The following is a 144179-nucleotide window of genomic DNA, read 5'->3' as shown; positions in this document are numbered from 1 at the left end:
AGGCCTAGCACCCCTTGCTAGACTTGGGGGTGGTGATTTGCTTCCATGAAACTATGGGAATCATTATATTAGGACCAAAAGCCCACAAAAATCTTTTATCAGGTTCTCCATTTTAGACTTACATGTCTTTGGGAAGGGGAAAGTTGCTGCCATGAATATTGTAGTAGAGATAAGAAATGTTTGCTCCACCACCACAACCTTGCTTATCAACCTTGATTAAAGCCCCTTCCATTTAGATATCTTACCTCTAATTCTCTCTATTGGAAGCAATCCCTTGTGATGATGGCTACCCCTACTAGATAGCCAAGGTAACAAAAGATCTCACCAAGTCCTATAAGCTTGAAGCCAAGCACCTATAGCATTTAGGGGGGGAAGGGGTCTAGAAGACCTAAGTACACATGTTCTATTTTGGGAGGCTTAACTTTGAGCTCAATACCCTTAAAGTATCATAGGTCTATAAAAGAGTATCATAGACCTACAAGAGAGTGTCTAATGATCCTTAGCTACAAGGACATTGGAGTTATCATTAGCAAATAAATACACAACAAACTATTTTCAATTGGTAGAGTGAGGACTTTGAGTGATACTCCTCTCACTTTCATCTCTGAGTTTTAAAGGAGGGGATTTATCACAAAAGCAAAGAGGAGTGGGACCATGGGAAGCCCTATCTCATTGATCTCTTAAAGAGGATTCTTTGGCAATATATTCATTTATGGACACACAAGCCATTGCATTAACAAAAAGAGTTGAAATCAAATTGCAAAATTTTTTAGAAAACCCATTGCGACAATGACTTTCATGATAAAAGGACAAATGGTGTCATTGTAGGCCTTTTCAAAGTCCATGACATTGATAATGATCTACTTTTGATTTGAATTAAGGGCATAGTAAATGATCATGGCTAGATTCATGATATCATCATAAATCCTCCAACGTGACACAAAGCCATATTGAAAATGATTTATGTGCTTAGCCAATATAAATTTGATCCTTTCTACAAAACTATCTTGGACATAACCTTGTAGATGAGGTTCAACATAGTGAGGGCTTGCCACTACAATGATCTTCTTTTGTTAGGCCCTTTTGGGATCAACTTCATTAATCCTAAATTCATGAAGTCTAAGATTCCCCTAGACTTTGTAACCTAGTTGGCTACATCACACATGTCATGTGAGCATAGATCCTAGGAGTGTTGGAAAATTTTCACAAGAATCTCATCGTGACCTATAAAAATTCCCTTTTTCATCCTCTTAACTACCTAACTAATCTCATCCTTTAAAAAAGGCATTGACTATGAGAGGGGCCTAATATGTTGGTAATTATTTTTGAAGTACTAATGTCAAGTCATTTGAGGCCAACTCCCACTAGTCATCTACCTCAACTGCAACAATCATAGCTAGGTGTGCTTTTAAAATTCTTCTAGTAATGTCATCATCTTGTTAAATACTTCATCCTTCGCTATCATCATATAGCCTTCTTTTGACATTTATATTTTAGATCCTAGTGGTGTGCCCATCTCAACTATTCTTTGACTACCTTTAGCACTTCTTGTAATGCCACATCATTTAGGTGTGACAATCAAGCTTGGCACAATTTCTCTTGCTGAAGCCATCTCATCCTTTTGACTACTTGACTAATCTCATCCTTTGAGGAAGGCCTTGACGATGAGAGGGCCTAATATGTTCATAATAATTCTTGGAGTACTAACATTAAGTCATTTGAGGTCAACTCCCACTAGTCATCTACCTTTGGATCAACTACTCGTAGCTAGGTGTGCTTTCAAAATCCTTCTAGTAACAACATCATCTTGATAAATAATTCATCCTTCACTATCATCATTATAGCCTTCTTTTGACATTTGTATTTTAGATCCTAGTGGTGTGGCCATTGTTCTTTAACTACCTTTAGCACTTCCTATAGTGCCACATCATCTAGGTGTGACAGCCAAGCTTGGCACAATTTTTCTTTTGTAGCTATAGCTTCAACAAGAAGATGTTTTTTGGTGTTGGCATAAATTTTTCCAAAGGCTTTAGCCACCTCCATCCATACATATGAGTCACCTCCATCACAGATTTGATATAGGTCTCCCATCTTCTGATACGGTCTTTATAGTGGAGATAGTTGCCTCAATCTAGGCCCTCTTAATCTCTTCTATAAAAATTTCTCCACCTATGACAAAACAATTGAGCTTGAATGGAAGTGCTCTTTAAATATGTTCCAAGAAGTTATTCTTTCCTTGTGGATCATCGCGACCTTGCAAATGGTGATGATGAAGGCTCTTCATCTATAAACAACTATTAAACATGTTTTAGGGTTTATCATGTAGATTTTGACTTTATCATATCTCTTTTTTGTAAGGCAAACTAAATATAGAGTGCCATGCACCTTGTAGCACTATTATTATAAACTTTTCAATTAAGAAAAATTTGCTTCAAAAAGTTTGCAATATTATGAGTATGTAATTATGCGGATGATAACAATAATTAAAAGACAAAAAACAAGACAATTGTTGGGTGTAGAAATGTAGTTCCAAATGGAGCTGCAATTCTACAATTAGCAACTCCTTAGTATTTTTTTGTGCTAGAATTTGGCATGCCTAACAATGTGTGAAACTTGTAGACTTATCAGATTTAAATATGCTTAAATTGTTGTGAATTTTGCAATTAGATTGGGGCTAAATGCACATCTGCAGTCACATTTATTCTTTGCAAGAATACATGTAAGTTTAGATGCAAGATTTTTGACACACACTTTAGCCCAAGGTTAGGCATGCCTATAAGTTTTTTTAAAGTTCAACAAATGCATCTATGTGGATGGCTACAAGCCGAATCCTTGGTAGTGACTTAATTCAATGCACAATGGCTTTAAGATAAAAGTAGAAGAATGTGTGTGTGTGTGTGTGTGTGTGTGTGTGTGTGTGTGTGTGTGTGTGTGTGTGTGTGTGTGTGTGTGTGTGTGTGTGTGTGTGTGTGTGTGTGTGTGTGTGTGTGTGTGTGTGTGTGTGTGCGTGTGCGCGCGCGCGCGCATTTATCATGTAGGTGAGAGTGCTGACATTCACCATGCAAAGCCTCACCTAGTTTATTTTCCATGGGCTCAAGGTGAATTGTGTTTTTGGCATGCAAGCTAGTGATGATGAATCAAGTAGGGGTAAGATGATATGTTGGTGTGGAGTGCAAGGACTAAGCAATGATGGGGTTGTGCTTCTAGCTTTGTTGCCATATCTCAAGCTAAAGAAGGATTTAGAGGAGTACCCTACAAGTGGTGTATTGGGCAACAAGAATGCCAACGAACCCCTACCATTAGCAAGGCATGACATGTTGCCTAGTTACAATGGCAAAACAAGCCCGGATCAAAAGTAATATCAATAACACTAGCATAAGGCACCACAGTAGTAGAAGATGGAGGTTGTTACCATCAAGACTGACGTCAACAAGCTAGGGGACCCACGAGAAGGTGGGATGCTAGTAGTTCTTGTACATGATGATATTAATGTGTAGTTGTAGTTGATGAAGGGATTAGCATCTTCTACCCCCTCACCTACAAAGAAAAAATCTTTGATGTGTGCTCAGGATTCCTTGAGTCTTGGAAAGGAAGAGACATATGCAAGAGACGTATGCGAAGGATAAAGTCAAATATGGATTCAATTTTGCAAGAGACAAGGTTGAAAGGGCTTGTATCGAAAGATATTTTGAGGTAACAACATACATCTAATAATGGTTAGAGCTACCTATTAGGGACTTGGTTTTTTTCAAGATATCAATGAATAGAAGGGAGTTCTTCTCATAATCTAGCAAGTTCTGGCCTTTTATGATTGGGCAAGAAGCCTAAGCTGTGTATCTAAGAAGTGCAAAAAAGTGTAAGGAGAAGTATTATAGGAAGATCAAGGATTGCAAGTTAGAGATGCAAGAGGGAAATAATTATTGCTTTTGCAACATTTTGAAGATAGTGTGGAAGGGGATGCATTCTGGTGGACATGCCAGAGAGCATATCAATGGTAAAGGGGTAGGAACAACTATTGGAGGTGAGGATTTTATGCAATAGGCTTGGCATCCCCTTTCAAAGGGGACTATGGATTTGTGGACATCATTAGCAGGGAGAACTATGATGAGAACCATCAAGCTAGGCACGTGATAGACATGTGGAGGGGCTAGTGATGGAGAGATTATATGATGATACATAGGGGGAAGAGAACATTGTTGGTGTAGTTGACAGATGGCTCGGTCAATGTCATAGTTGCCACCTTGTGGACCTCAAGCTTCTCAATGCTCTTGTAGATGGATTGTTTCTCCTGCCCCTACCAAGCTCAATGTGCGCATGGTGGTTCCATCCATAAAAAGTCACTATGTGGCACCTTCCGGATATTAAATGTGAGATCTAGGATAACATTCTATTGGACCATGTATCTTAACAAGAAGGCATGGATCCCATCTCCAAGCTTATGTTGAAACGTCCATTTGGTGGCAACTTCCCTTATTATGCAATGTGCTCAAAGCTTTTGACCTCCTTAATGCATTAATTACTCTTTGGTGTAGAGATGATATAGCCAAGGGGTCTTGTTTCTCCCCCTTTTATGCACATAATCTTGACTATGGAATGCATTTTTCATCTTACTATCTAAGCTCTTTTCAAACCCATTTGATACCTTCTCAAAGTTTGTTTTCTAACCACTTAGCATGGCTCTCTCAAGGGAACTCTTTAGCACTTAATGCATCATAAGAGTCTCTTTTAATGGCACAATGGGATTCAATTACTTCACCAACCAATCCATCAACACTCTCAATGCTTTCCTCTGTGATATTTGAGCTTTGTTTGCCATTATGATATTATACCACTAAGATAGTAATTGGATCATTAGATCACTACCATTCACCTCTCTACCGTTATTAGTTTTTCTTTGGTATGTACCATGTTCTATCCTATGTGAATTTTCCATCCCTTGTATGGACCAAACTTTGATGCTTCCCTTTTCTAGAAAGTATGGCCCATGTAGCTCAAGGACATGTCACAAAGGCACACATCACACATTAATAAAAATGTCCAAAGTAACTTATGCTTCTAAAATTTTGACTTAGTACATACAACATAATGTGTGATGGAATTTTACCCCATACACAATGTTATCATAGAAATTATGTACGACATCAATAAATTTTATATTATCTTTATCATCAAACAACATCTTTTGAAGTAAAAGAGCCAACCTATTGAGACTAATGTAAACCTTGCCTTTTGTCAACCTTGTTTTTCCTCCATTACTTTGATTAGTAACCATAGCATGCAATTTTTTCTGTATTCTAGTCTTGTGAACTATAAAATTGCAACATTCCCTTCCTCATCAATACGTGATGAAAGAAACTTCCTACCCATGGATCCTTCAAAACAAGGTTTCTTTGGTAACTTACCAAATTTTCTTGATCCCTTCTCGTTCTTTTTAATTATTACATTATGCTTATGTATTCTGGTCTCTAATAGCACTTATTCCATGTTCTTACATGTTGCAATGGCTTTTTTCTATGGTTTCATTGTATATGCAAAGCAAATATATTTGTACATAATTTTCTCCATAATCCTAACAAAATCATGCAATGAACAAATATAAACACGATCCAATGGAATGTTGTAGGCTTCCATGCGAGATCTTCTTTATCACATGTTAGTATAGAACTTATCACTCTTTGCTAGTTTTTCTTTCTATCCTTTCCTTCCACCCTTTTTGTGTAGTATAGGTATAGAAATCTTGTATTTTCACCATTGGTGATTCTACACATGCATTTCAAAGCCTTTAAGTCTCCCATAAGGTGCTATTCAACTATGTATCCACCATACTCTTTGATTGAGAGAATCTAACCATGTTCTTGGGGATCAATGACGTTTGAAATTCTTATGCACATGAAGAAGACATATAGTGTCTCAAATGTTTCCTTGGGAAATTCAAATGCAAGAAGCCACCACGCATGGCACTTTGATTGAATATTAAAGTTCCTTGGGTTGTTTCTATTCAATCCTAAGATTTTATTCATCAAAGTGATATTAATTCTTTCAAGGTTTATGCCTTGGACTACCTTGCTTTCATCCAATTTTATAATAAACTACAATTTACCACCACATTCTTCTATAGTCATGTTGTACTACACCACCCTTACTACGACTGTACCTTGCCTAGATCCAAGTAGTATTTATTAAGATTTGTGAACCTAACCTTATTGGCATTTTTTTATCCCCGTCTTCAATGTTTCCACATCTATAACATGCATGGGATCTCCTATCAGCTCCAAAACCTCTGTATTGAGTAGCTATTAATCCCAATTCAAGACGAAAGAAAAAGAAGTCAAGAATGCGGACGAAACGGAAGAAGCAAGATGGAGAATAGCTAAAAGTGCAAGGGCGGCCTCAAAAATCAAGTCAAAGAAAAAAGCCCATTTTTCAATGCAAGGCACTCCTAAAACTATTATAAAAGAGCGGTAGGTTCACACCAGTGCAAATTGTAAAGGTAGGTGGGCATAGGTAAAGAGATAAGGCAAATAGAAGGAAATGGAAAAGAGGACCTTGCCACAATGGCCGGTCACGTAAAAAAGAGATGACCACATGAAAGGGATTTAGGGCTATGTATAAAAGCCAAAAAGTGAATAGAGAAGCTCATGCTTTGGTGTGTGGCAATAGTGGACTCATCTTCTTCTCTTATTCTCTTCTCTTTGCTTGCTTGTGTGTGCTTGAGAGAGGGAGTGTGAGGGAGTGAGAGAGTGAGTGTGTAAGGGTGAGAGATCTTGAAGGTGAAGCTCTCCACCATCTCCTCTCTTCTTCTTCTCTTCTCTTCTCTTCTCTCGTCTCACACGTGGCTATGGAGGATGGAGCTTGGAGGTGGAGGCTTGAGGATTCTTGAGATTGCATAATGAATCATGGAGCTACCGGTGTGCTTGAGGGAGGACGCAACTCATTTGGGCATCGAGGTAAGCTCACTACACCTTGGTAGGATCAAAGGCTCGTCAACTAGGTGAGAGATAGCCATAGGTGCTCACTTGAAACGCTTGAACAATAAGCGGTCTGTGGGTCTTGGTAGTTGAGCGGTGAGATCCCTCAACATTTTGGTTCCGTTGGCTGGGACACCAACTAATTCAAGCTTGAGCACTTGCATGCTTCAAATCGAGCATCGAAGTAGGGCTCATCCCTAAACCTCAAAATTAGTAACATTAATAGTTTGCATAAGAGAAGGAGATTTGGGAGTTTAATCTTTGAAGCAAGTAAGTATTTTGTGTTTTTGATTATTAGGCAAGTAGGAGAAATCATTTCAGTGCTTTACTTTTGATTTTTGTTGCATTTAGAGTAGGTAGGATTGAGAAATCGAAGCGGAAAGATTTATGGTTGCTGTTGTAAAATAGGCCCAACCAAGGCACATATAAACAAAAAAAGGGAAAAAAACAATGTGTGTGTGTGTGTGTGTGTGTGTGTGTGTGTGTGTGTGACCCATTGCCTGCATTGGATCGATCATTTCACCCAGGCATTTTTTGTGCATTGCATGTACACACAACTCTTCTCCTCTATTTATAGCTTTGATCTAGAGGTGCGTGCTACATCTAGTGACCAAAATTGTGCAGTTGGATCGATTTTTCATTGTATCTACCGAAATTGCGTCGCATTTGACCCATCCGAGTGACGTCAATTATGGGTCAAACCCCAGAATCCTATGTTCGGCCATTCGGCCCACTACCATTCGAATGTTCACCACTCGGCCCAACCCCACTCGGACAAGCTGACATCAACCATTTGGACCAACTTGGCATTCGACCCACTTGACTCCACCCTCAGCTGTTCGGCCATTTGGCCCTTGGACAACTACATTCGTATGATCTAAATTTGACATTCGAACCAATTGCATTCAACTCTTTCTTATTCGGACCTCGTCCATTCAAATGGACCGAATCAGACATTCAACCCCTATAATTCGAACCTATTGAGCCAAATTTGGATATTTCCAAATTTTTAACATAAAGACCTTGACTAACCTAGACCACTATCGTGCGAACCCCTGAAGGCCATACAGATGTGCGCCTAAAATACCTTTTTGGCATGAGAAACAAGAAAATCAGCGAAACACAAACTTAGAAGCGACTCTAGCTTATCAACTAGTAGTCCAAGCCGCTAGTAGTATCAAACCGAGTCATAGATCCCCAAACAAATCTCGATCGAGCTGAACGACAGCAACAAGCCAAGAACTTGCGGCAGAGAATAGAAATGTGCGAGATTCAGCAAGTGCTAGCCCTAGCAAGCAGAAATAGAACAAGCCCTAATGCAGAGAGGAAAAGAGTGTTGGAAGGAGATCTTACGTTGAGTGAGCTTCTCATGAAGCGATTGCTAGACAACACTTTGGCCGAGCGAAGTGCCATTGCAATGGCAACCTCATTGCTTGCAAGATTAGGTGTCAACCAGGGCTCCAAGAGCCAATCTAAAATCCATGTAGTCACGAAGCAGCTAGGAAAATACTAGCCAGACAACGATCCCTAGAGATTTGTAGAGCAGTTCAAGCACGTCTATGAAGCCAACGGCCTCACTGATCTCGCTCAGCAATCACAAGCTTTTAACCTATGCTTAGATGATAAAGGAAGGACTTGGTATACCAGCATAGATGTTGCAAAGCTCAATGACTTTAATAACCTCAAGAATCTCTTCATTAAGAGATTCTCAGAGGCTGGATACTCAGATAACCTGATCGTACGACTCATGAATGTGAAACAAAGAGATAAGGAAGACGTCATGGATTATGTGACCCATATGAGGAGTCTCTTTAAGAGAATTTCGATGAACGAATGACCTATGGAGAGAGCAGTGTCCACACTCTTCATTAATGGGATATGAAGTGAAGAACTCTACAAAGCCTTGGCAGGCAACTCAAGCTTGTAGTGAGATGCGCTAACTAGGTCTTTGAAGAGGCCATTAGAGTGGATAACCAACTCAAGGAGAGAAGCTCCAAGAGCTCAAGCCGAGAAGAGACTGACCCTAGAAACTCCGAGAGAACTTCAGCGTAAGCGAAAGATCGGGCCCAAGTACTCAGGACAAAGGAAAGGGCACTGACCCTTGCCCGGAACTAGCGGAGATGAAGATGGAGCTAGCCAAACTACAAGAGATGATGAGATGACCAACACGCCCTCATGTTCAATGTGTGTATTGTGGCGAAAACCACCAACCATCCAAGTGTTAAGACCCTAGGTCCCAACTTTGTCCAAATTGCAGTAGGTTCGGCCACGAGGCCATGCATTGAAGACTACTAAGGAGACTTCTGTACTTGCAATCTTACAATCAACCTTACCTAGCGAATAGGCTGCCAAACTTCTTTGGAAGAGGAGCCCCATTGGCTCTTCCAGCGCCCAACGACACTAAATCAACCATTCCTAGGATGGAGATAAATCCCACAGGAATACCCAAACCACCTAGACTCTACCTAACCCATCCACCGTCTAGTCCACTATGTGGAGGAGTCGAACAATGAAGAACCTTACATGAACCCTTATGTCTCGTATGACAAAGAGGGTAATCCAATCCTTATGGATTACAAACCAATACTAGTGATGGCGTTAGGTAAAGGTAGATGCGGAGGACAAACACCCAAGAACCGATCTCATGTTGGACTTGTAGTCACCCAGGACATATCTCCTCACGCTACCTCAAGAGGGAGCAGGCCAACCACGACAAGGCAGATCTTAGATGCACGGAGTGTGGAATCACTCATCTCTTTACTGATTGCCCTAGATGAAAACCATCTGCTAGTTTGGCGATCATGACATCAATCCCATTGGGGTTGTTCGCTATCGAGGCACTTGACGGGGGAGGCCACGCCCATCCCATTGCATGTCATGACCCACGCACAGACAAAGTAGATTGGCATATCATTGCTAGGGCATAGCAACTTAGATGCAGTCTCAATTGGAAAAAAGAGTCATAAGCAAAGGGAAAAAAAAACAGACACAAAGTTCACGCCAAAAATGAAGAGTGCCACAATGCTACCTGCTAGAAAAAGGATGACAAACGCAAAGGCACAAATGTTGGCTCCAAGGACGACTGAGAAGGGAAGTGCAAAGGTCAGGGAGTACCCCAACCCAAAGTGCTAACTTGAAGCCATTGAAAATGTGGAGTGGGTGAGAGAGACCCAAGAACACTTAAAAGACGTTGAGCCCATATGGAAGATGAGATCGATGATCTCTCAAGCATAAGCATGTCAGTCTCACCACCACAACCAAAATCAAGAGATGCGACAGCACTACAAGCAATGCCACTTAAACAGAGCTCGAATGCTACAGGCAAGCAAATCAATCAAGGCCATTGGCGTGGAAATGCAGGATTTGGAGAAAACCAAGCAACTAGCAACCTCCTCACCACACTATGACCACCCTTGTGATTGTAAGCCTAGCATATCTACTTAGGCAGCATTCGACACTGTGGCAAGAGCTGAAACAATGGGTTGAAGGTTCCATGGAGCACCTGCCACTAACTTGCACGAACACGATGCAAAGATGCAAATACTGAGTCTGATATTGTACTCAATTCCCAAATCCTTACACATCAATGCTTTTTGAGAAGGCATGGAAATGCATGTTGTCTTACCATTCTTAGCTCTCGAAGATACCATAAGAAAGGAAATTGTAGACAGGGGGTAGGAGTTAGTGTGCTTAGCCACGCAGTACTCTAGGCTTGGGATATAACCCGCTTGTTGAGAATGCTAGGTTTAATGTCACACTAGCTAACGGAATGAAGGTAAGGCCATTCGAAGTGCTAAAGAATTGGCCCTTGAAGATCGCAGGAGTCCAATTCTCCATTGACTTTATAGTCATGAAGGGGGTGAACTATGACATCCTCCTAGAGCATCTGAAAAACAAGCTAGCAAGCAACCCAGCCGCTAACCTTAAATGTCTCCAAGATCTCTTGGACGCGAACCTAAGTGGAGATGGACCAAAGTGCACGACTTAAACTTGATGTACAATTGGGCCTTAGTCACCAATGAAAAGGAGGAGACATATCAAGGCTTAGGAAATGACAAGCAGTTGGATGAAGATAGCACTAACAATGAGTACAAGGATTGTTGTTCCCTCAGTGACCAAAGCGAAGGAGAGATGGATACCATAGAATACGACACTGAGGGATGAGTGATAGAACAGATATGAGCAGACTCCAAACCAAGCAAGAAGAACATTTTTAGGATCGAGAAAGGAATCATGCGCATGGATTGCGACTGCACATGGTTGGAGCACATAGAAGCGATAGATTACAAGTAAGCAGGCCTAGTCATGCTGCACCACTATTCAGAATGGATTCGCCCTCTGAGCTGTTACCTCCAAGAGAGACTCCTTCTTTTAGTGAAGACAGAGAGTTTGATTCTGAGTCGAAAGTGAGCTCAAAAACTGATCTCAAAATACCTCAACCTCCTAAGACTAAATGCACCAAAGGGGACCTTCCCGTTCACCTAAGGTACTAAAGGTTGAAGGAGGAAAGGAGAAAGCAACCCAAGGAATCAAAAAGCTGATGAGCAAAGAAAGTAGCAAGACCTACCAAAGCTATTTACGGAGTTCAAAAAAGGCAATAGAGTAGTGATCTTGCTAGGAGCCAAATGCCAAGGGCAAGCCAGCGAACCAATAGAGCGATCCACCAAGGTTAAGGAGGTCAACTTAGCCAAGGAAGGGGAGACACCTCGACCTATCTTTTTAGAGACCTGACTAAGGAAGAGGAAACAAGTCTCGTTGCTCTCTTGCGAGAGTATATAGATGTGTTTGCTTGGTCCCTCAACGAGCTAAAAGGGGTAGATCCAAGTGTAGTGACTCACAACATACCCACGACACCCAATGCAACAGTGGTCAAGCAACGATCATACACCCAATGAATCCCAAGCACGCTCATGCAGTGAAAGAGGAAATTGATAAGTTGTTGAGAGCAAGATTCATTTACAAGATTGAGCACATGGACCGAGTCTCACCTATAGTGATTGTGCTGAAAAAGAACGGAAAGACTAGAGTGTGCATCAACTACAAGATGGTAAGCGCTACTACGAAGAGAGACAATTATCCATTGCCATACACTGAGCACATGCTCGAGAGAGTAGCTGCTAAAGAAGCCTACAATTTCCTGGACGGATTCTCGGGATACAATCAAGTGCAAGTGCATCCTGACGATAGGCATAAGGTTGCATTCGCCACTGAGTGGGTGTCTTTGCCTACATAGTCATGCCCTTTGAGTTAACTAATGCACCAACTACCTTCCAAAGGCTCATGTGTGTCATCTTCAAAGACATGCTTAGGAAGGAGTTAGAGGTTTTCATAGATGATTTGTGTGTTCACTCTACATGGAAGGAACACTTAGATAAGCTCCAAGCGGTCCTTGAACAATGTCAGTTACATTGTCTCTCACTGAACCCCTTAAAGTGCTAGTTCTAGGTAAAGCACATATGTATCCTAGGGCACATGGTGTCGAAGAACGGTATTGCCACACAGGCTTCTTGAAAGTCAGGGTTATTGTCGATCTTCCATCACCATCCGATTACAAGGGAATTCAATGCTTTTTAGGCCACATGGGATACTATCGGCACTTTGTGTTGAAATATGCATTGATTGCTAGACCTATATACAAGTTGCTAATGATATTCGAGTGGATCGAGGAATGCCAACACGCATATGAGAAATTGAAAAAGACTCTAACTACTACACCAATTCTATGAGCCCCAAACTGGACAATCGGCTTCCATGTTCACATCGACACTTCGAAATTTGCTATGGGAGCTACATTGTGCCAACTTAGTGAACACAACCTAGACTATCTAGTGAGCTTTGCTAGCAAACAACTCACGAATACAGAAATAAATTACTCAATAATGAAAAGAGAGGGCTTAGCCATGGTATTTATTGTAACGAAATTTCAGCATTATCTTTTGGCCACACCTTTTACCTTCTTTGTTGACCACCATCAGACATTGCTTTATCTTGTTAATAAACATTGTATCATGGGAGGCATTGCTCGATGGTTACTTCTGATTTTAGAATTTGATTTCTCCATGGTGGTACGCAAGGGGAAGTATAATTATATGGTTGACCATATGTCTCGCATACCCATAGGAGAAGCCGCTGGACAAGGTATCCTAGACGAATCGCCAGACACTCATCCGTTTCACTTATCTAGCGAGAGAGTTTATTTAGAGCTGATTTAATGCCATATTGGGCATACGATATAGTCCAAGTGCTTGAGCACAGACTCCCTGAATGACCTATTGAGAAGGCCCGATTTAGGCAACTCATCCTTAAAGTCCAACCCTACCAGTTGATAACATACCAACTTTATAGAAGGGCAAGACAAGTTGTTGTGTAGATGTGCGTGCAAGCATGAAATGCATGATGTACTAGTAGAGGCATACAAGAGGACACTTCGGTGGTGGCCTACTCTCTTCCATGATGCACCACGATTCATAAAACACTACGATGAGTGCCAACAGACCAAGGTCCCGATTCACAAGGATCAAATGGACCTAACCCCTATCATTGCAAGACAGCCTTTTGAGAAGTGGAAAATTGACTTCATTGGGCCATTAGTCCTACGGCACAGTATTCACAAGCCAAATACATCATCATTGCCACAGATTATCTCACGAAGTGGGCTGAAGCATGAGCAACTCATAGGAACAATGCTAGGATCACTACCAAGTTCTTATGGGAGCAAGTGATCTCATGATTCAATTGCCCCATCGAACTGGTTAGTGACCAAGGCACTCACTTCATCAATAATGGGATAACAAATTGATGACAGCTTTGTGGGCCTACCGCATAGACTATAAAATAGTTGTAGAACAGACTCCCTTTAAGTTGACCTATGGGACTGAAGCAATTCTACCCGTAGAGTTTTTTGTTCCTAACCTGAGAATTGCTCTTCAAGAGAGATGGGATGGGAAGGAGGCATGGACAGAGCACTTAATTGAGCTCGAATGCCTATCAAAAACTCAACTTCTAGCCACCCACGCACTGATATGTGAGAGGGCAAGATGTAAAAGCATAGAGTCCGCACCATCAGTAGAACGGTAATGTGGAACTTGAAACCCTAGAGGGAGAGGGCATAAGCTTCTTCAATGGCAGTCGCATCAAGAAGTACTACACTCCCACACACCCATTGCATGAACCTCCAATACTAGAGTCCCCTGTCAACATACGAGTGGCCACAAGTACAGAGATTGAAGATGAGGATGAGGAAACAGTAGAACCAGCTTACCTACACATAATGGTCACTGCCAAGCACATGACCACCCTCAATGCACTGATCGATGAGGGAGCTGACTTTAATATCCTAACTCATGATCATTGGACCCAATTTGGCAAACCACAGTTACAACCCATTGACGCCAAACTTAGCCCATTTAGGGGCCGATTATATGCACTTTTGAAAAAGTGCAAAGTAGCAATCTCTATCGAGTTTGAGAGCATACCAATGATCTTATATGTGTTGTCAAACACTAAAGATGCAGGTACGAAATTGCTATTAGGACACATTTAAAAAGCAAGCTCACTGCAATGTCGACTATGAGTCCTAGTATTCACCTCGTCATAGGCAACGTATGTATAGTCACCACTTTCAGCAAGGGCTGTGCAACTCCTTCAAAGTCCGCAAAGCCACCAATAGAGAAATCCACCATCAAGTCTAAGAAGGGGGTCGTGACTTGTCACAACCCACCAAACCTCAAGACAACAAATCATTGGAGCCAAAGCTAAGGCCTATGAACCAAAGCTTCAATGAATACCTAAACATCAAGGCCTACTGCCTAGGAGCACACTCCCGCAATCCCACTGGGCTAAGAACCCTCACTCGAAACCTAGAAAGTCGAGACGAAATTACCAACATTGACAAATGATCAAGCCGTGATGGGTCTCCAAGACCTTATTCCAAGCTCAAGGCTATTACAAGGGTAATATATGGGTATGGGTACTTAAAGCCAAGATGCTCAAGGGCACTACTCAAACATTGCCCTCACGCTTGACCACCCAAGGGTATGGGTAATACATGGGTATGGGTACTTAAAGCCAAGATGCTCAAGGGCACTACTCAAACATTGCCCTCACGCTTGACCACCCAAAGCATCAAGACAAATCAAGCACACATGCCACAAGAGACTCGTGCTGCAAAACCCATAGAACCTCAAAAGCCTAGGCCATCAGCAAAGCCTAAACTGAGCTATTGACAAAAACTGTAGCTCGCTACTCACAAGCTGCCTCAACTTAACCCCACTTGTGCACTTGAGGCCTCAAAAGCATCTAGTAGTGTGACACATGTAGCTCCAACCAAGCTCGTCTCGCCAAGCCACAACCTCAGGAGCAACCCAAGTTGCAACAATCATCTACTGAACTACCTAGTTTGGTCAAACCCCAACCACCAATTGGCCTTAGACACTCTTATGAGTAGAGATCAATTCTAACCTTGGCCGCAGACTTAACAGAGAATATAGGGGATGACTTGGTTGCTTGCCTTAGACGCTTGGATGCTACCTTTTATGATACTTGCTAAAAGCTATGACAGGCTGGATTGAGGTCTTTTGGACAAGCCTATAGCGACGAAAGTGCGTACACTCCCTTGTTCGTGGAAAGAATTGGAATTTGTATTCCTTAAGGCTTCTAAAGTAGCAGAGGAGTTAATTGCCACCAAGATCTCCAAAGAACATGCATGAAAGCAATGCCTCATTGCATCCTATGCAAGAGTACTATCCTTGCCACGGACAGAGAAATCGGGGAGTTAAAATAGCTCGCTGACATTGACTCTTCTTTCTTGAGGAAATGGTATGCTATCCGACTTCAATGGGAGCTAGAGGGCTATCAAATCATGACAAACACTGAGCATCGATGTGCCATCAAAACCTCGGAGTATGACCCCGCTTATGTAGCTCCAACCTCCTATAAGGTATTGACCACCATTCGTAACCGACCCCTAGAAGAGCACCTCCTAACCCCACCCGTATTTAGATCAAATTTTGACTAAGGAGGAGTTACACATTGCTAGTCAAGTAAACTTTGGTGACTTCCTCACGAATGTTCTCACCTACATCACTCAAGTAGTCATTCATCCTTTCGACATGGACTACTATGCTAATCTAGAATACAATCCAAACTTCTATGCTTGGTTAATGCAAAAGTAAAGCACCAAGAATACACGTTGAATACCCTTGACCTCTCAACCTCTAATCATAGGAAGGATTCTTTTCATTCCCAAGGGGGGAGGGGTTAAGGTGAAGTAAGGTGAAATCAAGAGGTGAAATGAAATATGTAAGGAGAGTGAAATACCCAAGGAAAATTTGAAAGTCCCAATCGACATCCAAAATAGATGAAAATTAACTAGTGATTGAGAAAAAGTGTCATACAATTTTGGAAATGAATAGAACTGCTCGAAGGAAATTTCTCTTTTTGTGCTTAAGCATGTTCTGCTTTCCATAAAAGCATGATCAACTCTTGTTTATCTTCCAACAATAAAGTACCTTAGGAACACTAATGGTGAATCATGGTTTTATGACAGGAGCTAAAGATGGCAACACAACACGATCATGCCCACCGTCTGACATTCACGGATGAGGAAAGAGTGAAGTATGGCCTTTTTCTCGAAAATCGTGCCTATAACAAGCTTAAGTTCCAAAGCATCCACAATATTGTAGAGGTGATGGCTAAGGAGGAGGCTGCAAAAAGGGTTGTGGAGCAATGCAACCTAGCCAAGTACCTCGAGAAATTTGGACAAGAGCCCTGACCACACCAAATGTGTGGAATTTTTGAGGACCTACAACCCTGATAGGGAATGTGGGATGGTAACTGTGGGGAGGGGAGAAGGAGCTAAGCAAGTGCAGATTCAGCTCAATAAGGCCTTGGTGGAGAAGGCGTTGGGTCTAGAATCCAAGGTGGAAAGAGAGTACTATCCTTGCCACGGACAAAGAAATCGGGGAGTTAAAATAGCTCGCTGACACTGACTCTTCTTTCTTGAGGAAATGGTATGCTATCCGACTTCAATGGGAGCTAGAGGGCTATCAAATCATGACAAACACTGAGCATCGATGTGCCATCAAAACCTCGGAGTATGACCCCGCTTATGTAGCTCCAACCTCCTATAAGGTATTGACCACCATTCGTAACCGACCCCTAGAAGAGCACCTCCTAACCCCACCCGTATTTAGATCAAATTTTGACTAAGGAGGAGTTACACATTGCTAGTCAAGTAAACTTTGGTGACTTCCTCACGAATGTTCTCACCTACATCACTCAAGTAGTCATTCATCCTTTCGACATGGACTACTATGCTAATCTAGAATACAATCCAAACTTCTATGCTTGGTTAATGCAAAAGTAAAGCACCAAGAATACACGTTGAATACCCTTGACCTCTCAACCTCTAATCATAGGAAGGATTCTTTTCATTCCCAAGGGGGGAGGGGTTAAGGTGAAGTAAGGTGAAATCAAGAGGTGAAATGAAATATGTAAGGAGAGTGAAATACCCAAGGAAAATTTGAAAGTCCCAATCGACATCCAAAATAGATGAAAATTAACTAGTGATTGAGAAAAAGTGTCATACAATTTTGGAAATGAATAGAACTGCTCGAAGGAAATTTCTCTTTTTGTGCTTAAGCATGTTCTGCTTTCCATAAAAGCATGATCAACTCTTGTTTATCTTCCAACAATAAAGTACCTTAGGAACACTAATGGTGAACCATGGTTTTATGACAGGAGCTAAAGATGGCAACACAACACGATCATGCCCACCGTCTGACATTCACGGATGAGGAAAGAGTGAAGTATGGTCTTTTTCTCGAAAATCGTGCCTATAACAAGCTTAAGTTCCAAAGCATCCACAATATTGTAGAGGTGATGGCTAAGGAGGAGGCTGCAAAAAGGGTTGTGGAGCAATGCAACCTAGCCAAGTACCTCGAGAAATTTGGACAAGAGCCCTGACCACACCAAATGTGTGGAATTTTTGAGGACCTACAACCCTGATAGGGAATGTGGGATGGTAACTGTGGGGAGGGGAGAAGGAGCTAAGCAAGTGCAGATTCAGCTCAATAAGGCCTTGGTGGAGAAGGCGTTGGGTCTAGAATCCAAGGTGGAAAGGAGACAGAAGCGAGATGTTTATGCCATGCTGAACATGAAGAAGAAACAAGTATTGACAAATGATGGCATACCATTCAAGACATCCCCTACCCAAAAATTAAAATGTAGGCAAAAGTCGTCCATTCCCTCTTTTGTAGCCAACAATACAACTCCCTCATGCACAAAATCAATGTGCCCATGCTAGAGATCTTGGCAGCTCACTCATTGGATGAAATAGACTGGAACGACTGTGTGCAGAAAACCATCGATCAATTCGCTAAGGCACTAGCCTTGGGAAGCAAGCCGGCTAGTGGGGAATCCCTGGCAATCAAAGGGAGCTAAGAGGAAGAAACTGTCATCCAAAGTCTCATTCATCGGGTATGGGGAAATTTTGACTACTCTCATCTAGGAAGTAGTAAAGGAGGCATAGAATGGAGAGGAAGAAGCTGATGAAACACCACGAAGGTCACTCCCCATCATGAACGAGAATAGTCAAGCGAGAGAACGGTTAGTGAGGAGGAGGGAGAACCAGAAGCCCAATCCAGCAAAACAAAACCAAAAGAGCCCAAGAAAAAGATGATACAGGATAAGGCAGACTTGCAAAAAGCTAAGAAGGAGTCGAAGAAATAGGCAAAGCAAAGGAACAAGAAAGATAAAGAAAAGTCTAAGAGACTGGAAGAAGAATTAAAAAAAAAGCCAAAAATGAGAGAAAATTAAAGGCTGTTGAAAAGGAGGAGGAATTGAAGAGAAAGGAAGAGGACATTGCGCTAGCCACGCGCTTGTCCATCGAACATCAAGGCAAGCAAGACGAGCTGGGTGCCTTGAGCCCATGAAGAGATGAAGGCCCAAGCTTGAGTGCACATGTACTAGAAATGACACCACTTGCAATGACTGAAGGCAAGGGCAAAGCCCCTATTGACCCCATCCCACCTCTCTTGATACCCACCATTGCAGCACAGCAACGCCTACTCACAACACCCTGGCCATAGTAGATGCCAGCATTCTCATGGCCTAGGTGCAGTACTTCGTCAATAAGGGACCAACATAGGGGAACAGTGTGGAAACCACAACTATTGGGCAAAAGAGACCAGTGACAATAGATGCCAAGTCAAGACAGAACCCGAAAGGACAGAAAATGAAAACCTCCAGAACTCCCATCTCTACAACAATGACACCAACTGTTGACTATGATGAGTATGTCAAAGAGTTGCTCTCACAGTTGGAAAAAGCTAAGGAGGAGAAGAAAATAGCAGTGGTGGCTGAGTTGGAAGTTGAGAAGGTGGTGGTGGTTGTCTTTCAACTAGAAAAGACTAGATAAGTGGCCATGTGCCAAAAGGAAATATATGAGCTAAGAGAAGAGCTCAGAACAAAGGAAGGAGAAGACGAATGGTGGGAGGCAAGGTTAGCCGAAGAAAAGCAGAGCTTCATGAGGATGTAGCAAAACGTTGTGGAGCTAGGAGAGTTATATAAAGAACTATAGGCGGAAATGGAAAATCTCAGGGATGCTACAGCAACATTGGAAACATATAGGCAAGAGCAGACCCTCAGATTATACAGAGAAATAGAAAACTTGAGATAGGAAGTAGCCTTGGAGTAGGAGGAACAACAGAGATTGAAAAGAGAAATTGAAGATCAAGAGCAGAGGTTCATGGTACTTGTTCGAAGGCAAGGGGGAAGGCCATGAAGAATTGAAGGGCTGGGCAAACCACAACGAGAAAATAGTCAAAACCTTGGCGTGTTGTTTGGCTTAGGTAGAAAGCGATAAAGTCCTAGTTGAGAGCAGAGCAAAGGCCGCCCAAGTGGGCTTTGAAACCCAGCAACATGCCTTCCTCAACACCTTTCTAGACGTCACTTAGACAGAGGAAGAAGAGGCTGTGGATGCCATAAAGAAAAATCTAGGGATTGCACATAGGGCTTGCACGCAGATCTGTAGATGCCACCGCAACTCGTGGGAGTCAGCCTAACCCTTGAAGAAAGCAAAGAGAAGGGGCTAGATTGAGCTTTGACTTGGGACCTCAAGAAGAAGAATTAGTCCCATAGCCTCCTTTCCCTCCACAACCAGAAGACCAACGACAAGCAGATGCCTTCGTAGAAAGAAAGGTTGCAATTCAAGAAAAGAGGAAGCAAATGGTGGAGGAAGCATGGAGGAGATTGAGGGCTAAACTAGCTATAGGGCCATCCGCATCTATCCCATCAAGTCAAAATGACTTCCCAGCAAGCTTCCATGCTGACCTGATAATCTGGGAACAACAAGAAATTGCTAGAAACCCCTTCAATCTTAATTTCCAATTACCCGCTAACTTGCACAAGATTCTACCAATCAAGGTGGTGGAAGAAGTGATTAACATTAAAACCAAGCTTGGGGAGAAATGGCTAGCTGAAAGAGAGCAAAACCCCACCCTATGGGCCATAGAAGATGTTGAGTTTTGGTAGAATAAAGTTTTTGAAGTGCCTAGATCTGTGCCTGACTATGTGTACCAACCCACATGGAAAAGGCACATCTGCAATGTGAATATGGACACTTGGTTGGCTTTTTGTAACACCCTGCCCTTCAACGGAACAACCCAACGTTCATGCCATACCCTCGAAGAGTAGGAGTGGATTTTGATCCCAATGTCCATAGCCGATACGACTTACCTATAATCTACAATACGAATTGTACTAAGCCTGAAGAGACCCTTGTTTTCACACTGTGCATGTCATCATCAGAATCGGTAATCAATGCATGTGCACTCAAAGAAGAAGCAAAAAGTACATCACTGTCATTGTCTTGGATACTTAATTCAATTGCATCTTTTCATGTTACACCACATCATAAGTGGTTTTTTGCCTACAATGGTGGTGCACATGGTGTTGTCTACTTGGGGGATAACTATGCATGTAAAATTGTTGGTATTGGCACTGTAAAATTGGAATTTCAGCATGGCTCTATGTTTGTTTTGCATAATGACAATTTGGATGACTCTATAGTCCGCTTTGAAAATGAATTCTCCTCTTGCCCTTGACCTTGCTTTCATCACTTCATGTAATTACCTTAGACTACTTAGGCAAGATCCCACTCCACAAGAACGCGGCTTTTCAACCCTCTATTTTGATCCCAATGCCATAGACAGCTGCGCCATGACTCAATTGATGATGGGAGTTGCTCATTTCCCTTCATTTTGCTCTTCCCTCCTCGAAGATATGAATGATAGCCGCTTTATGTGTTGCAGTCATCCATTTCTTTCTACAACCACTTTGCAAAGTTCGCTTGAACCTCGAAGGGTACTTGTAGAGTTGGCAATTCTTGAATAAATATCTTAGGCTCCCATCTCCACCCCACTCAAATGACAAAGACTAGCTCTCGTCATAACCATGTAATTTTTTTAAAAGAAAAAAAAAAGAACAAAGAGGAAAGAGAAGTACCTTACGACCAAAGCAGTTAGACCACCTCACTTCACATAGGCCACAAGCACTACACCTCAAGTTAGGTGCATTTGGTGGCTTCAATCGGCCAGCTTCGTCACAACCCCCTAGCCCTTTTGATTCCCCACTATACACACTTAGGGCACATCAAGGGCAGGACATACCTAGGGAGGTCACACTCACCTACAGTTAAACATGTCTCCCTAAGCTACACCAACCACACCTCCCTTATGCACGAACTCGGTCCTCAAGCGTGGGACACCACCTCGGCTTTCTTGCGGTGAGATCTAGCTCCCAGTTCCACTCGCACAAGCACAATGCACCACATGGTAAGAAAGGCACACCCCCTAGGTAGCGTACTTCTTTTCTTCTAGGAAATGATGGATGCTGCAAACCACCAACATCAGAGGCCCCACCATCCATGCAACATATCCTCAGCCCCTAACAACACAATCATTTACCAAGCTTCTCACCCAGTACCCACCCACACAAGGCTCATCATCACCTCGGCAACCACCCATACACCAAGCCCTCATCAGCAAAGCCCCGCAAGTGCCATGGGACTAGCATCGTCTAGGAGGGGGGTAATGTTAACCCCAGTTTGAGATGGAAGAAAAAGAAGTCAAGAATGCAGATGCAACAGAAGAAGCAGGATGGAGAATAGCTAAAAGTGCAAGGGGGGCCTTCAAGTCAAAGGCAAAAGCGCATTTTTAAATGCAAGGCATCCCTAAAACTATAGTAAAAGAGTGCCAGGCTTCCTCTTGTGCAAATTGTAAAAGGTAGGCAGACATAGGTAAAGAGAAAAGGCAAATAGAAGGAAATGGAAAAGAGGACCTTGCCACAATGGCCCGTCATGTAAAAAAGGGATGACTGCTTGAAAGAGATTTAGGGTTATGTATAAAAGCCAAAAAGTGAATAGATAAGCTCATGCTTTGGTGTGTGGCAATAGTGAACTCATCTTCTTCTCTTCTCTTTGCTTGCTTGTGTGTGCTTGAGAGAGGGAGTGTGAGGGAGTATCAACTAGGTGAGAGATAGCCATAGGTGCTCACTTGAAATGCTTGAACAATAAGCGGTCCATGGGTCTTGGGGATTGAGCGGTGAGCTCCCTCTATAGTAGCTTTTGGGCAACTATTAACTTTGAATATCTAGGAAAATGTATAATTTCGCTTCTATTCAACACACCATTGAATCCAATCTTAAAACCCTTGAATATTTTTGAGTAAGTCTATGTGCCAATGCTAGCTCTGTCACAAATAGATTGTGCATCCATAGCTAAAAAATCATCGGAGATATCTTTTAATGTGAACTTAATTACCTTTCCCTTCATAACCTTCAACTTTGGTTTCTCAAAACATCTTCTAATGTACTTGCCTTTAGCAATCTACAAATGAATGGACTTTGGGTCTGCTTAAAGTGTCTTCTAATGTAATTGCCTTTGGCAATCTATGAATGGATGATCCACTCTCACCCTCTCCTAAGTTGTCATATTGAGTGACCTTGCATACCTTGATATGTCACTTCCATTAGTAGCTGCTTCTCAAAATCGACTCATTAATTGGATTTCTCTTTCATTGACACTCCTATATAAAGTTACCATTGTTCTTCTCTAGGTCATCTAATTGCACCTTTGTCTCATCATACATGATGCCAATATTATGACTAGTGTCATGCATTTGATAATCATATTATTTGTGAGCTATTAATTCATTCAGTTGCTTCACTTGTCCTATTAGCTACTAAAATTTAAGTTGAGGTGTAGCAATGACATCATGATAAATTTTTGCAATTTCTTGGTAGGCTGTAAATACTTTTAATGTTTGTCTCATTGAGGCGCCTTGTGTAACCAAGCAATCCATTATTACCTTTACACACATATTTCCACAAAGTTTGTAATTCTAGTGAAAGCGTGATGCTTATTGGTTACAAAAGAGCATTTCTTCCCTCACACATTTTCCCAAGAGTGCCACTTCTTATTACTTGCCAACCCTTGAACAGGGCCGAGGATTTCCTACCTTTTTGCCCAATTAAAGCTTGTTTCTACACAATAATGCCATGCAACTAAGACTTGTTTGGAACTTTTTTCCAAATAGGATGGACTTTTGGGCAAGACCAAAACAAGTGCAAAACACTATCTTCAAAGCGTTTACATGAGGGACACGTCAAATTGTTTTGCTTCCATTTGCCATCTTTGTCTCTAGTGGGTAATTTCACCATTCAAAGTAGCCTCCATTGAAATAATTTTGCCTCATGAAAGGGGTCACCTTCCAAGCCTACAAAATACGAATTCTTAGTTTTTAATTTGATAGGGTTCTGTGTCATTTTGATTGTGAAGTATGGGCTTTTGCCACCCAATCCTCTTTAAGATCTTCAGGAATAGACATTAGTTTGGAAACCTGAATATCTCTAACTTGAAAGTGGCTCCAATTGAATTTAGTCTTTATTCTTGGCGAGATGACGACCAATCCTCCTTAATTTTTGTTAAAAGCTCAATAAGCTACATAACCTCTTTATCAAATAGAACTCTGGACTTCATTAATTGGAAGTCAATCAAGTCTCTTATAATCCTAAAGATCCTTATAGGAAACTATCCCTTTGTAGAAAAGTGAGAGAGTCTTTCCTAGGGCTTGCTCTGAAAAAGAATTTTCCATATGAGATTGCCTTCACATTAAACTAGATTGAAAGATTTAAAGAAGAGTCACCCCTCTCAGGAGGAGACCATTTAACTTTTGGAAGAAAGTTGTAGCAAGCACCATATTTAATTGAGCCATCTCAAGCTCTTTTACCTTTATTTCGATATCCAAAAACAACACATGCCATACTTTATTTTGTAAAGGGGCCCAAGCAATCCAAAAATGGAACAACACAACCCATGACTACTTAGAATCAGGAAGCTTCTAAAGCCACCTTAGGCTAAATTGAGTAGATCTACAATATAAAGAGTTCACATCAAGGCTGCCCATGGCCTTGGTGGACAATATTTGATCCCAGTAAATAAAATGTGAGGTTTGATGGTTGTCATTGAGCCATAAAAAGGACCCGAATCTTTTTTCTAGTTGATCTCAAACTAATTTAGCAAAAGGGAAAACTATGGAGACAAACACAGAAGATTATTGAAGCACTCGTTTTGGGATCACAAGCTTGCCAGCAAATGACATGAGAAGTTGCCAATATTCTAGATTTTGAATAATCTTCTACTCTAGCCATGTGTATCTTTGCCTCGTGGAGGTGCCCAAACCAATGGGCATCCATCCCAAATATCTAAATACTTTGCCAAGGCCTAAATCTTTAAGACCAAAGAGATGATGTATACTTGGATCCTTAGAGTCTCTAGCAATTTTCTTATTGCTCACCTTTGAGCTTAAAACATCAACAAAAAAACCATAAACTTGTATACTTTCCTTTTCTTTAGCAACAACGTTTATGTTATCATTGACAAACATATACAACCCATTTGACAGATTCTTAATGGCCTTCTTAGAAAAATGGGTTTGAAACTATTGCGAACAAAAGGGGAGCCAAAGGGCACCCTTGACACATGGATCCAAAAAGCATTGGCAAAAAACCATCCTGCCATTGATGTAGAGGCAAGAAGAAGCATCGGTAAAAATAGCATTAATGACCTTGCAAAATATATCTCCAATATCCACTTTTTTTAATGTCATGAAATCCCATCTTTGTCTAGATCAATATTCAACATCACAAAATCCTTATTATGTACACATGTGTAGCCTAAGGAGATCACTAGATTCAAGATGGCCTCATGTATATTTATCTCATAGATAAAACCAAACTATTTACTATGTATTCCCTTAGGTAGGACATGTTTGATTCTTTGAGCCAAAGCTTTGGCTAGAATCTTATAAGAGAGATGGAGTAGGTCAATTGGCCAGCAATCCTTGTAGGACTTCGTGATTACCTTATTGGGAATTAGCTTGATTACCCCACTATTGATATCTTCATTTAGAGAACTACCATTACACATCAAATTAAAAAGTTCACATAGACCATGCTTAATACTCATTAAAAACTTAAAAGAACTCGATAGGGAGAATATCCCCACGAGGAGATTTATCTTTTTTCATGTAGAAGAATATAGCTTTAATCTCTTCTATGTTGAATGGATGATCTAGATTAAGTGAGTTACCAATAGAGACAAACTGAGGCACCAACTATAAGAACATAGAGGCCCTTTGCACATAACCATCATCAACTTGTGGCCTATCACCAAGAATACTAGATAAGAAATTGGAAAATTCCTTATCACGTTCTAGATAAGAAGTGCGTTTTATCCCTTGTGGGTCAAGCACTTCAACAATCAAGTATTGTACTCCTTTTTGCTTCATTGATTTGAAGAAGATAGAATTTAGGTAGTCCCCAACCTAAAGCCATCTATTGTGAGCTTGAATACAAAGACCCTTGACCTTCTCTTCTTCATGCTTTTGAAAGAAACTTTCCATTGAAGGTAGCATGGGGCAAAGATTTGGATCATTAGGAAACTCTTGTAGAGCATAAAAAATAGAATCTTGAGCCACCATAACCATCGACCTTATTACTTTGCAATTAGTAGCATAGTTTCTACAAAAAAATTTCGGCACTCTTATTGCTTTGCTAATTTTGGAGTCCCATTGAGTAATAGGGTCTGTACAAGCAATTTCTTCTTTCCAAACTTCCACGATCTCCTTTTGAAGGTTCTTAAGAAAAGAGAGATTTAATTAGAATGGAGCCCCGGGGACCTGCCTTTTGGCATATGGCATGCAGAAAGCCAATAGAAGCCCAAATCGGAATGTGATAAGAAAAGCCAACATAAAAAAGTATACCGAAGCTAGAGGAGGGATGAATCAACTATGCACCAATAAATACATAAATTCTATCTAGTTGCTTTGCTATTTAGGAGGCATCGACATGTTTATTTCTCCATGTGAACCGTGTAATGTTTCCATTGCAATCTAATGTAGTTGCGTCTTGCAATAAGTACAAAGTTTCCCATGCTTGAACTTCATCATAACTCTTTCTCAAAGTCATGTGATTTGTCCATGGGAGATAATACCATGTTCCAATCTCCAACAAACATTGCTAAATGACTAATATCAAGATTAGCTAGTTTTTCCCACACTTCTCAAATAATAAAATTTTGGACTGTATAGTAAGATGATAGACACCTCCATCCCCCCACAATAAACTTTGGTTACAATAAAATTTCCAACACCACTTACACCAATACATGAAGGATTTAACTCATGCCTAGAAAGTACCTAAGTACCACTTGAGCCTCTTTTTGGTGCATCCACAAAGGCTCGGTATCCTTTTAGATAATAGGGGCCACGCTACCACACTTGATTTCATGCAAAGCAACGACACTGTATCCTTTTAGATAATAGGGGCCACGCTACCACACTTGATTTCATGCAAAGCAATGCCATATGCTTTTCTTCTTCTAATAATCTCCTTAACATCAAATCTTTTAAGCTCAGACATGAGCCTACATTCCAAGAGATCAATTCAAGCCTTTGCATGATGAGATTAAGCATTGGAATCCAGTTACCCAAGCCTTGTTAGTTCCCCAAGTGGTGCATAAATATTGACAAATGTTTGATTATGCTTGGCAAGCTTTTTGAGTGAAACAGAATCTTCAATCTTAGATTTAGAGCGTGTTTGCTAAAGTCCGGATGAACAGGGTCACCCAATTGCACCTTCTCTTGCTTGTTTTCGTGTTTCCAGTAGTAGCAGGTTTATAATATCTTTTGGCACTCCTTTGTCTTCTACATTATTAGGCCCTAAAGATTTCTTCTTAGTTGCCATCCCCTTTGTAGAGGCTTTCGGTTGATCATATTTCCTTTCCAATAACTCTTCCTTCTTACCTGTATCAATATGCTTACCAGACATTTTTTTTGGAGAGACTCTGGCAAAACGGCAAAGATATCATGAATCAAGGAAAGGAGAGAACTTAACTGCACACACAACTTCAATTCTAGTTGCATCCACTAGGTCCAAAATTCCCGACTGCTCCACCTGCCAATCCCAAAGAATGCAAGCTTTTCTCTCACCTTCAGGATTAACAGTGTGTATAACTTCTGGGAAAGTTATTGGAGTTTTAAGATTATGTTCTTTTTCCAAATTCAAACTACAAATTTTGCAAATTAGAGGTTTGAGTATTAATGATGTGTATATCTTTACTATTAGTTAAGGGGAGGTTGGGGGCGGATGTCACATGATAGCCCCCAACCTCCTCACAAAGAAACGTGGGGCCAGGTGCCACGCGTCCAACCGCCGCCCTCGTCGTGAAAATCGCGCCCGCCCTAGTGCAGCGCCGGGCGAGTCTAGGCGCGGAGCGGCTAGTAATAAGTTATCGTGAACACTTGGCTGAGGAGGACTCTCTCTTGAGTCTCTTCCCGTCGCTTCTGTTCCTCCTCTCTCTCTCTCTCTCCCCCGTGTGTCTCTCTGTTGGAAGCGACGAAAGCAAACGTAGAATTCGCTTGGAACTAAAAGTGTGCCGGCAGAGTGAAGCAGCTTCCATGGCCACATTCCAAGTGGCCTGCAATGTGGAGTGCGTTGTTTCCGCACCTTTTTCTTCTCCGTTTCCTTCTCTACCTCCTCCTTCACGTGTCTTTGCAGCAGATAAATCTGCATTCTCTGCCGCTTTCAAGCATCGCAGCGGCTTTTGTACGAGGCATTTTAACGCTTCATCGAGCGGCCCTTCGAACGAAGGTACTTGAAGGTGCTTTGTAAGTGTTATGCATTTGCACCAGTTGTTTTGCCTGTTTAATTCGCTTTTCTACATCAATGCCGGCAGCTTCTCCATCTTGCACGCCATTTCTCACGTATTGTTCCCTGGACCGAGATAATGCTTGCGATGAATTGGAAAATACTGGCTTGGAGAGGTTACAGCGAATTGTGGCAACTCGAAACGAGAATGAGCTCAGAAATCGTATTCTGTCTGGCGAGTTCACCGTCGGATCATCAAAGTAGGACTCAGTTTCACACATGCGCTCATACAATATTTTTAAGGAACGACTGCAATCAAAAACAATAAAGTATAATATACAACGAGGAGTATGCTCACTACACACGCACGCACGCATATTCTCTGATGTATCTTGTATGGCATAGTTAATATACCTTTAGCTCGTGAAGCAACTTATGTACCTTTTGAATGCAAGCTTATAATTTTTCCTTCATGAACTGAATATTATGAATTTCTTTGATGGAACCACTAGTTTGTAGTGTCTTGTTGTATAACACACACACACACACGTGCGCATGCACGCAAGCACATGCATGCACACATGGACACTGTCCCAACGGAGGCGAATATTTTCTGGTTTGATTTGGCAGAAGCAATTTGAAAAAGCTGCGGGATTTTCTACTCAACTTTGGTCAAGCTGCAAGGGGCTTTGCTCATACTCTTGCTCTCTTCGAGAGAAATAACAGATTGGAGAAGGCCAAAAAAATACCCGAGGCAAGAGGTGATGTTAAGGCTATCACAGGCCAGCCGTTTTTTATTCCCCTCTATGACCTCTACCTCACTTACGGTGGTATTTTCAGGCTAAATTTTGGACCCAAGGTATGTGAATGGTGGTGCTTTTCATTGGCTTGTTTGTACATAGTTCAAAGCACAACGATATTGTGAATTTTAGTGGATTCAGGCTTTAAATCCTCATAATTTCAGTACCAGAGGGTCTTTTAAGGTTGGAAATACTCTTGCACACAAGCCATTATGGTAATATATTATTGGTTTCCCTTGTGAACAGTCTTTCTTGATTGTGTCAGACCCTGCCATAGCAAAACGCCTTTTGAAAGACAATTCAAAGGCTTATTCCAAGGTCTGCACATGAAAATGAGAAATTTTCATCTCTTATCTCATGGGTAATTGAATTGGAGACCTGCATAAGAGTTCAATATATTTTAATGTGCTTTTCAGGGTATCCTTGCAGAGATTTTAGATTTTGTGATGGGTAAAGGCCTCATACCTGCAGAGGAAAAAATTTGGCGAGTTCGGAGACGTGCAATTGTTCCAGCACTACACAAAAAGGTGATCCTTTTGTCCCCTTTGTTCTGCATACTGAAGCTGATGGCATTGAATTCCTTAGGCCTTTGGGGCCAATGCAGCAAATTTGAAATTATGCTTTGCAGTATGTGGCTGAAATGATAGGGCTGTTCGGTAGAGCATCAGAAAACCTGTCCAACAAGCTCGACACTGCTGCCAGCAATGGTGAGGATGTGGAAATGGAATCCTTGTTTTCCCGTTTAACACTTGACATTATTGGCAAGGCCGTATTCAACTATGATTTTGATTCATTGTCTCATGAGACTGGCATTGTGGAGGTATGCTTTGAGATAAGCCCTTAATTTTTTCTTCATTCTACTACAGTCACTGAACTGGCTATGTAATCTATTTTCAAATTAGGCAGTATATGTTGCCCTTAGAGAAGCTGAATATCGGAGTGTTGCTGTCATTCCATACTGGAATATTCCCATTATTAAAGATCTATCTCCAAGGCAGCAGAAGGTACAAGCTGCTCTTAAGTTGATCAACAAGACTTTGGATGACCTTATTGCTACATGCAAGGTACAACTAACAACATAGTTAGACTTGGATTCTAGCAAACCATGTCTGGTATTGGCTGTTGGATTCTCGCACTTACTTACCTTGGATGTTGTAGAGAATTGTCAATGAAGAAAATGTTGATTTTAGCGAGGAGTACATGAATGAAAGAGACCCAAGTATTCTACATTTTCTTTTGGCTTCCGGGGATGATGTGAGTTTCTGATCAGAATATGTGTCAGCTCTAGAAGGGACCAAAATTTGGTTCACTTGAGATCCTTCTTTGTCCAGGTTTCAAGCAAGCAGCTTAGGGATGATTTAATGACGTTGTTGATTGCTGGACATGAAACATCAGCAGCAGTCCTTACATGGGCATTCTACCTTCTTGCTAAGGTAAAACTTTCTTTTTTATGGTTTTCACTCAGTTTTTCCTTCTATTTTAACTGTCAAATTTTGTCACGGGGTACCATTCTGAAGTGAAATTTGTGGAACTGCAAATGGATAGATGGACTTACCCTTGTATGGCATGCATGTATTTGTGTGAAACACCAATTGTGCCATGGAGGAACTCACAAGATGGCAGCACGTGGCAGCCAAATCAGCAGACTACTTTGGAGCCCAGCAGCATGTAATAGGGCACATCAAATAAGTGGAAGCAGGAACATTGAATATGAAAGCATATCAGTAAGCAAGAAGCCTGCTGAGGTGTCATGCTTTGAAACGCCTTTGCATAAATTTGGTTGAGAATGTGCATCCCCATTGTCACTAGCTCGTTCACTGTGCACTTTATTGAAAAAGGGCCAGGCAACCTTGTACAACGTCAAACCAAAGCTTAATAAAATTAGCCGATCTATTGATTTTCAAATTCTATTTTGAGGTCTTGTTTGCCATGTACAAGGTTAAGTAAACCACGTGCACTGCACCTTACTCCCAGTCAGCTCCAACATAGCAAATCTATGTAGCCTTAAAGTTGCCTCAGCTAGCTATCCTTCAGCTCCTTTGGCTGCTTTACAAGGACCAGTGTCCCATACATAGCCTAGACGCAACCTGAGGAGTTGCTGTTGTTTTCAGCTCTGCCCAATTTCTCATTTTTGCTTACTCAGCCCTGCCTGCGATTTTCTGCATACCCTTAAACGTGCAAAAGCTCTAATTTTCAAATTTGGGTTTTTTTTTTGAAATTTCTGCAATTTTCCATTCATTTTGGTCATCTCTTTTTGAATCTCAGCTTGTGCCGCCCAAAATTTGGGGCTTTTGTCAAATTTTTGCTCTTGGAGTTCAAAGTGACAACCAATTCGAAGAAATTTCACATTTTCTTTGACATTCCTGCAAAAAATTTTGAGGCTTTTGCTTGATTTGCAGTCCCATGTGTAAATCTTCATTGGAAAAGCCGACACTATACAATCTCATGGACATTTGTGCAAGAAAATTGGGGCTTTTTGTCCAAGAGGCTTCGACACGCATTACGAGGCAGATTCCAGTTGTTGTTCACTGTTGGTACCACATTGATGTGACACTAGTGTAGAAATTCAAGTTGCAAGGTATAAATTTCTTCAATTTCTTTGAAATTTTAGGAAGAAATCTGGGGCTTTTACTCGACACGCATTCCAAGGCAGTAAACAAGCAGTATAACAATATTTAATTGTTGTTATAGTCCGATTGAGCATAAAATTTTGGGAAACTTCAGTAAATTTTGGTAAGAATCAGCATTAAGTTGTTGTAATTTGTACTTTTGAGGGTATGCATGACGAGGCATGTGTGGTACATCAGTGCATTGTTGTTATTTCTTGGCTGAGTGTTGATTTGGGTCAAATTGGCCACACTTTCGCATTTGTGTGATAGTTTGGTACTTGTTGCATAATCTTAAGGGGATTTCTGGTATTCTAAGAAGTACAATCTACTAGATGATAGGCTATTGGTGTTGGTGCTATTGCCCCTCCTCCCCCTCCTAACAAGGATCAGAGGAAATGAGACTCAAAAGATTCACATGCACTTTCTTTGATTGCCTTGTGAGTGAAAAGATTGATCATTCCAAACATCCGGTCTCGTAAGATCTTTAAATCAGCGTGGAATGTACTCGAGTGTATATTTGGAGCATGTAACAAGGCCAAAATATTTGATCTCCGTAGAGAGTTGCCTATGTGAACATGGATGAGGGTGATAGCATGACAGATCACCTTACTAATATATAGGATTTGCACGAGTAGCTGCTCAATGTGAATGAAATCATTTAGGGTGCTGAATTGGTAAATATCACACCAAACTCTCTTCCAGGGTCGTATCTTGGTTTCCACACCTCTTTGATGTTGTCTTTTTTGTGTGTGGGGGGGGGGGGGCAGCAGCCCCTTACATTTGTGGAGTTGGAAGGCCTCTTATTGCAAGAGGAACAGACTTAGAAAAATATTGCATTGTGTTGAGGAGATGTGGCTATGCTTTGCAAGTTCAAAGGCAAAGGAAAAGTCAAGAAAAATGTAAAAAATTAGTAAAAGGGTAATGTTGGACAGCCATCAAATAAGGTTGTCCAAGACATAGGTTGTCTAAAAAGAAGGAGAAATGTCATTATTGCAAGAAGTCAGGTTACTATATTGATGAATGCCATAAGAGATTAGCCAAAGAGAAGAAAAAGCACTCTAGTTTGGCTGTCCAAGAGACATCAGCCAGAAAATCTACTGATGGTGATGCTTCAATCAACTTTGTGGAGGAGAACTATGCATTTTTGACTTGTAGTTATGATTCTTTAATGGCTGATTCAGCTTTTAGTGCTGTTGAAATGCATCAAATATGTTATTTTGACAGTGGAGCTTCAAAGCACACCACTTCTAGGAAGTGTTTGTTTTCCTCTTTGCATTTATCAGCACAACAATAGTTATGATGCTTGTGGCATTTGGAATACTCACTATTATTGTTGTAAATGGTTCTGACTTCATACTTCTAGATGTCTTGTTTATGCTTGGCATTACAAAAAACTTTTTGTCTAGCTCTACTTTTAACAAGCATGGCTCTCAGGTCAATCTTTGAGGATGACATATGCATTGTCAAAGACAGGGAGATGGATCATGCACTCAAGCTATCTGGGACCTTGTATAAGGTTTTGTTTTTGTTGGATACCTATGATGCACAACCTCATGATGCTCTAGTAGTCACTACTCTATTGTCTACAATGCAAAATGCAGAGCTATGGCATGCTCTCTATGGATATATGAGTTTTGGGAGTTTGATGACCCTTCAGAGGTGTCATATGGTAGATGCATTGCCCTCAGTGGAGACTCCACCTCCTTATGCATGTGAGGGATGTATTTAGGGCAAGCTGCCTAGATTTGCCTTAAATAACGATGGTGTAGTGCATGCTGTCCGAAAATTGCAGCTTATTCACTATGATGTTTGTGGTCCCATGAGGACACATGCACTTGGAGGTCATGTTTACTTTGTTACATTTATTGATGACTACTCTTGGTATACATGCGTGTATGGTTGAAAGCAAACTTAGATGTGTCTATGCATTTAAACATCTTGTCGCAAAGCTTGAGGCTAAAACTAGCTTGAAAGTGTAGACACTTTGCATAGATAGAGAGAGGGAGTACATGTCTCGTGCTTTTGAGACATATTTGCTTGATCATGGCATTATGCATCAAGCCACTATCAGAATGACTTCTCAGCAAAATGGTGTTGCTGAAAGGAAGAATCACACTCTTATGGAGATGACTTGTTGTATGCTTAAAAGCAAGGAGCTGCCTCATAAACTTCGGTTAGAAGGCCTTCAGTGTGCAAATCATGTGTTGAATCGTGCACCCACTAAGGCTCTAAAAAGGATCACTGTGTTTGAAGCTTGGCATGGCAAGAAATCCAAGGTTGAATAATTTCAGGTGTTTGGTTGTATAGCCTATACACATGTTTTGAAAGAGCTTCGTGGGAAGATTGATGACAAGGCTGTAAAATGCATATTTATTGGCTATAGTTTAGAAAGCAAGGGCAATCGCTTGTATGATCCACACACAAAGAAAGTCTTTGTCAGTAGGGATGTCATATTTACTGAAAATGTTGCATTTTCACATGATCACTTTCAAATGGCAGCCACCCATGACATTGGTGATGTCTTTGAGGTTCTCTTGCCACTTTCTTTGGTATCCGTGCCTGCTGTAAATGACTGGACAGACATAATACAGCAAGCTGTTGTTGCATCATATGTGCCTGAACAACAGGGTCTTGATGATGGTTTGCGACATGCAATGGAAGATGCAGTACAACATTGAAGGGTTGTTGTTAATGCAGCAAAAACAGACCCAAGATGGTTGTTACAAATACTCCAGAGGGTTAAATGGATGCTCCTTTAGCTCAATGCACTAGAAGGGTTGCTAGACATGTAGCACATGATGTAGGGGGAGCCCATTTGGTTAATTTTACGGAAGTAGATAATTGTGATGAGCATGTATTTATGAGCTCATTGTTGGATGATGATGAGCCTGCTTTCATGGATGAGGCTTAGCAAGACGTACATTGGATGTAGGCCATGCAGGATGAGTTAGACTCTATTGCTACTAACTCTACATGGCATCTTGTGGACTTACCACTTGGCAAGAAGGACTTACCACTTGGCAAGAATGCCATTGTGTGCAGCGGTGCGGAAGCGTAGGACTGAGAGAGAGAGAACGCAGAGAGAAAAGGGAGAGAAAGAGACAGTGTACAATGAAGATCTGCTGTATAAAGAATGCTGAATACAAAGATATACACGGGCGCAGTGCGCTGGACTGCGTGTCTCCACCTCGACGATGCGACCTGCTGTCCATCTCGAAGTCTGCTGCAGTCTGCACTGTCTGCTGTCTGAAATCTGTGAACAGAGACAGAAATCTGCACGGCACCGGTCTGTAATCTGCGACAGAGAAGAATGACCAGACTGCTGAAAACGTCGGCAATATATAGCCGAAAAACTCCCCTCGTCGTTCTCCATCAGTAGAAGACTCTGGAATGTCCACCGGTGGTAACTCCTCAGAAGGATCCGGTGGAACAGTGGACTCTGTGTCAGAAACAGAATCATAATCAAACGGCACAGGCTCCAGTCGAACTGTAGAAGGAGCCAAACTCTCCCCTAGATCTCCAAGAACGGGATGCTCCTCACCCGTTGAAGAAGCCGGAACCTCCACAAACCGCACATCACGGCTAGTATATACATCTCGCTTGACGGGATCATACAGTCGGTAGCCTTGGGACTGAGAGCTGTAGCCAACAAATACCTGTTTTTGGGAAGCCGCTTCAAATTTGTCACGGTGAGCCTTGGGAATGTGAACATAGGCATCACACCCAAAGACCCGAAAGTAAGAAACATCTGGCTTCGTCCCAAAATAAGCCTCAAATGGAGTCATCCCTTCCACGGCCGAAGTAGGGGATCGATTAAGGATGTGGACTGCAGTAGCCACAGCCTCGGCCCACAGAACCTGAGGGGTCTGTCGGTGCTCCATCATGGTGCGCGCCATCTCGATCACACTGCGGTTCTTCCGTTCTAGAATACCATTTTCTTGAGGAGTATTGGTATTGGCAAACTCCTGGTGAATTCCTCTATCTGCACAAAACCGAGCAAATTCATTAGACACAAATTCACCTCCCTTGTCGGATCGCAAGGTCTTCAACTTCCGGCCTGATCGGTTCTCCTCAAAGAGAAGCCAATCCTTGAAGTGCGAGAAAGCTTCCGATTTTAGTGTCAAAAAATAGGCCCATGTCATCGTGCTATAGTCATCCACGATCAGCATGAAGTATGAGCTCCCACGCAGGGACTCATTCCTCATAGGGCCACATAGATCCGTAGATACTAGCTCCATCGGTGAAGTAGACCGCCGCGAAGCTGTGTGGGGAATGGCATCCCGATGCTGCTTCCCCCGTATGCAGGAGACACATGGCTGTTGGCTCACCACTATATCCGGCAACCCTCGAACAAGCTGTCCACGTGACGCCTTCCGAAGATAGTCATAGTTCAAGTGACCAAACCGAGCATGCCATAATTCAGACTGTGACTGTGAGGTAAGAAGAAGAGAAGAGAGGGCAGTGGAAGACTTCAGTTTGTAAATGCCGTTCTCCTCATATCCAGATGATAGAACCTTCCTCGATTCACGATCAAGGACTCGCACAGTAGAACTGTCAAATTCCACCAAAAGACCAAGGGAGCAAATCTTATGAACTGAAAGGAGATGGTACCCTAATCCTGGTACATGCAAAACCTCTGAGGTATGGGTGCCACCTCGTCCATCCGGAATAAGCTGCATCTTACCCCGACCTGCAATAGAAACTGAAGAGCTGTCTCCAATGAGAACCTGCCCACGCGAAGGTCGCAGCTGGGCAACACCATCTGATGAAGGAGTCATGTGCCGTGAGGCACCACTATCAATAATCCACTCTCGAGATGGGGGAGCCGCCATCGCAGCATCAGAAGCATTCGGTGAAGCGTCCTCAATGACAACTAAATGTAGAAATGCAGCTGATGAGGGTGCAGCAACCACTCCAGAATCCTTGGTTTCCTTCTTCTTGGTGTCCTTCGAGTCTTTGTCAGGGCAATCCTTCTTCCAATGGCCAGTCTTTCCACAAATATGGCATGTGGAGTCTTTGTCCTTGTCCTTCTCCTTGTCCTTCTTGGACTTGTTATCCCCCTTCTTCTTCTTTTGGTCCTTCCCCTTCTTCTGAGAGGCTTGACCTGTCAACGCCTCCGTCTTGGAAGCATTCTGTCCCTTTAACTGTTCCTCTTGGTCCAAGACCATAGGAACTAACTCTTCCCACCGAAGAGTAGACTCTCGCCCCGAAGCAATAAGGGCAGAGTAAAATGTACCGAATCGTGGCGGCAACTGGGACAAGAGTGTGATCGCCATGTCTTCGGAGGAAATTGGCTTCCCCGCATTCTGAACCTGCATCTGTAGCTGCCTTAGCTTGTTAATGTGTTCCCTTAGCGAAGAAGACTTATTGACGGACAAGGTCCGCATCTGTACCTCCAAAGAAACCCTCTTCATCAGGGTCATCCGATTGTACATTTGATCAAGCTCCAGCCATATCTCATGAGCCACCGTCAAGTGCTCGATGTGAGCGATCACGGCTGTAGTGCATGATAGAAAGAGAAAGGATCGAATCCTGGCATTCAGTTTGTCCCAATGAGACTGGGCCCTGGCCAACTCCGCACGAGCATCGGAAGAGAGTTTGGACTCATCTCTTACCAAAGGCCGGTCAATATCTTCCTGTACCAACTCCGCCAAATCATAGGACTCAAGAATGGCCAACATCATAACGCGCCAAATGCGGTAGTTGTCGCCGTCGAGCTTCTGATCTGTAGGAAGAGCCGGTAAGACAGGCACCTTCCGGTCCATAATCGCCTGGAACTCCAAGTCCATCTCTGTAGACATCTTCACCTGCAATGCCTTCTCAAACGCAAAAGCAGCCCCCTCTGACTGAGTAAACTTAGCCTGCTAAGGCTCTTCCACGTCCCGAAGCTTCTTCACCCGCCGGAGGCGATGAAAAAGCAAAACCTGCACTTTTAGGTTGAAAACTCAAACTTTCTCCGCGTCAAACAGCAGTAAACAGCAGCAAATCCACCACCTGTACTCCTTTCCTGTGCGCCCACACTCGTTTCAACCTTGTTCCAAGGCGCAGCCCTCCTGTCTGCCCTTAAACGCAAAAAACGCAAATTTGTGTCGCGATGGAAACTCCTTTTCAGGTTGATTCTGCGCTCAGTCAGCCCTCAAACACTGCTCTGATACCATGTCAGAGTGCAGCGGTGCGGAAGCATAGGACTGAGAGAGAGAGAACGCAGAGAGAAAAGGGAGAGAAAGAGACAGTGTACAATGAAGATCTGCTGTATAAAGAATGCTGAATACAAAGATATACACGGGCGCAGTGCGCTGGACTGCGTGTCTCCGCCTCGACGATGCGACCTGCTGTCCACCTCGAAGTCTGCTGCAGTCTGCATTGTCTGCTGTCTGAAATCTGTGAACAGAGACAGAAATCTGCACGACACCGGTCTGTAATCTGCGACAGAGAAGAATGACCAGACTGCTGAAAACGTCGGCAATATATAGCCGAAAAACTGCCTGGAATGGGGCGCCAGAAATAGGGCGCAGCCTGAAATAAATCCGCTGCAGGCAGTCGGACTGCCACGCGCAGTCCGACTGCTGCTGGTCCGACTGCAGCAGGTCCGACTGCTGCTGCTGGTCCGACTGCCCTCCAAAACAGGCTATGATCTCTGACACATTGGCACAAAATGGGTTTCCAAACTCAAACGCAAGCTTGATGGTACCATTGACAGGTATAAAGCACGGTTAGCAGCAAAAAGCTATGCACAAAAGAAGGACATAGATTATGAAGAGACTTTTGCTCCTACATTTTGTATGAGTACGATGAGATGTGTAATGGCTATGGCTGCAAATTATGGTTGGAAGGTACATCAATTGGACATTAAGATAACATTCTTGAATGAGGATTTACATGAGGATGTTTATGTGTCAGAACCTCCAAGGTTTCTGGTGAAAGGGAAAAAGCACATGGTATGCAAGCTAAACGAAGCTCTTTATGGTCTCAAATAGGCTCCTCGTACATGATACTCTAATATTGATGCATATTTGGCCAGCAAAGGGTTAAAAAACAGTCCAACTGCTCCCACTCTATACATTAAGAATGAAGGGGGGGACTTGCTGATTATCATTCTTTATGTAGATGACTTGTTGCTCATTGGACCTTTAGAAGCAAAAATTGCAGATTTCAAGGATGAATTAAAACATGCATTTGCTATGTTAGATATGGGCTGTCTATACTATTATTTGGGGATTTAGTGCTTCTAAAATCAACTTGGTATTATCACATCACAGTCACAATATGTGGATAAGCCTGTTGCATAGGTTTAATATGCAAGATTGCAAACCTATGTGCACTCCTATGGAGCTAGGCTTAAAGCTGTCTATGCATGATGGTGAAGAGATGTCTGATCTTGTAATATACAACTAGGTTATTGGCTGTCTTACTTATCTTTGCAACACACGCCCTGACATTTAGTATGCAGTATCTCAAGTGAGTAGGTATACACATAGCTTGCGGACTATACATTGGCAAGTTGTTAAGTGGATCTTTAGACACTTGCAAGGTACTCACTCACATGCATTATTATTTCCCAAGGGGAAAACTTGCAATTACAGGCTTATAGTGATTCAGATTGGGCTGGTGATGTAGACACCAGGTAGTCTACTAGTCGATATTGTTTCTTTCTAGGCTATTCATGCATTTTATGGCTAAGCAAGAACAATCTATAGTGGCTACCTCGTCCTGTGAGGCTGAGTACATGGCAGCTTTCATGGCAACAATGGAATGTGTATGGTTGCGCAGATAGTTAGCTGATCTACGTTTACCATTGGAGGGTTCTATATCCATTCTTTCTGACAGTTTGAGTGCCATTACAGTGGCACGAAATCCTATGTTTCATACTTGCACAAAACATATTGAGGTGCATTATCATTAAGTGTGAGAGAGATTCTATGCAAGAAAAATCAGCTTGATGTATGTTCCTACACAGGACAATGTCGTAGACATTTTTACTGAGGCACTACCTCGTGAAAAGTTTGATGCTTTTTGCAAGTTCTCAAACTTGCTACCCTTTGGTGATTGATCATTCCTGTATCTTACCACATCGGTACTCTAGGGGGGTTAGAATTTGTCAATTCTATGGGCAGCACTCAATGTTTTAGTCTTTAGTTTTTCTTTCAATTCTTAGTGTGAACACAACTAAAGTTATAAGTTGTCACCACTCTTAGAGTTAGAGTTAGAGTCAGAGCTAGGTCTATCTTAGACCTATCTTGTACCTTTCATTCTCATTCTTTCAATTCAGCAAGTACACTCTACTCTTTTGCTTCAATACACTCTCATTGTCTCTCTTTTCTCTCCTCCGTAGCTGGCTGTCATTTTCCAACATAAATGTTAGAGAGGGAGTATGAGTGGGTGGCAGTGGTGGGGTATGTTAGTCTTGGGATGCCTTGCTGTCAAGTAACTTCTTATTGTCCAATTTCTTTTTGTGAGTGAGTGGAAAAGTATTTATGTGAGTTGCTTAAAGGAATCAAGGATTTTTGCATGAAATCTACAATGCCTAGCATGTCTTAGCTCAGAGAGATTTTTGCTACAGCTGATACATTGGTGCTAGGGAAAGATTTAGGCTGTAGAGATTACACGGTGTAGCAAATGAATCTAAGCAAGGAGTGGAGAATACATAGCAAATATAAGAAGAATAGAAATTGCTTTAATTTCAAACGAACTGATATAAAGATGGCTTTGTTCAATCATGCGCTTCTATTGCGAAGTTGAGATGGTGATCCAAGCAGATGATAAGCGAAGAGCTTATGGCTATTGGAAGAACTCTGACTGGGTGGAAGATAGATTTATGATGGCTTTGGAGAGGTCTTCCTTTTATAGCCTAGGAAGGTAGTTTAGTAGATTTGTTTAACCATATTATGAATCTTTCCTAGTTGACCAAGGAATATTCCCTTTACCGTTGGGCCAGGGGTGTTGTTTTGGAACCCTCGTCAAGGGGGGTTATCTATATTTATACCCCGCAACTCAATGCATTGTGTCTCAAGTTGCTACTATTATAACTACTCTATTTAACCCAAAGGCTAGATCCATAAAGGTCACCTTTTTGCCATCTGATCACATAGACCTCATTTGATATACAAGTCATGATCCAATCAATGTTCGTGCTCACACATGTCTTCTCCTTGTAATGGGGGCCTTATAACTTAGAGCACCATGGATCATTGATAGCACCTTACAAGGGTAGGGCATTGAGCATATCTAACATCCTCCCTCAATGTCCACCCGTAGGTGAACTATATCCTCCGCTCAATATTGAGTTTTTGACGATGAACTTGAAGTTAATCTTTCGTAAGAGCTTTGGTGAAGATATCTGCTTCATTCTTCTCTGCTTGATAGTAAGCAAGCTCTACTATCTCATCCTTGATTAAGTCATGCACATAGTCATATTGGATCTCAATGTGTTTGGTGTATGCATGAAAAATTGGATATTTGGCAATGGAGATGCAACTTTGATTGCCATATCTTAGCACAGTTGGATCTTCATCTTGTACTCCCACACGCCATAGGATGCACCTTTACTATACTGCTTCATATGCAACAAAACAAGTTGCCTTGTACTCTGTACTTCTGTGGAAGACAACACCATAGTTGATTGCTTCTTACTGATCCAAGAGAATATTCCTGAACCTAAAGAGAAACAATATCTAAAAATTGATTTCTTGGAATCATTGTCACTTGTCGAATCTGAATCATAGTTTTCTATAAGAGGGCTTCTAGAATTGTATGTGTTACCATAGTGAAGAGTTTCCTTAAAGTGTTTGAGCATCCGCATCTCAGTTGTCGAATGACTTTCTCATGGTTTGTTTGAGAATTTGCTAAAAAAACTAATAGCTAAATTGATACTTGGCTTGGTGTTGCACACATAGATGAGGTTGCCAACCAACCTCCTGTACCTCCCAATGTCCGCTAGTGTTGATGTATCTTCGATGAATGACTTTACATTGACCTCAATAGGTGTACCTATCTCCTTAGGCTTGGTCATGCGAAATGCTTTTAAGATCTCCCATGCATACTTCTTTTGAGAGATGAAGATTTTGCAAGGCTCTTGCTAGGCTTTAATTCCCAAACAATAGTGTAACAAGTCCAAGTCTGTCATTTCAAATTGAGAGATCAAAGCCTTTTGAGTTTGATGGATCATATCTTCATAGTCACATATAATAAGAAGGTCAGCTACATATAGGACAATCACTACATACTTTTCACCATTGCTGCAAACATAAAAGTTAGCATCTGAGGCACATCTTTTGAAATCCAAGTCTAAAAAGAATTTATCTATCCATTAGTACCATGCTCTAGGGGCTTGTTTTAGCCCATACAATGCCTTCTTCAACTTACAAACTTTGCTATTAGAATGGGGGGCCTTAAATCCTTGCGGCCGAGCCACATATACCTCTTCCTTGAGGTCTCTATTTAAGAACGTTGATTTAATATCCATTTGGTAAACTAGCCACTTCTTATGAGCAGCCATTGCAAGTACTGTGCGAATAGAGGTATTTCTAATAGTTGGAGGAAATGATTCTTGAAAATCAAATCCTTCAACCTATGAAAATCCTTGTGCAACTAATCTAGCTCTTTACTTTTTTAAGCTTCCATCAGCCTTGTACTTGACCTTCCAAGCCCACTCGGTGCCAATAATCTTTCTCTTTTCTAGTCGATCCACTAGCTTCCAAGTATCATTCTTCATTATACTGTCATACTTAGCTTGCATAGTTGCTCCCTATGTTGAATCGGCAAGTGTTTCTTCCAAGTCAGTTGGCTTCTTTACTTTTGTCATAATCTCAGCCATCAAGGCCATATTGACTATGTGAGCAGAAGTCTTTCTTTGCTCCTCTATTCTCAAAGACCTCCTTGATGTCAGTTTGTCATCTCTTGGTTGTGAGCTCTTGTTAGAGTTTGACAGAGACATGGGAGCTCTAGCATTCTAGAGTGCATTCTGTCTATTTTAGGAACTTTTATTGTGCATTTCCATGGTCGGTTGACACCTCTTGCCATTGTCTTTTTAGTCCATAATTGCATGTGAGAGATTGTCATCATTTTTCCATTTTTTCTATGCAATTGGATTGCATTTATTGCAATCATACTTTCATTTGCTTTAGTTGGTCAAATATAGGACATACTTTTGTATACAGGTGACCAGTTTTTGATGGAGGTGGCTATACGTAGTACATCCCCCACACTTGGCAAATCACACTTATTCTGGAGGTTCAGCACACTCTGTCTCTTAGACACTCTCCGACATTGGTGCTGCCATCATCTCAGCCTGATTTGGTGTCCTCATGGATGCCTTGGGCTTCGTGCAAGGACTAATCAATCCTCATCATTGTATTCAGCATTCATCTTTAGTCAGTGCAGTATTTCTTCCTTCATCTTTTGTTTTCTCTTTGTCTCTGTCTCTGTCTCTGTCTCTCTCTCTTTCTCTCTTTGTGTTCGTGTTCCTTGTTTTGTTGCGCACTCTCACATGGTATCGTCGCCTAAGTGAGAGCACAAAGTGCAGATTTCTTTGTAGAAGAGCATACCCAGCCATTAAATGTAGGTCCAACACCTTGCATTTGCTGCAAATGCAGCAATTTTAGGAGGTTTTTGGCAAAGGCGATACTCCGTGATGCTGAATTGTTAGCTATTTGGTGTAGGCGGCAACTTTTATCCCCTAAGTTGCAACATTTATTGCTGGCACATCAGCTTCTGCAGCCAATTTTCCTCTTCTTGAGGCGGTGGCACCTCTGATAGGTAATTTACAAATTGTCTTAGTTTTTCTTCTTATATAAAGTTTTGATTTCCAATACAACTTTTCTTATCATCATTTTTTGCTCGAATGCTATAGATTCCATGTAGGTGGAGTTACATGGTGAGAGGACTATGGAGCCGATTCTCCGGAGCTACAAAACTTGCTATGAGAATCCTAAGTCAAGTTTGTGTATCTTTTGCACTAGAAAGACTTTGGAGCAGGTTCAGTCATATATACACAAAGAAGAGGAATAGGTTAGGTACACAGAAGGTTGATGATTTAGTCTTTGTTAATGCAAAGTTACGTTTGCTAACAAAGACGAAGTCTGAGTACACTTGTGACTTGTCCATTGGCTTTCATAAAGATGAACAAAATCCAAGTTTTGCACAAGAAGCTAGAAATGAAGAGGAGGACGAGGATGTCGATGAAGAGGATTAAGACAACAAGTTCAATGAGGATGATGAAGAGGAAGAAATTATAGGTGAGACAGATGTTTGATGTTTTTTTGTCTTCTCACTACTTCTACTTGTTATGGAATTTGTATTTTCCATATTGTCTTCAAATTTTTAATGTAGCCTTTAGATCTTGGATCTTTTGTAAGTTTGGTCTTGCCTTCATTATTACTTCTAAATGGTGTTTTCATTCTCTATCTTCCAAGCTTCAACTTGTAATATTGATAAATAAATCTTTTGTATACTTATACACATCTTAAAATATTTATAAGAAGAATATTATGTGACATGCATCCTTGTATCCCCTTGATGATGTTCCAACGTTTCCCTCAACTATGATCCCACAGATGGGTCCTCCATGGACCATGTAGCCTTATGGGATTGACTCAACTCTAAAGCCAGATTCTTTCTCTTCATGAGTTGGCAAGACTTTGTTCTATGCATGTTCGTAGGTTGAGGTCTGTGGTAGAAGTGTGGAGTAAGCTTGCGTCTTTGTATCAGCACAAGACGTTTGCCCACAATATTTCCCTTGAGAAAAAGTTATGGTTGCTCAATCTTGATGACTCTCCTTCTATAAAGGAGCACATCATGAAGATGGAGCTTATGAGAGGTGAGCTTACCTCTCTTGGACGGAAGATCTCTTTTGAGAATATGGCTATGATCCTCTAGACTCAATCGCCATCTCTCTGTTTTGATGTCTTCTACATTAGCCTTATCACCTGGAGGATCCACAAGAAACTCTTTTGGGAGGAGCTATCATGGCTTGTCTTGGAGTATGACGAGCGACTCGGAGAGGTGGGGGCCAGTGGCTTAGGCTTCACCAAGGCATTTACTGTAAGTCCAAGTGGAGGGAAGACGAAGCAGTAAAAGGAGAAGGCCAAGGACAATAAGGATTCTATGGAGAAGAAGCCCAAGTGTCCACACTATGGGAAGGACACTCATCTCGAGGAGAAGTGTTGGTAGAAGTACCCCCATTTGAAGCCAAAGGAGAAGGATTCGAAGGTGACCCTAGCCACGACAGAGTTTGTCCTTGTGCATGTCTTTGCCGAGGCGGATATAGCTCTTGCTTCTTTCGCACAGGAGAAGCCTTGGCTTGTGGATAGTGGGGCTTCTTCTCACATGATTAATAGACAGGATTAGCTTTAGGACGTTTGTTCTAGAAGGGGCACCGTCACCATTGGTGACAACTCTAGTGTTCCCATTGAAGGAGTAGGGACCCTTTCTTTATTGCGTGATTAGCAGTCTTCTTCTGCCAAGGTTCTTTATGTACTGGATTTGGGGTCTAACCTATTGTCTGTTCATGGTCTGACACAGCTAGATAGCGGAGTTGACTTTACTTAGGATGCAATTACCATGGAGGATGTTGCTACATGTGCAACTCTTTGGATAGGTTGTCTCTTAGCACCCTTTCTTCGTCTTCGACTCCTCCCTCTCCTATTCCTCCTCTCTCTTCACCCTCTACTTTGGCTTTCCTTCCACCCTTGATGGACACGGCCACTTCGTCGCCAAGTACTTTCACCCCTTCAGCCTCCCTTCAAGAGTCTTCAAGGGCTACTTAGCCGTCAGTGGGGGAGCCTTCTTTAGACGAGGAGGATCTCCCTTCCCTTAGTGAGGGGGAGTCCTTTACCGAGACAAGGGCCTTGCAGGTTTGGGAGGCTACTCGGTCTCCCTCGTTCAAGAGTAGTTTTTAGATTCCTCGTTGGTACAGGTAGCTCATGCAGGGTTCAGGTGCTACTCACTTTCTTGCTACTCCTTCAGGTCCACGTAGATCAGTTTGATTATAGGCCCAGTGGGATAGTTCACTTTGTGTGAACTATGCTCTTATATCATAAACTCTATAGGATTTCAAGCCTACTACAGTTCAAGCGACTCTTGCACAGGATGTTAGGTGGCAAGCTATGCAGGATAAGCTCGATTCCATCGAGCGAAATTAGACTTGAAAGTTGGTTCCGTGTCCCAAGACGTAGAACCTGATAGTCTGTGAAGTGGGTCTATAAGACCAAGTATCTTGTAGATAGTCCGTTGGACAAGCATAAAGCTTGGCTTGTTGCCAAGGGTTTTGCATAGAGAGAAGGTTCAGACTATTTTGAGACTTTTGCATCTACAGCTCAGATGTCTACTATTCAAGCTATTTTGGCTCTTGCAGCCCACCACTGCTGGCTTGTTTTTAGATGGATGTCAAGTCTGCCTTCTTGAATGGTGTCCTTGTGGAGGAGATTTATGTCTAACCAATTTCAGATTTTCTTGTGGAAGGGAAGGAGGACCATGTCTATAGATTGCGGAAGGCCCTTTATGGCTTGAAGTAAGCTTCTAGAGCTTGGTACTAGAGGATTGATCGCTTCTTTATGCATAGTGGTTTTCATTGCTCTGATCATGACCCCAACTTGTACTATAAGGTTGAGGGTGTCAGATGTGTTTTGGTTATCTTATATGTGGATGATCTCATCATAGCTTCTTTACTTCTCTTATAATCTCAATCATCAAGGCCATATTGACTATGTGAGTAGAAGCCTTTCTCGCTCCTCTATTTTCAGAGACCTTCTTGATCGATTTGCCTTTTCCTTAACAATCGTAGGCGTAAGATTTTTGCGATTATAAGAGTTGCTTTACCTCCTTGATCCATTGTGGCAATGGCTATACCAACGGCGTGAGTGTAGGTTGGTAAACTTTTTGCTTATCATTTGAAGATGATGCCCTCTTCTCCTTGAGGGTAGGGACAACCTAAGAAGATACATTTTGTGCTTTTTGGATTTTACTTGTTTCTCGTATCCTTTGGAACATGTGTATAACATTGACATCCAAAAGTTCCAAAGTGTAAGACAGATAACTTCTTACCAGAATAGGCCCCATGAGGAGTTTTGTCCTTAAGAGCATTGATGTAACTCTAATTGAGAATGTAGATTACAATATTAACAGCTTTTGCTCAAAATTGGTTAGGCAATCCCTTGCCCTTAAGTATGCACCTTGGTATTTCTACAATGGTGCAATTTTGGCATTCAACAATGCCATTCTGCTGAGGTATATGAGGCGTCATCAATTAACGCTTAATCTCTTTGCTCTTGTAAAAGTCCTCAAACTCCTTTGGGTTGAATTCACCACTACCATCTATTCTAAACTTCTTTACACTTTGCCTCGTTTCATTCTCAATTACTTTTAGCCGTTCTTTAAACTTACCAAAAGATTGAGCCTTATCACGAAGAAAGTACATTTACATATTTCTATTGTAGTCGTTGACAATCAACATAAAATAAGATCCTCCCAAGGCTTGTGTAGGCATTTTACCACATAAGTTGGCAAGCACCAACTCTAGAGGAGCCTTTGCTTTGTTTTTTCTTTCTTGTAGAAACGTCTTTCTCTGTTGCTTGCTTGCCATACAAGCTTCATATGGTTTCTTCATTTCAATTATTGCAAGTAGGTGAGCAACCATACTTGCTTATGTATCTTCTTTAACACTGCAAAACCAATGTAACCAAATCTTTTATGTTAAATTTTACTTGTGCCCACATAAGCGGTGGCTCTAAGAGCACTTGGCTCATATAGGTTGTTTCTTCTTTCTCCTTTGTTTAAAAACTTTGCTAGCATTGCCAATAATTTTGACACCTGTCTTGGTAAACCTCACCTCATGGCCAAGATCAATTATAGAAGCAACTGATAGCATATTTCTCTTAATCTCTGGAACATACAATACATTCGGAAGATTTTTGAGTTCACCATTTGCAGTAACAAAGGAAATAGTACCTATGCTCTTAGCAAGACATTTTGTATCATTCCCAACCATCATAGTGACGGATTCTTGTAGAGGCTTTATAGAACTATATAGATCTTTTTTGTGGGTCATGTGATGGTCTGGAGGGGTCACTATTCAATATCCATGTGATGGTCTGGAGGGGTCACTATTCAATATCCATGATTCAGTGGTAGATATTTCTCGTGCTAAGGAACACATTTTCTTAATGGGTGCCATGAATAACTCCAACTTTGCTTTAGCGGTATTGGTTGTCTCTTTTCCTTTAGACTTCACAACACCATTCTTTTCATCTATCTTCTTGACACGACAATTTGTAATTGCACGTCTTTTCTTCTTGCAATAAAAGTACTCTTATTGAAACTTTTTTTACCATGTTTTTTCTTTTTGTCACCGTTGGTGGAGGAACCACCTTTGCCTTTTGCATTGGCGGAGAATGAAGCATCTCCATTGTTGCTATCTTCTTGGGCTTTAAGCTGTGACTCCTCCATTAGAAGTGCACAAAATTTTTCAAACGTAAAAGTTTGGTGTCTTACTTGAGTATTTAGGGCGGTTCTTAGTCCCATCCAACTTTGGTCGACAAATCTGAAGACACCTCTAAGCTAGCTTTTCACTAGTCTTTTGTATCCCAATACTAGCTAGTTGGTTGCACAGTTTCTCGATCGGAGTGATGAACTCTTTAGCTATCTCTCATTTAGCAAACTTCTCTTCTGCTAGTTGAATCTCCAAGTTCTTAATCCTTGTTTGATTTCACTTTTTGTACTAACTTCTCAGTACTTTCTAGGTCTTTGATGCCTTGGTTTTATGGTGAATCAAGGTCAAAACACGGCCAGAACAACTTCTAACCAAGGCATACAATGCAATCGCATTCCTTCATTTCCAAGCTCATAGAAGATCTGCATTTGGAGGAATCATAATACTTGAATTTAATGGGTTGGTGGTGGGTTGTGGTTTTGGGTTAGTCCCCAATACCGTCTCCAGAAGCTCATAGGAATTAAGGATAGTTGTAATTTTAAACTTCCATAAAGTGTAGTTTATACCATCTAACTTGCCTTCATTGAAGGTTGGTGGATGAATCCTTAGTGTTTGAATTGTCGGTATAGTAGCACCATCAGCTGATGCGCCAATACTGCTACCTGATACAACGAACGATATTTCTTATCTTCTTTGTTGAAGTCCTTGTCTTTGGCGTACTTTTCATTCCTCAAAGCCCCTTGGGCTTTGATACCATGTAGATATTACATGGTGTAGCAAATAAAACTTGAGCAAGGAGTAGAGAATACATAGCAAATGTGAGAAGAACAAAAACTGCTCTTATTTCAAACAAAGTGATACAAAGATGGCTATGTCCACTTGTGCATTTCCACTTTGAAGCTTAGATGGTGATCTAGATAGATTTTATAGCTCACGAAGGTAGTCTAGTTGGTGTATTCGACCATATTATGAACGTTCCCAGTCAGCTAAGGAATATTTCCCTATTGTTAGATGGACCCATACTTTGGATGTAAAGTTAAAAGGGGAATTTGTTTCTATTGTATCGATTGCTGCTATTTTTAAAGTAATAAAAAATGATCTTTTAGAGTACTTGGTTTTTTGATTGCTTCTTTCAATCATTGCCAAGGTAGCTATTGCTTGAAAGGCAAGAAGATCATGGCATAGATCTTATCCTTCGAAGTAGCTCACCTAATAAGCCACTAGGGTCAATTTAGTCCAACAAGAGATAATGAGTTAGGTGAATGAGTTGTTAGAAAAAGGGTTGATTTAGCCCAGCACATTTTCCTTTTGTTCTTCAGTGCTTTTGGTGCTGGAAAATGATGGTTGATAGGTATAGTTATCAGGTACAAAAGGTACGATATGGTACGGTACAATAAAATACGGTACTAAATAGTACCTTATGATTTTATAAGGTACAGTACGATATTAGTACGAAAAAAAAATAAGATGATTTTTTAAATAACAAAAACCATAAATCATTAAATGATAGATCATAGAATACATGTTTAAAGTGGAAATATCCATTTCATTACTACCGAATAAGATGAATACATGGAGTGACCATCGCGGTTGCATGGGCTGCGAAAAACATGCGATACAACTACAATCTAGTATATCTGATACAATAATAAAGAGAGACCTATGTCATATGAATCTATGATGAGGCATCACTATCATCATCATCATCATCAAAACCAATCTGAGCGCTCATCAAGAGAGTCTGAAGATAACTCCTCGGCATCCGATGATGAGATACACTCATCTTCACTGATGAGGTTACCATTATTATCAAATAATGGCTCCCTAGGTGGTGGCTGTGTAGGCAAGGGGGGGATGTCATCATGAGGCACAGGATGTGAGCTACTAGAGCCCCGCCTTACATATGTCTGTAAGCCACTCAAACCACCCCTCCTCGATGATGGAGGGCGTTGAATGACCATGCCCTTGCTATCACCTACTCGAACTCCTCGCCCATGAGCACGCTGACTGTGAGTATCACGAGTATTTGCTACTATAAGCTCTCTATAGAGCTCTGTAAAAATAATCTCCTCCTCCTCGTCTACCTTCTTATGTGTACTCGGAAGAGTGTCACCCGTCAACTTGAATGTATCAACATTCACCTACATAATGCAATGATGTATGTAAGATTGATCATTGTAAATGCTTAAGTTTAAATTATAAAGTACAGACTTCAAACTTCAAAGTTTAAAAGTTAAAACAACAAAATTGAAAATTTAAATGTTATGGTTAAGTGTTTAAACTTTACGTGCTTCGGACTATCCATGCTCATCATAGCTCTCATTATGCGTAAGTTAGTGCGGCAATAGACTAGCGGCTCTAATTGTCATGTGCTAAGCCGATTGCGAATCTTTGTGTGAATGAGAGAATAGGCACTCCAGTTTCTCTCACATGCATCCGAAGAGGAATCTTGGGCAAGGACCCTCATGGCTAAGGGCTGAAGGGTCTCGAGTGCATATCTAAAGTTTTGCCACCAAAATAAAGGCTTCACAAGTGACTCTCTCCTCCAACAAGTGGGAGAAGCAAAAGCCACATGCTCTCTTTGATTTGCATAGCATCCTAGCTCCTCGAGCATTGCATTGTGGTCATCCACAAGGACCACACGAGTCAAATAGGCAAGCTGGTCCGAACGGACTCTCTATCATCCATGACCGCCGGTGACTTGTAGGCCAGATGTACCAATGCAGCAAAACCATGGATGGGCTTATGCATCCACGCCCATCTTCTCTCTGCTATCTCTAAAATATGTGCATGCCGTGTCTCTGTGATCACTACTCCATCAATGCCGCTCTAAAGAAGTGAACGAGAAGGCCCATGGTGGACCCCTCGCAATCACTCATACGTAACACCCTATAAAAGGAAGTCACGACAATGACAACAGCACATACTTTTTACCAAAATTGCTCATTAAGGTACAAGCGCTGCATGGCTTTGGCCTCCTTTGTTTAATGCTCATCCCACTCATTCCATAGAGTGGACACCAATGTTTGGTGCAAGGTGTGGACCGCACCTCATAAAGGCGCTATAGCAATAACCACATGTAAGCAAAGCGAGTTGAAGAAGGCTTCTTCAACTCCAGTGTGCTATGCTCATGATACATCGCAAGCACCTTTACCTTTACTGTGGAGAATGTGACAATTGATGTGGCTTTGAAGACCACCCTCTTCACCCACTTGAGCTTTTCAATGTCTTCCATGAGCAAATTCAAACAATGACTTGCACATGGAGTCCACACAATCATAGGGAACTCGGACTCAAGCAAATGGCCCATGCGCCAACAATTTGATGCATTATTGGTAACAACTTGCACCACATTTGAGGAGCCCGCCTACAACCACAATTTACAAATTACAAGTAAGTATACTAACAATACTTGGAAATTGGATATTAGAGAGAGAAAGAGTCTAGAGAGAGTTGGAACTTGAGCCTTACGGCTTGGGGAGAAAAAGAGAATCAAGATAGATCATAGATACTAGAGAGATTAATTATCAGAATAGGAAGATAGATAGTTATGCATATGCCATTATCCATAAATCCAATTTCAATTATGAATCATGATATTATCATAATGAAAGAAATTAAAACAAATTTAAAAGGCAAATTGCAATGTATATCTCAATGATAGCTTGTCGAATGTGGCGGTAGATGAATGCGCCTGTGTTTTTCTCCCCCTCTTGCTGGTATCTACAGCCCACAAAAAGTAAGTGCCAAGTGGATATGAGACGAGTATATTGATGATGCCACGTTTCTTATGATCACTCCATCTATCGGTAAGAATGAAGCAACCATATTTATCCATGCGGCCGGAATAGGATCAAGGGCTCTATCAATCCTCTCCTTCTCTTCATCAATATTTTTCGTCCTCATGTTATTGTATGTAACACCGGTCCATCCTTCACATGGATCCACATTGGCAATGGCTTTTACCATCTTCTTCCATTGCTCTTGCTTTAGGACATTGAATGCAAGATTGCACTCAATCACCGTGCGCGCAATTTTAATGTCCGCAAGTCGTTGCCTTTCTCTAAGAAAGGCAACTGATCCATGCACATGACGGGGAGCTTAGGAGAGAGAGAATTGTCTCTTCGGCACTGCATGAGCCTCCACTCTTTGTCTTTTACCGGAGCCGGATGCAGATGTGGAGTCTCCACCACCAATGGTAGAGGCCTCTCCCGCATCGGTTGAAGATACGCCCACATTGGATGCTTCCTTGTTAGTAGGCATAGGAGTTGGTGCCGATAAGCCACTTCTTCCTCCTCTTGTGAACCCCCCTCTCATCTTGGCGAGAATCTCCTTCGCACTTGGAAAGATGTTGGAGAAGCCGAGTTGCACCACTTGTATAGCGCTTTCCGCAATACTTGCATGTCCAATGGTGGTATTTGGACTTCTTTGTGTTCCTCTCCACATGGATCGCATGCAAATTGCAGGCCTTCTGCTTCTCACGAGTCATGGTGCCGATGACGGATAAAGAGGCCCGAGAGAGAGAGAGAGAGAGAGAGAGAGAGAGGAGGATGCGTCGCCTGCGCCCTGCCGCCATCGCTTGTTGCCCCGTCGCTTGCGCCACGTCGTCGTTGTCTGCAGCCCCGTCGCCATCGCCTGCATTTGGAGGCCCGTCGGCTGCATGCCCCGCCTTGCTCTCGCCCGCTTGACCTGCGGGCTTTGCTCCTGGTCGTCGCCCGTCCGCCCTGTGTGCCACGGCTCCTGCCGTCGCCGTCGGACCTGGGCCCTGTGGACTGCTGCCTAATCCCTGCCCTGCAACGCTTATGCCGCTGACTGTTCAGCCCTGCCGTTGTCTGCCAGCCCTCCTCCTCAGCGTTCTGGCCTTTGTCACTGCCCGTTGGCCTTGCGTTTCGCCCTCCTGCATCTGCACTGTTAGGGTTGCGCCCTGCCCTACGCGTTATCTACACTCCCTTGGACAGGCCACGGCTGAGGTCGACAGGTAATAAACAGGTTCCATCGGCTGTGCTTGCAGAATATGCCCCTGGACAGTGCCTCTGTACAGGGGAGAGAGAGAGAGAGAGAGAGAGAGAGAGAGAGAGAGAGAGAGGGAGAGCGGCCTGCGTTCGTTTCTACCATCCGTGAGCTCCTGGCTCTGCATCTGACCTGCACAAGCGGTGATTCAACATGGCTGGTCTGGATATGGCTTTTATCGACCAAACGGTGGCAGCCCTTGGTCCGGATTTCTGATACAAAGGAACCAGAGGATATGGTTCCTTGTATAGAGGAGATGCCCCCTGGTCATGATTTCCAGCCTGTGGGCAAGCGCACCAAGCATACTTCGGAAGTGACAATGAATCATCAGGAACGTTCTTATGCTCAAGTTGCCTCTGATTCTATGGATTCTCAGGATGTTGACTGGGAGCATTTGCTAGAATTTGCCAACACTCTACTTGGCGATTATGTCCAACATAATCATGAAGCTTTTTCTGACTTTGCAACTGAAGATGTGCTGGAAGCCACGGTGGACCCGAAAAATGCCTTGTGCTCATTTTCAGTGTTTTATGACCGTGCTGTTATACTCTTCTTCACTGGCAGGATCCTAGTGCTTTCCCATATTCGCCAGTGGCTGCACAATCTACTACAAGGGGAGTGTGTTGAGGAGATTTTTGTTGGGCCCCAAGGCTTCTATGAGATGCTGTTGAAATCTGAGAAGCACCGTGCTGATCTCCTGTCTAAACTGCCATTGTTCTTTGATCGCCGTTTGGTCCATGTTGTGCCATGGCGCCCAATGGCAGATTTTCAGCGCCTGCTTCAACGTGAATGCCTTGTGTAGGTTGAAGTGGAAAATTGTCCGGCTGTTTATTGGCCACTGTTAAAGGATGCCATGGCCGTTGTGGGCACTGTTCTGGTCCCCTTGAGCCTAAGGGCCATGAATCGTAACCGTTTGTGTATGTTATGGGACATTGCTAGGAAAAGGCTTGCTTGGTTACGTCTTAGTTGCCTTGGCATGTATCCTTTGCACTTTCGTTTGAAATGGGGCAACTTTGCAGGACATTGCTTTTCGTGTGGGAAATTGGGGCATTTTATGGCCGAATGCCCAGAGAAGCAACAGACTTCAGATGCTGAGCATGTTGCGCTGCCCATGGAAGATATGGTGTGCGATGCTCTGTCGTAGGATGCCACCCAGTCACCTAAAGTTTTGGATAAAGGTAAACATGTTTCGGGTTTGGATTCCCGCGGCAATGATTGGGTGGATGTACATGCAAAAAAAGATAAAAGGTTTGATGTTGGCCTGGCAGATACTGGGCCTAATGCTTCACAAGATTCCATGCGCACTTATATGCGCCAGAAAGAGATGTTGTCTTCAGAGCATCCTGCTCATCCTATGGTTTCTTCTGCATCTCGTAATCAGTCTACTAGGAAAGTATATTCGGACGGTCCGAAGGGCCCACCTGCTAAGTTGGCTTTTGATACTAGAGGTAATGTGATTACCCCATGGGATGGTCGTTATCCCCGCTCCACCCCCAAGACAGTGGATATTCAATCTACCTGTAAAGTCGGCCGTCAGAACTCTTTTGCCGTGTTAGCTGATTTTTTGGATGTGGGAGTCCTTGACATTCTAGCAGAAAAGGTTAAATCGAGGCAAGCTGTGTCTCGTTCCTGATTTTCTTTTGAATACACATGAAGATAGCCACGTGGAATGTGCGAGGCATTTGTTCTCGCCATAAGCAACATGCCATGTGGATTGTATTGTATGAGAATCAGTGGGATGTCTTGTGTGCTGTTGAGCACAAGAGTCATGGTGAAGTAGGAAAAGTTGTGGATTGCCATGGGTTTCTCTTGTTTTACGCAAGGACACATGCCATGCATTATTCTGGTGTGCTTATGATTGTACATGAGAAATATCAGCCTGTTCTTATTAAAAATGATGTATATGGCCGTTTTGTGGTGATTGAAGTTTTATTTGAAGGAGAGATCTTATGGTTGCTGGGCCTCTATGCTCCGAATGACCCGTTATCCCATCGGGATCTTTGGAATACTTTGCAGACCTCCGTGTCACTTGGCAGACGGGGTTTTTTGATAGGGGATTTTAATATGTGTGTTGATTCTTCACAGTCCACATTAGAACATTCGGTGATGGACGCTCCGGAAAGTGGTGTGTGGAATGCTTTTGCTCTTGCTGTACTTAAGCAAGATCTCTGGTCTTGGCTACACCCTTCTTCTACAAGGTTTACTTTCCATTTTGTGCAGTATGCAACTACATGGTTACGGTTGGACCGCATGTACATCATACAGGATGATGATTTTCTTCCTGAGATGTTGGAAATGAAAGTGTTGCAGCAATATGCCTTGTCGGACCATTTTCCTCTATAGCTTGAGATACTTGCACAACCCATTGCACCTTTTAAGCAATTCTTGGATAGACTCCCTTTGCACTTCAACTCCTCTTTTTTGAAGCATTCAATCTTTCAAGGCTATATGCAGCAATTGATTGATAGATTTTTATTGGATTTCGACGCTGAGGGCAATGCTTCTTTTGAACGATTGCTCTCTAATGTGCTGCGGGTTGCTCGGCAGTATGGGATCCATCATGTCTCTCTTTGTCGGCGGCGTCAGCATGCAGCGGAGGACTTACTGGCTTTGGTTCATTCTCTGCTAGGGGACACTCCAAATGATGTATTCTTGCTGTCATTGGCGATGCGCTTGTCAGACTCATAAGTTCTTTCGAGCTCTACATGCATCTCCTGCTCGAGAAAATATGACTAGATTACAGGATCCGGAAGGTCGAATGGTCATTGATCCCCAGACTATTGTGAATATGTGTAGGAATTATTTTATAGACCTTCTTGGTTCTTCTCCTTCACCTTCTGACCAAGTTACTCATGCATGTTCAGTTTTCTATGATTTGGTCCGCAATCAGGTTCCACTTGATATGCAAACTACTTTGGAGACAGATATTTGTGAGGCGGAGGTTATGGGTGTTTTGTTACACCTGCCCAAGGATAAAAGTCTCGGTTGGGATGGTCTCACCAATGAATTCTTTGAGATTTCTGCTATCCAACTGGTGAAACCATTAACGGCTATGTTTCAGCAGGTTTGGAAACAGGGTTCATGCCTTCCTCATGGAAAGGTCTTATCAAATTGCTTCCAAAAGTCCCTTCGCCGTCAATGTTGAAACATTGGAGACCAATTTCTTTGATGGGTTCGACGTATAAAATCTTTTCCAAAGTGATGGCGAATCGGCTCCACAAGCATCTTCCGGCCATTGTGCATCCTCTTCAATATGGTTTCATTAAGGGCCGAAACATTCTGCACAATATCTTAAATGTGCAAATGGCTATTGACTATGCAAGGCACTCTAATCAGCAAGTGGTATTGATTCAATTGGATCTCGAAAAGGCTTTTGATTATTTAGACTGGTTTTTCATTGCAGAACTTATGTCTACTATGGGCTTTGGTACTCGAATGTCCCGCTTAATCTACACCATTAAAACTGCGGCTTCTTCTCGAGGTGTGCTAAATGGTGGTGTTACCGAGCCATTTGTCCTTGCCTGCTCTGTGAGACAAGGTTGCCCTTTGAGTCCTCTCTTCTTTGCCCTTGCGACTCATCCGGTTCTTTCGATGTTATCTTCCATGGCAGCTTCTACTTAGTTGGCTGGATTGTCCCTTCCTTTTGGACAGCACTTCATTACTCAATCTTTGGCTGATGATAGCTTTATGATTCTGGGTGTGGACAAGGATAATCTTCGCAAAGCATTAGATGTTTGGATGCTCTTTGGTCATGCTTCTGGTCTTCATATCAATGCTTTCAAATCAGCCTTTCTCAGTTACATGGAGTCCGATTTACAGTCATTGGGCTGGCAGAGAGAGGTTGTTCCCCGTGGTTCCATTGTGAGGCATCTTGGGTACCCTTTGGGTGTTGATATTCTGCCAAAGCAACTTCTCGAGTGGATTTCACAGAAACTGGCAGCTAAGTTCTGTATTGGAAGTCGCAGGCTTGGCCCTTCCATGTTTGTCTCAAAGTGGCTCAGACAATTATATTGCCAATGCTCACATATTTCTTGCCATTGCCGCCTTGGACTACTACTACTTTGAATGCTCTCACTCAGCACATTCGTTTTATGTTATGGAATAAGGATTCCTTGCAGGCAGGCATTTCATGGATTTCTTGGTCGCATACATGTACCCCCAAATGCATGGGTGGTGGGGCTATTTTGGATGCCGAAACTCATATGGTGGCACTTCGTTGGTCTCTTTTTCGTGCCATGTGCGTGGATTATCACCCGTGGGTTGTTATAGCCCGTTATTTTCTTGAGGATCACGGGCTTTTGCATGGTAATACACAAATTCGGAGCTCCTGGTGGCATGTTCTTAATGCAGACTTGTGGTTTTCTAGTCCTTCCTCATCCCTGCTTGTTCATTTGGTCTGCTCCTGGAAATTGGTTCTCCAGAAGGCGCGTTGGCATCCAGTGGAGGACCGCTTACATACTAACTCTTTTCAACTGGAATTGTTGGCAGCCTCGCGATTACTTTCTTGGGAAGGTAAACATGAGCTCAGACCAAAATTTAACCACATGGCACGTTTGGGCTTGACTTCAGTTTGCAGATGCCACCCTTGCCAGTCGTAACGTCTTGATATCCTTTCGTACAGCTAGGAGGCTTTTCAGAATCCCTCGTGGATATCGTGATTTATGGGAACAACTTTTGTCAGTGCTGCAGAGTAGGCAACTCTTTCCTACCCTTGCTTTGGATTGTCCTTGGCAGGACTAGGATCTTGCGGGCCGGTTGAATTTGGAAAAGGCCTCAACTAACCAGGTGTATCATCTTCTGATTAAAGATCATCAATGGTTGGTTACTAAAGCTAATACTGTATGGGGATTGCGGAAATCTCATTCATGGCGGAAGATACCTGTGATGGAGGGTTGGTTGAATAAGACACCTTTCAAATGCAAGGTCTTTCTTTGGAGGGTGATGATTGGTGGTCTTCCGCTTGCTTCAGCCCTTTCCAAGCGTCGAATCTCTAACGGCCATTGTTTCTTTTATACCGCTACTGTGGAATCGACCCGTTATCGATTTATTTCGTGCCCTCTTGCTAAGAATATCTGGTCGCTCCTGTGAGCGGTTTGGCGCGCAGTGGTTGGCTTCTCGCTAAGCCCTTTTGATTGGGTTTTTGTATGACCAAAATACCCCACACCGGCACAACCGCATATGAAGATCTTGTTTCACTTTCTTAGATACTAGGGATGCTGGCACAATTGGACCACTTGGAATGCCTTTCTTTTTGATTCGGCCTCTAATGTCCTGGCACATATTGTGAGGCTTAAAGGTCTCTTGCATTGGCAGATAGATCTCATTCGGCACTCTGGCTTACTCCCTTGCTTGAGTCTTGACTCTTGAAACTTGAAAGTTGAAAGGGAGGGAGACTCCAGAGGCCCAAGGGTTGGGGTAAAGTTGAAAGAGCAAGAGTGAGAGAGAGGGGATGGAAGATGAGATTTGAGAATGGCAAATGCTTCTATAGGGTGTGCGAAAGAGGGGGTGGGAGGTGAGATTCAAGAATGACAAATCACAAGTCCATTCAAGAATCAAGATCCAAGAGAGGAAGATGAGAATGGTAAGTGCTTGCTGAATTGGTGTGGAAGCATGGAGGAGAGGAGCACCTTTTGTAGATGAGAGAAGAGTCAAAGTTCAAACAATCAAAGAGGGGTCAACGGTCAAAGAGAGGGTTGCCAGCTAGAAGGAATTCAAAGAGGGCGGGAGTGCATGGCTGAAAAAGGGGGTGGGATGAAGTATCCAAGGCGCCCACCCCCAGAAAGTGCCACGCAGGCAAGTGGAGTAAAAGCAGAGGCGCAAGAAACATGTGATGTGGGACGCAAGATGTGTAGGAGACGTGGCCTAAACAAGCGCAAAAAACGTACAAATTCATACGGACACATATTGTACGGAACCGTAGGAACCATACCGTACGAATCTGTCCATAGGATATACGAAGGCAACTATGTTCATAGGGTATGTACATTGACTATTGTGCTTTGAATAAAATCATGATAAAGGAATGGTTTTTGATTCCTCGGATGGATGATATCATGGATAGATCGTAGGGGATAGCCATATTCAACCATATAGATTTGAAAAGTAGGTATCATCAAATATGCATTAGATTGGAGAATGTGCCTAAGATAGCTTTTAGGATATCTTTTGGGTTGTATGAGTTTCATGTCATCCCTTTTGGACTTATGAATGTTTTTGTCGCTTTTATTCAGGCCACATAGGGGATTTGTGGGCACCTCCTTTGATGACATGATTATCTACTCAAAGAATGAGGGAGAGTGTGTAGAAAGCATGTGAACATTATGTTCAATGAGCTATATAAGCATAGATTGGTCATTAATAGCAAGAAAAGTGAATTCTTTTTACATGAAGTTCACAATTTGGGGCACATTGTATTGGCTGATGGTATTCATATGGACCTTATAAAGGTTGAGGCAATATGTTTATGGCCACCTTCAAGGTCAGGTCTAAGCTCTTATTATAGGAAGTATGTACATAGTTTTCTTGAAATTGTATCTCCATTGTATGCTTTGCAGAAGAAGAATGTATGACCTAGATGGACATCAATGAAAATTTCAGCATTTGACAAGTTAAAAGAAAAGATGACTTTAGATTCTATGCTTGTATTGCTTGGTGTAAGAAATTTATTTATGGTTTAATGTGATGTATGTGGAGATAGCATTGGGGCTATTTAAATGTAGGATGGACGAGTTGTGACCTATGAGAGTTGTCTTCTCCACGTTGCTGAGAGGAATTTGCTGGTCTATGAGAAAGAGCTCTTGGCTCTAATTCATGCACTATCTAAGCGGAAATGTTAGGGGCTGATTTCACAATGTAGATAGATCATCAGGCATTAAGGTTTCTAATGCAGACAAAGTTGTTAGGAAGCATATGAGATGGGTAAACTTTCTCTCTATGTTTGATTTTTAGATTGTACACATTGATGGTAAGAATAATGTTGTGATAGATTCATTGTCATGTAAGCCTCGGATTTTAGTTGATAATATGACATATCACACTGAGTTGGTTGCCATGAAGGATCAATATACTGCTGATTTAGATTTTGCCAATGTGTATGATCAACTTTGCAATGGCTGAACCAAGCCTAGAATATTCTCTACAAGCGAAACTCCCCGCCATCGCGTTGCGAAGCTGCCCCCTATCGCTGATTGAGCTGTCGCCTGCGCCAGCCCCCCTCCCCCCCCCCCCCCCCCCGCACTGCCCCCGTCTTCTTCGCCTTCGGGCCCCGCCAGGCGGTCTCACTACTATTTTTGAAAACAGTAATTCCTCCCGCCCCCTCTCCAGTTGCTTGCTCCCCGTGCAGCAACTCCCCCCCACGCAGCACTACAGCGTGATAGGTAGGTTCCCAGTAGGGACGCGCAATGGGCATCTGTGGTCAGATGCCGACGCATTCTGTGAGTGCCCCCCAGTCAAATACCTTGCGCATCATCCTCTCTGAGGAACAACTCTTAGCTATCCGTGCCACAGAGCTGGAGTTGAAAGAAACAACGATCTTTGGTCGGATACTGCCCATCTGCAGGATGGGCTCCACTCCACGCTGCGCATTGGCACAACGCAGATCGTGGAGGCGGTCCTCATTGGCCAAGGGATCTTCATGGTTCAACTTACCTTTGCGGACGCAGCTTGTGAGTTAGTGGAGAGCTTACCCTATGCCTCCATGAAGGAGGTCATTCACATGGTTCCTTGGTATAGCAGTTTTATAGTGGAGACATTTGCGCTCCACAATAGATTTCTCAAATATCCAGTCACCTTACTTTTCCCTAGACTGGCGGTAGAGTACTGCGAGTTAGTGGAAGACTTTAGACGGCTCTTCGGCACAACTCTTCTTGCCTCCTTTGCGGATGCAGTGACAGCTGCAGGAGTTGCAAAGGTGTATGAGTAGCAATGAAAGACACAAATAGTATATATCCAAGTTCCCAGAGATTCAGGCAGGAGGTCACTCCCTTAGGTAGTAGGTCATTGTGACTGGGCAACCAGGGCAATGTCTGCGCTGTTACGACTTTGGGCATCAGGCAACAGATTGCATGAATTTCGGAGCCAAGGCGACACCACCGACAGGCTCGCAGGTGGATGCTGACAGCTTCTCACGGGTCGAGAGATGATAGAGAGGGAGATAGTAGGAGGGGTTGTGGCCAGCTCCTCAGATGCAGCCTCGTCTCAGTAGGGATCAATAGGGCAAACGACGCCCCCCCGGAAGAGCACTTTACAGCCCCTCTTGCCCGCCCCACCCAACAAGACCGCAATCCCCCACATCCACCACTAATGTCACAGACTCCCTTACTTGAGATCCCACACCCCCCCCTCCCCCTCCCGCCCGCACCACCTCCCATGGATTCCCCATTGACTCTGGCCCACAGCCACCCCCTTCCAAGGCCACTAGCACAACAGTGACCAGGTTGCATGATGGATATTAATTGGTGGGCTGGTGTTGAGGTCCCACACTTGAGCATTATCTTTCATGCCCCTCCATAGTGGAGAGCTCTGATGGATATGATCGAGTGGCCGCTGGCACAGACGGCCCGTTTCTACTAGCGTACAGAGTCACGACTCTTTGTATGGCTGATAGATGCATTGGTTGTACCACATGGAGCATCTATCACCCCCATGGTTCGCCTGAGGGCCACCATGGGGGACTGGAGTTCGCCGTCGAGGCCTGCGGCAAAGCGTACTTGTATGTCCCATAGTTCTTCATCCTCATAAGCAACTTCCTCACTAGAGACATGCCTATTCGGTCAGTCACTAGTTTCCCCATAAGCTTGCACCTGGCATCTTGGAATGTGAATAGTCTCCACTACAGTGGGGCATGTGGCTCGAAGAAGTTGATTGTTCGGTAGGAGTTGCAGCCGGCCCTTGCGGGACGAATAGAAATCTTGCTATTGCAGGAACACAGGCTCACCTCTGCCCAGGCCCATCGGGTAGGGAAGGTTCTCCTAGGCAGATCATACACCTATTGGGAATACGCCATCGGTGCCCATGGCAGGAGTGGAGGCGTATGCACCTCTATTGGCGTGAGCCTTATCGCCTGCATATGGGATCATGGGGCGATTGTGGCAAGGAGGGTTCTATGGGTTAGGTTGGAAATTGGGGACTCGCACATCGGAGTCCTCAATATCTATGCTCCCATTGAGGTCAAGGCATGCAGCAGGTTCTGGGTGGAGATTGTAGTAGGACTCCCAAAGGTGGACTCCTGGATTATTGGAGGAGATTTCAACAACCTGGAGGCTTTAGAGGACTTGTAGGGTAGAGGAAGAAACTATTAGGGCATGGTTGGGGAGGAGCAGGAGGCATGGGAGGTCTTCCTACTTGCAGTAGGAGCTCGCGATGCTTGGAGAGACCTAGCATTCCACAAGAGTGAAAGGTCTTTAGACTTCTCGTGGGGATGCAGGCGGCTAGGCGGAGTCCTGCTAGAGGGGTTGGATAGGTTCTATGTGGGAGTGTGGAGATGCTCTCGCCGAGGTCAGATAGGGCAATTGGCTGGCACCACGTTGTCCGATCGTTGCCCGGTCCTCTTGACACTTGATTCCCCAGTAACTTCCGTAGATACGCAATCCTATCGGATCCTTGACTCGATCTACAGGAGAGAGAAGGTGAAGAGCCAGATTGAGCAAATTTGGACAAGGAGGCAGCCCTATAGGCTAGGCAGCAGTGCTGGGAGGAGGAGGGAGAGCACTTCGGCGGGACCTAGCAACTATGCAGAGACTACTACAATGGACACCAGGGGTTCCCATCCTCCACGCATAGGAGGTGCGCGCACGAGCAGCCATTGCCGGTCTAGAGGACAGGTGGTTGGAGTTCTCATTCCGTGCCTCAGCAGCCTTCTAGGCGCGGAAGGGGGACATGATGTGCAGGGAGGTCTTTTCAAGCACACCAGCCCCACACCTCAGGAGAGCAGATACGCAGTCTTCACGATCAGTATGGGAGGATTCGCTCTAGCCAAGATGAGGTGATGGAGATTGCCACCGACTATTACAGACGCCTTTTTCAGCAAGAGACAGCCTTAGCCAGAGGACAACGTTGCAGACAGCAGGTCTGGGATCACATCTCGTCCCTCGTCACAAAGGAGATGGGATGCTCCCTCCTTGCCCCCTTCATAGAGAAGGAACTAGAGGAGGCTTTCCACACACAGGACAGGCATAAATGCCCGTGAGAGGATGGCCTCTCTAAGGCCTTCTTCAATACGTACTGGGAGGTGGTGAAGGACTCCTTACTGATGGCCTTCCAGGAGATTTTCACTTCAGGACAGATGCTAGGGAGTCTTTCGGCAGGCCTTATCAGTCTTCTCCCTTAAGGGGAAGACCGGTTGGAGCTCCCAATGGAGATTGATCACCTTATTGTCAGTGGCCTATAAGGCATTGGCAAAGATGATTAGCAGGCGACTACGCCCATTACTTCCAGACATCATTCGTGACACACAGACATGCTTTGTCCAAGATAGGAGCATCCTAAACAATGTATTCACTTTCTTTAAGGCAACAGAGTGGGCTCAACACAGTGGGCAGAGATTGGCCATACTACTCTTGGATTTCAAGAAAGCTTATGACAGGTTGGATTGGAATTTCCTAGAGGGCACCATGGTGAGGTTGGGTTTCCCCCAGGCTTGGATTCGCGGGGTCTCTGCACTTTACAGATCAGCCACTAGTAGGGTTCTCATAGGCGGTAGGCAAGAGGAGGGTTTCGGCTAGAGAGATTGGTCCGGCAGGGTTGCCCTCGGGCCGCGTACCTATTCCTACTCTTTGCAGAGGCAATGTCTCACTTCCTCAGGTCCTGTGTGAGTGGATTACGCGGCCTTTGACTTCCAGTGAGAGAGGAGACCGAATTGCAATACTCAAAGTATGCAAATGATACAACACTCTATATAGAGGATAATGAGTTGATGTTGGAGAGAGTGAGGTTGGCTCTTGTCACAACTCTATAGAAACAGAATTTGTATCCTTTTTCATTAATTTGTCTATATAATGATTTATTAAATTTGTTTCCTTTGCACTAATTAGATATAAAGAAAAGTGCACTGGAGTTGGCCACTGATGAGTGGTCATAGGTTATGGTGGACCCACGCGGTGGGTTAGAGAAAAGATAGTTCACACTTCCACCTATATGGCCCGATTGGGCGCCTGTGACTAGAACTCACGCATATGAGGGTTAGACTCGCACACAGAAAGGATTGATACCTTGAAGTGTGGGCTAGATCCGCCAGAACAGACAGTTACATAGGAAAGTCACATGAAGATTCTGATACCGTTCTTGTGATGTACACGGAAAAAGCTTTCATATGACACCCATATTGGGGGGTCCCTAAATTTTAGGAGGTCCCTAAATTTTAGGACCCTCGAATTAGCCTAAAAATGCTAGTCCTAAAAAAAATAGGGATGTCATTCTAAAAATAGTAAATTCTGTACTCTGACCGTGCTTACTAAATTTGGTTGTTTTTATTCTTGACAGTATTCAGCCCAAAAAGAAAGGCCATAGAGAAGAGACAAGTGTCAAGACACTTGTCACACAAGTTTCCAAGTGTCCCACCAGTTGTCACATCTCATGACATGTGGCTGGACACTTGTCTTGTGCTACTTCACTTTCCCCTTTTGTACTAGCTCTTCCCTCTCCTATAAATAAGAGCTCGTTTTTCTTCATTCAGCATCATTTTTCTTTGCTGTAAACTCATGTACAACACCCACAGATAGCTAGAAACTGGCCCCATCCATCCCCATCATCATCCCCCACTTCTCCATTATCAAATTCCTCCATATTCCCTCTTCTATCACTGCTGTGTTACAGGACAGCAAGCTTGTAAATTCATTACAGCACCTCCTTCTCGAGCTCTTTCTTCCATTTTAGCAACAAGAAGCAAGCCCTATCCATGTACTGTTGATCAACGATGGAGAAAGGCTGATTTCCCCTCTTTCTTCTCTCATACTGTAAAGAAATCAGTTCTTATCATTGCATAATAGATAATGCATGTGTGTTTGTACATCTTTGCATGATCTTGTGAGAGTGAGAATTACTTCTCCTCACTCTCAGGTTGATTGTAACTGAGCTGTTCCCTAAGGGACTTGGGTTGAGCAGAAATACATTCCTTTGGGGGGGGGTTGCCCATCTTCAACCCTCAATCTTGTCTCCATTACTTTTACATTTTCATGGCTGTAATTTTGTGAGTAAGTTTTCATTTTCAGCTTTAAGTGTTTATTCTCTTTTACATTAAATCTTGAAAACAAGCGAATATCACAATTGTTAAGCATACTACGTTGTTCGGGGCGTTTACAGCTCTTGAGGTATTTTGTTCAACAGCAGGGGCGAAAATCAACTGGCAAAAGTTGGTTGGTTTTCTCAAAGACACAGACTCTAGCACGGAGTGGAGCGTCGACTTGGGATTTAGATGGGTGAGTTTCTTTCAATCCTTGATTCTATTCGAAGAAAGCTGACCTATTGGAGCACGGCTCGTCTCTCACTAGCAGGCCAGGCCTTGGCGGTCAACCGGGTCCTCCTAGTGACGGCCTGGTATATCGCCTTGTGTTGGTGCTTCTCATTCTGTGTAGTGAAGCTTCGCCGCCTAGTGCGGATATTCCTTTGGTCCGGGTCAGATGGCTCTAGGGATTCTAGGGCTAAGGTTGTATGGGCGACCATCATACGGCATCGTTTAGAGGGAGGGCTTGGGATCATAGACCGAGAGTATTAGAGTATGGCCCTCCTGGGCAAGCTAGTTGTCCACAGTCTCACACCAGGAGGGCAGACCTGGAAGGTGCCATTGCAGGAGGGTCTTCAAGATTGTAGATTGAGGCTTGGTGGTGAGTGGAGGCCGTCTGTGAGATGGATCTTTACATCAGCCCAGACAGACCTCTCCCCCTCCCTCCCCCGCCCAGATTACATTTTCTATGCAGCTTGCTCCGCGTGTGGCAAGGCCTCCATAAGGCTCTAATCCAGAGCCCCCTAGGTTGCCAAAAGGAGATAGACCGTCAGCCGATGGTCTGGAATCCCCAGGTTAGAGATGGGGAAGGGGCACAGATTGGCGAGTGTCCCCACATCTAGTGGGTTGGTTCGGAGCCAAGTATGGCTTGTACCATCGGGACATGGCACGAGGTGTACAGGATGGTGCATGAGAAGGTGCTGCTGTGAGTATCAGGCTGCCAGAGAGGAGCGGAGTTGAGGAGAAGGGAGATAGACATAGCAATATCTCAGGAATGGCTTGCTCCTTCGATAGGAGAGCCAATAGAGCTTGGGGAGGTATGGACCGCTAGGTTTTTACCAGAAAGTATCTAGCTATACATAGTAGGTAGAGTGGGTGGCGCTCCACCTGGGACTTTCTTCACCGTACAGGAGGGAGGGGCATCTGAATCTTGACAGAGGGTAGCAAGATGAGGGGATAGCCGTCCTTTCATGGAGGATCCGAGTGATTGGTCTGCAGGAGGGGAAGACATGGTGGTGGATCCTTTTGTCTTCTGGATGGAGCTCAGGGAGTGGCGCCTTTGGATCTGGGAGGGTAGGCCACTTGATGAGCTGGAGTGGGATTTGGTTGAGTGGCTATGGCCGGCCACTGCGGTCGCCAAGAAGCCACCGAGGTTCCTGGAGTACACTGCCAAGATTGACAGACATGTAGTGATGTAGAAGGATATAGACTAGGTGCCATCACATGGGATTTGGTAGAGTGGCTATGGCCGGCCACTGTGGTCGCCAAGAAGCCACTGAGGTTCCTAGAGTACACTGCCAGGATTGGCAGACATGTAGTGATGTAGAAGGATATAGACTAGGTGCCGTCACATAACAGGCATTGGGCGGAGCACAACATCACGGAGCCTTTTCGACGGACCTTCTGGCGCCGCTTATGGGATAGCTAGAGGCCGAGGGTATCGTATTTCTTATAGCTGGTGGCACATGAAGGCTTGGCGGTGGGAAGTTGGCTTACCTAGATGCAAGAGGGTGGTTGTAAGTGTTGCATACAGTAGTCTGTGGAAACCCCAAAGCACTGTCTTTACTCGTGTGAGGCGGCGCAGCTCGTGTGGAGAGAAGCATGCCGCATCCTTCGACGTATAGCACCCAGCCTTGGATGTATCTCATGGGGAGCTTTTTGTTGGCAGGCAGTTAGCCATGAATATCACCTTCTGTATGAGGCCGAGATGCAAGACACGATATTCATTATTGAGGCAGGGTCGTATGCAGTGGTCGGTTTGGAGGCTCTATCCATCCACCTGGTACTGGAGCCAACAGTAGACCGCTCTGAGGTATGGGAGATTATAGGGAGTCTTACTGGGTGGGATATCTGGAAAGTGCGGTGTTAGGAGGCTTTTAGCGGAGAGAGACTTTCAGTACAGGTGACCTTAGCAGAGCTTTGGACTTCCATCACCCACTCCCTCTGCGGCCGATGGGATCAGGTGCAAGGGGAGTCCAGGGCTCGTTAGGAGCTTCGATGTCATTTCATGCGCTCTTAGGGCGGCCAAGACCTATGTTTGGTGATGCAGGCAGGCAGCCCTAGATGGCGATACACATCTCCCGCCCCAAATGGCTTCTTGCCTCCATCCCCCCAGACTGCCTTGAGAGGCTTGTATACATGATGTATTTGTGACTTTCATTAGCTCTAGCTAGTCTGTCGAGCATGGGCACTCCGTTGTAATTAGTTTTTTTGGAGTAATATAATCAGCCACATTTTACTTGCAAAAAAAAAAAAAAAACTTTGCAATAGCCAGAGGCATGAGCACTTTGTGCTTAGAGATGGCTTTTTGATGATTCATAGATCACCGTGTACCACAAAGTAATGAGGCCTAGAGTGATTGCTGAGAGTCTTACTCCCCCTTATATAGGGATTAGAGGGATTGATGCCATAGTCAAAGTAATGAAGCATTTTTTTAATTAGCCAGATTTGGGGACAAGCCTTGGCAAAGGATTGCTATGGACTTTATCTTTGAGCTCCCTAGGACATCTATAAGGAATGATGGGATATGGACTATCATTTGTAGGTTTAGTAAACATGTCCATTTCATTATGGTGAGAAAGAAGAGAAAGGCGATGACTAGTTTATTTTGGAAGGGGTCATTTGAGAAAACAGGTATCACGTTGAAATATTCATTGTTTCCATTCATAGACAGATGGCTAGTTTGAAGAGGCAAATTGCCTAGTGCTAGATCTTTTGAGGTGCTATGTATTAGAGCATAAGACACAATGGGAGCAGCATTTGCCATTGGTCGAGTTTGTATTCAACAAATATATAATTCCAATTGCAAAGCTCTTTTTGAGGTTATTGAGGGTGGCAAGAAGGTACTACCTATATTGCACAGTAAGGATAAAATCTTTGAGGTTGATCCCTATGTGAAAAGCTAGGATGAAGCCTATGCAAAGATAAAGAATGCACTTTAACAATCTCAAGAGAAGCAAAAGAAGGCAACCGATCGCAATAGACGAGCGTTGCACTTTGCAGAAGATGATTATGTATTGGTGTGTTTTGAAAAGGCAAGGTTAAAAGAGATGAAAGAAGAGAGAGGTTGTATTCGAAGTTGAGTATAGATAATATGGGCCCTTCCAAGTGTTGGAGAGGATCAACGATGTTGCATAATGGCTAAAATTACCTCCACATTAGTAGATACACAATGCCTTTCATACTAGTTTGTTGAGGTATTTTCATGTTGATATATGAAAAAATGTATTTGCTGAAATTCAGTTTGAGATTGAGGAGCTGGGTGAGATATTAGTACACGAGCAGATTTTGTCACGTATGGAAAGAAGAAGGTTAGATTTAATGTTTTCAAAAGGTATTTGGTGAAGTCTTAGAACTATTCACCAATGGATGCTAAGTTAATGAAAGAGGATGACTTGGCAAACCATTCTCAGATGTTGCAACTTTACCTCGATGGTTTTCAAATAGAGCTAACTTTAGTTTGGGGCTCAGTCAAGTTCAGTAGAGCAAGGGTCCAGAGCACCGCCTGATTGCTCAAGGGGGAGGTAGCACTTCCACTCCTCTAGTGATGGACAACTTATGTATATAGTCGATCTCAGATGTACTTTGCATGCATCCAAGGTACTTTGCTGTCTGCCATGAGGTCACTATCCAATGAACTAGTCACTGTAAGATATATGCAGATGAGTATGGGTTTTACTGCACCATTGAAACTGTACTTTTGCATGTGTTTATGATCAACTTGAGATCAGCTTGGCATCACATTTGCATCAGTTTTTGATTAGTTTTCAGATCAACATATGATTTGTTTATGATCAGTCTATGCACAGTTATCAATGGCTTTCAGCTAGTTTTATGGACAGCAGCATGTTTAATAAATGCCATTGATAGCTCAGCCATGGTTTAGGCTCACTTTATGCTTTACTTTGGTTCTTTAGTTAGAATAGTTGAAAAACATGAGAAAAGGGATGCATCTGATGGGTTTCTGGCAACAGTTCTTGATTATTTTTGACTTTTGTGTTATGTTTATATTGGTTGGGAATTTTCAGCAAGTGTTGGGAATATGGCATGATTAAGTAGCAGTAGCCAATGTTGTGTTGACTATGATACCTTATGGAAATTCAAGTGCACTATGTTTCTGCTTTGGCACAATGCAACGCAATCGAGGATGATTCTTGCAGGGATCTCAAGGGGGATTTTTGTCACGAGGATGTGAGATTTTTGGATTCTTTGCTTATACTTACATTTTTGATTAATTTAATAATCAAATGTGCAAAATTGTGCTGCACATGATAGTCCATGATAACAGGCCAATGACCTGAAGGAAGTAGTGGTTGGGTGTCAAAGGTAAAAGTTGTAACAAGTTATGCCAATTGGGTTTTGGGTGATAGTTAGTGTTAGTTTGGCCCCAGGACAATAAATTGGCCAATAAATGTCAATGGTGGTGATACTAGGGACTAGGCATTAATTCACTAACTAATGCCTTGTCCAAGGGCCAATTAAGGATGGGGACCTCTTGGGGTTGCAAATGGCCTAGGCAATTAAATTGTGGATGGGCACAACTAATTTAGGGTAGGGTTAGAAGGGACGAAATTAATTTGGAAAATCAATTAGACGGTTAGAAATTGCTGGAAAATGGGAAAAAAATGTTGCCATTTGGCAAAAATGTCCATGCAATGGGGGAGAAGGCTATTTGGGGGATGGAGAGGCTCATTCAATTCATTCAAGCTGTGTGTGAGAGAGAGAAGAGAGTGTTGATTAGTTTGTGTAGCACTGAAAACCCATGTGCAAAAGGGGATAGCAGCCAACATCTTCCAGAAGGTAGGTGAGAATAGAATTGATCTCTCCTTGGGCTGGTGACAGCAGATTGGGGCTGGCAACTGCATTTTCGAGGCTCTTGGGCAGCAGGGACCAGCTTCGTGGCAGTCCTAGATAGGACAACAGTAATTTTGGAGAGTTTCCTATGAAGAAAATCAGAGATTTCTCTCGTACAGCATTCTCTCACCTTCTCCAGCCTACGCTTTCATAATTTAGTTACCCTAAAAACTTATCTCAAATAATAGAACTTATTAGGTATCGGCTATGGGTCCTCTGATTTCTCTCTAGGGCTTGCTAGCAGTTCTCAGCCATTTGGATCAGATCTCAGCCAAATTTCATGGACAGCAAAGTAGTTTTTGTTGTAAAACCGTAATTCATAGCAGAAATTAGGGTCTAACAGATACATTGGGACCTGTGCCAGCAATTAGAGGCATTGGAGACTGAAATCAGTTGCTAGAACTCTTGGAATTGCTAGAGATTTTAGATGCTAGCCCATCCTATTTGATTTGGGGCAGCATTTGGCTAGTCAAGGGTCCATTTTGGACAAGTCTTAGGTTAAGATCAAGGGGCAAATTGCTCAAAAGGCTTGTTGATCATTTATGACAGCAAGGGGCATTTGGATTAGTGGAGGAGATTAAAGGATCTCAGTTGTGTTCCTCCCAATCGCAATTTAAGTTAAAGAAATACTGCAAGGGGTACTAGTTTTGGGGCCAATTGGATGTCCAACGACTGTATCGTATAGTGTGCATTTCAGATTTTGTGAATCTGTTAATTGCTGTTGTTAAGTGCTTAATTAGGTTTTCACCACCCTTTCCAAGAGGGAATACTGGTTTCAGAGGGGGACCATGATTTCCACTTCTTGAAAGGGGCATCAAAGAGCTGCAAGGATACGATCAAATAGAAGGAAAGTTTTTGAAAGGGCAAATCCTCTTTAGAAAATGAAACTAACACCAAGAAGCTGGCATGGCATGAGACTTATTCCAAGAAAATGTATTTTTAATTTTTGGCATCAATGTATCTCATGAGCCGCCAATATTAAGGACTGCATTAACACAAAATTATCATGCATTACTTCCAAATTTTGCACAAAAATAGCCCCGAAAAGAATAAATCATAAAAAAGGCATATAATTGTGCTAGTAGGACAAATGCCCAAAAATCACCTATATAAGGACATGTTGGCACCCATCCTCATTTCATTGTTCGACACAATCAATGCCTTTCTGTCATCATCTTCACACGCTCCAGCGGCTGTCCACCTTGTTGCAAGCTTATGCCGTGCTGTTGGTGTTCACTCTCCTAGAGGTGCTGCCCCTGCTGCATGGGCTGCCAGCAGGCTGTTTGGAAGCTCTCCTTCCCATCATTTGCTGCTGGACATCATCAGATGAGCTGCATGGGCTGCCACCAGGCTGTTTGGAAGCTCTTCTTCCCATCATTTGCTGCTGGACATCATCAGATGAGCTGCCTTTCTTCTCCACCCTGCTGTCATCATCAGCAGCTGACATGTGGCTGATCTGCACTTGTGTTTCTGCCTTTTGTGCTACCATCGACCATGGGACACCCTTTGGGCAGCTGCTTTTATGCTGCCTACTGCTCCATGACATGATTCATCATCTTTGTCATCAACTGGCCCTCCGCTGCTGCATTTTCATCACCCTCAGCTCTAGTCTGTTGCATTGACATCATTCTTGGTTGTTTTGCTGCACTCAGGATCTGTTTCAGAGAGGAGGACAATCTTTGACAGTCCCTTGGGCTTCAGCCCGCTCCTAGGACTGTTAGTGGTTGTTGGACAGCTTCATGCCTTGAGCACCACACATCTGTACCTTCTCAAATCATTTCATTACTGCATTTATTTGTTAGATACTCTTTCCCCTCTTTTCGCGTTTGGTGATCTTATTTGAGTTCCCTTTGTTTTAGTCGTGTTAGTTTACTATCACTGTTCTCTCTGCAAACCCTAGTGTATCTTCACAGAACGTTGTGCGATGGTTGGGCAAATTGAAATCCCACTACAAATTAGGCCTTCAGGACACCAAGAGGCAGCCATGTTGATACTCTGTCATAGTCAAGAGGCCTGAGGGGGTTCTGACTCCATAGCTCACGAGACCTACCTCCACATGAAACTGCTACTCATTGTGTGTATGTAGCCAAGTTCAAATCCAAAGTTTTGATGGAAAATCTGAGTGCACCAACCACTTTGAAAAGCATTTCACCAGCCTGAGTTACTCATGCATGTAGAGGCAATTCCTGGTACTTGTCAAGTCTGGAATCTGCTCATGAAAGTTCAGGATCCCTTAAGAGAAAGCTGAGCGTGACTTATTAAAAAAATTTCAACTCTGGACTCATTGACTTTCTTTCTCTGCCAAGATGCACCACATACTGCATCAGTGGACTAACTAGAGTGCTTGATCTATATAATCAATTGCTATGGTTCACAGGCCATTCATTCACATTGTCTGCCTCATAAAGTTGAATAAACAAGCAATCTATGCCTGGGCATGGAAGACATGGTGAGAGCAGCAGCTGAGTCAGCCGATGGGGATGATGTGTGCTTATAAGTTTGGTGGTTAATAAACATCAAACATTGTACCATGCATGACAGTAATCTCTGCAATCAATTTACTTTAGTATACTTGTTCCATTCACCTACATTAACTGATGCCCTGATTAGCCCATTTTTCCATTAATTTTTAGTTATAACAAGTTACAAAGTGTGATAAACTGACTCCCGTTCAAATGTTTTCAATGTTCATACAGAATCCACTTGTCCTGGCAAAAGCTCAAAGGGAGGTATGGCTTTCCATTGTAGCTGTAATTCTGCTATCCAATGATGCCCCAGAATTTTATGAGCTCATCTTTTTATAGGTGGATCTTGTACTTGGAGACAGACTTCCTACTATCGAAGACATGAAAAAGCTGAAGTATACAGCTCGGATTATTAATGAGGTAGATTGACTCAGAGGCAGAGTTGGCACATGCAGTTCCCACCATCCTACAAAGGCTTCTTTTTCTTTTTATGAAAGAAAGTGTTGCTTGTTTGTGCAGACATTACGACTTTATCCGCAGCCACCTGTATTGATAAGGCGTTCATTGGAAGAAGACATATTAGGAAAATACCAGATATCCAAGTAATTCGACAATTATTGCTGAATAAAAGATTTGGGTATTTCACATTGCAGAGTTAATCCAATGTGGCTATGTAATGAGCAGAGGGGAGGATATCTTTATTTCTGTATGGAATTTGCACCGGTCACCATGTCTTTGGGAGGATGCGGAAGATTTCAATCCAGAAAGGTGGCCATTGGATCAGCCAGATCCAACTGAGGTATCAGAGAACTTCAGGTGATCTCTGCCATTTCATTAATTGTTCTTGTTCGTTTGTTATAATGTATCCTGTTATCTTTGACAAGGAGTTGGGAGGGAGAGAGGTCACAGCTAAGTGAGTGTATCTAATTAAAGCAAACACCATGAGTCTTCATAGTTGGAACAAGTTTCTTCACTACTGAGGAATTGGAAAAAATCATATCCCTCATTTATGTAAAAGGAATTTCGACTTGCATCACTCATTTTTCTCCTTTTAGGGTTGGATTAAAGAGGTAAAGAAAGGAGATGAAGCTTGCACTTGATGCTGTGATTCATATACAATGTGCAGTTTTAAGCAACAGAAGAGTTATTTGAGCTTAGCAATAGAGGTTACAGAGTGGATTATGTAGGGATAAGAAGAGATTCAGAAAATTCTAACACCATACAATACTGGTCTTGAAAGAAACCCAACCTGTAGTTCAGATGCAGATGATTCAGGAGTCAGATCATTCATTCGGCATTCATGCTGAAGGTGAATGACTTGTTTGTTGCAGCTTTTAAGTACTCCTTTGACCACTTCTGATGCCACTGAAATGCTACAAAGATGAAGGAAAGTCTTCTGAGCCTGGCTTTTGTTGCTGACAAGGAAAATGTGCCACAATACATGTGCACTATAGCTGTTAGAAGATTCAGAGATTCATTGTCTTTTTTGTTAAGTTGATCTACTCATTTATAAATTATATGAGTAAAGTAGTAAATTATATGGGTAAATAACAATAAGAAACACTGAAAATGTATTGAAATACTGTGAAGACCATGTCAACGGCTACTTCTACACTCTATCTGCATCCAAGATAATGGAATTCAAGTGAGGTATACTTTTAGAAAAAGTTGATGCTCAATGACGGCCATTCCGTAAGTGTCAGAGAAGAGGATCACAAGTCTTCTTGGTCTTACTTGCCTACCCAAATGAATTTTTCATATTCACAAAGGCAAACTTTTGTCCTCTATTTTATTGACTAAATAATAATAGATTAAAAAAAAAAGGATGAAAATGATACAACACCTTTCATCCAAATTTTTTGATCAAGGAAGAACAGTGACTACTTGGCTGTTCCACTCAACAGTAGGTATCAGGTAATGGATTAAATGTATCTTTTTCCAAACTTCTCTCTTGTTCAACAGAGCCTATACACGCCAAAATGGTTGCCCATGGGCTGTTTGCCTTTTGAGCAATTCATTCCTGGTTTGAAAGTGCAGAGTCTTGGTTGGGCACATGTGTACTCAAACATATTGAAAGCTTAAGGAAAGTTTACGTATTGTAACATGGCAACTTCTAATAAAGGTCCAAAGGAGGCTCCCATGTGAAGGTGGGCCAACTTAGTTGACGTAAACCTTGGATCATGCCTTGAGCCAAACAGTTGTGATTTTAAAGGTATGTGATAAACACTTATGGTGATCTTGAATGCAAATATTGGAGGTCCTAGCGTGACTTTATTAGCATTTCCCTAAGTAATGCTTAGTCAATGGTACAGTCCAGGGGTGGTGATTATGCATTTTGAAGGTTATTACCATGTGGGCTTGCAAAGTGCTTTTTTATTTTGAAAGAAGAGAGCATTAAAATTAGGTTGAAAAATCTCTCTCTCTCTCTCTCTCTCTCGTGAAGATAATTGAATTAAGTAGTAAATATTTACATCAGACCATCAGGTCAACATTCTTTCTGTATCTCTTACTCTCTATTACATCATCAGGTCAGCATACTCTGTGTGTGTGTGTGTGTGTGTGTGTTTGTAATATTTACATGAGGCCTGCAGGCTCTAAGAACAACCAGAACAACCTATTACATGAACAGTACCAATATATCACATAGAAGGAACAGCTGGAGTAGAGTGAACAATCACCTGCTAGGGAGCAACAATATCCAGAAGAACTAGGTTAGCTGACATCATAGAAGAGATTTGTCATAACACTAATCCATGCACACGGGCCACATGCCCATGGATGCCCGATGCTGAATAAAAAATAAAGGCATTGCGAGTATGCCATATATGCCACAGGACTGTCCATCTAAGGAAATGGAATAGGCAGGATCAAGCTGAACGCAAAGAGAGCATAGAGGGCATATTTTCCATAATCCACGAACGAACTGGTATGTGGTGCTGAGTTGCCAAAGATCACACACGGGAAATGAAATTCCAGATTTGTTGTGCAACATGGCAAGAGAGAAAGAGGTGAAGCAATGTCTTATCACGTGTAATACATAAAACACAACGACCTGCAAAGATCTTTCAGGCACAGAGCACTTGTCCTATTTGAAGACCCCCAATGAGCAGCCTCCACATGAACACTTTACCTTGATACGGAACCTTAGACTTCCAAAGCTGGATAAATCTTTCCCGCAATTTCTTTTTGCTATTCCTAAGATGCCATAACTTATTAACTTTCCCCGTGACCCATCTCTTAGCTTCCACCATCTGATGATATATTTGATTAGCTGACCTTTTCTCAAAATCATCAAGAAGCACAAACATCCAGTCACGCCATGGATCCAATGGTTGTAAGGCAGGCAAAGGAGAGAACCTCTGAAGACTGTCTTGTATGGACGGCCAAATGTCCCTGTATCCATGAGGCACCCTAAAATATTGACGAATATGCCTAAAAGAATAAAGACGGGGCTGCCCAGGAATAACTCTCTCTCTCTCTCTCTCTCTCCCTCTCTCTCTCGCACACGTGCATGCACACACATTCTCGATAGTTCAATTATGCCAATAGCCTCAAAAGCATAGAAAGTGGAAAACCACTAGCACATGTGGCCATATTGATCTTGTAAATTTAGGGTTTCCAAAGACCCATCACTTTAGATGCATAGAGCTTCCAACAACACAATGACAAACTCAAGACGTGGAAGACCATTTGCACTAAGTCATTGGGTAAGCTAGAAACCTATAATGAGAGGTCTCTTCACCTATAGTACATAAAGAGTAGGAGCCATATATATAAAATGGTATTTTAAGAGGGCCACAAGTGGGAGACCACCCACCAACATTCTCCATAGGAGGACTCTGCACCATGCTTTGCCTCGCGAGGCTTATCCATTAACTATGCATTCATTGAGAACCTCTCTCTAACACCTCCATTGAGCATCACTCGTATTGATGAGCTTGATTGATAAGTATAGAGAGATTTGTGTCTGCAACTTATATATTGAAAGAGCTAGGCCATGAAGGATCAATCCAAATCCATAAAAGCTTTCTCCAAGTTTAGTTGAACCATCACCATCTCTTGATTTGTATATATGTGAATAATCCATTGCAATTTGTACATTGAGAATATTATGTAAAATATTCTATCCTTTGATGAATCCATATTGAGAAGGGTACACTATCTTCAAGAGATGTTTCTGTGAGAGCGCGCAACAGAAAGGAATGAAAACAGAGAGACAAAGGAACAAAGAGACTGCAAAGAAAGAAGAATGAAATCTGCCCTCAACAAGAAAAAATGCTGATACAAACTAGAAAGTGGAAGGAGACTAATCAGTCCTTGTATGTAGCCCACAACATCAATGAGGGTACTAGATTAGACTGATGATGACGACAGCATTGGAGATGGAGGAAGATGATGGAGTTGGAGTGTGCACCCGCTAGGGAAGGAGGAAGATGAATGAATGATGGGAGAGGTAGAATATGTACAGCCAAAAATGCCCAAATATGGCCAACCCGCTTTAGGGGAGGCCATAAATGTTGGCCGACCAGTAATAAATGTTGTTCAATGACGAATAAAATGCTAGAAAAATATGGGGGTGACCTTGGAAAAATCCCAGATGACAATGACAATGTTTGGCGGGTGTAGGTAGATTGTGGAAAGTAGTAATTGCCTGGAAAATGCACACAAAATCCCAATTGGAGGAGAAAATGTACTGAAAGGCAATAAATTGAGTGCTCTAGAATGACCAACCTCCTCCATCAAAATAAGTGAGAGACAGGTCAGAGCTCCTAGAGCCCTGATTTGACTGAGATTGAGGCTCACAGGCAAGAGATGGAAAGGCATGAAAAACACAATTGCTAACAGTTTCTACAATCTATTAGCCAACACCTTGGCGAAAATCTTATATATGCCGTCAATGTTTGAGAGAGGAAAGCAAAGGCACCTAGGGGAGCAATTTGATGGCTGCTGCCTTCCAAGAATCAAGGATAATCACCATCTCCCAAACTTCCTAACAAAGGGGGGGTCAAAGGGGATGCAAGCACATCTACATACTTTGCAAATCCTTCATTCATCAGGCCATCCCAGCAAGGGCTTTTGTCCTTGGATATATGCACCAGAGTTGCATTCACCTCATCTTCACCAATATTTCCATCCAAGGATGCAACTATGTGAGGGAGGGACCAGATTCTTGACCAAATAATAAAAAGAAACTGATCAATCACAACTCTCTCAGAAGTAAGCAGCTGGAGTCCATAAAGTAATCTCTCCACATATGCGCAATGTTCTGCAGATTTTTAATCATCTGTGCATTTTCCTTGGTAGAAGCAGCATATAGGCTGTGATAAAACTTATGTGCCTGGCAATTATTGTCATGCAAGCTCTCGGTCAAAGCTGCAAGCTGAACCTGCAGACAGGATTGCAACTGAAAAGGTTTAACAAGGCTTGTGGAAGAAGATGCTGAAACCAAAAATGATCGTTTGGAGTATCAATTAAAAGTGAATGCACCAATGCTAATAGCTGCTCTTTCCTGTCAATCTCTATCTTTAAAGCGTAGCATGGTGGATCCCATGTTGTCTAGCCACTCTGCATGTTATATACAAGCAGATTTATAAAAATCAACTCCAATACTAGGGAGGGCAGGTGAAATCTATCTAGAAGTTGCCTCATGTAACCATCGAAACGACATCATGTTCAAGAAATGAGGGGTTAAAATGGAATGGCAGCTTGCACAAATGACATTGAAAAGAGGTGCACATGTTGTTTGAACATCCTAGATTTCATGGGAAAGTGAATAGAAAGGACATAGTGTTGTTGAACCACAATCTTCAACACTTCTAGTAAGAAGAATCATCATGCATAACATGCATGTGATCCAGCCTACTCCAAGTATCCGTGTGCTGGGTAGAATGGGAGATATATTCATGTTGCCCATAGATTCTGTTTAAGGAATCAGGACATTTGATGCAAGAGTAATCCAGTCATTGCTTTCAGGTGTGTCCCTAACATGGTGTCTACATGTAGACTGAGAAGGATCCACACTCGTAATAAAGTCACCCATCAGCAAACCAGGCCTGCCAAGTTGAAGGTTTTGAGTATAATTATTGCTAAATCATTAAGATGCGTATCGACCTTAGATGTATACATGCCAATTAGCCACATAACTTCACCTTCATATGTAATCACAATTCCAAGAAGTCTGCTGGATACGACCCATTTGACCTAGACTTGCCACAATCTCTCATGTACAATCATCAACACACCTAAATAGTTCACTGATAAAACCCTGATGTGAAATTATGAAAAGCATGGCAATGTACTATCCTTCCTGCTTCTTGATGCATTTTCGGTTCAATTGTGCATAAGACATTCCAAGCATTTGTTTGCAACTCTCTCCACATATCATGGTATTTGCTTTGGGAGCAAATGCCTTGAACATTCCCAAGCGGCGATTTTCATAAGGAATAGAGGAAAATTTAGATGGAAGACTATTGCTGCATTTCCATTGCCTTTGTTTCCAATCCAGCTAACAATTCTTCATTTACAAAATTAGCCAATAGTGCGAATGCATTTTGCCACATGGCCATCTCTCTTTGAAGTAGTTGACTTACAGCATTCTAATGTGGGGATCTGGGGTCCCAAGGCATAATGACTGTTCCTAGTCAAAGACAAGATGAGCAGGTGGCAACCTAACCACGAATATTACCTGATGACCTATTCTGTTTTATCACAGGCTCTTTAGTGGGTTTGTCCTTCCTCCTTGCATAAATGTGAAGCACTTCATTATGGTATACGTGGCTACCAGCAAAATGTATCATCTCTGACTTTTTGCCCTTTTTTTTGTGTATGTTTGTGACTGTTTGCCTGCCTTGTTATGTACCTCTTGCCATACACTGTTGGGCATCCTTCAACCTCCACACAAATAGGATATTCTTATTTAAGGAACTATTGGAAAACAGCCATAGGTCTTCATGGTACCATCATCTACGTGAACCAAGCAGTGGTCAAAGAGCAAAGGGAGTTTGCTTAGGATCAATGTGTATTGTTCAGCTTTCTTCAACAATTCATCCACACATTCTTGTTATGTGATAGTGTGCACCCACTGCTTGATGAGAAAGAGGCAAAGGATTTCACACCTTCTGTGTGCCCACATGCGTATCCAAAACATCCTCATCAAAACCTTGCACATACTGATATATTCCCCAGTCGGAGTGTTGGCAAATTGCAATAGATGTTCTCAGTCTTCTTCCTCTAATGCATCAAAACTAAGTTGCTGCTTGTTCATAAGACAACATTTGAGACATTTGTGATGGCAGTGTGGCTAACACATGCGTTGGAGCATCGTCTGTATGTTTATCACATTTCATAATAGGCTTGGGGGTTGTTCCAACTGCCTCATCTTGATCCATTCCATTAACCCCCACAAATAGGTCAATGATGTCTGTATTGATTCCTGTAAGCATCAGATTTGCTCAGTTTGTATTCTGGAAGCTGGAAAACAGCCCATGCCAGTCCCTAAACTACAAGTTGGAAACCCAGATCCATAGTGATGAACAACAGCCCTAAAAACACCAGTCCGTTGGAAAAATAGGTGACCTATAAATGTGGGATTTCCTAGCTGATTTGCAGAACAGCGGTTGCTGCAAATTCTGAACAGCAGTCGTCAGCAACAGCAACTATTCAACCCCTCTGAAACTGCTACTCTGATGGGAATTTTGACAGTGCCAATAGCTTTGTAAGAGGGCAAATCCCTAGTGTGGCTGGTGAGCCCTCCCCTTTTGTCACCATCTTTCATTGAGGCGGAGAAGAAATCTGCTGTCTTTGTCTTGTTATGTGCAAGCTCTGCAGGAGTGGAGCAGTGATCTGTGTGTGTGTGTGTCATTTTTGAATTCTCACTTAACATGTGGATTAATTTTTAATCACATGGTTAAGTAAATGTTGCACATGTGAGGTGTAACTGGGGTTAGAGTAAATTTATTAGAGTAAATTTACGAGCTTGGGACCCGAGGAAATCACGAGATATCAAAGGCAAAAGTTGCTATAAGTTATGCCGCACAGGTACTTGGTAGTATTTGGTGCCAGTTGTTGGCCTAGAATATTCATTTGGCCATAAGTGTTAGTTGGTGACACTAAAGAAGTGGCGTTTGATGGTACCTAACGCTAATTTGATGGTGAAAGATAGTGCTGAGACAATCAGGAATGGAAGTTGCCTAGCCGATTTAATTATTGGCCAGTTAGATTATTTTTCAAGGCACCGAAATAATTATTAGATTAATTTTCAGTATTTAAAGACTGAAAATTAATATTTAATCATGGATAATGTTGAAAAAACATTTGAGAGGGAGGAGATACTGTTGATTTGATTTGCAATTGTTGGAGGACCTTTTGAGGCAGACAGGGGTAAGGGAAGACCAATCACCAGCAGGTCACAACATCTACAGGTTGTTAAGATAGGGTAGCAGTAGTAAATGACTGATTTTCTTCAGTTCTTTGCATCTATAAGTTGAGTCAAGGCAGCAGCAGTAAACGATATATTTTCTTCAGTTCTTCGCGAAGAAAGTATGAAATTTCTCTCTTCTTAATATTCTCTTTCATCCCCTAGTCTTTCGACAATCTTACTTCAAAGATTATAGCATTGAGATCACCAGATGTTGAGAAATTTCAGATTTCTCTTTGCTTTAAACTCTAATGTGCAGTAAAAATTAGGGTTTACCAGCAGCCTCGGGAAGCGTATTAGAAATCGAAAGCTCAAAGACTTGGATTCAACAAGGCTGAAGCTGTTTTTAGCCTATTCAAGTGGAGGGAGCAGCAAATCATTGAAGTTGTAGCATTTTCCATCTTCATCAAAGCGGGTGAAGGCCAATTGATTACTCGAATCAAGGGGCAAATCAGATTGAAGACTTGCTAGTCATTTTGGACAAGGGGAGTTGGAATACCGAAAGGAATTGGGAGAATCCTATTGTACATCTGTAATATTCCCGTTTGAAAAATATTACTAAACCGACCTCCTGCGCATCGTAAACTCGTGCAAATATTATCCTCAGTGCCGGTAGTTAATCTATAATTGCACGCGAGAAATGGAGAACTCCGCATTGGTAAACCGGGACCGAGGTTCCAAACCGCATCAACCGCGGGAAAACTCCCTCTTGGGAGGAGGTTAAGTGGATAAAGGTGGAATTATTGCAATTTTTTTTTCTTATTTTCCCTCAGCCGATGCGTGGCTGAAGGAAGGGGGGCTAAGTGGGGGAAGTGGTGACAAGGGGGAGGTGTGGGCTGCATATATAGCCCATGTGGAGAGGTCCCCTCTCCCCCCCTTGGATTATAAAAAACCCCCTTAGTGGAGGGGGGGGGGGGTTTAGAAGGCATGAAGGAGAGAGACTGTGTAAGCCTGCACGAGACATCGTAGAGGAGGAAAAGTTGAGTCGCCGCGCTGCAGAAGATAGCCACCGCCAGCTCCGCCATAGACTACCACGCCGCAACCATCCCTAGTCAAACCCACCCTTCTTGTGTCCGCCGATCGATGTCATCTTATAGCACGTGGTATCGTAGTTGCTGACCGTGATCAGAAGCTCCTAGAAGCTTCTTATTAGGAAGCTTCTAAGGGGCTTCTCTAAGTCCCCCTTCCCATTGAATTCTCCAAAAGCCCAATTTCCCCCTGGGTTTCGAAGAGGAAGCCTACAAGGCCCTTCCTACCAAATCTCCCACAAGCCCCTAGGCCTCGGGTCTTTGTAGAGACAAAGAGGGTTTCCTTAAACCCCTTTCCACAAGATCTTTACCCCTCGGGATTTTGAAGAGAATAAGTGGAAGCCTATAAAGCCCTCCTACCAATCATCCACAAGGCCCTAGGCTCAGGATTTAAAGTCTCCACTTTCGCAAGGTCCATCACAAGAACCCTTTTACGAATCCTTTCTTTTTCCAAAAGAAAGAAGGCCCAAGCTCCGAACCCTAAGGCCTTCCATAAGCCAAATTCCGCAAGTCCGTACTTTTGTCAAGGATCCGTATTTCAACGGGAATCTCCGTGCACGAGGGAGATGGGCAAAGATCATAAGGCTGCGAACCAAGGCAAGTAGTTCGAATTCACGAAGGCAAACTAGAAGCCGAAATCACGATGGCCCCTAAAAAGTCACAAGACGCACCTGCAGGAGGATCATCTCCTAATATTCATGTGGATATTTCACCGAGCCCACAAGTCCAGGTTTTCTTTCTATTTTTGATTTACGCATGGTTAATTCATGGAACTAGGATGCACTTATGCTTGTTAAATCCACCTAGTTAGATGCGATTGAAATAAATTGGCTATTTTAAATTTACTAGAAGTAACTCACGATTGAAGATTGGTCATTTGTACTTTCAATGGAATGAACGAAAAAGAACATAAGGTGTCTAAGCATTTTTAGCAAGTTGCCTTTGTGCATTGCAAAGTAACGAATCTAGAACAACTAATGACTACCATTACAAAGTCAAATTTTTTGTAGTACACCTTCGATTATGCATGGAAAGATTAGATCGCATGTCGCATTTTTAGACAAATCTTCTTCGTAATGATTCATTAAGAAAGTTGTTATCAACTGTAGGGAATTGCAAGGCATGGAAAAGATTCTAAGGGCTGCATGAAATAGGTTAACTCTAGCTTTAATTGGCATGAATCTCATTTAACTACGTAGTAGTTAGGAAAAGGTTGCATGTTGCGCATTCGACGTATGTAAGAATTTCATTCATCAAGGGTACACTTAGGGAAAGGTTGCATGGTTCATTTAAGCGTAAAATCCTAAAAGCTTAGTGGCATGAATCGTGAATGCATGTCCTAGTAGGATCAATGGAAGTTATGCCGAAATTGAACATACGCTTTGGTCTTAACAAGAAAAGTTAGGGTTTGTGAATCTAATCATACGTAGAGGCAATGAATCGTGTGCTTACGAGAATTGTATCGTAATGCAACTAGTTTTTTCCCTTTTAAATCAAGACAACATCTTTTAGAATGGTTCGTCCTTGTCATAAGACAAGTAAACGGGATTACCCAAAACACCTAAACCGCAAAGGATTCACATAGGATGGTTAAATCGATACAATATACTCCAAGTGCTAACTAGGGTTTAGCACGTTAAGGACTTGATCTAGTCGCACTTGTTGCCAAGTCGAAACCCTCATACCCAAAGGTCTTGCCCACATTCACGGAATGTAGGGACAATTGGACGTACTTGCAAGAAACGATCTAGGGTTTCTACCCTAAGGATTGCTCAATCATATGTTGAAACTCGGATTGAGTTGCAACCCCTAGGGCTGAACGTTGTCGGCCTAGTGCAATTGGGAATAGGTTGGATAAGAAGACACCCTAAACCCTGCTTCTTATCTAATCATGATTCCGCGACCAGAAGACGCCGTTCGATGGGGGAAATGATCCCATGGAATAGATGCGACACTTGTACAACAAGTTGCAACGTCGCATAATCTTGTGGTTTGATCACAAGAGAATGGCCAATTCCTGAGAATGAGATTGACAGATTCTTGCGCAAGTTTAACTTGCAAGAGAATGAGTAGTCATCCTATTATATTACCTTTCTTGGGAAAAATTGCCAAGATAAGGGAATTAGGTATTTGCTTGGAAGCAAAGGACTAATCAATAATTTGGAGCGACATAGTCGCCATGATTTACTGTTAATAAAACCTAATTGTATTGGTTGAGTTGAGTTAATAGGGTACAGCGTTAACCCAGGGACAAAAGGGAGAACAGACAAACCCTTGGGGATCTTGCTAAGTCGCAATTGATCGCGGATCGAATGCTGGATGCATTCGGAGAGAAGGATTTACTCCTTATCAGTTGGCCAAATAACGACACTGGATATGATTGTGCTTGTAACAGTTTAGAGAGCACTGTTTGCTTTGTTTGCTCAAGGAACTAAAGGATGAAAAGATATCTAATGCTTTAGGTTGAAGGCTTGAAGGGAGAGGTAGCCTTAGTTACCCCCGACTGTCTGCCTAACCCTAACCAAGGGGGTTGTTAGCCGCACCGGGAACGTGGACCAAACCCGCCGCGTGAGGTCTCTCCGTTGAGCGCTACTTGGAGCAGGAGGACGCTTGGGTGCTAGGGGGGGATCTGGCTATAAATCCCTCGCCTTTCGGACCCTGCACAAGAGGCCAATGTGTCTCGGGATTGGATCTCGTGGCCCGCATACTAGTCTATAGGCGGAATCTTGGATTAGTAATCCCTGTGGATTGCTGGATAGCCTTCGGGCGGATTATGGATAAGCCTGCGGGCTGGACTTTATGAATGTATTCCAAAGATAAATATGATAACTTGTTGAAAAGGAACTTGTTTGACGCTGTTTTTCTATGTGCTAAGATTATGTGAAGGAATCGGTGTCTAACGGCTAATTAAGAAAGCTGCTTGATGCATGTCCAACTAAATGTGATAGGTAATTAGACAACTAAAGCAACCTTGAGGATAGCCATCAGCGAATGTCGGAAAAGCTCCAAAGATTCATTTGACAAATTCATAGAGAAAGGTGCGGAGCTTCTGCGTGAAAGAAACCTCAAGAAGTTCTGGACTCACCATAAGAAGTTGACGGGTGAGTATAGGAGTAGCGGCATTGAGTCACAACCCATTCAGGACCCTTCTGGGAACTTGCAAACTGACCCGGAGGTTCTATGAAATCTCTGGTTTAGGCATTACTAGAAGATTTTTGAGGTAGGAGAGGGGCACAGTAAGGATGTGGACTTCTGGAAAGATCGGGGCGATGACCTAAGACTATGGCCCCAAATCCGTGAGGTGGAAACCCCCATCGAATGGCCGGAAGTCCTCTTCGTCTGTTGAAAACTCAAGTGACACAAGGCTCCCGGAATTGACGGGATCCCGAAGTCTTCAAGCTATTGGCGAGAGACAAGGGACGGAAAGATAATCCTGAGATACCATGTACTAAGATGGGGGAAGCAACTCTCCACTTGCTGAAAGCTATCTTTGAATTGGGAGAGATTCCTGAACACATTGATACCTCAGCGGTTGTCCCCATACCCAAGAAGGGTGACCCGACGTCAATGGACAACTATCGTGGCATCTCCCTCATCGCAGTGGTACTCAAGGTCCTCTCCTCCATTGTGGCGCAGAGCTTGTCAGACAATCTCGAGAAAAGGAAGTTCTTCCTTCGAGGACAAGCAGGATTTAGGCCAATGGAGGAGTGTATCGCCCAAGTGGTGATGTTGGATGAAGGGATTCGACGCCGTCATAATGCAGGTAAGCCAACCTACGCGGCATACATTGACTTTCAGAAAGCATACGACACAGTATCTCATGAAGCACTCTTCGTGAAACTGCAAGCGGCGGGCGTGGAGGGCAAAACTTTGAGATTTATCAAAGCCCTATACCACCGATCCACAGTTCGAGTCAGGGTGGGAGACTCACTATCTGACCCCATCCCTGTAGAAAGGGGCGTGAGACAAGGTTGCCCCATGTCACCCACCCTATTCAACATTTTCATTAACGACATTATACGGGAGGGTGAAAACCTAGGATGTGATATCCCCGGGTTGAAGGAGAAATTACAAGCTCTGCTCTTTGCAGATGACGTGATTCTCCTAGCAAACAACCCAGGAGATCTACAAAAGAGCCTTGATAGGATTGCCGAATGGGCGAAGAAGTGGGAGATGAAATTCGGAATCACCAAGTGCAAAGTTACCATGTTCTTTGGTAGTGATGCGGAGAGGACAGCCTTCAAGGTGAGGCAATTCCATATTGGCGGAGAGAATGTCGAACACTGCGCTGAGTACAAATATCTCGGCGTGACTTTGGATGAGCATCTCTCCATTGGAAAGATCACTGAAGAGAGGTTGGGGTTGGGAAGGAAGGCACTTTATGCCCACCAACACTTCCTCACCTCACGATCTGTGCCAATTTGGACTCGATTGTTCTTTTTCAAATCTTGTGTATTCCCCGGGCGGAGCTTATGGGGGCCCAAAATCGGGGGAAGTTGCGCTCACTAGAAAGGATGGTTGCAATTGGAATGTGGTGGATTGTGGGAAAGAGTAGCAACTCGACCACGGTTGGGGGTGCCACTCTACACCACGAGCTACACATCCCCCCTGTGGCCGCATACTGCGGAGGCCAAAGAACCCGAGCTCTTGCCAAGTACCCACACCTCAAGACTTGGGTCCGAGAGATGAGTCGAAACCCAGCCCCTAAGGGAGCGAGAGGTAAGTGGGCGTGGGAGATGCGAACATGACATTGGAAGAAACGATATGTACCTGACGCCCCATTGAACGCGGTGCGACTGCATGTATGGGCCAAGTGGGACAAACAACATGACTGCATGTCCCTCAAGCCGTATCTACAAAACAAGTTTGCGGACACCACAGGTTACTTGTTCCGAAGTAATCTCAGGAGAGGGGTGAAACATGGAGTAGAACGCTATCTACTCTTGGCACGCATTGGAGGATTGGTCCTTCGGGACAAAATTCACCTAAGAAGACCACAACAGTGCCCTTGTTGCAATAGGATAGAGGTTGGGTCTTCACTTTGTCACATAATGCTCCAGTGTGATGCATTTATGGACCTGCGGGACCGTACTCTTGGCAACCTCATTCGAGACAGTCGAGAGATTCTAGGCCTCGACGGCACCGATGAGGAAGCTGTTGTGATCCTCCTTGGAGGGGAGGCTTGTGGAAAGAGGTTACCCAACTGGGTGGCCCCGAAACTGCACTCGAGGGATGTGGCAGCTGGACATGTTCCAGTCGTTACATTCCTTGGTGAAGCTATACCGCGATACTCGCGAGAACTGCATAGCTCATAACTTCCGATCCCTTGGGAAATGACGAAGATACCCCAAAGACATCAAATACATGTGTCACTGAGCTATGTTCTTGCGATATCACTAAACGGTTGGTTTCACCAAAACTGGTTACCTCTAGCAATGGGGTCTAAGGGTAACCTGTGGGAACGGACACCTCCTATGAGCCGATGTCGGAGCTGGGCATGGCACTCCCTCTGCGGGAACCTGTCGGGATGGGGCATTTTACCGGGTGAGAGTTAGGGCAACCCTTTCTCAAGTCCCGGACTACCTGGGCTCCCATATGGGGGTCTTGGTGCCTATCCTCACTAGCCAAGTGGCAGGTCTCCCCAGAGCTATCAACCGAAGGGAGCGGAGGAAAGCGGATGTGTCCGCCGAAGCCGGAGGCGTAAGGGTTTGGCCCTGTGGTAGCGCGTGCACCAACATACCATACTCACTTAGTGAATATGACATGAAGGTGCACACCCGACTCACAAAACAAAATAAAAAAGCGGTGGATGTGGCCATGGGTCCGTCCTACATATGGGTGGTCCCGGTTGGCCGGGAACTTTTCTCAATCATAATGTACAGCAAGGAGATCTTCTCAAAGAAAATGAATAGCAAGGGCGCTGAAGAGTCTAGGTTATAATAATCCCGGTTTATGCTGTTTTAGGGGAACGGAATGGGACTATGCCTTATGGCAGAGAGGTCGAGCCTTGCATCCCTCTCGTTTCCCATTCTCCTTGAACCAAGTGCAGCGTGAATCCGCTTCGGCCCTGGCGTTTCTGCGTAAAGTAGTTCGCTTGGGGTTCGACGCTAGTTGCCGTTTAGGAAATGACCATTAGGGGAAACCCTGATTCAAGTCGGTCCTAAGTGGAAACGGCCAGAATACTTCCACTACGTGGCAGACGCGGTTTAGATTGCAAACCCCGTAACATTCCATGGGAGTGCCGGACGGAGCTTTCTAGACCTCCTTTTCGATGGACTGCTAAGATGTGTCCTTAAGGGAACAGGTGGACACATTACAACATCAACTTATTCTTCAATTAAGTTGAATAAGTATCAAAAGGAGCGCCAGTTTTGGGGTCAATAGGGTGTGTGATGTCCAAGATTATATAGTAAAGTGTGCATTTGAGTTTTTGTGAATTTGTTAATTGCTGTAAATAGTGCTATATAGATTAATTACCACCCTATTGGAGAAGGAAGGTTGGTTATATGGTTCCATTGCCCTGATACCACTCAATCCCTTGATTTGGTGGATGCGAGGCACTTGATTGTAAGCCAAAGCTTTGTGCTAGTGCTGATTTTTAATCTCAGGTTAGTGAGATGGATTCAAGGAGTGATGATACCTCTCAGTATGAACATTCACATGGGAAGGAAGGAAATGTAATGCTTGACCTTAGACAAGGCTCAGACCATGGATATCAAGCTGAAAATGTTGCTGTTGGGCAAGATGTACGGCCTTCAGGCATAAGGAGACTAATGACCAGCAAAGTGAAGAGGAATTTGATGACCAATTCAGGAATTGGATGAGGACAACAGCACATCTCTTTGCTGAATTGGCAAGGAATCCTCAATTTACTCGACTTTTGAATGCTCTAAAGAAGGACAGCAAAGGCAAGAAGAAGAAGACGTCTTGTACACCTTCGGGACAGCAAGATGCACCAAAGATAATGCCAAACCCTTCATTTGAAGCTCCCAAAGATGCTAATGAAATAAAATAGTTAGTACCTATGTGGCAAGGAATGCAAATGCAAGGCCATCATGGAAGTGCCAATCCAATGGATTTTGGACAGCCGCACATGCAGGCTATGATGGGGCAGCCAAGATATTTTGGTGGAGGCACGATTTTTCATGCTATGGTTGGACAACGGTTGCATACGGGAATGTATGGCACAAATCCCTATGGTATGCCGCAACCAATGTATGGTGTGCAAGGTCCAATGTATTCGGGCATGGCTAGAAATATGCAAAACCCTATGTATGGCAGCATTGGCTTGATGCTTGGGACATAAAGTAGCATGTTTGGTACTGCATCTGCACTCTCAAATGCTTGTGGGATTCAAGGAATGAATGTTGGTGATGCAAATGCTCTGTTTAGCGTTGGTTTTGATGTAAATTCAGCGAATGCACCCTTTTTGCAGTAGCCAGTGTATGACAACTTGACATCCAAAGGGCAATAAAAGACTATGATGAGGTGGAAAAGTAGTGATGTTTGAGTCCTTCAGCGGTGTACAAGATAGGCTGAAAGCTTTGACTTTCATTCAGTAGTTTGATGCAACCTATTCAAGGGGGAACTTCATGGAGTCCTCAAAGATTCAAAAGGCAGTCACTTTCTTGAAAGGGAATGCATTACAATGGTGGTTCACTCTTTTGATGCAAGGTAAAGCATCGTCAATGTGGGTACAATTCAAGAAAATGTTTGTATTGAATTGGTTGACAAATACCTTTGAGATGGACATCACGACAGCTTGGAATAAGATGGATGCTAAGGAATGTGCACAAGATCCCACAGCTTCTTGAGTTTATGTTCTTACTATAGAAAGTATGTACACGGGTTTGTTGAAATTGCATCTTCATTGTATGCCTTGCAGAAGAAGGATAAGCCATTTAGATGGACAACAGTGGAAATTTCAGCATTTGAAAAGTTGAAGAAAAAGACGACTTTAGATTTTGTGCTTGTATTGCTCGATCTAAGGAAGTCATTCATTGTTCACTAAGATGCCTTGTGAAAATTCAAATTCACTATTTTACTATTGATTCATTTGGCAGTGCAATCGAGGATGATTGCAAGGATTTTTAGAGGGAGGATTGTCATAAAGACATGTTTTTTTGAAATCTCACTTAACATGTGGATTAATTTTTAATCACATAGTTAAGTAAATGTTGCACATGTGAGGTGGAACTTGGATTAGAGTAAATTTACGAGCCGTGGATCCAAGAAAATCACGAGATGTTAAAGGCAAAAGTTGCTATAAGTTATGCCGCAGAGGTACTTGGTGGTATCTAGTGCCAGTTGTTGGCCTAGGTCATTCATTTGGTCATTAAGTGTCAGTTGGTGACACTAGAGAAGTGGCATTTGATGATATCTAACGCTAATTTGATGATCAAAGATGGCGCAAAGACAATCGGGAGTGGAAGTTGCCTATTTGATTTAATTATTGGTTAGTCAAATTATTTTTCAAGGCATCCAAATAATTATTAGATTAATTTTTGGTATTTAAATATTGAAAATTAATATTTAATCATGGATAATACTGAAAAAACCATTTGGGAAGGTTATCATTTGTAAAAAATGCCCATGCAAGTTTGAAAAACATCTTTAGAAACTAGAGAGAGGGATTTTAGTGTATTTAGCCTGCAAGAGAGAGGGAGGAGATGCTGCTGGTTTGATTTACAGTCATTGGAAGACCTTCTGTGGCAAGCATGGGTAAGAGGAGACCAATCAACAACAAGTGACAACATTTACAGGCTATTGAGATAGGGCAGCAACAGTAAATGAGTGATTTTCTTCAATTCTCTACGTCTACAAGTTGAGACATTGCAGCAGCGGTAAACAATAGATTTTCTTTAGTTCTTTGCGAAGAAAATTGGAATTTTGTCTCTCCTCAACATTCTCTCTCATCTCCTAGCCTTTCTACAATCTTGCTCCGTAGATTATAGCATTGAAATCATCAGAGGTTGGGAAATTTCAGATTTCTCTACTTTAAACCAAACCCTAATCTGCAACTAAAATTAGGGTTCAATAGTAGCCTCGAGAAGCGTGCCAAAAATTGGAAGCTCCAAGATTTGGATTCAATAGGGTTGAAGCAGTTTTTAGCCTATTCGAGTGGAGGGACTAGCAAATCATTGAATTTGTAGCGTTTTGCAACTCCATCAAAGCAGGTGAAGGCCAATTGATTACCCGAATCAAGGGGCAAATAAGATTGAAGACCAAGGTCATTTTGGACAGCAAGGGGAGTTGGAATACCGGAAGGGATTGGGAGAATCCCATTGTACATCAACTTCTTCTTCAATTAAGTTAAATAAATACCGAAAGGAGTGCCAGTTTTAGGGCCAACAAGGTGTCCAATGTCCAAGATTATATGGTAAAGTGTGCATTTCAGTTTTGTGAATTTGTTAATTGCTGTACATAGTGCTTAATCGGGTTATTATCCGAGGAGGAAGGCTGGTTACACACACACACACACACACACACATTCATATGGCATTGCAACATCTCCACCTTCTCTCGTCTCTGGGCACCTCTGTTTCTCCATTTCACTCTTTCGGTTGTTTGCTGCCTCTGTGCATATATGTCTGACGCTAACTGACGTGTAGCCATCCTGCTGGTTCACAAGACTTAACACTTTACTCAAGCTGCAGGGCGGAACTGCCATAGCTTCTAATTTCCTGTGCTAGTTCTCATTTTTATGAGGATGAGGAAGATGATGATGAGGATGCATTTCCACTTACCAGATCGATGCCATAAAAATATCATTTAGTGGGACTTCTTCCCCAACATCCCCAAGCTTGAGCAGGCTATTTGAGCAGTGCTTTTTTTGCTCCTACTACTTCCTCCTACCATGTCACGGCGTTAGTGCAGGGCCTGATAGAGAGAGCATTTGTGGGTTCGAGTTCACGATTGAGGGACAAACACGAGCATGAGCATGAGAAGTCACAGGTTTTCAACAGCAGATGCCTTTCCTGCTTCCCCTTGACACCATCTATCATTAAGCCTCTGCATATCAGCACTCTCCCTTCTGTTCTGTGCAGTTCCACTCAATAGTTTTCCTTGCTCTCACCAATTTGAAGACGTGGGGTGTCTATAGATGGCCACAGTTAGTCTGTTTTAGTTGCTTGAAATTTGTACATGGTTTTTTTATTACTTCATTTTAACCATGTGGTGATCTAATTGCATACGAATTTCACCAAAGTTTAGCACGAGGACTTGTTCCAGCTAATCATTAAGTATACAGATGATAAAAATTAGTCGATGGATTTTATTCATGAGCACTCAGATAAAGAGCGCTTGATTTTATGAAAATGTGAAACGTGAATTTTGACTAGCTTTTCATTTTGATGATTGTACAATTTTGAACTGTGGTCTGAGAATTGTACTTTTGTTTGGAGTTGAATAGCTCTTCATTTAGATGATTGTACAATTTTAAACAGTAGTAGTCCTTAAAATTGTAAATTTGAGAGTTTATCGCATGCTTTCCTACTAAATCATGTTTCATGATATTGATAATGATGATGATGATGATCATAAAGAAGACGCATGCCCTTTGACTTGAAATTTGAATGTGGGAATGAATGTTGAAGGACGTTTGGAAGCCTCACACACACGCACATGCACACGCACACACATTAATGCTTTCAAGCCCAAAAACAAAACCAGCAAGGGCAATGCTCATGTGCACCTGTCTTGTTCCAAGGCAATTTCAGTTGGTCTATTGGGTTGCAGATTTTCAGTAGGACCTGTGATTGGTTTCATTGGATAATGTTTGTTTGCATATGACCAGATACTTGCCATTCGGTGGAGGTCCTAGGAAATGTGTCGGAGACATGTTTGCCACGTTTGAGGTGAGTGGAAGAAAGCAAACCTGTCATCTTGTTGTTCTCAGTGAAGAAGATGTGTTGTGGCTTAAACATCAGGGGAGTAGGAATTCAGTGTAATTTGCTGGTTGTCCAGAACATCACGGCCATAGCAATGCTGTTAAGGCGGTTCAACTTCGAACTGGCTACGGGAGCACCACCAGTAAGAGCATTGAATTTGCGCAAGTCACATTGTTGGTAACGCACGAAAGTGTCTAATCTATGTCATTTTACTGATTGCTGCTGCAGGTTGGCATGACAACAGGGGCTACAATTCACACCACCGCAGGCCTGCACATGACTGTCACACGTCGGACAAGGCCTCCTGTGATACCCACCACCGACGCTCCAAGCCTCACCACCATCGATGAAAACGGCTTAATCAAGAACTACACACCCGGCCCTGAAGCCATAACAGTTTTTCCTCCTCAGAAAGAGAGGACCAAGACTGACAAAGTAGCCATTGATTAATGGTGCAGTCAGCTGCACGCTCGAGTAATCTATGATTCTAGGCTACGAAGTGTAGATAGAAAATAAATCTCTACGTTGCTGTAAATAGTGACAGCATCCATTGATGCATCTGTAACGAGATCTTAGGTGGGTTAAGTGCTAGTATCTGAGACCGTCCAACGTTCTCTCCTTTTCTAATCAACACGTAGCTTTACCTTTTCTTTTTTCTTTCGACAAAAGGCCAGCGTCCAAACCCAATATGTATTCACGTGGTTGTGGGATCAGAAAGAACGATTAAGGCCTGTTTTAACACTCGCGCAGCGGAAGATGGATGTTCTTGTCGAGGAGATATTAAAAAGGTTATCTGAATTTACTTTCTCGGATACCTTCACGGTTAAGATTTAGCTTGTTAACCAAAAAGTTCGCGGTTCAAACCTTGTGTCGGCTGTTCATTGGTTTGACACTTTTCTGAGTGGACTTAGCCGGGGTATCATTGCCGCTTTGAGAATATGGCAGGCCCAGATAGTGTGTAACCATGTCGGACCCGCTGGAATTAGTATGTGTACGTTGGATTCCTCTAATCTGAAACCATACTTTTATATTGAGTCCACTCAGTGATGGCTTTTTCACCCGCGCAAAGTTGGCTGGACGTGTGTATAACCACCCTAGTGATAAAAACGGTCACTTTGGCCGGGGTATCATTGCTAGTTGAGAAAATGGCGAGCCAGGATAGTATGTGTGCAACCACGTCGGATCCACTAGATAGAATGTGTGCAACCATCTCAGATTTCTCCAGATGGTTGCTCAGGCGAATCTGAAACCCTAGCTTTATTTTGAGCCCATTGATTTGGGGTTTTTTAACTAATGCACAGTTGGGCGGACGAGTGGGTAACTGCCCTAATTATAAAAAGAGGGGAAAGACGCTTGTGAGTGGGTTTGGCCGGGGTATCATTGCCACTTGAGATTATGGCGAACTCCGATAGTACGTGTGCGATCACGTTGGACCCGCTAGGATACCATGTGTGCAATCACGTCTGGTTTCTCTACATAGTGGACCGGGGACGACTTTGAATCCATACGCTTATTTTGAGCCCACTAATTGGTGGCTTATTCACCCGCGCAAAATTGGATGGATGAGTGGGTAACCACCTTGACTTTTAAAAGAGAGAGAGAGAGGTTTCTGAGTGGACTCGACTGGGGTATTATTGCCGTTAGAGAATATGGCGGGCTTGGATAGCGTGTGTGCAGTTGTGTTAGATCCCGTAGGATAGTATGCGCAACCCCGTTCAGATTTCTCCAAATGGTCGTCTGGACAAGTTTGAAACCATACTTTTATTTTTGAGCCCACTCATTGGTGGCTTTTCACCCACCCAAAGTTGGGCGAACGAGTGTGTAATTGCCCTAATTACAAAGAGAGGGGAGAGAGGCCAATGGGGTGGAAGCTTAGTTGTCGGCTTGAGCTTTAAGGGTGCACCGCCCACTAACAAACTAGAATTGAGCCAATGTAAAATACATTTTAAAAAATATAATAAGATTTCTAATAATTGGGAAAGTATTTACAAGCCCTTTAGCAAAAAGGGGATTCATGAGTACAAAGACTCAAAGATGCAAGGCATCGCTTGGGATATATCAAAAGGGCCTAACTAGTAATGCATTAGTCGTAAGTCCTTTATAAACCTGTGAATGCTACTTGGAAGTGATCTCATTTCCTAATATTTTTGAAGGTTGACAATATATTAATGCATGGCTTTGGGCACCCTTTTAATAACTGCTTCTTTTTATATCTCCCCTCAGCACATTCCAAATCCCGAGTGGCTTTAGATGAAGGCTAAATGAGTCTCCAAAAAAAAAGACTTTCAATGTGATAGATGCATCAAGTCCAACAACAATTATCCATTTCCTAATCTTGCTTCAAATTTGCCTAACAAGTTTGCAAGCTCACACGCTAGGTTGTGTACTCGTACAAGAGGTGCATCCCATTGCCTATTCCTCAAGGAAGAGTTATGAAAGGAACTATGCTACTTACGACTTAGAGTTGTTAGTTGTTATTCATGCTCTCAAGCTATTGAGAGAGACATTATTTGCTTGGTAAGAAATTTACCTTAGTAACATATCACAAAAGTCTCAAATGGATTTTTACCCACACAATATCTAAATATGAGGCACCCAAATATGGTCGATTTGGAAAAGCGTGTGTAGCTTGCTTCTGGTGGGGACTTTATTTAAGAGTGTCTTTCAAAGGAGGAGATTCATCTAGTTGGAGTAGCTTGACATACCCGTTCGAACTCTTTTTTTATGGGTTTAAAATTTGGTTCTAGGGATTTTTGTTTTCCATGTATTGTCTACCTTGATTGTGTAGTGAGGGTCTTTAATAGCGAAGTGCTTGTCACGTGTATTCCTTGAGTGGCTTTCGTATGGGTGTCTTCGAGAATTTTGTTAAGTTATAGCTTGAAAAATAGTCATGGGTGTGGGCCAATGATCTCTCTTCCTTGAGAGGATGTCTTGAATCCATTTACTCCTTTGGGAGGTGGAATTTGATTCCAATTTCTTCAATGGTCATTATGTCCAAATTGTTATTGCTTCAAACATCTTCCCATTGAACAATTTCTTTCTCAATCATCCTCTTCGCCATGCCTGGCGTCCCTTTTAATGGAGGCATTGCAGGGTGGGGGGGTCGTAGGCTTTTGAATAGAAAAAAATTGACTGTGCCACGGTTGGAACACCTCTTTTGTACTTTGAACCTTTCCAGCAGTTTGATGAGATGACTTTAGCCAAGACATTTGCCATTACTTGGCCCACTTGCGATTGAGGAAGTTTGATTACCTAACTTGCCATTAATGGGTTCAGCCACTCTATTGCATAGGGGTTCCCTCTTTTTTGCAACTCTCAGTTGGGACTTCATTGTGATTATCCATAGTTCATTTAGGTCAATTGTTTTATGTTGTTGAAGATCAAGCATCTTGCCTCAACTTTGAGATTAGGGAGACCCAAACAACCCTCAGTTTTTCTTGTGGTCATGTGTGCACAAGCAATGGAGGTTGTTCCTTGTTCCACAACATTGAGCTCAACTCATGGTCCACCTCTTTTGGAAGGTTGCATTGAATTAAGGACATATAAACAAATATAGAAGCAAGAAGAACCTTAATGTCCACTAGTCTACCCCCAAATGTGATCGGCTTGGCTAGCTTTCCTTTGACTTTACCTAATTAGCCAATTTGCTCTTTATTTCATTGTTATGGACACTCAGATAGGGCACCCTAAGTATTAGAAGACCTATCTAGGGGGGATTACCTTGAATCCAAGGTCAGTGAGCCAGGGTTCTAGTTCTTTCCAATAGAGGGGGAGTAATTTAGTTTTGGCTATGTTTATCTTTGAGCCGGATAGATTGGAGAACTCTTGATATGTGTCAAGTTAGTTGTTGATTGGCTCCTTTGCCTTAACAACATTTGAGTTGTCATCTACAAAGAATGTGCTAAGAAATTGTCTATTTAATTGAGCGAAAGCCCTTTTATTACTTCATGTTTCATTTTCTTTTGCAAATTCCTTCGAATAGGAATTGTGATGATAGCAAAAATGAGTGGAGCTATTGGGCATCCCTACCTTACCGATTGAGTAAGGTCAAATGGAGTAGACATCTTGTCAATGATGTTGATGGTAGCAAATGCGTTTGAGGAAGATGATGCTTGCCATGCTCATGAAACCATTCTTGAACCCATATGCTTCATGACTTGTGTGATAAATCACCCTTAAAGGGCACACATGTAGAAGCATGTCATTTGGTGAGAATCCTAAGGTCCATGACAAAGAGTACATGAGGTCACCCTTGAATCCCATTGCCATGTTGACAATCTAGTCTCTCTTTGCTCAGGACCTGACGATGACCAAATAGAAGCCTCTCCGTATAAAGTGGAACAAGGACATGGAAGCTCTTCCTCCAAATGTGCTCTTGAACCACCTCATGGGCTCCTCAGTAGGATGGCCCTTAAAAAATATGTATAGGCCATAGTGAATAAGGTTAGAGCACTTGCTTCTCCTTTGTAATGAGGACTCTTTTTATTGTTGAATCTTCTTTGATCTTCGTGGAGTAGCTTCTTGACATCCAGTTCCTCAAGCTTAGAGTTTCGTGGGATATTGGGGAGAACCACTGTCATAGGGGACTTGGTTGGAGGGGTTTTTTGTAGGGGGAGGAAGGAGCGGGGAGATCCATTATGTTGCAGGGGAGTTGGGTGGAGTGGAGTTTTTTGTTTTTTCGAGGGGGGGTGTGTGTGTTTGGTTGAAGTACAACTTTGTTTGGTTCTTTAGGTGGGGTGGAATGGAGTGTTGGGTTTTTGAGGTTCTTGCAATGGGATGGATGGAGTGGTGGGGTTTGTAGGTTCTTGGGGTTGGGTGACTTGGGGTCATGCTATAGATAGTGTGTTGCAAGGGGGGCTCATGTTATATTCTTTTTCTCTTACATGCTTGTATTCGAATTACACACTATATCGAGAAAGGTGATGGATGCATAATGGAGTATATTGCTTCATTGAGACTAATTGACTTCCATACATCTAAACCAACCTCAAAAGTTTGCAATGGATGAAACTTGGAAAGTAGTTAAGATATTTATTCTTGAAGAGTCTAGGGTTAAATCCAAGTTTTCTCATAGAAATGCAAGTCTGTCTCAGAACGGTTATATCCATGGAAGCAATCAAAGTAATCTCAATTGATAGAGTTGGTATTTTAGGCTACTTTGGCTGAAATAGTTAATATAAAGAAGGATATCCTGACCTTTCGTCCAAGTACATAATCCTAGATGTATTTGATGAACTACCATCTTATAGTACCATTGTTGTAGATAAGTTCCATGGGTAAACCTTATAGTAGAACCCTATTCATGATGTATTGCCTTTGGCTATCGACAAATACATTGAATAAAAGGTGTTTCATTTCTCTTCAATGTGTGTAAAAATTATAGTTTAAAAGAAAATCTTAAGTTGGCATATGGAAAATTTTACATACATGTATTAAATGATTTCTTGCGCATTCTCAATCTTGGGAAATTTTGTCTATCATTGATCCTATATCGAGCTGCAAGAGAAGAAATCCCTTCTCAAGCAGATCAAACCTTCGGGAACTTGATGGGAAACTAAAAAAATGTGGAAATTGATGTAAAAGTTTGGATTGAGTCCATGAGGTGTGGGGACAAATATCATTAATTAGGACATGTTGGCCAAGTTAAGACTAACAAGGAAGTGTATCTTTGGTGGAAATAGTGGTGCACAAACATTGGAGTATTGGAAGAGCTGCATCCATATGGGAACTCATAAAAGAAGTTGTAGCCATATGGGAACCTTCCTATTGTGCCTCAAAGATGGATCAGTTCTTTGAGCTTGGCAAGCTAGGGTTAATCTTGGAAGCAAATTACTCTTGATTTATAACCCTTTAAAAGTACGCTTTAGCTATGGATATTGCCCAAGAAATGGCCAAGTTTTGGTGGGGCCTCAAGCCTCCTTTGGATATTGAGCTAGAAGTCATGCATCCCATAGATATTTAAGATACCTTGATAAGAGCAATGCCACTTAGTCTTCAAGCATAATTAAGGAACACAAGCTATTGGGATCAAGGATCGCCTAACAGAGGACCTTGTGCATTCATAAAGAGGAGCAATAGAAGTTTAATGTTAAGATGAAGGCAAAAGTAAATACAATTGGTACCTTTTTTTTTTGATAAATCAAAACAATGGTGCCCATAGGTATTTCCATTGCAATGAAATGGGCTACTACAAAAGACAGTGGCCTAAACTAAACTAGCCACCTCCATAAGGATAGTTTTGTGGCCAAAATAGAGGGGCAAAATGGAGATCGAAATCGAAAGAGGAATGATTTATGCTGCTCTTGACAAGAAAGGACCAAATGGTTAATTCTCCATGATTTAGACATTGGTGAATTACTAGAGTAAGTCCTTACAATTCTTAATAGATTGTGAGAGTACCCATTATTTTGTTTCTCCGAAGTGTGCACAAAAATTAGATATAGAAATTACACAAGCATCTAAGGTCCTAGTAGAACTAGCTAACAGGAAAGAAGATGTGTCATCATACCCAAACTAGGAATATAGAGTTTGATCTAGGCAATGAGCCTACAAACATAAGGTTCTATGTCATGAATCTTGGTGCCTATGATTTCCTTCTTGGAATGGACTGGATAATTCCCAATGATGTTTGCATTTATTGTGAGAAAGGCCAAGTCACATTTCGCAAAAAGGAATTCAAGTAACTATGCAAGGCAAAGCTGAAAGACCTAAAATCTAATTACCAAAAGGTCGATGCATTGCCCAAGGATTAAACTAGTTTACTTAATCATGCTTAACAAGGTTGATCATGATAAAGAAGTAGAGCAAGAACCTTCTTCGATAAAGAAATATGTTGATGTTGATATTTTCCTAGTTGAATTGATAGAGCTTCCTCCTAAATGGGAAGTCAACCATGACATTGAGCTTGTCCTAATAGCTGGGACCCATGGCAAAGCAACCTTATCCAATGTTAGTTCCCAAAGACATGGAATTAGAGGAACAATCCAAGTAGCTGCTAGACCAAGGATACATTAGACGTAGTAATTCACAATGGGGAGCTCCGATTCTATTTAAAAAATTTGATTTTAAGGATCAATGAGCTTCTTGATAATCTTGAAGGAGGAAATATCTTCTCGAAACTTGACTTGAGGTCAGGCTACTATCAAATTAGGATCAAAGAGGAATACATCTAAAGACTATTTTCAATACAAGGTATGGACATTATGAATTCACAGTAATGTCTTTTGGGTTGACTAATGCCCTAGCCAATCGTAATAGGTTGGTGCAATATATTTTTAGACCCTACCTTGATGAGTTTGTTTTAGTATTCTTCGATGATATCTTACCTTACTCCAAAGAAGAAGAAGACCATGAGGCATAGCTCAAAATTGTGTTAGAAACCTTAACATTCTTTAAAACACAAATAGAATGTCTTGGATTTATAGTAACCAAGAAGGGATTGTAGAGGATCCAACCAAAGTGAAGGACATGCAAGAGTGGCTGCCTCCAAACTTGGTTAGGAAAGAAGCTTCCTAGGCTTAAATGGATGGTGTAGGGTGTTTATTAAGAATTATGCCTTGATAGTGGGACCTCTTACCAATCTACTCAAGAAGAAAGTTTCTATTATGTGGACTCCAATTGAGAAGTCCAATTTTGAGAAACTCAAGTAGAGCCTTATAAAAGCTCCTATCTTAAAGCTTTCAAACTTATAACAAGAATTTGAGGTAATGCCTGATGCAAGCTCTCACACGCTAGGTTGTGTACTCATACAAGAGGTGCATCCGATTGCCTATTCCTTAAGGAAGAGTTATGAAAGAAACTATGCTACTTACGACTTAGAGTTGTTAGCTGTTATGAATGCTCTCAAGCTATAGAGAGAGACATTATCTGCTTGGTAAGAAATTTACCTTAGTAACAAATCACAAAAGTTTCAAATGGATCTATACCCATACATGATCTAAATATGAGGCAATGAAGATGGATTAAAGTCTTACAGGAATACAACTTTGAAATAAAATATAGGCCATGCAAGAAGAATGTAGTTACATATGCTTTAAGTCGAAAGGTAATCCTTAATACTCTCATTACACAAGAACTCTCTAGAGCAGAATCAATAGCTGTTAGAGAGAGAGAGAGAGAGAGAGAGAGAGAGAGAGAGAGAGAGAGAGAGAGAGAGAGAGAGAGAGAGAGAGAGAGAGAGAGAGAGAGAGAGAGAGAGAGAGAGAGAGAGAGAGAGAGAGAGAGAGAGAGAGAGAGAGAGAGAGAAGAAGAAGAAGAAGAAGAAGAAGAAGAAGAAGAAGAAGAAGGAGTGAGAGGAGGAGTTAGAGGGTGAGATAGGGAGAGAGATAATATAAGAAAGAGAGAGAGAGTTGGAGAGACAGAGGTAGAGAAATTTTCCCTTTCACAAATTACCTCATCATTTTCTTCACCCTCATCTGTCTATATAAAAGCAGACCCGTTTACCTATACCACTTCCTCTCCATTCCTTGTCATTATCACCTTGCTCTTGCTATTTTCCTACTTGTAGAATATGTGCAAAATCCTTATGAAGGTCCATCATTACTAAACCTACCCTCTTGAGCTCAATTTCTCACTACTTAAACCCCACCTACACTTTCTTCGTACTTATTCTCCTACTTCAATGAACCTCGGTTTGAGGTCTAAGTCCAACAAAGATATGTTTACCTTCCAAGGTAGACTCAAGTATGTCAAGATTATGAATGTGTAGTTATTCTAACAAGTGTTTGGGTGGTTATCTTGCTTATTTCTTGATAGGCTACTAAAATATGTGCCATCGATGTTTGTCTAGGTAGGCATGTTAAACTTAAGAGTACCTAGTGCCATTCTTAACATCACTTTCACTCTTTATACCTCATCAGTTTCAACCCTAAACTTGAAATGTTTGTCAAGTTTGTACTAAAAAAGACTAGAAAATAGTGGTTTGCAAGACAAAGGAATGAATTACAAAATTACATCTCTTGATTGAATTATAAGGTGAACAAGGTGGCATAGGAACCCCATTCCTCACCACGAACCACCTCTTTAACTATAGTAAATGTAGATGAGCTAGATAGGACCTAGTGACCTCCAACTTTTGTGGTTGCTTGAAGTTTGATCCTCAGTTGGCTTCTAGATCCTAAAGAAAGTCAAGATCCTTGAAGTCATCCATAACCATATCTTGAACATCCCCAAGAGAATTGAAATCTTGCAAATACCTTGCACCAACTATAATGACAACATTAGAAAAGAAGAGGCTATCCAATGATTAGCACTACAAGCCACTTGACTGAGCAATCCTCATCTCATTGACTACCCTTGAAAACAAGAAAGTATTCAAATGCACTACACCATATGAATAAATCTAGAGATCAAGATTCTTGATTGTTATTGATTGAGACTACTAATTTCATAGTTTAGAAGTGAAACAACTTGAGCTTAAGCGCATTTTAATGCAAATTGTAGCTAATAGTGGTTTATGTGCTCGAGAAGTGGAGGTAATATATTGATACACAAATCTCCTAAATCTTCTAGTCCACCTTCTAGTCCTAGCTAGTGTAATCCTTAAACATAAGATAATCCCCTTGAGATATCATTTGGTAATTAGTGTATTGGCCTTAAGACAGAGAGATGTAACTAATCCCCAAACCTATCGGATGTAGAGATGGAGACCTTTATGGATCTCATCACTAATGACTTGGCCAAATAAATACATCAAGCCTTGATAGACCTCCAAGAGGGACAAGAAGTAGGGATATGCACATTAGACCACCTATGTTAACCCCTTCACAAGAATTAGAAGCCTACAATAATCTACCTTGAAGACCATATGTTACATGCTAAGGACGTCATTTAGAAACAAAAATAAAACTTGGATGAATCCTAAAGGTTGTAAATAATGAAAAAGCGGAAAGAACTTCCACAAACACAATGTCTAACCTCATTCAATAAGATTTCTTGATAGCACCTTGGCTAAGGAAGCTAGTTTTTGGCTAGCAACTTATTTACAAATTGTCTAATCTCATTCAAATATGCTTTCTTGATGGAACCTTGGCTAAGGAAGCTAGTTTTTGGCTAGCAACTTATTTAAAAATTGGATTGGGATTGTGGATTGGGATTGAGCAACATGTCCAAGAAAAAAACTAGAATGTGAATTGTAGCAAAGAAGATTGATAACTACAAACCTAGAGAAGATCCACGACTTTGTGAGGTATTTTGAATGCGTATGTTTAAAGGCCAAATACCTCATATCAAAAGATAAGAATGATTAGGCCTTTAGATTGAGAAGGGTAGGACTTTGGTTAGCCATATGGCAATGAATCCGTTCCTGGGATTCATAAGTTTTTATGCAATTGAGAAGACCACATTCCTCCCCATAAAAGTCTTGTTTATTAAGTGATTCTCTAAAGCAAGCTATGCAAACAATTTGATAGTCAAATTGATGAACATTAGAAAGATGAAGAATATGTATTTGATACTAATGATTTTCAAAGTTTATGCAAAATGATATCCACTAGAGTGTGACCCAATCAAAGACTTGTTCTTGTAGAGTATCAATGGGACTAAAAATGACGAGCTTTTGAGAGCCATTGTTAGCAACTCTCACCTAGACAGAACATATGTAAGTAGTGCATTTGATGAATTGATAAGAGTAGATGAATTTCTCAAAGAAAGAAGAAAATGCAAGTTGCACACACCACCCCACAACATCTAGAGTGGCATATATAGAGAGAAAGAATCAAGCCTTTTGCAAGAAGTGGTAGACTTAAAGTAAGAGCTAGTGAAGCTAACATAAGGCATGTGGCCTAAACCACCTTTGGGTTGAATGTTGAGAGCCTTAAATTTTTTTTGCACCAATCGAAAATGTATGGTTATGAAGTTTTCATTTATCGAATGCCTTAGGAGGTTAGCTAGATCTAATCCTTATGCTAGCAACCTCTATCCAATGAATAGAGGAATCCATATGGATGAGGAGCCCCATTAGCTTTACCCAAACCACCTGATTCAAGACTAGCAATGTTGAGACTAGAAGTCAATCCTTCATGCATTCCATGGCCATCGACACATATGTGACACACCCATCTAGTATTTCCAATTATGTGAAAGAGCCCTTACGAGAAGCGATATATACTAGTTCATATGTATGTATGTATGTAGATCCATAAACGTGGAAGGAAATGTAATCCTTATGGACTACTAACCTAAGCCAATCTTTGTACTAGGTGAAGGTAGAAAAAGAGACATGAGAAAACCTTGAGAGGAGATAGCTTGTTGGAGCTGTGGTCAACCTAATCATGTCCCTTAGAGATGTCCAAGAAGCTAGAAAGCAAGAAGAGAGAACAAGGTAGATAAAATATGCCTAGAAAGATGCATAATCATCCATATGTACTCTGATTGCATTAGATTAAGAGCTTCCATGAGCAACTCATAATGCCATTTGCACCCCTAAATCTATTCAACAAGTTGAAATGATTATGGAAGAGGCAAGCCATACCCTTTTAAATGCCATAACCAAAGCTCAATACAATCAAGTAGATATAAGCTTGCAATAGTGGTAGTTAGCTCAACACTAGGAAAATGAACTCCAAGAAAATAATGGAAAAGGAAGCTTCTTGAAGCTTAATTGAAAGAGAAAAAGTGAGACAACACAATACACTAGGCCAACTTCACTTGATTAGAGGAGTGTGTCTATCCCACCCTCATTATCATTTGAGAAAATAGCCAGTATAGGAGACTACCTAGATCTTAGTCATCAACTAGAGATCGTAGAAAAAGAAAACAAGTAGGTCACAGAAGTGAAAGAATAGTTCTAAGCAAGTAATTGAGGATATCGACAAAAATGATGATGATATCTTAAGTACAACAAATCTTTACATCCCAATAGAGCTAGATCTCTTGAAGACCTAAAATTATCCCTTTAGAGCACAAAGAGCCTTACACATAACCTAGACCTCAACACGACAATCATAGGTGGCATACACCATGTCGATTTGAGGTAGTAGACACCAACATGATAGTTAAGATCACTTCCACCAGTGCCATCTAAAATTTTTGAAAGCCTATATAGGAGGTAGATAAGGAAAGCAAGAACCATAGAAAGAGAAGATCAACCTAGCTTATTGATATCAAATTTGATGCCAAGTCAAACCTTGAGCACATTAGGAGTGAAAACCTTTTGGGAAGGAGTTAAGAGGCACATAGTTCTTCTAGTGCTAGACCTAGGAAGTTAGTTCCAAGTGTTGGAGTTAGCATAGTCAACAACTTGCTAAAAACAAGGAAAATCCTACCCATAAAGAATATACATTTCAATTTAATTGTGGCTAATGACTTTTAAGCAAAATACATTGGATTTTTAACGAATTAGTCAATGAAAGTTGTAGAAGTATGATTCTCAAGTACTATAAAAGTAATGAAGAGCCTTGATATTACAATCTTCTCCAAGGAAGACCGAGTGAATTCGAGAGCTAGTTTGGGTGGCACCTCAATTGTTTAGAAAGCATTTCAAGGTTGATTTCAAGCCTAAGGACACAAAAGTCAATGTGAAAGGACTATTTAATAAGTGTCACTAGAACATTTTAAAACATTTTTAAAAATGAAAGGAATAGAGCAGAGTCATGTGTTCAAGGTCAAGTGCAAGCCTATAATTTAGAATATGCTTCATCTTAGTACAGACTTTCATGTGGAAAACCTTGTTAATTGGACTTTAAAGCATGGGAAGGTGGAGATCAATAGAAAATGTAATGAAATAAACCTCAAATGAGCCAAATTGAAGAAAAATAAATGAAGAATGAAGAATCGTGAATGAGAGGCATGGAAAAATGGGACATCATCATCCCTATCCATCTCTCAATCGTCTGAGGGTGCAACCATAGAAATGTGGTAGAGAGGCAATACAAGATATGTACAATTCAAGTAGTTAGTGGAAGGTGCTTTTAGGTGAGAGGTGGGGGGAAGGACCTCTCGATAAAAAAGTTTATCGACAATTGGGTTTGATTAAAGCAAGATTATAAAATTTACACACACACACACACACACACACACACACACACACACTCTCTCTCTCTCTCTCTCTCTCTCTCTCTCTCTCTCTCTCTCTCTCTTTCGTTTAATCATGCATTAATGCACAAGATTGAACATAATTTTTGCTTTGTTTTGAAAATTTTGATACGGGATATGTATGAATGTTGAATGATGTAGACATGCATGCTTTTAATTTGATGAAAAAATACTTCCTCATATTTATGAGTTAATTAATAGTAAAGTTTATTATTTAATACCAATCTGATGGGTCATTAAATGATCAATGTTCCATTGCTGTGACTTTTTTTCTTTATTTAAATGCCTATAAAATCAATGTTTACATGCAAGCATTTGAATACATATAAGCTATTAATGTAGTCTATTTGTCTAACTTATTTGTTTATGAATTTATTTTCTTGATAATATTATGATCAAATTTGGACTAAAAACAATTTTCTTGCTTATGTTAAATGCAAATAAATCAACGTTTGGTATATTGTAATCTAGTTAGGTTAAAGTACTTATATGTCGACACAACTTAGCTTAAATAAATACGCATAAGCTTGTTCATACACGGTATGTGTTTTAACCTCATTTGATCTACATTAAAGAATCATGCAAACTCCATCTCACAAGTGCAACCCCAAACATACTCTAATAGAGGACTCTTCAATGTGATCATAATGAGAAGGACAAGCTTTGATTTATATCGTCTATATTTAGGTGTTATTCTTTTGACATGGGTTGTTTGAAGGCTTATACTTGACGGTATTTCTCTCTTTATGCAAGAAGCTTGAAAACAATTGAGCACCCAAAGATCAAATGAATTTTTCAATCAAAGGAGAAACTACATGTTGTGTATGGCATGAGCTTGGAGGGAAGGCTTTACTAGTACATGAGTAAGGAAGATCTACCCTATTTTGAGTGGCTCACTATACTCATGCTAGAAGAAAGGGGTTAAAGATTTATGTGCACTTGTTTTGGCTTCAATTTGTTGATGATTGCAAATCGTTATATCATAAGCTCCACTAAGCATCATCTCTCAATAATAAGATCACTTGCAAATTTGTAGCATGTTTTCCATATACGAGAGATGTAATGCAACCCAAAGAGACTCCTTTTCCCATGAAGTTGCTTGGATAGTGTCTGGAAAGAAAGTTTTGGAGCATTGCAAGGGCAAGCTCAAAAGCATACAACAATGGATGCACTTAGAGAGTTTCACAAATTCCAACTACAAATCCATCAACCCACATGTTTGGTGGTGAGATGCAAGAAACAATGAGCAACAAGTCCATAACCTATCAAATGCCACATTTTTAGTGGATAAGGAGATACATAGTGCACATGTGGCACATGCAACATCATTAGTTGCAAAATCAAAAGCCAGGATTAAGGATTTTGGTATGTTGCTTTGCAAAATGAGAGAAGAGTTTCAAGAGAAATGGGATAGTATGTTAAGTGAGAGAGTCTCAAATGTTGCCATAATGCTTAAGAAGTTGAGCTACTTCAAACAAAGCAAATAGATCCCTCAGTTGGAGATAAATAAAAGGTTTAGGTTGAAATCTCTACCCTCCTAAAAACCCTAGATTTACTAGGGGTTATGCTATTACAAGTGTTAAATCTGATATGAAAGCCCTAGAGGTACATGGATAATCTTATTCATGTATATTTTTGTGTTTTATAAGATAGTATATTGAGTACTAGGTACACTACCAAGTGATTTTAACCTTCCTTTCAAAGTAGAATTTAGACTACCTAAGAAAAGTAGTTCAATGTAGAATCTAGACTACCTTGGTAGTATAAACCACAATAATAATTGAGGTAGAATTTAGATCACTTTGGTTATCGCAAGCTATATTGACAAGTATTTTCAATTGGGATTATGAGGTATAGTTTAGACCACCTAGGTTCATGAACACACAAGTAACTTTCGTGAAGGTAGAATCTAGAGTATCTAGAAGTATGATAAACTACAATGATATAAATATTTAATATTTTATCTAAGGTATATTTTAGGCTACTTATGTACATGTCCTGACCAATCATTTTAGCCTACCTTTCATTGCACATTTTAGAGTATCTAAACACATGAAAAAATAATGGTGACAAGAATTTTTCACATACCTTAGGCCACCTAGGTACATTTACTAACCAATATCTTTTTTTGCCTTTGAAGGTAGAATTTAGACTTCCTAGGTGCATGATAGACTACAAGGATAAATAGATTTAATAGGTGCATTCTAGGATCTATTCCTGCTAGAGCTGGTTTGCCACCAAGATGGGAATAGGTTTGGAAACTTACATGTTCCCATCACTTTTGAAATCACAATTGATTTTAGGTGGGCAATCATTTTGAGCAATGTGTGAGAGCATGCTTTGAAGAAACAACCAACCTAGACTTTCAAAAGCATATTTTTTTGTTATAGTTATATTTTTCAAATGACTAGATATATTTTTGTTCGATAGCACAAATATCGACACCTTTAAAATCCTATTTTTATATCATTAGCATTATCACACATACAAAGGAAGTCTGTGGATTCCCAACTTGTGTTGAGAGTAGTTGGGAACCATTATGGTGGTGGGAATATGTCCTTAGACTACCTAGATACATGGCAAAACAAGAAGTTTTAAACTATCTCACTAGATACATTTTAGACTATCCACGTGCATGCACTTTGCTAAGTAGAATATAGATGATGAAGGTATATGGTAAAATACAATGATAAGCAAATTTCCTCCTTTCTTACCTACATTTGTGGGAGCTTTCGCTCAACGGCCAAGACCCACAGACCACTTATTGTTTCAAGCGTTCCAAGACAAGCACTAATGGCTTCCTCTCACATAGCTGACGTGCCATCCATATCTATGGGTGTAGTGAGCTTACCTCCATGCCGGTCGAATTACCTCCTCTCGTGCGTACTCCGGTAGCTCCATGATCCAAGTGCAAGCTTCAAGCGAGCTCCATCCTAAAGCTCCAAGCTCCAAGCTCCATTGCTGCGAGCAAGAGAAGAGAAGAGAAGAGAAGAGAGGAAGAGAGGAGAAGATGGAGAGATTCTCCTCCTCGGTCCCTCACCCTCACACACTCACTCCCTCACACTCTCACACTCCCTCTCTCAAGCACAAGCTCAAGCAAGCAAGAAGACGAGAGCCACTTTTGGCCACACACAAGAATGAGCTTCTCATTCACTTTTCAACTTTATATACAAAACCCTAAATCCCTTTTGGGCGGTCATCCCTTTATCCCCTTTTTTACATGGCCGGCCGTGGCCTAGGTTCCTTTTTTCCATTGTCCTTCTTCTATCTTCCTAGTTTCCTTCCTATCGCCCATCTACCTTTACAAATTGCACGGGTGAGAGCCCGGCGCTCTTTAAATTAAAACATGATGCGCTTGCGCTCTTTTACAAAAGTATTGACTTGCGCTTTTCCTTGTGCGCATTTTCCCCTTATTTAGGACTTTTCTGTGCTTCTTGTGTTTCTAGATTTTTCTTGGCATGCCTTCGTCTTCCGTTTTAGTTTGCCTTGGACTTTATCTTCTCTTTAGCTTTTCTAGATTTTCCACCTTGTTCATCTCACGGTTAACATTACCCCCCTCCTAGACGAGTGCCAGTCCCATGGCACTCACCGTCATAGGTAGCACGCTTTGGCATGCATTGAAGACGTGGGTGGAAGGGGCATCTGTGGTTGCCATGGAGGAGTGTTGGTGGTGGTGGGGCGGAAGGTTGTTGGGGGCATGTTGGTGGCCTAGGTGGTTGGTAGTAGGGTTGTTGGAGTCGGTGGTAGGGCGGTTATTTGTTGAGGATTACATTGATGGCCAGCACAAGTGTTGGTTTGTTGGGGATTCTGTACATGACGATTCTTGGCGGGCTTGCAGGATGATAAAGGATAAGAATTCAGAGTTGAGTGTCGATAAAGAGCGAACGACACTTTCGTTGGAGTCTTCAATACCTGCAATTGAAAACCTCTCATAGGTGGTCTCTCCCTAGGGGTAGTGCTAATCTTCTTTATTGTGCACAAGATGTAGTTCAATTAGTTTGGGAGATAGGTCAAACTCTAAGCAAGCTGAGAGTATTGTCCTGCACTTGAGGATCCAAACTATGTATATATTTTGGTGCAGATATTATGTGAGTGCTCGTGCATACTTAGATATTACGTAGTTACAAGACCGCGGGCTCTTTGCGTTGTGACTGCACGACGTAGCATAATTGAACACAGGGACACCACACTTTCAGTAGTAGCTGGGAGCTATTGGACTTGCTTGATGAGGATGGTGTACTTTTCATGGCCATTCGTGTGGTGCTTACTATGATTGATTGCAATGGTATTAAGGTAGAGTGCAAGAGGGAATCGTGCGAATGGGTCAGGGTGACATGTCTAACCATAGGCGAGATAAGCTCCCTAGGTATGTCCTGCCCTTGATGTACCTTGAACAATTGTGGGTGATGCTAAAGGGTTAGGGGACTAGGGATGGAGCCAGCCGACCAAGGTCACTGGATGTACCTAATTTGAGGACCCCTAGGTGCTATGCTGTGATTGTGGGTGCTTCGTATCTTTTCGTTATTTTCTTTTTTTTTTCCTTTTTCGTTTTCTTTTTCGTTTCTTTTTCTTGTTCTTTTTTTTTTTTGGACTTGCGTGAGTACAACCATTGCAATATGTTGAGGCTATCGACCTTTCAATGGGTTAGGAAATGTCAAGCTTCGAAGGCTCAGAAAATGGATATTACAGTGATGATTGTGTCCTAGCCTCGTTGTTAGAGAAGCAGTTGTTGAGATGGGGAGATAGACTTGAGATTTTGCAACCCTTTTTGGAACGTGCGACATTGGTACAATTGAGGAAATAGCTGCCGTGAGTGCTCAGCGTAGAGTGTAACCCAGAAAGAGAAAGTGGTTAGGACTATGCTTTGGGCCATGCGACATGGGTGCTGGCAAGGGTGATTTTCATTTTCGGCAGCGTGGATTTGTCGCGGCTCTTTGTGAGGTTGGTGGTTTTGCAGTGACCTGGGTATTGAACACGTTCGCACGAATACCTACGTCGTCCTGCATCCACTTGTCACTTCATGAGAGTATATGCAAGTCGCATGCATCAAGTACAACGAACATAAGCAATCACGTTAAGATATTACTTTATCAAAATCCTATGATGCTAACTATGATGCATATTCCCATGCTTGTTAAAGATGTGACATATATTAGCAATAGGTAAGGAAAGTGTATAGAGGTGGGGAGCCTGCCCCTTTAACCATTTTAAGAAAAAAATTTATGGCATGATGGCCTTTGTTAAGTAGCTTATATATCATAGGGGCTACTCTATTTGTACGAGGCGGGGCGAGTCTAGGTGGTTAGGCGACTGAGGCTGTGCTGGTGAGGGGCTCTTGTGAGGCTAGGCAGGGAAGATGTCGGTCGGGACCCAAATGGTGTAGTTCCTGGCCACAACTATTTCCAGAATGCTTTTGAACAATGCATCAAATTCTTGTTTGTCTCGAGCTGCCCTCTCCTCTTTCGAGCACTTGGTGCCCGAGCATATGGTGGGGGACCTGCACAGCCAGTGTTGCCACACCTCATGTGCTCCCTTGAGCCCTCGTCCTCCTGGCTTGAGTATTTTGGCCTGCGTTCTGGGCGGTGTCATTTGGGGCCTCTTTTTGGTGTGTACCTCATTAGAGTAGGCACGTAGCATTCTAGTGGGGGCACTAGTATCTTATGCTCCCTCCGACGGCAGAGAGCTTCCTTGCAGGCTAGTTGCACTATGTGGTCCATGACTGCTACCGTATGGAAACCTGCAAAATGCAAACCAAGGGTTAGGCCCTGAGGCATGATAAAACTATTCACATAGGAGGGATTCCACAATGGGTTATTAAGCACATATGATGAGGAGGGGAGAGTTGAGGAATGCAGTATTCGTTGTAGAGGGACGGCCCGTGTGATGATATTCGTTTTGCCTCTTAGCAGATCTTGGCTTATGCTAAGTTGCGTGGACTGGTTGTCATGGAGTGGGGTAGGGCTCATCCTTGGAAGGATAGATTGGAAAGGGGAAAGGTGTATAGAAAGGGGCGGTGCCCCATCTATACCATCAGAGATGGTGGTCAGGGCTTCCTATGGTGGTAATGAGGGTTGCATGCCCTCCACCTGGAGGCAGGAATGGTCACACAACTTCCAAATGTGTGGTGAGAGGAGGACCTGAGGAGCTCAGCCTATCAAACCCAACTCTTCTCCTTGCGCTTGACTATCATTGCTTGTGTGTGTTAATATTATCTATATAGGGTCACAAAATTCATTATTTATTTATGTACATATTTATGAATCCATGTCACTTCATGAGGATAAAAACCAATTGTAGAACTCCGGATTGTACTGGAGTGTGGCATACGCATCCAGTACTTGTGGCAGCTTACTCAATAACGATAGATATTTTGCAACATCAAGTAGCATGGTGCTTTGTCCGAGTCTACTGGCAACATGTAACTCCTCCTCAGTGAGAACCTTATCAGCCAGAGAGTTCTCTTGGCTAGTTCCAGCTAAGTCTGCACCCCGAATGGCAGTCAACACATCGAAAGGAAGTTGGTGCCACATAGGTTGGGTCTCTTTGAGACCGCCATTTGGCCAATCGCTCCTCTGAGACTGTCATAATTTGGGTTCCTAGTTCGGCCATTACAACACGGTTTTCAAATCAACATTTTTCAAATTGATTTTGACTCTTTGATTGTCGCTTTAGTTGCTTTACCTCTAAGATATTTGGTTGGCAGAGCACATCATTGAATGTTACAGTTAAGCGTAGTTTGTCGACTTCCTCGTCAAAAGTGAGTTGCATGCGTTCATGCAGGAGCTATGCATGCACCTGTCATAGTGCTCATCAAGATGTTCTTGCTCTTCCCAGGATAGGGGAAATGACAAGTATTCTTCAAGCTGCTCCTTAGGGAATGTGCCCATGTCTGCAAGGACGTCGACACGTGCGAATACCTTGGGTTTAGCATCCAACTCGGTTAAGCATTCTGTGACACTTCTATGTTCAATGAGGGCTTGCTTGGTTGCTATCTCATGCAAGGTTCTAGGAGTTCCCCTAGGCTTTAGCATAGCTGGGGGCTCAGGCCTAGATGAGCAAGATTGGTCAATGCTAGGATTGCTTATGCTCTTGGGGTTTGTGCATTTTTCTTGAGGTTTTGCTGCTATTTTGTCATGGTTCTCCTCGGATGTGATTGGTATAGATTTATCACCTTGTTGTGACAATGTTGTATCCACTCTTGATTGGTCAATGTAAGCTCTGTTGTCGACGGATTGAGTATTGCAAGCAACCGTTGATGGTAACGGCTGCTTTGATTTTTCAGAATACACAGATGTGTCTAAGGTTTCATCGCTATTAGGAGAGACATCAATGGGCTCATTGGTGTTGGGGGTAAAGGCGCCTCTGCCTAGCCGCCCGTGTATTAGTACACTGACAGTCACCACCACTGCACATTGCAGGTGGCAGGCGCCTATCACCGTCACTTTATTCTTTATTCTTTTAGTGATAGTTTGAATAAAGGAAGGCCTGGTCACACATTGTGACTGTTGGAGTTCCCATTTCTAGTCTCTCCCTTTCGTGCTCTTACTCTCCCGCCATAGCTCTCGAGTCCAACCTTCGATTCATCGCTCCCTTTCTACTGGTATCAGAGCTTTGCTTTCCGACTCTTGAGCTTGGTTCATGGCATTCTCAACATCCCATTGACTCCCTACTTGCATTGGGTCTCCTTCCCGGCAGCTATATCTGACTCCTTCGAGCTCCCATCACTCCCCGGCTTTCGGAGCGCCTTCCTAGCATTGTTGAGCACCTTCAGGGCATTACATCAGAGGTATTTGATCATTTTCTTCAGGATTTACTTCAGTTCTCAGGTCTCACAGACTGTAAACAAGTTTGGGGCAGCTACCATTGAAGCTCCCTTGCTTCATATCTCACTTACCTTTGAACAAGACTTGTTGCAGCTTATTTGAGGCCTTCCTTGGCTTTAACCGAACCCCTCAGAAGCTTGGACGCCATTTTTTGTAGCCCTAGGACCAGCATCTACACTTGGTGGAATCATATAGCCCTCCCATATGTGTCTTCAGCATTGACAATCACAACACCAGCTCTCCCCCTCCATTGGCACTTGGAAAGGCTCCATTTCGGGCATATGAACATGCTTTGATGCTTGGTTTTGATGGTTGATGTGTTGGCATAGCATTTGGACTGATTTAACACTATTTGGGGACTGTCATAATAGTCCACAGGCAGTTTATGACAATGTTACACTGACATTTGATGCTACAGCTTGTTTGGCATTGTCATTTGATGCCCGGTTGGTCCCGTTTGATGCCTGTATGTTAGGGGAATGTATGCCTATTGTTTGACAACCATTTGGAGCTGATTTTGGTGCTGAAATTCTCAGTTTTAAACACTAAATCACTGCTGTACACAGTTGGGCTGTACACAGTAAATCACTGCTGTACTCATGTATACTTATGCCTATGCTTTTCGGGCTATGTTTCAGACATATATGGTGATGTATTGACACTTGTTGGGGCTCGACATAGAGCTTGGTTTTGATTCGGGATCATTGGTTGAGTTTGAGCTCACTTTGCAAAGCATTTGGATGCTTCATCTTGGATGTACTTATGGCATGTATGTTGCTTATGTCTGACCGGTCTTGACATGGTTAGCCTATGCCATTACTGCATGCTAGTTACACTGTTTGGAGCCTATTGCTACTGGAGCTCGGTCTTGGCTTGACCTTGGATTCTCAAAGCTTACTTGAGCTATTTATTGGCTTGCCAGAGTTGTATCTTGGGATGTACTTGATGTTTGACATGCTTATGGATGCTACATACGGATGCTCTACCACCTACATATTCGGGATGTACTATTGATGTATTGTCTTGGACTTATGTCATTGGCACTGTGTCTTGCCTTGGCTTGAGCTCTTGAGCTCATACATACGGCTTTTGTGCCAGTGGGAGCATTCTTGAATGCTTATCAGACATTGAGCAGGTGGTACTTTTATGCATTGAGCAGTTACATGCTATTGAGCAGTTACAAACACTTGAGACTTTGGGACTTCTTACCTTTTGGGATGATATATCATATGTCTTAGTTCACTGTATGCTTATGAGCTAAGTCTCAGTTTTGGATCCGTATCTTTGTGAACTGACACCTACTTGTGTCAAGTTTTGGTAGTGGCAGGAACACTTTGCCCCATTGATTGGGGGGTGTACCTACTTAGTGGCAGATGTTTGTATGACATACTTGGGTGTTGGATTCATGCTTATCAATCGTCATATACTTATGCTATGCCCGCATGATGCCGGCTTTGGTCTTGGCAATATCTGATTGCCTTGGGATCCGATTTTGGCACTGTTAGCTCTCTTTTATTGAAAACTGAAATTTATTACAACAAGCATATATATATGGACTAACATGGATTTTTCATGCTGAAACACTCTGAAATGATGTACTTTCACTAGTACTTGGTGGGCAGCAGCTTTGGTTCCACTTTCTTTGCCATTTTTCCTCGATTTTGGTGATTTTTTGGTCATTTTCTGCAGTAAACAACAAGCAGTTTTGAACTGTCTACAGTCTTCCAGCCTGCATTATGGCGAGTTCGTCCACTAATCATGCTATTTTCAACATCACTAAGCTTGATGGTATGAATTACTCTTATTATTGGAAGAGCCAGATTTGGCAGGCGTTGGTGGAGAAATCACAGATCAAACCTTTGAGGTTAAGTGGGCATCCGCCTGCAACTATCCGAGATGAGGAATGGCTTGAGCTTGATGAGTTATGCAAGTCCTTGTCTCTCACAAAACAGGTTCACTATAATGTCTTTGAGGAAGAGCAGAGTGCATGGCAATTGTGCGAAAAGATAAAAAATCTCTATGACAAGAAAAGTCCAGCGAGTCAGATGTATTAGTTGAAGTAGCTTATGGATCTGCGCATGAAGGAGAATGTGACTATGTCTGCTCACTTGAGCCAGCTCCATGCTATACTCAAGAACTTGACTTCGCAGGACATCACTTTTGCAGAGGATATCACTTCTCTTTTCTTGCTTGATACTCTTAATGAGTCATGGGATGTATTTTGCACTGCATTATGTACCTCTACTGCTACCTCTGATGTTGAGAGTGCTCTTCTGCAGGAAGAGGTTAACCATAAGAATTTTGATGCCTCTCGTGTGTCTCGTGCTATGACAGTTAGAGGCAGGAATGATGGATATGGAAAGCATGGTAGTGGTAGTGGCCGTGGATAGGATTCTCAGAAATCTCGGTCCAAGTCTCGTGAGAAGTCAGGTAGCAAATCCCGTGGCAAGAATGCAGATGTTACTTGTCACCATTGTGGGAAAAAGGGCCATATTAGGCCACAATGCCACGAATTGCGCAATGAAAGGCGCAAAGATAAGGGGAAAGACAAAGTGCAGGATAAGTCTTCTGATCATAGCATAGTGCTTGCAAAGTCGAGTGTTAAAATTAAAGAGATCAATGTTATGCAACCTGAGGATGTTGATGATGATGATTATATCCTTGTAACTTCTTCTAATACTTTGCAGATGACAGAGATACACTCTATGTATGCACAATGTTGGCTCTTGGACTTAGGTGCATCCTTTCATGTGACACCTTGCCAAGAGTGGTTTCATTCATACCGTACTGTTTCGGGTACTATGTGCTTGGGTGATGATAGCTCTCTTGATATTGTGGGCATTGGTGATGTTAGGCTACAGTTTCCTTCTGGCAGCAGTTTTGTAATGTAGGATGTATGTCATGTACCTGCTTTGACATGCAGTCTCATGTTAGCTAGATAACTCGATGACGTAGGATATCATGTATGTTTTGGAGACTCTCCATGGAAGATCACTCATGGTAGACTTGTGATTGCGAGAGGTGCCAAGGCTGGCAGTCTCTACCCCTTGATTGTATCAGCTTCTTCCCTTGATCATGTTTTGTCTGTGGGTTCATCCCACATGTATCTCTTTGGCATGCCCGTTTGGGCCATATGTCTTTGAAGGGAATGAAAATGCTTTCTGGTTTGCAATACTTGTCGCCCCTTGATTATGCATGTTTTGATTCATGTGAGCATTGTCTTTATGGCAGGCAGACTAGGTCTACGCATAAAAAGTTTGGTAGGCCATGCATGAGTGAGCCCTTGGCATTGGTACATTCGGATGTCTGTGGGCCCATGCCTTGTCAATCTATGGGTGGTGCAAAGTATTTTGTTATGTTCATAGATGATTTTTCACAGAAATTTTGGGCTTATCCCATTAACCTAAAATCCAATGTCTTGACTGTGTTTCAGAGATTGCTTGCATTGGTTGAGAACCAGTCTGGGTATAGGCTAAAATGTCTAAGGACAGATAATGGGGGCGAGTATGTCTCACGTGCTTTTGAGCAGTTATGTGATGAGAGGGGTTAAGCGTCAGTTGACCACCCCCTACACCCCCCTCAGAATGGTTTGGCTGAGCGGATGAATAGAACCATCCAGGAGTGTGTATGCAGTATGCTTAGCCATGCAAGCCTACCATAGAGCTTTTGGGCTGAGGCAGTTAGTATAGCTATGCATGTCATAAACAGATCACCCTCTAGTGGTTTGGATTTCCAGGTTGCAGAGGAGGTATGGGCTGGAAAACCTCCCTCTTATGTGCATCTCCGTGTCTTTGGATGTAAGGCATTTTGCCATGTGCCTAGGGACAAGAGAAGTAAGCTGGATCCCAAGAGTGTCAAATGCATTTTCCTTGGTTATGGGGATGTAGGCGAGATGGGTTACCGTCTCTGGGATCCGCATGCACGGAAAGTCATCCGCAGTCATGATGTAGTCTTCCATGAAGACAAAATGCATAGGCAGCCTAAGAGAGTTGTTAAGGTCCACAGGGTCATATTTCAGAAGGAGCCGAGAGCTCCCGCACAGCCAATTGGATAGCCTGCAGCTCCACCAGATGCTCATGGTGAGGGTGTTGGATAGGCAGCTGGGCAAGCAGCAGAGCCTGCCGTGAGATAGTCTACTAGAGACAGACGTCCATCTGATAGATTTCAGCCCTCGATGCATTATGTCTTGGTTAGAGATGCAGGAGAGCCTTTTACCTATGATGAGGTTATGCGCAGGGGTGACAGTCACTCCTGGGAGAGGGCTATGTAGTCTGAGATAGACTCCCTGCATAAGAATGACACTTGGGATTTGGTTTCCTTGCCTATGGGCAAGAAGGCTTTGCCATGCAAGTGGATGTACAAGCTAAAAAGTACCCTTGGACTCCCCAAGCCGGCATACAAGGCTAGATTGGTAGCAAAGGGTTTTAAGTAGGAGCATGGTGTGGACTTTGACGAGGTCTTTTCTCCTGTGGTTAAGATGACCACCCTGCGCTTAGTCTTGGCTTTGGTTGCTCAGCTTGACTTGGATTTATACCAGATGGATGTCAAGACGGATTTCTTACATGGGGACTTGCATGATGAGATTTATATGGAGCAGCCTAAGGGCTTTGTAGAACCTGATAGGTAGTACCTAGTGTGTAAATTGAAGAAAAGTTTTTATGGCTTGAAATAGGCACCTAGGGAGTAGTATCATAAGTTTGATGCCTTTATGCAGTCACCGGGCTACAATCGCAGTGCTATGGATCCATGTCTTTACATGAAGAAAGCCCGTGATGGTTCTTTATTGATTTTGGTACTCTATGTGGATGATATGCTCATAGCAGGAAAAGCTCATGATGAGCTAGATGCTCTTAAGGCTCAGCTTAAGAAGAGCTTTGAGATGAAAGATCTGGGACATACTGCTCATATACTTGGTATGCGCATTAGACGCGATAGGCATCAGGGACTCCTCTACTTGTCATAGAGGGAGTATATTCATAAAGTCCTTGAGCGCTTCTGCATGCAGGATGTAAAGTCTATTGGCTGTCCATTGCCTTCTTATGTGAAGGTATCACAGGATGATTGTCCGCAGATAGAAGAGCAGAAGGCCGAGATGGCCAAGTTTCCCTATGCATCCGCAGTGGGCAGTCTTATGTATGCCATGATAGCCACACGTCTGGATATTGCCTTTGCAGTTGGTGTTGTGGACGCTATATGGCTACACCTAGCAAGAAGCATTGGGATGTCGTGAAGGGTATCATGAGGTACCTGAAGGGCACTGCAAATATGTGCATATGCTATGGCAGCCAGGATACAAGAGTCGTGGGGTACACTGACTCTGATTATGCAGGACATGCAGATAGTAGGAAGTCCACTTCCGGCTATGTATTCACCTATGCTGGAGATGTTGTTTCTTGGATGTCTAGGGTGCAGAAATACATGGCCCTTTCTATAGAGGCCGAGTATGTTGCATCCACTGAGGCTTTCAAGGATGCCATTTGGTTGGGTCGTTTAGTTACTGACCTTGGTATTGATGCTATCCCTACACTGCATTCGGATTCTATGAGTGCTATTCAGTTAGCCAAGAATCCGGTCTTCCATGTGAAGAAAAAACACATTGAGGTGAGGTATCATTTCATATGTGGGGTCGTTGAGGACAAGTCTGTTGATCTTGTCAAGATCTTGACTGACCATAATCTTGTAGATTTGCTCACGAAAAGCCTCTCTACAGAGCACTTTGCCTTCCTCAGGAGGTTGATGGGGGTGGAATGAGATGACATCTTTCCTCATCCTGTTGTACATGTGTACATGTTGTATTGTCTTTTTTCTTTTTCTTTTCACTCCTCACTGGGGCAGATTCGCCTTTAAATGGGAGGCTATTGGGGGTAAAGGCATCTCTGCCTAGCCGCTCGTGTATTACTACACTGATAGTCACCGCCACTGCACACTGCAGGTGACGGGCGCCTGTCACTGTCACTTTATTCTTTATTCTTTTAGTGACAGTTTGAATAAAGGAAGGCCCAATGACACATTGTGACTTTTGGAGTTCCCATTTCTTGTCTCTCTCTTTCTTGCTCTTACTCTCCCGCCATAGCTCTCGAGTCTAACCTTTGATCCGTTGCTCCCTTTCAATTGGTGGATGGACTTGATGCTTTATTCGTCAGCTCTTTGGCACTCTTGGTTTCAATCTTCTTGGGGTCTATACTATAGCCACTTGCAACTGCCATTGTTGTTTTCATTATTTTCTCTTGTTTTTCTTAGGCAATCGAGGTGTATCCCTTGAATACTTGGGACCTTGAACTAGGTCAATCGTCAATGTGCTTGGATGGGCCTCAGCATTCTCTTTCTCTAGTGTGTCCTCATGGGACAAAGCCACGGCCTACTGAATAGCCTCGCTATAGGTTGTGAGGGTACAACTGCCTCCCTTTTTGGAGAGTTTAGCTCTTCAGCCAATTCCCTTCTATTTAACTCCTCCAGTCTAGGCTTTAGGCGCTTTGGAACTGCTGGAGTTGTCAAGGAAGTTGGTTGCGACACCTCCTCATAGGTGAACTACTAAGGACACGTTCCACAAAGGGCATTGCCACAGCTAAGGGCTCTGACTACTGTGAAACCTGATTGGAAGTAGTAGTAGCTAGTTCAGTGGATTGGCTATTATTGGTGGATTGTGGTGTGAAGTCCTTAGACCGATTGAAAGTGGTCGTGTCTTTTGTTTCCCTTTGAGCATTCACTTGTGCAGTTCGAGTCTCAACTGTTCCAGTCACAATAGATTGCACATGCATACCCTTGGGCCGAGAGCTACGGGTGGTGCCATGTCCCACCTCTTGGAAATTTGGAAGCTTAGATGGAGATAGAGATTGGGATTGAGCAGCCACACTTGATGACAGCTGTTGTGCTTCCTGTGTCTCTTTAGGGAAAGAGGGTGTAGGAGACTTGGGACTCTTAAGTGGCTCCGACACTGGTTGGAAGATTTGCTCGTGGATGTTAGATGATTTTACCATTTACTTTGTTGAGCATTTAACCTTGCCATGAGCAATGTCGTGCCTATGATGCCTATTATCCTCTTGGGGAATCAAAGGCTCCTTGGGCACTAGTGGCTTTTGCGTATCCTCAATGATTACATCTAATATCTGCTTGTTAAGCATGCTAGGTTGAGGATCTACCCTCCGATTAGTGTCGTTTGGGTTCTTGATTTCGATCATGAGGGGCTCGGTCACTCCAATGTTTTTGATTCGAGACTTGGTTTTTCGTTTAGATCTCCTCCTACGCTTCTTTGCTCTTGATACGATTTAGCCTTCAGTTGATAGAGGGGGTTTAACAGGGGGTTTTGGCACCCAAATCCATCGATTACCTGCATAATATCCTTGAGCATGTAGCAACGCTTTGGATATCCATTGCGGCATTGTGCTTACCCTCCATCGAAACCTTCGTCTATAAGGCTTGGGTTTTCTTTTGAGGTCTTCTATGATATTTTAAGTCCAAAGCCTGTCCTTGGCATTGTCTCATGACCTTCTTGTTTCAGACATGGCCTCACTCACTCGTTCTCGTTGTTCGACCTATGCTTGTATTAACTCTTCCAACAAGTCCTTGCTCTCGTTAGCAGGCTTGACTGTTGTGTCAGCATCTTCCTTGCCTTTCCCTCGAGGTTCGATGAGGTCATCCTTGCTAAAGGTTGTGACTATCCTCACACCCGGTAGTGTTAGGAGTATCCTTTGTGCTACATAGTTGGCCTCACACTTAGTCGCCCTTTTGAAGGGTCTTCCTAGGAGGGTTTCCTTTCCGCAATTAGCACTATTTGGAGGAACGTGAAATAGGATAGGCAAGCTTTCAGTTTCAATTGTTGCAAGGATTTTGCACTTCCCTATGAGTGCTTGCGGGTATTTCCCGTAAGGGCTAAGAGTTGCATTAGTTGGTGTGAGCTCTGGTTGGCCTGGTAGGGTCATGCTTCATAGGTCAGGATATTAAAATTTGCTCCTTTGTCAATTAGAGCATCGATAATGTGCTCTCTTTTTGCGGTGATTTTGACCCTAAGATAAGCAGGCGATACTATGTCTTCATCTTCCAGGTCTTGGCTTATAAATTTAAGCCTTCTGACAAATGCCCTTGGGTCCCTAACTGTAAGACCAGATGTGGATTCTCCACTGATGTCTTGGATCGTTTGTGCAGTGCTATTCAAGATGCATCTATTGTTAAGACTGTCATATCTAGTCATCCTTGCCATTGTAGCTTGATGTTGTTGCTTTCCGCTTTGACTAGATGCAGTCCGAATGCAACATGTATGTGTTCTTGCATTGTGGCCTTTTTGCCCTTGTTGGCTAGATTGGCCCATTGAGGTTCTAGGGTCTCTGTTTGTCTTTGTTCGGGTATGGGCTTTTGGTTGCTCTTTTGCAAGTGAGAATCCATGCTCGTGTAGAGCTATTACTATACTAGGATCTAATTTGGAGGACCTATCACAGCCCGCATTTTCTCTCCAACCTACTTGGGGGAGGTGCAGCCCCTTTTGCGGTGGGGGTCCGGGGGGCCAGTCCCCCCTGGCCCGCAGGGCCGTTACGGTAAATGCCATGCGCAATTTGAAGGATGGTTCGTAGCCAAAATTTGAACTACTCACTCTAAATTTCAGCCCAATGATCGATCTATGATGTAGTTTCGGCTCTATATGGTCTCTCGGTTAGTCTCAGGGTCTATAGGTTAAAATTTGAAAAAATCCAAATTCGACCCTATAGGTCTGAATTGCAGGGATCGAATGCCCAATTCGGCCCTTCCGAGGGCCGAATGTTAAATTCGGCCAGTCCGAGTCCGGTTGCCTGAGGGCCGAGGGCCGAGTCAGGTGGGCCGAGTCAAGTGGGCCGCCGAAGGCCGAGTGGTGAATTCGGCCAGGTTGAATGTCAACTTGTTGGAGTGGGGTTGGGTTGAGTCAGCAGGGCCGAGGGCCGAATTTCAAAGTGGGTCCGAATGCTTCACTTGGACGGGCCGAGTGAAAGGTGTCCGCATGTAGTGGGCGGAATGGCCGAATGGTCCGAGGGCTGAGGGCCAAGTCAGGTGGGCTGAGTCAAGTGGCCCGAGTGATAGTGGGCCGAGGGCTGATTCTGGGACTCGGCCCAGAATTGCTGTCACTCGGACAGACCGAACATGGCGCGACTTTGGTCGGCACAATGATAAACCACTCGAATCACACAATTTAGGTCACGGCCTATCACACACACCCCCAGATCAAAGCTATGGATGGAGGGGAAGAGTTGTATATACCTGGAATAGCCAATAAACTTCAAAATTCAAATCAGCAAACTGAATCAAACCCTCAGGCCTTGTTATGACAGCAAAAACCATGATGCTTCTTTTTCTTTGTTTTTTCCTACCCTAATGCACCCAAATTACAAAGCAAATAACTATACTACTCCAACATGCTTTTCCAAATCCAAGAAAAAACAAAAACCTACTTGCTAAGGAGATCGAATACCTGTTCAAAATCCCTCACTTCCTACCTATCTATCTCAAGCACCGGTTCGGGGAAAACCCTTACTTCGATGCTAGATTCGAAGCGCGCAAGCGCTCAAGACTTGAATTTGTTGGTCCCGGCAATGGAACCGAAATGTGGGAGCTTTCGCTTAACCATCAAGACCCACGGACTGCTTATTGTTTCAAGCATTCCAAGCTGAGCACTAATGGCTATCTCTCACATAGCCCACACGCCATCCATATCTATGGGTGTAGTGAGCTTACCTCCATGCTAGTTAAGTTACCTCCTCTCCCGCGCACTCTAGTAGCTCCACAATCCAAGTGCAAGCTTCAAGCGAGCTCCATCCTCAAGCTCCAAGCTCCAAGCTCCATTGCTGCGAGCAAGAGAAGAGAAGAGAAGAGAGGAGAAGATGGAGAGCTTCTCCTCCTTGGTCCCTCACCCTCACACACTCACTCCCTCACACTCTCACACTCCCTCTCTCAAGCACAAGCTCAAGCAAGCAAGAAGACGAGAGCCAATTTTGGCCACACACAAGAATGAGCTTCTCATTCACTTTTCAACTTTATATACAAAACCCCCCTTTTTTACATGGTCGGCCATGGCCTAGGTCCCTTTTTCCCATTGTCTTTCTATCTTCCTAGCTTCCTTCCTACTGTATATCTAGCTTTACAAATTGCAAGGGTGAGAGCCTGGCGCTCTTTAAATTAAAACATGATGCGCTTGCGCTCTTTTACAAAAGTATTGACTTGCACTTTTCCTTGTGCGCCTTTTTCCCTTATTTAGTACTTTTTTGCGCTTCTTGTGTTTCTAGATTTTTCTTGGCGCGCCTTCATCTTCCGTTTCACTTTGCCTTGGAATTTATCTTTTGCTTTAGCTTTTCTAGATTTTACACCTTGTTCGTATGATGGTTAACAACATTATACATTTCAAACTTCTTAGATACATGCATTAACATGTATTTTTTACCATCTTCTAACCAATAGAATGTCCCCATGGTCCCCCCTTCTTGAATCCAATGAATCTCATTGGGAGATCTTGAGGTTTTTTTGATTGTTCGTATTAGAGACTCTATTCTTTTGAGTTTCCTTCAACTTCCTCTAGCTTAAATGCGCTAGTAATTTCATGCTAGATTGCTTAGATGGAGTTGACTATGCACTTTTCAACTTTGAGGACATCAAGAATTGGAATCAAGTTGGAGGACTAAAACCATAATCATTCCTAACCACTTCAATGTGAAATCGCATTGGTTGATAAGTGTTAGTTTTCATATTTTTTAAAATGGTTTGGCTTTTGCTTTATAGGCTATGAATATTGATAAATTTTTCAAAATGAAGTACACAAAGAGGTGGAGTTTCTAGAGACAGTCAAATTATGTACCACAAGCTTAATTTCTGTGTGATGACTTGCTTGAGAACCTTAAAAGTGGAGCCTTGTTTATGATTTGTTGAATACTGAAAGCTAAGTCACTTGATATAGAGCACACAATAGATGTACCACAGGCCTTATCACAAGTGGAGATGTAATTGTAGGTCTAGAGATAATTGGTATCTATATCTTGAAATGTGGCCATACCTAGCACCCTTGTTGTAATGCACATGCAATTCCATCTAGCTTGAAGTGTATCCATCCTTCTTACAGTGACAAATTTTTGAAGGTTGTTCAAGCCATTCACTTTGGCATAGGGAGAGAAAATGATAGAGGGCTAGTTATCATGTCAAACAAGAGGCTAGAAAGAGAGAAAACATTGTGAAGTTTGAGTTGGGATTTGAAGCAACACCTCCAAGTATCAAGTTAAAGCTACATCTTCAAATATACTGAATAAAGAGATACGATCAAGTTTCAAGGTTGAATGGACAACAAATTGTTAAATCACAAAAAATACCACTCCAACTCTAGCATATTTGATCAATGCTATTAAAAAGATAGAAATCAAGGATAGAAATCAAGGCAAACTCTTTAAGTAAAGGGGAAGATAAATGTCTTGTAGGATATTCAAGGCATGGGACCAATCAGAGATGGATTTTTTAAACTCAACATCTGAGATAGTTGAACAAAATGATGGTGGCTATCTTGTAATAGATTCTATCAAATTGATAGAGAAGTTGGCACAACAAGGCATTGATGCAATAGAGTAGATGAACATGGATGGAGATAATGCATCTAATGAAGTAGAATTTCCCATCCTAGATTTTGTAGAAGTGTCATTATGCTGCTAGTGGTTGATGATCTCTTCCTCTAGTTTATAGGATTACTGCCATAGTGTTCTTGTATGCAAACTTGAGTTTTAAAGAGGAAACTACAAGGAAGATAAGAGCAAGTCAAGCCACATCCTAGTAGCCTATGGGAGAAGACATGCCTAGCTTGAAGTCATCCAAGTTTTCAATAGGCATTGTGGCATGAAAAAAATTGTAACATTTTTAGATTGGATCCATACTCTAGCATCCTTCTCAAGTGACTATTTATGTAAAGAACTTATGGTTGTCCAATGTCCAACAAGGTGCAAAAGTCATACACTTGTACGTCTTGGATGAAAACATGCATGGCACTCTTTTTGAGCAGTTTTGCCTATGCTTGCATAGCATGTGGCAAAAAAAGGGCTTAACTTTCTCAAAATGCATTGGGTTTGGTAAGATGAGTGTACTCCATAGGTTAAATCTGAAAGGCTATTTTTGTTTGTCCTGATACCGTCAACTACTTGATGATGTGGCATTGCTTTGTGCTAGGACATTGCCAAGGAGAGAATGATGGTACAAGAGCTACCATCAAAAGAAATCTCACACATGAACAACTAAAGCCAAACATAGATAAAATTGTTCCATTTTGAATCATCATAGCTTTTCTAATATCAATAAGAAATCTACTATGAACATGACATGTTCAAAATAAAAGAGAGTGAAGTACAAAGAGAATAGATAGGCACTAATCCATAGATAGATGTGAATAGCTATATGGATAGATATGTGTGCTTTTAGGTGGAGATCACTTTTATGATTATGCGATTTTTGTGTCTTACAAGACTAGTGAAGATGTTTGAATAAGGCTCATATAGAAGAATGGAATTATGTTACTATTCCACCCCCATTAGAAGTTGAGGGTTTTGATAGTAATGAAGAAAATGCTAATGATGGTGTTGTTGTGCCTATGTCTATGTATGGTGGAGATCACTTTTATGATTATGCAATTTTTGTGTCTTACAATGATGCCAGGAGGCATATTCCACGGTGGATTCCGTGAGGTTTTACAGTGGATTCCGTAAACTTAGATGACCGAGGCTCATACACAAAGAGGATTCTTTGTGCGAGAAGTTGATGGGGACGCCTGTTCTTTTCGGGCGTTTCATTAATTTAGTGTGTACATGGGTGATTCCATAGCGGGTGATTCCGCAAAATGCATATTAAATTAATAAACGTTTATGAGTTTAGAGTGCGCACTCGTAATAAATTAAGGTTAGGATTTATTTCTAACCAGTTGATTTATTTATGTAGCTGAAGACTGCTAGGTATTCACTTTTGTTAGTTTAATTGTATTATTTTACTAACGATTGTGAATGCTTTAGTTGATGTGTAGAGATAGCAGCAGTGGCGGAGGAAAGCATTGGAGTCTAGCGGGTATTCAACATTTGGACTATATTTTGATAGGCGTCACGCCTATATTTTGTTATGTCTATTGAGACATTGATTATCGATTATTATTTTGTATGCGCTTATGCGCCCGGATATGTTATTTCTATTTGGACATTGAGATTGGGCGTGCCAGACTCTATGGGCACCGTCCATTAGCTTTATTTTCCTATTTTTGTAGAAAGCAAACTCAAAAGCTAAAAGCTTGTCATATTTTTGTAATTGGGCTATTATTGAGCATGAAGATTGGAAATATACATAAAATACATGCTTTGTGAAGCGCTCACATAAGGCATGGGGGAGATTGAACCCAATTTGTCTCTTGTCTCTTGTTGTGCATGCTTTTACATGGTTTTTTGTGCAAAAAAGTAGAGTTCTTTGTTCTTGGGGACCTTCCGGGATTCACCACGTGAGCTATCTGCGAGCGATCTGCGCACCAGTGGTATCAGAGCGGAGCAGAGATCAAGAGCTTCCAATCGCTACCAATCTCGGGCGAAGGCGGAGCTCCAGGAACAAACGGGCTCTACAGTCAATCTCATCGTGAACCGTCGATACAGGCAGACTTCTGGCGATCAAGAACCCCTGTTTCTACTGTCAGATCGCGAAGGACCAGGCTCTGTAGGCGGAGGACCACTCATCCATCTTCTTTATCAAGTCGTGGATAAATAGAGAAAAGAGTAATTCTCATATCTTTCATTAAGCTTCAAAGCTTAAAGTTATAAGTTAATAAGCTTAGTTAGAAGCTTAAAGAAGCTTCAACCAACAATTCGTCAATCGGCGGCAAGAGGATGTGTCTGGCGGCGTCAAACTCGGCGTCAACATATCGACGTCCTAAATCCAAAAAAATCATAAGCTTTAGTTACTAAAGCTACTAAGTCAACTAATTTCCTAAATCTTCCAAGTTCAGCAAGTCACAACTAACTCCAGGTCACACCCAAACAGTCAAGTTCAGCAAGTATCTTCAGGTCAAGTTCAGCAAGTTCTGTAAAGCGCCTAAGTTCTGCAAGTCTGCAACTCTGCAAGTCAGCTAAGTCTGCAACTCTGCAAGTCAGACTAGTCAACTGGAATCATAACTGACTAGTGCTTAAAACTCCTAGAAGACTTGTTCCTATGCAAAAACTCTGAACTGGAAAGTTGTTCGTGGCAAGGTGTTCTACCTATCTTCAAGTTCGTTGAAGTACTTTCAGCAAACAAAGACGGAAATATTGCAGATTTTCAGAAAATATACAAAGAAATACCCAAAAATACATAGCCTTGTAACCCCAAATTTGAGCTACGCTCATCCCTCTAACCTGATTTTGAGTGAGAAAGGTTTGTTGAGTTTTACAGGATGACTACCCCACACATGGATGATCCTATGGCTGAAGACGACTTACCTGAGCCTACCATGGAACAAAAGCTGGATCTAATCATGCTACAATTGGAAGAAGAGCGAAGAGCTAGGCAAGCATTGCAAGCGCAATTGACAAAACTACAAAGAGCGTCCACCGATAAAGAAGAACCTCAAGCTGAAGATTTGATTCGACGTACCATCGACGCCACTCTTGAAGCACAAACCATTCGCAAGGAATCCAAGATAAGTAAACGAAGTTTCAAGTTTCGCACTTTCAATGGCATAAGAGAAGGAAAGACTGTTTTATCATTCATTAGCCAGTTTGATGACTATTTCCATGAGGAAACTTATCCCGAAAAAGATAAAATCAAGTGTGTTACTAATCATCTGATAGACAGAGCATCACTTTGGTGGACTGTAGTCCGCAAGAGCATAGAATGTCCTGCTACTTGGGAAGATTTCAAGAAGAAGTTCATGCAAAATTTCCTTCCACCGCAATTTCATGAGAAGGCTATCAAGCAATGTGATTTACTTCAACAGCGAGATCGTGAGCCTATTCCACAGTATACAGAGCGTTTTTGGAATGCACTCCTATAGCTACGCATGCTTGAAGACGTACCAGAGACGACACATAAGCGGAAGCATATGTCTGGACTTCTTGGACATTACTACGCTGAAGTAAACATGTTCAAGCCTGCTACCCTTGAAGACGCCATCTCCTTAGCTCACGACACTGAAGATAAGTTACGCGGAAGAGATCGACGACCACAGCAATTCCAAGCCAACGGTAATTATGGATCTAAACAATTCAATTCCAATTTTAGAAGGTTTAATCCAGGTCGTTTCTCATCACCATCTTTCCGCAAGAATTGGCCTAAACCACCTGCATTACCATCCACTGTCAATCCAAATCCTAAGCCTATTCCACAAGCAAATCCAAATGTACCCAGACTTCCAGCCATTGCAAATAATGTAACCAAAGCCAAGCCAATAGTATGCTACAAGTGTCACCAGCCAGGGCATCTCGCAGCAAATTGCCATTCAAAGAAGCCATCAGCACATATCAACTACCTTAGAGCTATGGACGAAGACGAGCATGAGGATATGCCGGATTTCACTGAAGATGAGGATGATCCTACTACTACTTCCGACACTATACCAGGTATGCCTACTCCACATTCATTGTTGACTATGAAATGTATGGTGCATGGAAAAGAAAGAACTATATTGCATGATGACGGTAGTACCCATGACTTTATTTCAGCAAAATTGGTAAAGGAATTAAAATTACAAACTGTACCTACGCATTATCACATAAAAGCTGCATTTTTAGGCACTAGGTACAATGGCACACAAGAAGTACAAGATTTAGAAATTCAAATTGGTCCATATATTGAAAGAAGAAATTTCTTAGTTGTCCCATTACAGTCAAGCGACATTATTTTAGGAATGCCATGGAGACACCAGCATAATCCAAATATAGATTATTCCACACACACAATGAATATTAATTTTCAAGGAAAATCTATTACATTATATGGTATGCATGCATCTCATATTTTTCCATTGCTTTCGCATACTCAAGCAAAACGTGCACTACGCAAGAATACTAAATCATATCTCATTTGGGTGAATGAATTGCATGCAAAGGAAAATCATCTGCACCCTAGGCATAAGGAATTTCTTGCATATTTTAAGGACTGTTTTGCAGAAGACCTACCACCAGGTTTACCACCATCACGTCCAGAAGACCATAAGATTGATCTAATACCTGGCACACAACCACCTTGCAAAGCACCATATAGGCACAATCAAATAGAGCAAAAGAAATCCAGAGTCAAGTTGAAGAATTACTAAATAGAGGCTTAATTTGACCTAGCAGTTCCCCATTCGGTGCACCTGTACTCCTAGTCAAGAAAAAGAATAATACCTATCGTATGTGTATTGACTACCGAGCATTAAATAAGATCACTGTAAAGAATAGGTATCCTATACCTAGAGTTGATGACCTTATGGACAAACTGCAAGGATCTTCTATATTTAGTAAAATTGACCTTAAGTCTGGATATCATCAGGTGAGGCTAGATAGATTCAACATATTTAAGATCGCATTCAGGACACAATTTGGCCATTACGAATTCTTAGTCATGCCATTCGGATTAACTAATGCACCTGCTACTTTCAGTAGAATGATGAACCGTATTTTTCTGAAATATCAATATTGTGTGATTGTTTTCTTTGATGATATTTTGGTGTTTAGTCAAAGTGAAAAAGAGCATTATGAGCATTTATCATTAGTTTTTCAATTACTGAAAGAAAATCAATTGTTTGCAAATCCTAACAAGAGTGAATTCTTTAAGACAGAAATAGAATATTTAGGTCATATTGTATCAAAAGAAGGAATTAAAGTTGATCCTAAGAAAATTGATGCAATATTGCATTGGCCTGTTCCTAAAAATGTACATGAATTACGCTCATTCCTTGGTCTTGCTAGTTTCTATAGGAAGTTTGTACGTAATTTTTCATTACTTGCTTTACCATTAACAAAACTTCTTAAGAAAGGAATTGTTTATCAATGGACTGAAACTCAGCAGAAATCCTTTGATTTACTGAAACGTGCATTAACTAATGCCCCTGTTCTACAATTGCCTGACTTTAACAGACCATTCTTTCTAGTTGTGACCGATGCTAGCGGATCAGGAATAGGAGCCGTATTAATGCAAGACAACCATCCAATAGCATATTCTAGTTCTAAGCTGAAACCCTCTGAGCTCAAATATTCCACTTATGACAAAGAACTATTAGCAGTTGTACAAGCATTAAAACAATGGAAGCATTATTTAATGGGTTCAGAATTCATGATAAAGACCGACCAGCAAAGCATTAGACATCTACTTAGCCAACCCCAAATTTCTGACCGTCATATCAAATGGGCTTCCTTCATTCAAAGTTTTCATCCTATCATTCAATACCAACCTGGAAAAGAAAATGTAGTTGTTGATGCATTGAGTAGAAGACCTGCAGTTCATAATATTTCTATCATATCTTTTGATTCTCTGATTGCTATGAAAGATACATATCACCAGGATATTACTTTTCATTCTGATTGGCAAAAATTAGTTCAAAATAATTTCATTCCTGTTGATTCATTGTCATATAATGATGGATTTATGTTTTTTGAAAAGAGACAGTGTGTTACTATTCCATTCCGATCTTTTGTTTTGAATGAAATTCATTGTCCCCCATATCAAGGTCATAGAGGTATCATATCTACATTACGCATGTTAACTGAAGATTTTTATTGGCCGCATATGGATGCAGATGTATCTAATTTCGTTTCTGAATGTTTGATTTGTCAAAGAATAAAGAGACATCATGGTAAACAGTATGGATTATTAATGCCTTTGTCTATTCCATCTAAACCTTGGGAACATATATCTATGGATTTCATTACTGGTTTACCAAATACTAAATCTAACCATGACATGATTTGGACAATTGTAGATAGATTTAGTAAGCAAGCATATTTCATTGCATGTAAGAAAACTTTAACAGCATCACAAGCAGCACAGTTATTTTTGAAAACTGTTTTTACTAACCATGGATTGCCAAAAGTGATTATTTCAGATCGAGATTCTAGATTTTGTAATAATTTTTGGATTACACTGTTTGCAAATCTAGGCACAAAGATTGATTTCTCATCTGTATTTCATCCAGAAACAAATGGACAAACAGAAGCCACAAACAGCACCATTTTAGATCTTTTACGTGCATATACTATCTCTAAACCTCAGACATGGGATACTCATTTACATTTATTACAGTTTGCATACAACAATACACCGCACACATCTACAAAGAAAGCACCTTTTGAAGTCATTTATGGATATAGATTATCTACACCTGTTGCATCTTTGTCTAATAGAATTCAGAGTGCTAATGATATTGCTACTATGCATAACAGTATTTTTGATGAGGTCAAGGATATGATTGCTAAAGCCCAACAATCATATACCAAACAAGCCAACAAGAAAAGACAAGCCATGAATTTCAAAGTTGATGATTATGTTTGGCTTAGAATAGAAAAGCGTAGACTGCAAAGTGTAGATAGACATCCAGTTGTCAAATTAGCTCCTAGATTCTATGGACCATTTAGAATCATTCATAAGATTAATGATAATGCATTCAAGTTAGAATTGCCATCTCATTGGAAAATTCATAATACATTTCATATCAGTTTATTGAGACCATTTAGAGGCCAATTACCTATCCACCCTGTTTATGAAAACCCACCTTTACTAGAAGAAGAGACTGAAATACTTGAACCAGAAGCCATCATAGACACTGACTATATGACCACTAGGACTGGCCGAAGGTATTCTAGATATCTAGTAAAATTTAAGAATCATCATGTAGAGGAAGCACAATGGATGCACGCTAGAGACTTAAATGCTTTCCCCACTCTGTTAGCTCCACATTGAGCTAATAGCAATTGAGGTCAATTGCTATCCCACCCCGGGGGTATGATGCCAGGAGGCATATTCCACGATGGATTCCGTGAGGTTTTACGGTGGATTTCGTAAACTTAGATGACCGGGGCTCATACACAAAGAGGATTCTTTGTGCGAGAAGTTGATGGGGACGCCTGTCCTTTTCGGGCGTTTCATTAATTTAGTGTGTACATGGGTGATTCCATAGCGGGTGATTCCGCAAAATGCATATTAAATTAATAAACGTTTATGAGTTTAGAGTGCGCACTTGTAATAAATTAAGGTTAGGATTTATTTCTAACCAGTTGATTTATTTATGTAGCTAAAGACTGCTAGGTATTCATTTTTGTCGGTTTAATTGTATTATTTTACTAACGATTGTGAATGCTTTAGTTGATGTGTAGAGATAGCAGCAGTGGCGGAGGAAAGCATTGGAGTCTAGCGGGTATTCGACATTTGGACTATATTTTGATAGGCGCCACGCCTATATTTTGTTATGTCTATTGAGACATTGATTATCGATTATTATTTTGTATGCGCTTATGCGCCCGAATATGTTATTTCTATTTGGACATTGAGATTGGGCGTGCCAGACTCTATGGGCACCGTCCATTAGCTTTATTTTCCTATTTTTGTAGAAAGCAAACTCAAAAGCTAAAAGCTTGTCATATTTTTGTAATTGGGCTATTATTGAGCATGAAGATTGGAAATATACATAAAATACATGCTTTGTGAAGCACTCACATAAGGCATGGGGGAGATTAACCCAATTTGTCTCTTGTCTCTTGTCATGCATGCTTTTACATGGTTTTTTGTGCAAAAAGGTAGAGTTCTTTGTTCTTGGGGACCTTCCAGGATTCACCACGTGAGCTATCTGCGACCGATCTGCACACCATACAAGACTAGTGAAGATGTTTGAATAAGGCTCATATGGAAGAATGGAATTATGTTACTATTCAACCCCCATTAGAAGTTGAAGGTTTTGATAGTAATGAAGAAAATGCTAATGATGGTGTTGTTGTGCCTATGTCTATGTATGGTGGAGATCACTTTTATGATTATGCGATTTTTGTGTCTTACAAGACTAGTGAAGATGCTTGAAGAATGGAATTATGTTACTATTCAACCCCCATTAGAAGTTAAGGGTTTTGATAGTAATGAAGAAAATGCTAATGATGGTGTTGTTGTGCCTATGTCTATGTATTGAGGTTACCACGATGCAATTAGTGATTCTTTGCAAGTAATATCGAAGGATTGAATCCTCCTAGTTTCTATGCCATGGCTTGACACCGGTCGATGAAATTTGGCAACAAATAAACGTAGCCAATTGGCACACGTTAAAAAGTAAGAGACAACTTTACAACTAATGCTAGTGAAGAAGAGTGGGAATTTTACATCCTCAATTGCTCAAAGAAAAATCATGTGGCTACAAAGACATTGCAAGCATGGATGAATTGTATGTTTGCTAGCTCGTATGTGGTGAGGGCTACTATTACAAAAAGGGTGATGGCAAGGAAAATGTGTCCCATCTCCCAACTAGCTAGTCTTGCATTGTTCTAGCATCATCACTGGTCTCATCCAATAAGTTTCAAATGGAGGTTGTGCCTAGAAGGAAAAATTGGTTAGAATTATCTTCCAAGGTGTAAAAAAATATCTACAATAGCACATCCTTTGAACTCTAGTAGCAAAGCCCTTGACCTTACTCTTTTGCATAATTGATGTTTCTCAAATGGTTTTCTAAGTCCCAGTCATTAGGAGAATTTGTTGCAAGAGTTGACTGTTAAGTTGCATTTGTGACAATGTGCAGTCAAAACTATGAAGCCTTTTGGGCCTATTTCTTTTGTAAATATCAACCTTGGTATTGCTACAATGACAAATGCCTAGTAGTCCCATTCTATGACTAAATTGGTCATCACGCTTTGATACAACTATACTCGTTTTCCTTAATTTAACAATGATTGGACTGATAGATATTTTTTGACATCTAGATTGCATAAGATCCCTGATTAGCAAAAGCCTCCATAATCTTAAATGGAAGTTGGTTGTGACTATGTAATATAATATTATGATTTTCAGTGAAGCCAAAATCTTCATGTCAACTTGCAAAAACTTGCTTTCTTGATTTCACAAGTTCAAATTGTGTGTACAACCTATGGGCTCACTTAATCTAAATCCTTGGGCTATCCTATAGCTTGAGTATCCTCACTATGCTCTAGTATAAGGAAACCAACTGATGTGCATTGGTGTCTATACTTTTAGTCTAGATCATGTTGTGCAACAATAGATGAGTTTGTGTATGAATGATAATCAAGGAAATTTTCCTATGAAGTGCATAAACATATATTTCACAACTTTCATTAGTATGCATGTATTACTACTTGTAGTGCTTCACTACTTCTGCACAAGAGACACATGGCATCAAGACTATTCTTGTGCTATTAAGGTTTCATAAATAACACATGGTGATAGTATCCTACTTATAATAGTGATAGAATAAGATTAAGAACTATAGATACATTCATTGCTAAAAGGGAAGTGATGATGGGATACAAGATAGAAGCTATGGAGAGAGAGAGAGAGAGAGAGAGAGAGAGAGAGAGAGAGAGAGAGAGAGAGAGAGAGAGAGAGAGAGAGAGAGAGAGAGAGAGAGAGAGAGAGAGAGAGAGAGAGAGAGAGAGAGAGAGAGAGAGAGAGAGAGAGAGAGAGAGAGAGAGAGAGAGAGAGAGAGAGAGAGAGAGAGAGAGAGAGAGAGAGGCATATAAGAGAATGTTATGGGTACAAGTGAATGATACCCTTATTCTTTATTATCTTCACTTATATGTGACTGCAAAATATGTACTACAAGGTGTGCTTGCTTGGCTATTGGCCATTGGCCTTTACCCCAACAACCTCCAACTTAAAGGCTAATACATCCTTATGGGAGTATAAGAAGAAAGTGAAGATACTATCTAATTTTTCACCAAAGAATCCATATTTGGTTACATATCCTTCTTCCACTCATAACTAGCATCCCTAGTCATGACATTAGCATAACAAGAAGGTTCATTGCAATATATAACCATGACATAGTCTAGAGACCAAGTACATCTATCTGTTGGCCATCGTAAAACTAGCACAATAGGAAGCTGGTTAGGGGAAGTATGGACTCCAAAAGGATATCATAAGGAAGTATGGACTCCAAAAGGATATCATAAGGATGAGATTAGGGGGAGTATTGTTTTTTCTAATTAGGTAATGGTGGTGAGCCTTGATTTTATGATGATATGTTAGGTGGTTTTTTTGTTGAAGAGATAGTGGTTTTTTATTAAAAAATTAAAGCAAATCAACTTGCAATGTAATATAAGGAATGCTCGTTTACATGTCTAATATCTATTTGATGTTACTTTAGTGGTAGTTAGTGTGGGCCATAAGTAGGGTGTCCCAAGTCCCAATCCTACTTATATGAAAGTTAATTTTTTTTGAAAAAGATGAAAAGCATGGGAACAACCATGATGGAGATGGGAGCCATGGCATAGCTAGGTACAATGGCACCTATCGACCCTAAAATTTAGGTGCCAAAAATATATTTTAAAGATTTGAAAAAGGTTATTTTAATGTTTGAAAAGGATCTTGAATTTCAAATTCCTTTCTTGAGAAAGTTACTTCAAAAGTAAGGTTATTTTGTTATTTTGAGGTTTAATTCCAAAATCACTTTCTTTTTTTGGCAACACCACTTTAGCAATTTCAAACTAGATAGACTGTGTGCAGAATGTGCACAATAGCAGGTCCCATTTTTCCTTCTCAAAAATTTTTTTTTTGTGATTAGAAAAGTCATTTAGCTAGGTGAGTATGAAGTGGGAGATTGTAAGCTACTTATAGGCCAAGTTCGTGTATTGTTTAAAGTTTGAACTGTATTGGTTTGGCTAAAAGGGATGTACCTTATAGGTAAACATTAAGGATTTAGTTCGAGCAATATAATTATTAAACTTACTTTGTTATTTTCATAGTTGGTTAAACTTAGAGAGATATCTATTTGAAATGGAGTATTTTGCAAAATGTAGTTGCATTCTTAGAAGAATGATTCCACTCTACTCTCTTAAGTTTGTGCATTAGGACAAAATTGGAAGCTTGTCAATTAGGATGGCCATCCATAGGGACAACATGGGAGGACATTTAGAGATAATTGTGTCAACTCTTCACAATACATATTATGTGGTAGTCACATAGTTCAATATATATGCACCTCACACTATACTTTGACATAGTCTATTTCAACCTTCTGACAATTCTTCTCTCAAACAATAGTACATGGCATATAGAGTGACTAGCACAAGCCTATTTTGTAGTAATTTATACTCTCTCTATTAGATCTAGGGGACTACTAAACAGAATCTGCCTCAAATGAAGCAATCATCAAGGTCAATATACTAAGAATAGGGGAAGATGATGATAATACCCTGGAGGCATGATACTCATGTGTTGGACAAGTTAGCTCTTGTGATATCGCCACATGATTAGCTTCACCAAAATAAGCTACCATTAGTCTAGGGGTCAAGTGGTAGCTATTGGGATAGACATCTCCTATGAGCTGAGGACCAAAATGGGAATGGCACTCCTTATGCAAGAAGTCATTAGGATAAGGCATTTTATAGGGTAAGGGTTAGGGTGATGCTTTCTCAAGTCACTATTTACTTGGACCCCTATATGTGATTCTTGGCACCTACTCCCACTAGTGTAATGTCTCCAGAGTTATGAATTAAAAGAAGTGGAAATAAGATTTTTTTTGTGAAAAAACTACTTAAAGGTTTGGTCACGTTCATAGAACCCAAGATCCAATCCCAAGCAAGTGAAGCATGACTAGATTATAATTAGGTACTAGGCACTCCGTGCTTGGTCTCCTCCCAATGCCTTGTGTCGGTACTAGCACTATGTGCCAGCTTACATTTGGTGCTTTGTGCCAAACTTTGAAACATCACAGTCACTATTGGTTAACACATTTCATGACTTGATGCATATCTTATGTGGCAATATGATTCATTGGCCAAGTGAGTCCCCCATTTGTATTATTAATAGTTAATGTATTGCACTTTTATATCAATTATTGAAACAATAACTTGATTTTAAAAAACACACTTGTACCTCACAATGATTCAACATATTAAAAAAAGAAATGATTCAACTACTCTTGCAATTTATTGACTTCACCTTACGAAAGAAAGAAACCAATAACATTGCTTATAGTACTCTTATATTAGCTATATGAATACGAAAAGATGAATGAATGAAAAGTGATTTTAAAATTTTATTGTAGTATCCCAATATAACATAAGCTAAATGAAAAAATATATAATGTTCCAAATCATTTTACTGAAAAGAAAGCCCTCTCTTTTTAGTAGAGTTATTAAAAGTGGGTGTAGCATGCAGAACATGCAATGGTGAAGCTCTGACATGCCCTCTCCCAAACTATGTTGTAACACTTGAAAATGAAAAAGCACCCTAGAAAAAAATATATTAAATTTATCAATTTCATACAATAAAATATTTATGAAAAAAGTGAGTAAGTATTACCTGGGGACATGTGGGATGAAGCTCTAACATTCGTAGAGCAATCAACAGAGTTTGGATGACACTATTGAAAAGTAACGAAACATGAAAAATATTGGAACTCCCAGTTGCTCCAATCATTTGGTATGTGGCTAGTGTGGGAGCAGGATATGAAGCAGTCATCTTTTATTTGTTTAACATAACAGTGCTAAAAGTATACAAAATATAAAATTTCTATATACAAAGGAGTATTTGCATAAGTAAATCCATCACTTGGTAGTTGCTTAATTACCTTGGCCAAAGTCCTACAAATTATGTCATCCGTTGCAACCATGCAATAGAGTAGTCTTCATCTGATATCACCTGCATATTTTGTATAAGTCTCAATATATCAAAATGTTGCCACAAAGCTGAACAACATATAGTCGTACATCGACAATATCCTCATAAGTACCCTTTGGTACAACATGTAATATTTACATAAAATCTCTACCTACAACTTTACCACCAAATGGCATATTGCATTGCATTATATACTTTAAAGTTCTGTCTATTGCCTCAAAGGCATGGGGATGCAACATAGGAGCTTTATCCCACAAAATAAGACTCACCTCTTTTAACAATGTTGTAAGGTGACTTTAAACATGTATATTGCATGTAGAATGATTATATGCTTGAAGTGGAATTTTTAATTTTGAATGGACTGTACACCAATGTGGCAAAAGTAATGTAGCAATTGGAATCACCTCGACCATCCAAGAAAAATGATTTGCCTAAATCACTATCAATAGCATTCATTATTGCCACAAAGGAATTCCTTTGTCCATCATTTTAACATAGCTTCCATAGCTAAAAAAGTTCTCTCTTGTTCTACCTTATCATAAACACATTCATCAAGGATCAGAGTGTTTGCATAGTCTTGCATTACTACATCAGGTAGTCCATGAAAGTTTGCTAAATTGCGTCCATGTTGACCTAAAGTTTTTTGTATATGCATCAAAGCTTGATTGCTTGCCTCTTCTAGCATGTTAACATTCTATCTATTTTGTAAGGATAATTGATGTGCAATATCCTTTGTTAACAATACTAAAAACTCTTTCTAAAGTGCACTAGGTTGAGTAGGTGAACAAAATATCAAGATGGATGCGAATAAATTTCTCAATTGAGCACATGTTTGCATCAATGTAGCTTCATGCAATCATATTTTCCATTCAATATTAGTTTCCAACATTCGCTTTGCCATGCAAGCCTCCTTAAAAGTTGGATATGTCACATTATCAACTGTACATAATGCCTCAAAGGAAGTGCACCCCTTGCATATAGTGAGTAACAAACACAAATAGCATTTTTCTCCACATGTAGGTGCAAAAAAATATATTTCTGACCATGTGTATTTCCTTGCTTTCTCTTTGTCCACATTTTCTTTTGTGCATTCCAAACCCAATGCATTGAAAGTCCTAATAGAGGATTGTATTAGCATCTGGATATAGGCGATTCCAAGTAAACCATTTAGTGAGAGTAGTTTTTTGAGCATTTCATTTTGTAGAATGCCAAAAATATTATTTGATTCACGAAAAGAAATGGTATTATCTCCAAGTAAATGTATTTGCAATAGTTGGATATGGGGTTTCTCATCATGAAGTTTGAATTCAAATATTTGCCAGCATGCTTTAAAAGCATAAATATATCATGCATCCAAGTAGCCCTCAAACTAATCTACATTTTGTGTACCAATATCATTGGATACCGAACCATATACAATTGTAAATCAGATGGTTACACAATCATGGCCCTTATACACTCTAAATATTTGACAGCTAAAATTGTCAAGCAAACCTCAACATTTATTGTAAATCAGATGGTTGCATGATCATGGCCCTTATACACATATACATATTTGACAACTAAAATTGTAGAGCAAACCTCAACATTTATATGAGTATTATAGTTTTAAATTAAGTAAGGATTGTATGGCACCACCCATTGATTATCCAAATTTTTACCATTTGAAATGTGTGTTCTTCCATCTTGTCGACGTCTATACAAAGGATAACTAGTTTTATGAACTATAGTTGCATGTATAAACTTTTTTTGGACATCCCTTTCTACACTATCCATCCATCATGCAAGGACTTCTTTGATTGAATATACCACATGGACTATATATATTACATTAGTGACAATTTGATAAAGAATCGAAAACCTTTTCTTGTCAGGTAGCTCAACACATAGTCTATCATAATGTCGTGGTTCTAGTGGCTTAAAGCATGCCTCTAATATTAAGAGTGTGTGTGAATGAGGTGAGCCTCTCTTTTGGAACTCTATCATAGATACATATCCAACAACTGTACCAAACAGTTCTTTTTTGACTATCATATGCATCATATCCTTGTGTTTCAAATGAAAAACTCTAGCATTCAAAATTGGCCGATCATATGTAGAATGCCTAAGCAACAAAGCATTCGTAATTTCAAACCACTAAAGATTACATGTCATGGTGATAAATAAATCAAGTTTTCCTTTTTCACGCACAATTTCTGTGGCATCTTGATATAATTGGTATATGAAACTTGGTCCCTTGTGAAGCTAGATGGTAGCACTCTTCTCCTAGCAGTAGTCCCAGTAACATTGTTATCAATTGCATCTAAACCATTGACCGTATTAGCCAATCCCCTATACATTTCAACTCGCAAAGTTGCTTGATTACAACAATACCAAGCTAATATGCATTGCTCAATGCTACAATAAGCATTCACAATGTATTGTTGTAGTAAGTGATCACCATGAAAAAACCATGTTTTGGTATAATCACGAATTTCTGAAGGCATAATATTGCATTTGAGAGACACGTACTAATATGAGAATCCACATATGTATATGGAACTCTAGTATGTCATCCATCCTCTCCATTTGGAACAAGAAGAACACACAACAATGGCATATAAGCCTTGTGTAAGTTAGACATGGGCTGGCCTTGGTGAGTGCAAACTTGAACATTATGATGATCGAGCATGTCATCATCACCTTATCCAGGCATGATTGCATCAACCTCACTTATAGTTGGAATTGAATGTTGTCTAGATGTGGATTGATTTTGAAAAATTGACCTTCTTATTTCCATTGATGGATTGAGTTGCAAGCTTACACCAATTGCTATAAAGGCTTTAACATAAACATTGTGATCATGCATCATTGGTTAAAGCTCCTCTAGTAAATTTGTGGCAAAATCCTAGGTAAAATCCCCACGCAATCCAATAACTCATGCTCAGTATCATAAATGTAAAGTTGTGCAACTTTGGTCCTTATTGTCCATCCTCACTTGGTAGTAGGGAGCCTATGCAGTGATATATTGATCCATGGACCCGAAAGGTATATTTCTTCCCATTTTGAGGCAAAAGCTCATCAAACATTGCACCCATTGAAACAAAATCTAATGCACTATTGTAAGCACATATATTTTTCTTAAACTCTCTACTACTATGTGGATGTGAGCCATCCAACAAACTACATAGAGGTTACAGTGGTTGATGTGTAGAGGTGGTAAATTTACATTTCCTTATCTACAGCAATGCTTTCCAACAAAAGCTGAAGGCATTCTTTTAGTTTCAGATTGCCACAACTCAGCCATGCAATGCTCGCAAACCATGACAATTGTACCAACTATATGCAAGTCAGGTTTTTGGAAGAGCAATATTGTTATAGATGGGTAAATATCCAAATCAAGTGGCATGTCATGGAGAATTTAACAAAATCCACCATTTTGAGGAAGAAATATAGGTGCTAGAATCTTGCATTGGTGATCAAATATATCCATATGTGTAACTACAATATGGATAGCTGTGTTTCATTCTTGAGCAACGCTAGGTGGTTGAACTTCAAAGGGCAGCAATGGTGCACCTAGCATTGTTGAGTACTTGCAAACACTCGAATTTGGAGCTTGAATGGCATATCTATCTCTATCTGTTGTACTACAATGCAAGGGTTGTAACTGTGTTGTAGCTCTTGCCCTTTGTCTATGTTTAGCCCTAGTAGCATCTAGCTTTTGTCTACGCACACTCAATCCACTATTTGAATTATTTAGGCTTTGATTGTACTATCGAGTTGTGTTAGGTATCTGCACTTGAAAGGGTAGCAATTCATGAACACAAGAGGTAGATGCAACATGGTTATCCAACATTTGAATATCTATATTGTGGATTGTTGAGATATTTGCAATCACACCTACTTTAGTCCCTTTGTATAGGACAGCTAGGCTAGCAAGATGCAATCCATTCTATGAAGAGAGACAAAATCCCATATGCACGGTGGATGTTAAGTGCTACCAAAGAACTCTATATAATGTTGTACTTGACTATCACTTTCATATGAGATGAATACAAGATCATGATGCTTTTCTCTTTCAGTTAATGTCATAGTCATTGTCTGTCTAATACACAAGAATGTCTTTATGAGTTCAAGTCTCAATCTTGAAACCTAATTCACTTGTGTAACAGTTGTCTCTTCTTTGTCTATGTCATCATGAGTTTGGTCTCTACCTTCCAACCTCCATAGCTTTGCCATGCTCTAGATCTGCATCTTTAACATGGTATCAGAGCTCAGCTGAGCATGGCTTAGCTCTCCTCTACTCTCTCTCAACTCATCTTAACCTCAGGTCAGCTCATGGCTCCATTTCTCACCTCCATCTCTACTTGACCTTCCTTGGCGCCATAGCCAGCCTGCACCCTGCCTGCTTCAAGCTCTTGGATCTCTTCCAAAGTCATATCTCAACCTGCTCTCTTCTGGACATTTGTTCTTTGACTCCCAAGGCTTCTCTGTATCACTTAAGAGCTCGACATTGGCCACTCCATGACTCAGCATTGACAATTTTCTCAATCTTTGCCCTGTGTCTGCCATAGCCAAACTCGACCTGCAGTACTTGGAGGCTCCATATCTTTCTCTATAGTCCTTATATCTTCACATTTTCTTCTGAGAATATCTTTTGCACTCCTAGATACAACTGGCCAGCATGAAAAGCACCAACATTGTGCATCGTAGGGCTCATCATTGTTGATCTCCCAAACTAGTGTAGTTTTTCACAGACATCTAAATGACTTGCTGTAGCTCGGCATAGGGGTGGCCATTGAAGGGGGTTTTATGGGGCTTTAGTAGATCATATAGTGGGCCAACTCCAGCTAAGAGGGCTCTTAAAAATTTTACTTCTACGAGCTACTACAGTGAAAAAAACAGTCGGGTCCAGGAACCCTAAACTCAAGTAGCCATAGCTTTGAGCTTCAAGCTCAAAAATCCATCAGTTTCTCTCTCCTCAGGACTCAAAAAAGCCCTTGCCACTATGATTTGATCAACTTTCCCATCAAATCATCAAGGAGGGGAGATCTTGAACATTTGGAAGAATTGAAGACCAAGCCACCATAGCCACTTTAATTCAAGCTTCTTCCTTCACTTCAAGCTCTTGCTTCTTCTCAATCAACTGAAGCATTTTTTACTTAGATCTATTGTCCCAGCATCAAATCAAGGAGGGGAAGAACCTAGAAATATTGAAGAAGGATCAACGACCCAAACAAAGAAGATTCAAGCTCAACATCAACTTAGACATAGTCTCCGCATAGTGTGTTTTCACACTGTCATTACTTGTGTCTCTTGACACATTGTAATCTGCTCTTCCACTGATAAATCTTAAAATTTTGAAGTTGATTTGCTACTGTTCCTGTAAGTCTAACATGGGCAAAGACTCTCCAATTGCTTGGTTCAAAGGAGTTGGGTTTCACACCTGGCAGACCTGCATCAAACTCATCCTGATGAAGAAGGGCCTCTGGGCCATTA

General features: G+C 41.8%; 1 protein-coding gene across 2 annotated transcripts; it reads left to right on the top strand.

Moving 5' to 3' along the window:
• Positions 1–27828: 27828 nt before the first annotated feature.
• On the top strand, positions 27829–93773 carry CYP97A3 (cytochrome P450, family 97, subfamily A, polypeptide 3). 2 transcript variants are annotated; one of them, XM_087672694.1, is made up of 16 exons: positions 27829–28178; positions 28264–28435; positions 28806–29034; positions 29222–29293; positions 29392–29502; positions 29604–29682; positions 29882–30039; positions 30134–30229; positions 30307–30408; positions 73004–73036; positions 73112–73192; positions 73292–73374; positions 73457–73588; positions 93012–93072; positions 93182–93247; positions 93334–93773. In XM_087672694.1, the coding sequence occupies exons 1-16, from the start codon at positions 27986–27988 to the stop codon at positions 93553–93555; spliced, it is 1890 nt and encodes a 629-aa protein (XP_087528820.1). In that variant the 5' UTR covers positions 27829–27985; the 3' UTR covers positions 93556–93773. The 2 variants fall into 2 exon arrangements, with proteins under 2 accessions (XP_087528820.1, XP_087528819.1); XM_087672693.1 differs by having other exon boundaries at positions 29604–29795; positions 29878–30039.
• Positions 93774–144179: the final 50406 nt, after the last annotated feature.

The sequence above is a fragment of the Lygodium microphyllum genome, chromosome 30, assembly GCF_053477565.2.
Source record: "Lygodium microphyllum isolate KBCC chromosome 30, Lygodium_microphyllum_v1.1.10, whole genome shotgun sequence".
Taxonomy (NCBI): Eukaryota; Viridiplantae; Streptophyta; class Polypodiopsida; order Schizaeales; family Lygodiaceae; genus Lygodium; species Lygodium microphyllum.
This window is presented reverse-complemented; position numbering and strand designations above follow the sequence as displayed.

Coding starts and splice junctions, on each gene's coding strand:
- CYP97A3 (XM_087672693.1), top strand. CDS start 27,986: ATGGCCACATTCCAAGTGGCCTGCAATGTGGAGTGCGTTGTTTCCGCA. Junction 28,436..28,805: donor TTCACCGTCGGATCATCAAA/GTAGGACTCAGT, acceptor TTGATTTGGCAG/AAGCAATTTGAAAAAGCTGC. Junction 30,230..30,306: donor TTTTGGCTTCCGGGGATGAT/GTGAGTTTCTGA, acceptor TTCTTTGTCCAG/GTTTCAAGCAAGCAGCTTAG.